This window comes from Salmo salar, chromosome 19 (assembly GCF_965601325.2).
Source record: "Salmo salar chromosome 19, fSalSal1, whole genome shotgun sequence".
Taxonomy (NCBI): domain Eukaryota; kingdom Metazoa; phylum Chordata; class Actinopteri; order Salmoniformes; family Salmonidae; genus Salmo; species Salmo salar.
In genome coordinates this window covers 58,942,865-59,065,420 of record NC_138309.1, presented here as the reverse complement: position 1 = coordinate 59,065,420, position 122,556 = coordinate 58,942,865, and the positions used below count along the sequence as shown (strand labels likewise).

Genomic DNA, 122,556 nt, shown 5'->3' with positions numbered 1-122,556 from the left:
AGTATACTGCATCAAAAAAGCATACAATGCCTCATCAAGATACAGTTCTAAACCGACATGTCGCACTCCAGTCCAACAGGTGGCGATAAAGTCATACACCCCCAATAACATCAAGGCGAGTGTATGTCATTTCCGGTTTTTCTGTTTCGTACATGGTGTATATTTGTGTAATTTATTGATAATATAAACATGTTGATATTAAATCAATCACTAAATCACTTGCAATACACAATAAGTAGGCCTACTCTAGATGAGGTGTAGATTAGAAAAGTGATAGCGTCTGAAAAAAAATATAGTAGTAATATAGTAATGGTGCAGAAGGTAATACGTGCATTAAACCCAAAACTAACTGGTAAATGCACCACCTGACCTCTTTTTTTTTAATTATTATTTTATTTTAATTTTTTATGAACACAACAAATACAAAAAAACAACAGAAATATACAAACGAGTAGAAAACCTAACAGACAGGGGTATTACATATCAAGATTCATTTTAAATTTGTTAAATACTTTTATGGTGCATATTGCTTTTTTGTTTTTACATTTACTGATCATTTCAAAATAATATTTCAATTCTATCTTAAATAATGTGAAAAGGGGTTTGTTCTCTGCCCACTTCATTTTATGGACAAAGAATCTTCCATGAAAAATAAACAAATGAACAATGAAAGTTAAATCAGGGTCCATATCATTTGGTTCAAAATAAAACATAATATCAGAGTCTTTCAAATTAACATTAATAGTCATTTATTTTCAAATAAAATGTTCTAACTCACACCAAAATCTTCTGACATAAGAGCAGTCCCAAAATAAATGGTCAAGAGTCTCTGGGTCACAACCACAAAATACACATTTGTTATCAATAGCTATTTTATATCTGTGTATAATAAAGGTCTTTACAGGGTAGATTCTATGAATGAGTTTGTATGATACTTCTTTCACCTTATTAGATATACAATATTTACCAGATAACAATGAAACTTTGTTCCAGTTCACTTGTCCTAGGGCTGCATTCCAGTACATTTTAGCAGAGGGAATAGTAACATATTGGCATAGTTTCCTTATATACATGTTATTACATTTATAGTTTAAAATGTAAATTCCTTCTAATTGTATTGAGGCTACAAAATCCTCAACAGTTGCACTTGGAGTATTGTTATATTCTCCTAAAAGAAGAATAGCACCTTTAGGGACAGCTCTAACAACAATTTGATACTCCTCGGGAGTGAATGTCACATTGTGTGTTCTAATAAATTCTGGATAACCATATAGTTGTCCATCATTATTCAGTAATTGTTTAACCCAAATAATGTTGTTGTCAAACCAGTTCTGGAAAAACAAAGACTTGTTTTTGTATTTTATGTCTTTATTATTCCAGATTGTATACCTATGAGGGGAAAAATTGTGTTTGTACATGAGGTTCCAAGTTAAAAGTACTTGTTTATGAAAGTTTGCAAGCTTAATAGGGATTTTACCCATATCAAAGTTGCATTTGAGTAAGAATTCTAGACCACCAATTTGTTGGAATATTAAATTAGGGATGATATTCCAGATGCAATCCTTATTTCCTAAATAGTTTTGCATCCATTTCATTTTAAATATTATATTAGAGGTTTTAAAATCCAGAGCATTCAACCCTCCCTCACTTTGGGTGCTACATATTACCGCTTTTCTTAAATAATGTGGTTTATTCCTCCATATGAAGTTAAATAATTTCGTATCAACCATTTTAGTTACTGACAGAGGAACATCCAAGGCAAGGGAGGTATAAACTAATCTGGACAGACCTTCAGATTTTGATAGAAGTACACGTCCAGATAAAGAAAGATCTCTTAATAACCAGGAGTTAAATCTCTTTCCAATTTTCTCTACAATAGGAGAGAAATTTAAGTTGGCCCTTTCTTTCTGATCTTTGCTAACTGTAATACCAATATATGTGATCACATCTTTTACAGGGATATTACATACTGAGTTTAAGTTACATCTTTTCAACACAAATAATTCACATTTCCTAATATTCAGAGATAAACCTGATACATGTGTGAAGGCATTAATACACTCAATAGCTTTCTTGACTTCATTATGATCTTTCAAAAAATGGTGGTGTCGTTAGCCAATTGTGAACATTTTATCTCTTTGTCTTGTATCTGAATACCCCTAAAACTATCCTTATTTATATGAAGTGCCATAACTTGCGTGACCAATAAAAATAAGAAAGGAGAAATTGGGCATCCTTGTTTAATTCCACGTCTAATGTTGAATCTTTGTGAAGTTCCATGGGATAATTTAACAGAGCTGTTACTATTATTGTAAATTGTCTTAATTACATATTGAAAATATTGACCAAAACCAAAAAATCAAAGAGTCTCAAAAAGAAAATAATGTTAATCTGTATCAAATGCCTTGTAAAAGTCTACAAATAAAATAAAGCTATCTTCCATAATGTGCTCATTGTAGTCTATCAAGTCCAATACTAGTCGAATATTATTACATATATGTCTGCCCTTCATAAAACCAGACTGGGTATCGTCAATGAATTGGTCAAGACCTTTTTTAAGTCTTTCTGCAAAGATGGATGCAAGTATCTTTCCATCATTGTTCATTAATGTGATTGGTTTCCAATTTTCTAACATCATAGAATATTTGTTTGGTTGGGGGATTACAGAAATTAGGTTTGTGTCATAGAAACAGGCAGGACCCCAAAATCAATTGCCTCCTTAAAAACATTAAATATAAATTCAATAATATCCTCCTGAAAATATTTATAGAATTCAATGATAATGCCATCATTCCCTGGAGATTTGTTCTCTTTTAACTTGCTGATACATTTTTTAATTTCATTAATAGAAATAATTTCATCACAAGACTTTTGGAAGTCTTCATCTATGAATTTTGCACAGTCTTTGACAGAGTCTAGAAAGGCAGATATGTCACTAGTAGGACAGACATTACTGGTATAAAGGTTACCATAGAATTCTGAAACATATTTTGAAATATCTTTGGGGTTTTCATTTTCTTTGCCATCTATATTGAGCTTATGAATAGATGTAAATTCAGAATTCTTTCTTTCTAAATTGTAAAAGTATTTTGTATTTTTTTCACCTTCCTCCAACCATCTCCTTCTTGATCTTACAAATGCCCCTTTTGCTCTCTCTTCATACATTCGGTCCATTTCTAGTTGTAAAGAGAATAACTGACCCTTTCCTTGTTCATCAAGGTCCTCCATAGAGATTAGAGAAAGTATTTCTTTAACAAGTTTATCTTCCCTCAATCTTTTAAGTTCAGCAATTTCTTTACCTCTTTTCATGGCTGTTTGTCTTATTTCATACTTCATTAATTCCCAATATTTCCCATAAGACTTAAATAGTTGGGCTTTCCTCCAATTGTCTTGTATAATAACTTTGGCTTCCATCTTGAAATTATCATCTTCCAACAGTCTACTATTGAGTTTCCAATAACTCCGATTAGGTTTAACTTCAGATCCATTCATATTTAAAGATAAGAATATAACTTTATGATCTGTAGCACCACCTAACCTCGTGTCCACCTGGTTTCGCTTTTTATATATTTTTATTTCACCTTTATTTAACCAGGTAGGCTAGTTGAGAACAAGTTCTCATTTACAACTGCGACCTGGCCAAGATAATGCAAAGCAGTGCGACACAAACAACAACACAGAGTTACACATGGAATAAACGTACAATCAATAATAGAATAAGTTTATATACTGTGTGTGCAAATGCTTACTGGTGTATTGTTTACATTAAGATATTCAATATACCCAACAGAAAAATACTGCGATTTAATTTCAAAACCAAAGTAAGCCCCGTAGCAAAGCAAGATGTCAAAAAAGTTATTGATATTTGTATTGTTCCTCCCCACTGAAAACTTTAGAAAAAGACGAAAGATTTAATCGACATAAAGAGATTGGGACGGGATTCAAGGACTTCCATTTTCCTATTGCGGTAATATTAATCTCACTGCCCAGAAACAAATCTCGTGCCCTGTTAAATGTGTACAGTCACGACTGCACGAATGCATGACATTAGGATCGTAAAAATATATTCCTGTTGTAATATATTACAGTGGAAAACAAAAACTATTTCACATCAAGTGCATCATGGGTAACTAGAAACGCATGCGCAGTTGGATTTGCACTTGCTTAACGGCAGGTTGCAGTCTTGTGCTGATTTCCCCGTGCGTTAGAGGCTGTCTGGTTCTGAAAAAAAACACGTCATTGAAACCCAGCTTCAGTTCCAAAGAGAAATATTATAATGTAAAATGAAATAAACAACAACTGGGTCATTTTATCTAATACAATGTAGAATTATCCCCACAAGATCTTAGAATGTTTACCATGATAACTTTTAATAATGACAGAGATTATGGAGGAATTTATTTCTCTACCTGTCTGATCATGATTCCGTGCAGCACATATTTACACTGAACAAAAATATAAACGCATCATGCAACAATTTCAAAGATTTTACTGAGTTACAATTCATATAAGGAAATCAGTCAATTGAAATCAAATCCTTGGGTTCTAATCTATGGATTTCACATGACTGGGAATACACATATGCATCTGTTGGTCACAGATACACTACGTGGCCAAAAGTATGTGGACACCTGCTCGTCGAACATCTCATTCCAAAATTATGGGCATTAATATGGAGTTGGTCCCCTCTTTGCTGCTTTAACAGTCTCCACTCTTCTGGGAAGGCTTTTACATTTACATTTAAGTCATTTAGCAGACGCTCTTATCCAGAGCGACTTACAAAATGGTGCATTCACCTTATGATATCCAGTGGAACAACCACTTTACAATAGTGCATCTAAATCTTTTAAGGGGGGGGGGGGGGTAGAAGGATTACTTTATCCTATCCTAGGTATTCCTTAAAGAGGTGGGGTTTCAGGTGTCTCCGGAAGGTGGTGATTGACTCCGCTGTCCTGGCGTCGTGAGGGAGCTTGTTCCACCATTGGGGTGCCAGAGCAGCGAACAGTTTTGACTGGGCTGAGCGGGAACTGTGCTTCCTCAGAGGTAGGGGGGCCAGCAGGCCAGTGGTGGATGAACGCAGTGCCCTTGTTTGGGTGTAGGGCCTGATCAGAGCCTGAAGGTATGGAGGTGCCGTTCCCTTCACAGCTCCGTAGGCAATCACCATGGTCTTGTAGCGGATGCGAGCTTCAACTTCAATATAGCTTTTCACTATATGTTGGAACATTTCTGCCGGGATTTGCTTCCATTCAGCGACAAGAGCGTTAGTGAGGTCCGGCATTGATGTTGGGCAATTAGGCCTTGCTCGCAGTTGGAGTTCCAATTCATCCCAAAGGTGTACGATGGGGTTGAGATCAGAGCTCTGTGCAGGCCAGTCAAGTTCTTCCAAACCGATCTCAACAAACCATTTCTGTATGGACCTCGTTTTGTGCACGGGCATTGTCATGATGAAATAGGAATTATTTTGTACATCTCCTACCTGGAAGCAACCTGTCAGTGTTTTGCAGATCTGCTAATGTTAATGTTCCATTTGTTTAGATTTAGCCTGTGGTTAAAGTGCATTCTTTATTTCCACATGTAAATTGTACATGTAATATAGTAATACAATTAATTGAGAAAAAACTTGGAACATCATTGAGATGACAAATTTGGTTGTTTACTGTCAGAGTGGTTGAACCCGGAGAGATTTCAACTGGTTCCCCACAGCAGGATGGAATGGAAAGGGGAGAAAGTAAGGGGAGAGGAAAAGTTCTCTGTATGGCCCACCAGAGTACTCACCCCTACGGTCGAGCATGGTCTTTTAGTGGACAGGAGGACACGAAATTACCAGTAGTCCCGCAATACAGACTCTCAGGGGAACTCGGGTAGCCTTGAGTCTTCTTGGCCACGGAGACGTCGGGAACTTCCGGGATGCCTCGGAGGTAAGGTGGAATCCTTGGGTGGGCGAGTGGAATCGGACCTCCTCTCCTTCCTACGTTCCCTTAGCCTCCCATCGATCCGGATGGTCGAGGCAATGAGCGAGTCGAAATCCGTCAGTATTTCCCGGGCTACTAGCTCATCCTTCACTTCCTCCGATAATCCGTACAGGAATGTGTCGAACAGCGATTCCGGGTTTCAGGCACTCTCCGCTGCCAATGTGCGAAACTCCACCACAAAGTCTGCCATACTGCGGGAGTCTTCCCGAAGCTGGAGTAACTTCCGGGCAGCCTCTCTCCCGGACAATAGAAAATCTAAAACCTTTTTCACCTCTGCCACAAACTCCTCCAGACTGAAGCATACGGCCGACTCGAGCAGTCCGAGGGGAAGGAGGAGGTCTGCAGCTCAATGATGAGAGAAAAATGCGTGAGAAACGGCTGACAGGTTCCCGACTCTCCAGCGAAGCATTCCGGAGAAGGTAAGCGGGGTTCTCTGGAAACCAGGGAGGCCTTCGCTGCTAACAGCCGGGTTACTGAGGGGCTGGGAGGTTACCGCCTTGGTAGGCTGCCTGACAGACAACCCGCGGAATTGCTCCAGCAATGTGTTCAACGCTCAGTCAAGGCTTTCGGCCAAGGACTGGAACCCTTCCAAAAGACCACGAAGCAACTCCTCGTGCCTTCCAATGGTGTCTCCGTGGGAGGAGACGGCTTTGCAGAGCTGGTCCTGTCTGCTGGGTCCGTCTTGGCCAGTTTGTACTATCAAGGCTCAGGAGAAGACCCAGATGCAGACAGTTTCAAAGTAACAAAAGTTTATTACAGAAACAGGGGGGCAGGCAAACGACAGGTCAATGGCAGGCAGAGGTTAGTAGTCCAGAGCAGAGTCCGAAATGTACAGAACGGCAGGCAGGCTCAGGGTCAGGGCAGGCAGCGGTCAGGAATCCAGGGTGGTGTGACAAGGTACAGAACGGCAGGCAGGCTCAGGGTCAGGGCAGGCAGAATTGTCAAAACCGGGATAGCTAGAAAACAGGAACTAGAGAAAGACAGAAGCACGGGGAAAACGCTGGTAGGCTTTTTGTCCTGTTGAACGAACTGGTAACAGACAGTAGGTAGCCACTAGGTAGCCTAGTGGTTAGAGCATTGGACTAGTAACCGAAAGGTTGCAAGATTGAATCCCCGAGCTGACAAGCTAAGAATCTATTGTTCTGCCCCTGAACAAGGCAGTTAACCCACTGTTCCTTGGCTGCCATTGAAAATAAGATTTTGTTCTTAAGACTTGCCAAGTTAAAGAAAGGTACATTTAAAAAAAAAAATATATAAAACAGAACACAGGTACAAATAGCCTGGAGATAATGAGGGAGATGGGTGACACCTGGAGGGGGGTGGCGACAAGCACAAAGACAGGTGAAACAGATCAGGGTGTGGCAATTGGCACTAAACTGAATTACAAGACAAGCTGTCAAAGGGGCTTATACCAAAGAGGAAGAAATAGCCTACTGCCAATCATTAATGTATATATATTTCTGTAATTAACTGATAATAGAAACATGGTAATATGAAAGAAACAAAGTTCATCACTTGTAATATACAGTGCATTTAGAAAGTATTCAGACCCATTGGCTTTTTTATCCTAAAATTGATTACATGTATTTTCTTCCTCATCAATTAACACACAATACCAAATAATGACAAAGCGAAAACAGTTTTTTTTTTACATTTTTGCACATTTATTACAAATAAAAAACAGAAGTACCTTATTTACAAAAGTATTCAGACCCTTTGCTATGAGACTCGAAATTGAGCTCAGGTGCATCCTGTTTCCATTGATCCTCCTTGAGATGTTTCTACAGCTTGATTGGAGTCCACCTGTGGTACATTCAATAGATTGAACATGATTTGGAAAGGCACACACCTGTCTATATATGGTCACACAGTTGACAGTGCATGTCAGAGCAAAAACTAAGCCATGAGGTTGAACAGCTGTCCGTAGAGCCCCTTGACAGGATTGTGTAGAGGCACAGATCTGATGAAGGGTACCAAAACATTTCTGCAGCATTGACGGTCCCCAAGAACGCAGTGGCCTCCAGGGTCAGGTAGCCTAGTGGTTAGAGCGTTGGGCCAGTAACCGGAAGGTTGCTGGATTGAATCCCTGACCTGACAAGGTAAAAATCTATCATTCTGCCCCTGAGCAAGGCAGATCACCCACTGTTCCCCGGGTGCCATGGATGTCGATTAAGGCACACCCCCGCACCTCTCTGATTCAGAGGGGTTGGGTTAAATGCGGAAGACACATTTCAGTTTAATACATTCAGCTGGACAACTAACTAGGTATCCCCCTTTCACCCATTTGTAAATGGAAGAAGTTTGGAATCACCAAGACTCTTCCTAGAGCAATCCTCCTGGCTAAACTGAGCAATCAGGGGAGAAGGACCTTGGTCACTGAGGTGACCAAGAACCTGAAAGTTCCTCTGTGGAGATGGGAGAACCTTCCAGAAGGACAACCATCTCTGCAGCACTCCACCAATCAGGCCTTTATGGTAGAGTGGCCAGATGGAAGCCACTCCTCAGTAAAAGGCACATGATAGCCCGCTTGGAGTTTGTCAAAAGGCACCTGAAGGACTTTCAGACCATGAGAAACAAGATTCTCTGGTCTGATGAAACCAAAATTGAACTCTTCAGCCGGAATGCCAGGCATCACGCCTGGAGGAAACCTGGCACCATCCCTACCGTGAAGCATGGTGGTGGCAGCATGTTTTTCAGCGGCAGGGACTGGGAAACTAGTCAGGATCGGGGGAAAGATGAATGGAGTAAAGTACAGAGAAATCCTTGAAGAAAACCTGCTCCAGGGCGCTCAGGACCTCAGACTGGACTGAAGGTTCACCTTCCAACAGGACATCGACCCTAAGCACACAGCCAAGACAAAGCAGGAGTGGCTTTAGAACAAGTCTCTGAATGTCCTTGAGTTCCCCAGCCAGAGCCTGGACTTGAACCCGATCAAACATCTCTGGAGAGACCTGAAAATAGCTGTGCAGCAACGCTCCCCATCCAACCTGACAGAGCTTGAGGGTCTGAACACTTATGTAAATGTGATATTTCCATTTTAAATACATTTGCAAAATATATATATATATAATCCATTTTATAATAACAATGTAATGTAACAAAATGTGGAAACAGTCATGGGGTCTGAACACTTTCCGAATGCACTGTACAATAACTCCACATGAAGTATAAATGTTATATCGACTGAAAATAATTATAGTAATAAATAGAGCTGCAGAAAGTAATACAGTCATCATCAAACACATAACTAACTTTTAAATGAACCACCTAGCCTCGAGTCCTTACTGATATAGTGTGTACCTTGAGATATTCACACATTACATTTTAATATGTAACTGCATTAGTCTGAGATTACACTTCACAATACGAAGGAAGCCCCGCAATAAAGCAGGGCATCAAAAAATTTGTTGATACTCATAATGTTCCTCCCCACGGAAATCTTTAGTAAAAGGCGAAAGATTTATGCGATCTGAAGAGAAACCAGAGTTTACTGATGACCCCAACGGAACATTGGGACGGGATTCAAGGACTTCCCTTTTCCTATTGCGGTAATACTAATCTCGCTGCCCAGAAACAAATCTCGTGTGCTGTTCAATGTGTACAGTCACGACTATGTAATGCATAACATTCGGATCGTAAAAATATATTCCTGTTGTAATATATTACAGAGGAAAACAAAATTATTTCACATGAAGTGCATCATGGGTAACTAGAAACGCATGCGCAGTTGGATTTGCACTTGCTTAACGGCAGGTTGCAGTCTTGTGCTGATTTCCCCGTGCGTTAGAGGCTGTCTGGTTCTGAAAAAAAACACGTCATTGAAACCCAGCTTCAGTTCCAAAGAGAAATATTATAATGTAAAATGAAATAAACAACAACTGGGTCATTTTATCTAATACAATGTAGAATTATCCCCACAAGATCTTAGAATGTTTACCATGATAACTTTTAATAATGACAGAGATTATGGAGGAATTTATTTCTCTGCCTGTCTGATCATGATTCCGTGCAGCACATATTTACACTCAACAAAAATATAAACGCATCATGCAACAATTTCAAAGATTTTACTGAGTTACAATTCATACAAGGAAATCAGTCAATTGAAATCAAATCCTTAGGTTCTAATCTATGGATTTCACATGACTGGGAATACACATATGCATCTGTTGGTCACAGATACACTACGTGGCCAAAAGTATGTGGACACCTGCTCGTCGAACATCTCATTCCAAAATTATGGGCATTAATATCGAGTTGGTCCCCTCTTTGCTGCTTTAACAGTCTCCACTCTTCTGGGAAGGCTTTTCACTATATGTTGGAACATTTCTGCCGGGATTTGCTTCCATTCAGCGACAAGAGCGTTAGTGAGGTCCGGCATTGATGTTGGGCAATTAGGCCTTGCTCGCAGTTGGAGTTCCAATTCATCCCAAAGGTGTTCGATGGGGTTGAGATCAGAGCTCTGTGCAGGCCAGTCAAGTTCTTCCAAACCGATCTCAACAAACCATTTCTGTATGGACCTCGTTTTGTGCACGGGCATTGTCATGATGAAATAGGAAAGGGGCCTTCCCCAAACTGTTGCCACAAAACTGGAAGCACAGAATTGTCTAAAATGTCATTGTATGCTGTAGCGTTAAGATTTCCCTTCACTGAAACATGAAAAACAGCCCCAGATCCTTATTCCTCCTCCATAAAACTTTACAGTTGGCTCTATGCATTGGGGCAGGTAGCGTTCTCCTGGCATCCGCCAAACCCGGATTCGGCCGTCGGACTGCCAGACGATTTTTACATGCTATGCTCTTCAGCACTCGGCGATCCCGTTCTGTGAGCTTGTGTGGCCTACCACTTCACGGCTGAGCCGTTCTTGCTCTGAGATGTTTCCACTTCACAATAACAGCACTTACTGTTGACCGTGGCAGTGTTAATTAAGAACTTGAACACGCTGTTGTACACGTCAATCCAGAGCATCCCAAACATGCTCAATGGGTGACATGTCTGGTGACTCTGCAGTCCATGGAAGAACTGGGACATTTTTTTTCTTCTTCCAGTTATTGTGTACAGATCCTTGCGTTATGTGGCTGTGCACTATCATGCTGAAACATGAGGTGATGGCGGAAAATTAATGGCACGACAATGGGCCTCAGGATCTTGTCACGGTATCTCTGTGCATTTAAAATTGCCGTTGATAAAATGCAATCGTGTTCATTGTTCGTAGCTTATGCCTGCCCATACCATAACCCCACTGCCACCGTGGGGCACTTTGTTCACAACGTTGACATCAGCAAATCTCTCACCCACATGACGCCATACACGCCGTCTCCCCGTTCAGTTGAAACCTGGATTCGTCCGAGAAGAGCATACTTCTTCAGTGTTCCAGTGAACATCGAAGGGGGGCAGTCGGTTACACCGCCTAACTGCAGTCAGGTCAAGACCCTGGTGAAGACGACGAGCATGCAGATGAGCTTCTCTGAGAACGTTTCTGCCGGTTCGATTGTGAAAACCCACAGTTTCATCAGCTGTCTGGGTGGCTGGTCTCAGACGATCCCGCAGGTGAAAAACCCAGCTAGACCAGTTCAAACGCTTAGCTAATAGTAATACAAATACATATCTTGCTAAAATACATAGCATACATCATGCATTTAGGTTTTCAATAGCCTAGCCGATCTGTTTGTCTAATCCTTTCTCCTTCCATCTGTCTAGACCCCTAGCTACTCACTCTGTCTGCTGCTGTGGATATTCGCCCTGCGCCTCTTGTGGTTCACGAGTAGAGGTGTCTGGACCAGAAAGACCCAGAGCCCTCACAGATTAGAGGGAAACAAGAGCTCAGTCAGTCAACAAGTCAGGACAAAAAGCAACTTCAAGAACTGCAGTCTGATATCAATCATCTCTGTCAGAAAAGTGACTATGACCAGGAGGACCCCACTCAGTCTTCACATCTTTACCATGCCCCAATTGAGATAAACAGAGAGATGGATTCTCTACTAAGAGACTCAAATGAACAGATTGAAACAGTGTCGGATGAAGAGAGCTATGGAGAAACAGAACCAATATCCAGCTACTACTGTTTTGCAGCTCAGGATGTAAGATGTGAATGGATGGAGAATGGAGAACAAAGCTCCCATAAGACCAAGTGTGGCAGGAAGTCTATGTCCCAGCTGAAGTCGACCGGTCAAGGTCATGCTGGTCCTAGTTGTAAGGTGTGTTGGAAGTCTTTTAACAAAATGGGTTCTTTGATTTAAACATGTGCAAACGCATAAAGGGGATGAATAACGGAGAAAGATTTGACTCCACAAAGTTTGATCAATCACTTTAAAATTCACATTGGAGCACAGTATTGTCATGTTTGTGGTAAAAATTTCAGCAAGAGTACTAAAATGAAGAGACATATGAGGATTCACACGGGAGAATCCTTATCAGTGTGTCAAAGTGTTCAATCAGAGTGGAAATCCGCAATTGCACATGAGGAGCCACACAGGGGAGAAACCTTTGTGTGCGCAATATTTGACGAATGTTTTAGCGACAGAAATACATTAACCAAGCATCTGACCATTCACAATATGGAACACACTAACGACAAACCCATGAGGAGAATGCCCAAGAGGAAGAAAACATGACTGTTTCCTGTGTGTCAAAAAGGCATCTTAGTTCCCTGATCAGTGATCTATAAATAAAGAGAGGCTGTACTCACAGTACACACACAGGGCTATGTCTTCCTTGACTGTTTCTGGTGTCATCTTCTATCTAGTGCACTTTCTTTACTTGCACGTTGGAGATACACAAACATATCTAAATTGGACTGTTTTTGTACATTTTTTTTGTACATCTCCTACCTGGAAGCAACCTGTCAGTGTTTTGCAGATCTGCTAATGTTAATGTTCCATTTGTTTAGATTTAGCCTGTGGTTAAAGTGCATTCTTTATTTCCACATGTAAATTGTACATGTAATATAGTAATACAATTAATTGAGAAAAAACTTGGAACATCATTGAGATGACAAATTTGGTTGTTTACTGTCAGAGTGGTTGAACCCGGAGAGATTTCAACTGGTTCCCCACAGCAGGATGGAATGGAAAGGGGAGCAAGTAAGGGGAGAGGAAAAGTTCTCTGTATGGCCCACCAGAGTACTCACCCCTACGGTCGAGCATGGTCTTTTAGTGGACAGGAGGACACGAAATTACCAGTAGTCCCGCAATACAGACTCTCAGGGGAACTCGGGTAGCCTTGAGTCTTCTCGGCCACGGAGACGTCGGGAACTTCCGGGATGCCTCGGAGGTAAGGTGGAATCCTTGGGTGGGCGAGTGGAATCGGACCTCCTCTCCTTCCTACGTTCCCTTAGCCTCCCATCGATCCGGATGGTCGAGGCAATGAGCGAGTCGAAATCCGTCAGTAGTTCCCGGGCTACTAGCTCATCCTTCACTTCCTCCGATAATCTGTACAGGAATGTGTCGAACAGCGATTCCGGGTTTCAGGCACTCTCCGCTGCCAATGTGCGAAACTCCACCACAAAGTCTGCCATACTGCGGGAGTCTTCCCGAAGCTGGAGTAACTTCCGGGCAGCCTCTCTCCCGGACAATAGAAAATCTAAAACCTTTTTCACCTCTGCCACAAACTCCTCCAGACTGAAGCATACGGCCGACTCGAGCAGTCCGAGGGGAAGGAGGAGGTCTGCAGCTCAATGATGAGAGAAAAATGCGTGAGAAACGGCTGACAGGTTCCCGACTCTCCAGCGAAGCATTCCGGAGAAGGTAAGTGGGGTTCTCTGGAAACCAGGGAGGCCTTCGCTGCTAACAGCCGGGTTACTGAGGGGCTGGGAGGTTACCGCCTTGGTAGGCTGCCTGACAGACAACCCGCGGAATTGCTCCAGCAATGTGTTCAACGCTCAGTCAAGGCTTTCGGCCAAGGACTGGAACCCTTCCAAAAGACCACGAAGCAACTCCTCGTGCCTTCCAATGGTGTCTCCGTGGGAGGAGACGGCTTTGCAGAGCTGGTCCTGTCTGCTGGGTCCGTCATGGCCAGTTTGTACTATCAAGGCTCAGGAGAAGACCCAGATGCAGACAGTTTCAAAGTAACAAAAGTTTATTACAGAAACAGGGGGGCAGGCAAACGACAGGTCAATGGCAGGCAGAGGTTAGTAGTCCAGAGCAGAGTCCGAAATGTACAGAACGGCAGGCAGGCTCAGGGTCAGGGCAGGCAGCGGTCAGGAATCCAGGGTGGTGTGACAAGGTACAGAACGGCAGGCAGGCTCAGGGTCAGGGCAGGCAGAATTGTCAAAACCGGGATAGCTAGAAAACAGGAACTAGAGAAAGACAGAAGCACGGGGAAAACGCTGGTAGGCTTTTTGTCCTGTTGAACGAACTGGTAACAGACAGTAGGTAGCCACTAGGTAGCCTTGTGGTTAGAGCATTGGACTAGTAACCGAAAGGTTGCAAGATTGAATCCCCGAGCTGACAAGCTAAAAATCTATCATTCTGCCCCTGAACAAGGCAGTTAACCCACTGTTCCTTGGTACAAATAGCCTGGAGATAATGAGGGAGATGGGTGACACCTGGAGGGGGGTGGAGACAAGCACAAAGACAGGTGAAACAGATCAGGGTGTGGCAATTGGCACTAAACTGAATTACAAGACAAGCTGTCAAAGGGGCTTATACCAAAGAGGAAGAAATAGCCTACTGCCAATCATTAATGTATATATATTTCTGTAATTAACTGATAATAGAAACATGGTAATATGAAAGAAACAAAGTTCATCACTTGTAATATACAGTGCATTTAGAAAGTATTCAGACCCATTGGCTTTTTTATCCTAAAATTGATTACATGTATTTTCTTCCTCATCAATTAACACACAATACCAAATAATGACAAAGCGAAAACAGTTGTTTTTTTACATTTTTGCACATTTATTACAAATAAAAAACAGAAGTACCTTATTTACAAAAGTATTCAGACCCTTTGCTATGAGACTCGAAATTGAGCTCAGGTGCATCCTGTTTCCATTGATCCTCCTTGAGATGTTTCTACAGCTTGATTGGAGTCCACCTGTGGTACATTCAATAGATTGAACATGATTTGGAAAGGCACACACCTGTCTATATATGGTCACACAGTTGACAGTGCATGTCAGAGCAAAAACTAAGCCATGAGGTTGAAGGAGCTGTCCGTAGAGCCCCTTGACAGGATTGTGTAGAGGCACAGATCTGATGAAGGGTACCAAAACATTTCTGCAGCATTGACGGTCCCCAAGAACGCAGTGGCCTCCAGGGTCAGGTAGCCTAGTGGTTAGAGCGTTGGGCCAGTAACCGGAAGGTTGCTGGATTGAATCCCTGACCTGACAAGGTAAAAATCTATCATTCTGCCCCTGAGCAAGGCAGATCACCCACTGTTCCCCGGGTGCCATGGATGTCGATTAAGGCACACCCCCGCACCTCTCTGATTCAGAGGGGTTGGGTTAAATGCGGAAGACACATTTCAGTTTAATACATTCAGCTGGACAACTAACTAGGTATCCCCCTTTCACCCATTTGTAAATGGAAGAAGTTTGGAATCACCAAGACTCTTCCTAGAGCAATCCTCCTGGCTAAACTGAGCAATCAGGGGAGAAGGACCTTGGTCAGTGAGGTGACCAAGAACCTGAAAGTTCCTCTGTGGAGATGGGAGAACCTTCCAGAAGGACAACCATCTCTGCAGCACTCCACCAATCAGGCCTTTATGGTAGAGTGGCCAGATGGAAGCCACTCCTCAGTAAAAGGCACATGATAGCCCGCTTGGAGTTTGTCAAAAGGCACCTGAAGGACTTTCAGACCATGAGAAACAAGATTCTCTGGTCTGATGAAACCAAAATTGAACTCTTCAGCCGGAATGCCAGGCATCACGCCTGGAGGAAACCTGGCACCATCCCTACCGTGAAGCATGGTGGTGGCAGCATGTTTTTCAGCGGCAGGGACTGGGAAACTAGTCAGGATCGGGGGAAAGATGAATGGAGTAAAGTACAGAGAAATCCTTGAAGAAAACCTGCTCCAGGGCGCTCAGGACCTCAGACTGGACTGAAGGTTCACCTTCCAACAGGACATCGACCCTAAGCACACAGCCAAGACAAAGCAGGAGTGGCTTTAGAACAAGTCTCTGAATGTCCTTGAGTTCCCCAGCCAGAGCCTGGACTTGAACCCGATCAAACATCTCTGGAGAGACCTGAAAATAGCTGTGCAGCAACGCTCCCCATCCAACCTGACAGAGCTTGAGGGTCTGAACACTTATGTAAATGTGATATTTCCATTTTAAATACATTTGCAAAATATATATATATAATCCATTTTATAATAACAATGTAATGTAACAAAATGTGGAAACAGTCATGGGGTCTGAACACTTTCCGAATGCACTGTACAATAACTCCACATGAAGTATAAATGTTATATCGACTGAAAATAATTATAGTAATAAATAGAGCTGCAGAAAGTAATACAGTCATCATCAAACACATAACTAACTTTTAAATGAACCACCTAGCCTCGAGTCCTTACTGATATAGTGTGTACCTTGAGATATTCACACATTACATTTTAATATGTAACTGCATTAGTCTGAGATTACACTTCACAATACGAAGGAAGCCCCGCAATAAAGCAGGGCATCAAAAAATTTGTTGATACTCATAATGTTCCTCCCCACGGAAATCTTTAGTAAAAGGCGAAAGATTTATGCGATCTGAAGAGAAACCAGAGTTTACTGATGACCCCAACGGAACATTGGGACGGGATTCAAGGACTTCCCTTTTCCTATTGCGGTAATACTAATCTCGCTGCCCAGAAACAAATCTCGTGTGCTGTTCAATGTGTACAGTCACGACTATGTAATGCATAACATTCGGATCGTAAAAATATATTCCTGTTGTAATATATTACAGAGGAAAACAAAATTATTTCACATGAAGTGCATCATGGGTAACTAGAAACGCATGCGCAGTTGGATTTGCACTTGCTTAACGGCAGGTTGCAGTCTTGTGCTGATTTCCCCGTGCGTTAGAGGCTGTCTGGTTCTGAAAAAAAACACGTCATTGAAACCCAGCTTCAGTTCCAAAGAGAAATATTATAATGTAAAATGAAATAAACAACAACTGGGTCATTTTATCTAATACAATGTAGAATTATCCCCACAAGATCTTAGAATGTTTACCATGATAACTTTTAATAATGACAGAGATTATGGAGGAATTTATTTCTCTGCCTGTCTGATCATGATTCCGTGCAGCACATATTTACACTCAACAAAAATATAAACGCATCATGCAACAATTTCAAAGATTTTACTGAGTTACAATTCATACAAGGAAATCAGTCAATTGAAATCAAATCCTTAGGTTCTAATCTATGGATTTCACATGACTGGGAATACACATATGCATCTGTTGGTCACAGATACATTACGTGGCCAAAAGTATGTGGACACCTGCTCGTCGAACATCTCATTCCAAAATTATGGGCATTAATATCGAGTTGGTCCCCTCTTTGCTGCTTTAACAGTCTCCACTCTTCTGGGAAGGCTTTTCACTATATGTTGGAACATTTCTGCCGGGATTTGCTTCCATTCAGCGACAAGAGCGTTAGTGAGGTCCGGCATTGATGTTGGGCAATTAGGCCTTGCTCGCAGTTGGAGTTCCAATTCATCCCAAAGGTGTTCGATGGGGTTGAGATCAGAGCTCTGTGCAGGCCAGTCAAGTTCTTCCAAACCGATCTCAACAAACCATTTCTGTATGGACCTCGTTTTGTGCACGGGCATTGTCATGATGAAATAGGAAAGGGGCCTTCCCCAAACTGTTGCCACAAAACTGGAAGCACAGAATTGTCTAAAATGTCATTGTATGCTGTAGCGTTAAGATTTCCCTTCACTGAAACATGAAAAACAGCCCCAGATCCTTATTCCTCCTCCATAAAACTTTACAGTTGGCTCTATGCATTGGGGCAGGTAGCGTTCTCCTGGCATCCGCCAAACCCGGATTCGGCCGTCGGACTGCCAGACGATTTTTACATGCTATGCTCTTCAGCACTTGGCGATCCCGTTCTGTGAGCTTGTGTGGCCTACCACTTCACGGCTGAGCCGTTCTTGCTCCGAGATGTTTCCACTTCACAATAACAGCACTTACTGTTGACCGTGGCAGTGTTAATTAAGAACTTGAACACGCTGTTGTACACGTCAATCCAGAGCATCCCAAACATGCTCAATGGGTGACATGTCTGGTGACTCTGCAGTCCATGGAAGAACTGGGACATTTTTTTTCTTCTTCCAGTTATTGTGTACAGATCCTTGCGTTATGTGGCTGTGCACTATCATGCTGAAACATGAGGTGATGGCGGAAAATTAATGGCACGACAATGGGCCTCAGGATCTTGTCACGGTATCTCTGTGCATTTAAAATTGCCGTTGATAAAATGCAATCGTGTTCATTGTTCGTAGCTTATGCCTGCCCATACCATAACCCCACTGCCACCGTGGGGCACTTTGTTCACAACGTTGACATCAGCAAATCTCTCACCCACATGACGCCATACACGCCGTCTCCCCGTTCAGTTGAAACCTGGATTCGTCCGAGAAGAGCATACTTCTTCAGTGTTCCAGTGAACATCGAAGGGGGGCAGTCGGTTACACCGCCTAACTGCAGTCAGGTCAAGACCCTGGTGAAGACGACGAGCATGCAGATGAGCTTCTCTGAGAACGTTTCTGCCGGTTCGATTGTGAAAACCCACAGTTTCATCAGCTGTCTGGGTGGCTGGTCTCAGACGATCCCGCAGGTGAAAAACCCAGCTAGACCAGTTCAAACGCTTAGCTAATAGTAATACAAATACATATCTTGCTAAAATACATAGCATACATCATGCATTTAGGTTTTCAATAGCCTAGCCGATCTGTTTGTCTAATCCTTTCTCCTTCCATCTGTCTAGACCCCTAGCTACTCACTCTGTCTGCTGCTGTGGATATTCGCCCTGCGCCTCTTGTGGTTCACGAGTAGAGGTGTCTGGACCAGAAAGACCCAGAGCCCTCACAGATTAGAGGGAAACAAGAGCTCAGTCAGTCAACAAGTCAGGACAAAAAGCAACTTCAAGAACTGCAGTCTGATATCAATCATCTCTGTCAGAAAAGTGACTATGACCAGGAGGACCCCACTCAGTCTTCACCATGCCCCAATTGAGATAAACAGAGAGATGGATTCTCTACTAAGAGACTCAAATGAACAGATTGAAACAGTGTCGGATGAAGAGAGCTATGGAGAAACAGAACCAATATCCAGCTACTACTGTTTTGCAGCTCAGGATGTAAGATGTGAATGGATGGAGAATGGAGAACAAAGCTCCCATAAGACCAAGTGTGGCAGGAAGTCTATGTCCCAGCTGAAGTCGACCGGTCAAGGTCATGCTGGTCCTAGTTGTAAGGTGTGTTGGAAGTCTTTTAACAAAATGGGTTCTTTGATTTAAACATGTGCAAACGCATAAAGGGGATGAATAACGGAGAAAGATTTGACTCCACAAAGTTTGATCAATCACTTTAAAATTCACATTGGAGCACAGTATTGTCATGTTTGTGGTAAAAATTTCAGCAAGAGTACTAAAATGAAGAGACATATGAGGATTCACACGGGAGAATCCTTATCAGTGTGTCAAAGTGTTCAATCAGAGTGGAAATCCGCAATTGCACATGAGGAGCCACACAGGGGAGAAACCTTTGTGTGCGCAATATTTGACGAATGTTTTAGCGACAGAAATACATTAACCAAGCATCTGACCATTCACAATATGGAACACACTAACGACAAACCCATGAGGAGAATGCCCAAGAGGAAGAAAACATGACTGTTTCCTGTGTGTCAAAAAGGCATCTTAGTTCCCTGATCAGTGATCTATAAATAAAGAGAGGCTGTACTCACAGTACACACACAGGGCTATGTCTTCCTTGACTGTTTCTGGTGTCATCTTCTATCTAGTGCACTTTCTTTACTTGCACGTTGGAGATACACAAACATATCTAAATTGGACTGTTTTTGTACATTTTTTTTGTACATCTCCTACCTGGAAGCAACCTGTCAGTGTTTTGCAGATCTGCTAATGTTAATGTTCCATTTGTTTAGATTTAGCCTGTGGTTAAAGTGCATTCTTTATTTCCACATGTAAATTGTACATGTAATATAGTAATACAATTAATTGAGAAAAAACTTGGAACATCATTGAGATGACAAATTTGGTTGTTTACTGTCAGAGTGGTTGAACCCGGAGAGATTTCAACTGGTTCCCCACAGCAGGATGGAATGGAAAGGGGAGCAAGTAAGGGGAGAGGAAAAGTTCTCTGTATGGCCCACCAGAGTACTCACCCCTACGGTCGAGCATGGTCTTTTAGTGGACAGGAGGACACGAAATTACCAGTAGTCCCGCAATACAGACTCTCAGGGGAACTCGGGTAGCCTTGAGTCTTCTTGGCCACGGAGACGTCGGGAACTTCCGGGATGCCTCGGAGGTAAGGTGGAATCCTTGGGTGGGCGAGTGGAATCGGACCTCCTCTCCTTCCTACGTTCCCTTAGCCTCCCATCGATCCGGATGGTCGAGGCAATGAGCGAGTCGAAATCCGTCAGTAGTTCCCGGGCTACTAGCTCATCCTTCACTTCCTCCGATAATCTGTACAGGAATGTGTCGAACAGCGATTCCGGGTTTCAGGCACTCTCCGCTGCCAATGTGCGAAACTCCACCACAAAGTCTGCCATACTGCGGGAGTTTTCCCGAAGCTGGAGTAACTTCCGGGCAGCCTCTCTCCCGGACAATAGAAAATCTAAAACCTTTTTCACCTCTGCCACAAACTCCTCCAGACTGAAGCATACGGCCGACTCGAGCAGTCCGAGGGGAAGGAGGAGGTCTGCAGCTCAATGATGAGAGAAAAATGCGTGAGAAACGGCTGACAGGTTCCCGACTCTCCAGCGAAGCATTCCGGAGAAGGTAAGTGGGGTTCTCTGGAAACCAGGGAGGCCTTCGCTGCTAACAGCCGGGTTACTGAGGGGCTGGGAGGTTACCGCCTTGGTAGGCTGCCTGACAGACAACCCGCGGAATTGCTCCAGCAATGTGTTCAACGCTCAGTCAAGGCTTTCGGCCAAGGACTGGAACCCTTCCAAAAGACCACGAAGCAACTCCTCGTGCCTTCCAATGGTGTCTCCGTGGGAGGAGACGGCTTTGCAGAGCTGGTCCTGTCTGCTGGGTCCGTCATGGCCAGTTTGTACTATCAAGGCTCAGGAGAAGACCCAGATGCAGACAGTTTCAAAGTAACAAAAGTTTATTACAGAAACAGGGGGGCAGGCAAACGACAGGTCAATGGCAGGCAGAGGTTAGTAGTCCAGAGCAGAGTCCGAAATGTACAGAACGGCAGGCAGGCTCAGGGTCAGGGCAGGCAGCGGTCAGGAATCCAGGGTGGTGTGACAAGGTACAGAACGGCAGGCAGGCTCAGGGTCAGGGCAGGCAGAATTGTCAAAACCGGGATAGCTAGAAAACAGGAACTAGAGAAAGACAGAAGCACGGGGAAAACGCTGGTAGGCTTTTTGTCCTGTTGAACGAACTGGTAACAGACAGTAGGTAGCCACTAGGTAGCCTAGTGGTTAGAGCATTGGACTAGTAACCGAAAGGTTGCAAGATTGAATCCCCGAGCTGACAAGCTAAAAATCTATCATTCTGCCCCTGAACAAGGCAGTTAACCCACTGTTCCTTGGTACAAATAGCCTGGAGATAATGAGGGAGATGGGTGACACCTGGAGGGGGGTGGAGACAAGCACAAAGACAGGTGAAACAGATCAGGGTGTGGCAATTGGCATTAAACTGAATTACAAGACAAGCTGTCAAAGGGGCTTATACCAAAGAGGAAGAAATAGCCTACTGCCAATCATTAATGTATATATATTTCTGTAATTAACTGATAATAGAAACATGGTAATATGAAAGAAACAAAGTTCATCACTTGTAATATACAGTGCATTTAGAAAGTATTCAGACCCATTGGCTTTTTTATCCTAAAATTGATTACATGTATTTTCTTCCTCATCAATTAACACACAATACCAAATAATGACAAAGCGAAAACAGGTTTTTTTACATTTTTGCACATTTATTACAAATAAAAAACAGAAGTACCTTAATTGAGCTCAGGTGCATTCTGTTTCCATTGATCCTCCTTGAGATGTTTCTACAGCTTGATTGGAGTCCACCTGTGGTACATTCAATAGATTGAACATGATTTGGAAAGGCACACACCTGTCTATATATGGTCACACAGTTGACAGTGCATGTCAGAGCAAAAACTAAGCCATGAGGTTGAAGGAGCTGTCCATAGAGCCCCTTGACAGGATTGTGTAGAGGCACAGATCTGATGAAGGGTACCAAAACATTTCTGCAGCATTGACGGTCCCCAAGAACGCAGTGGCCTCCAGGGTCAGGTAGCCTAGTGGTTAGAGCGTTGGGCCAGTAACCGGAAGGTTGCTGGATTGAATCCCTGACCTGACAAGGTAAAAATCTATCATTCTGCCCCTGAGCAAGGCAGATCACCCACTGTTCCCCGGGTGCCATGGATGTCGATTAAGGCACACCCCCGCACCTCTCTGATTCAGAGGGGTTGGGTTAAATGCGGAAGACACATTTCAGTTTAATACATTCAGCTGGACAACTAACTAGGTATCCCCCTTTCACCCATTTGTAAATGGAAGAAGTTTGGAATCACCAAGACTCTTCCTAGAGCAATCCTCCTGGCTAAACTGAGCAATCAGGGGAGAAGGACCTTGGTCAGTGAGGTGACCAAGAACCTGAAAGTTCCTCTGTGGAGATGGGAGAACCTTCCAGAAGGACAACCATCTCTGCAGCACTCCACCAATCAGGCCTTTATGGTAGAGTGGCCAGATGGAAGCCACTCCTCAGTAAAAGGCACATGATAGCCCGCTTGGAGTTTGTCAAAAGGCACCTGAAGGACTTTCAGACCATGAGAAACAAGATTCTCTGGTCTGATGAAACCAAAATTGAACTCTTCAGCCGGAATGCCAGGCATCACACCTGGAGGAAACCTGGCACCATCCCTACCGTGAAGCGTGGTGGCAGCATGTTTTTCAGCGGCAGGGACTGGGAAACTAGTCAGGATCGGGGGAAATAATGAACAGAGTAAAGTACAGAGAAATCCTTGAAGAAAACCTGCTCCAGGGCGCTCAGGACCTCAGACTGGAGCGAAGGTTCAACTTCCAACAGGAAAACGACCCTAAGCACACAGCCAAGACAAAGCAGGAGTGGCTTTAGAACAAGTCTCTGAATGTCCTTGAGTTCCCCAGCCAGAGCCTGGACTTGAACCCGATCAAACATCTCTGGAGAGACCTGAAAATAGCTGTGCAGCAACGCTCCCCATCCAACCTGACAGAGCTTGAGGGTCTGAACACTTATGTAAATGTGATATTTCCATTTTTAATACATTTGCAAAAGATATATATATAATCCATTTTATAATAAGAATGTAATGTAACAAAATGTGGAAACAGTCATGGGGTCTGAATACTTTCCGAATGCACTGTACAATAACTCCACATGAAGTATAAATGTTATATCGACTGAAAATAATTATAGTAATAAATAGAGCTGCAGAAAGTAATACAGTCATCATCAAACACATAACTAACTTTTAAAATGAACCACCTAGCCTCGAGTCCTTACTGATATAGTGTGTACCTTGAGATATTCACACATTACATTTTAATATGTAACTGCACTAGTCTGAGATTACACTTCACAATACGAAGGAAGCCCCGCAATACAGCAGGGCATCAAAAAATTTGTTGATACTCATAATGTTCCTCCCCACGGAAATCTTTAGTAAAAGGCGAAAGATTTATGCGATCTGAAGAGAAACCAGAGTTTACTGATGACCCCAACGGAACATTGGGACGGGATTCAAGGACTTCCCTTTTCCTATTGCGGTAATACTAATCTCGCTGCCCAGAAACAAATCTCGTGTCCTGTTCAATGTGTACAGTCACGACTATGTAATGCATAACATTAGGATCGTAAAAATATATTCCTGTTGTAATATATTACAGAGGAAAACAAAATTATTTCACATGAAGTGCATCATGGGTAACTAGAAACGCATGCGCAGTTGGATTTGCACTTGCTTAACGGCAGGTTGCAGTCTTGTGCTGATTTCCCCGTGCGTTAGAGGCTGTCTGGTTCTGAAAAAAAACACGTCATTGAAACCCAGCTTCAGTTCCAAAGAGAAATATTATAATGTAAAATGAAATAAACAACAACTGGGTCATTTTATCTAATACAATGTAGAATTATCCCCACAAGATCTTAGAATGTTTACCATGATAACTTTTAATAATGACAGAGATTATGGAGGAATTTATTTCTCTGCCTGTCTGATCATGATTCCGTGCAGCACATATTTACACTCAACAAAAATATAAACGCATCATGCAACAATTTCAAAGATTTTACTGAGTTACAATTCATACAAGGAAATCAGTCAATTGAAATCAAATCCTTAGGTTCTAATCTATGGATTTCACATGACTGGGAATACACATATGCATCTGTTGGTCACAGATACACTACATGGCCAACAGTATGTGGACACCTGCTCGTCGAACATCTCATTCCAAAATGATGGGCATTAATATGGAGTTGGTACCCTCTTTGCTGCTTTAACAGTCTCCAATGGCTGTCCGAAGCTGCTGGATATAGGCGGGAACTGGAACACGCTGTCATACATGTCGATCCAGAGCATCCCAAACATGCTCAGTGGGTGATATAGCTGGAGATATAGCTGGTGAGTATGCAGGCGACGGAAGAACTGGGACATTTGACATTGTGTACAGATGCTTACGGGATGTGGCTGTGCATTATCATGCTGAAACATGAGGTGATGATGGCGAATGAACGGCACGAAAATGGGCCTCAGGATCTTGTCACGGTATCTCTGTGCATTCAAATTGCCATCGATAAAATGCAATTGTGCATTTGCCCTCTGAAGTTGGTTACGCCGCCTAACTGCAGTCAGTTCAAGACCCTGGTGAGGACGACGATCACGCAGATGACCTTCCCTGAGACCGTTTCTGACAGTTTGTGCAGAAATTATTCGGTTGTGAAAACCCCCAGTTTCATCAGCTGTCCGGGTGGCTGGTCTCAGACGATCCCTCAGGTGAAGAAGCCAGATGCAGAGGTCCTGGGCTGACGTGGTTACACATGGTCTGCTGTTGTGATGCTGGTTGGATGCATTGCCATATTCTATAAAATGATGTTGGAGGTGGCTTATGGTAGAGAAATTAACATGACATTCTCTGGCAACAGCTCTAGTGGACATTCCTGCAGTCAGCATAGAATGCTACATTGATCCCTCTATTAATCTGAGCAAAATACACAATATCCACATAACTAGGCAACAAAATATCTGCAGAAACCATGTTCATGGATTTCTGTCTTACACATTATCATTGTGTATGCTGTGCAGTGAGAGCACCTATGTTTTGCCTGGTTAAAACAAAAAAAAGCGTCATGGTAACATTCTGTATTTTGTAATTAGTGTTCCAGAAGAGGCCTGAGGTGAGACACTTTACCTGTCCCAGTTGAGGAAATTAAGTTAGATCAGAGACAGACATGAGCTTCTGGGTTTGGTGCAAGGCTGCTAGACTTGTCCTGACAGAGCAGAAAACATATCTATGAAAGGGGGCAACAAGACACATTCCACAAGCTCTCAACTAGTGAGATCACTTTAATAAGTCACAAAGATGGTCAGAAAATGGCAGATGCTACAATGAGCAGTTGTACAACCAGACAAACATTGTACAGTATTTTGTAACAAAACTGGCAAATACAGGCATCTCTGCTGTAAGGCTGTCTTGTAAGATATAACCTCTGCTTTCCTTCTGGTTACTTAAATCACATTGTGCTGAAACTGTAATTCCTGAGTCACTCAAACACTTCCATGACAAATTACGAGAATACTTTTGTTTAGAGATATAAATTGATAATGGAATTTAAGACTCCTTAACACTCAGACAACTCATGTAGCAGCAGTAATAAAAATAACTTTGAAAAAAAAAGTTCAGAATGTATTCTCCATGATTATCATACATCAGGTCATCATGACACAATAGTTTCACGTTTTCAGTCAAATCTGTTTCTCAATTCTCTTCACGGTCTATAAAAAAAAATGCATTTCTTTCCTGACTCTGGGGTACAAATGTAAACAGAGGTTGTTTAGGGCCTTGTTTTGTAATAGTCACCTAAATGCTTCCACATATCAGGTTAAAACATAATGTGTGAGAAAACATAGGAGACAACGGAGTTGAATATTGGAGATGGCAGTTATTTTAGTACCGGTCACAGTAAAACAAATAGAAAAACATTTGTTAGACTTTTGAAAATACAGATTAGTACTAGAAGTACTTCATGAAGACAATAGCATGGTGATGGTCACAAACCTCATTGCAATTTCAAGAGCAACGTCTATGCAAATCAGGATTTAGATGTTATGCTCATGTGCATGCACACACCTGTTTTCAGTACTTAATATTTCCCTACACACACACACATCAGAAAGATGGGTATTTACCTAGCCATGCAGACTCTCGCTTTGGTTAACCACACTGTAATAGCAAGGTTGGTGACAATGTGTGTTCCTTTGGGGATGGAAATGCATACCAGACTACACCTCAACCTAGGATGATGGCGCAACGCCTCCTGTTTATCCAGCGAGTAGACTTTGCCCTACCCCAGAGAGGGGCATGAGCTTCTCATTCTTTGATTGGCTCTGCGGTATCATTTGGTCATCAGTTCATACATAAATATAGTCTTTGTCCTCTTAATATCAAAATAAGGCATGTTTCAATCCCCCCAAAATATTTTTGTCCCTGGCTAGAGAGCGATATTTCATCAGTTCCCCAGTCTACGTCCCTCTCTGCTGACCCCAGTGGCAGATGGTGGTATAGCATTACGCAGTTGAGCGAAAGTGCGGACGAGCTGGCCTCATATCAGATAGCCTTGATGTCCATGAGGTGGCTGTGCTGGGCTCCCTGCCTCTGGGCCTTGACGCCCTGCAGTCTGCGGCCGTGGAGGGTGAAGCGGGACCAGGCCATTAGCTGCAGTAGGGCGCAAGAGATGGGCACAAACACCAGCAAGTAGAAACAGCCCTGACGCAATGGAACAGTAGAGCTCGCTTGGCCCGAGACAGGGGGTGCTGCCGCAGAGTCCTGTACGGAGTTTCTCTCAAAGATATCGTAGCCTGGAAAGAAAATCGCCAGATTAGAATAAATAACAGGCATGAATTCGTGGAAATCCACCTAGAGTAAGGTTAGTGAAATTGGTTTGATTCTAGTTCATTCACAGTGGCAGATTTCTACATTTCCATTATCAAGGAGCCTTCATTAAAACAGACTTTTGCCATCCACTGTCCATATAAAGTATACCTGTGTAGACACACAGCAGCCAGGTGCCGATGAGAGGGGCGAAAGTCTGGCCAGGCTTGGTCACCAGGGCCACCATGCCAAAGAGCAGCGCCGACGCCGCCTGCTGGCGCCGGTTCACCACAAAGTCCTCGTCCACCAAGTCTGTGATAACCAGGTTCAACAGCTTGCAGGTGCCCTCCGTAAACACTCGGTTACTGAGGGAGGGGGAGAAGGATATTTCAGAGCCGTTACTGAAGTGTTGTCACTGTTTCCAACTGCTAATATACAATGATTTGGATTCCGCATCAGATTTTCCTGAGCAGGAGTTTAAAAATAATAACAATAATACGGGTCAAGGCATTTATATGAAGTCCGAAACCAATAGAGCAAAGCCCCACTGACTTTATCTCAGAGCCTCTCCCCCACTCCGACTTTATCTCAGAGTACACTATGAAAACAATGGCACTGTGCCAAGAGGACAAGTGGTAGGCTGCGCCCAGTCACCGCCAGCCCCATGTTGATAAAGGGATTGGTCGTCTTGGCTGACAACACTCAGCCAGATCCAATGCAAACAGAGCCACACAAAACAAGTATTGGAAAAACCCACTCGATCCTTGATATGAAAATAACTTCCATGACTTGAGTACATGACCTTGATATCTAAACTGTGTGTGTGAGTACCTGGCAATGAAGATGCACAGCAGGTAGACCTGGTCGGCCCCGGCCAGCAGCATGGCCACACTGAGGGCTAGCTTGACCAGGAACAGCCAGCGGATGACCGTGTACACCCCGTAACGCTGGCACAGGGTCAGGAAATACAGGTTGTTCAGGTGGGGCGCTATGTAGGAGATCCCTGTGAGGAGTTGAGAGCAACTGTTAGTGGACACTAAAACTCAGCAAAAAAAGAAACGTCCCTTTTTCAGGACCCTGTCTTTCAAAGAATTCATAAAAATCAAAATAACTTCACAGATTTTCATTGTAAAGGGTTTAAACACTGTTTCCCCATGCTTGTTCAATGAACCATAAACAATTAATGAACATGCACCTGTGGAACACCTGTGGAACGGTCGTTAAGACACTAACAGCTTATAGATAGTAGGCATTTAAGGTCACAGTTATGAAAACTTAGGACACCAAAGAGGCCTTTCTACTGATTCTGAAAAACACCAAAATAAAGATGCCCAGGGTCCCTGCTCATCTGCGTGAACGTGCCTTAGGCATGGTGCAAGGAGGCATGAGGACTGCAGATGTGGCCAGGGAAATAAATTGCAATGTCCGTACTGTGAGACTCCTAAGACAGCGCTAGAGGGAGACAGGACAGACAGCTGATCGAGGGGTGATGGTCAGATTCACGTTTATCATCGAAGGAATGAGCGTTACACCAAGGCCTGTACTCTGGAGCGGGATCGATTTGGAGGTGGAGGGTCCATCATGGTCTGGGACGGTGTGTCACAGCATCATCGGACTGAGCTTGTTGTCATTGCAGAAAATCTCAACGCTGTGCGTTACAGGGAAGACATCCTCCTCCCTCATGTGGTACCCTTCCTGCAGGCTCATCCTGACATGAATCTCCAGCATGACAATGCCACCAGCCATACTGCTCGTTCTGTGCATGATTTCATGCAAGACAGGAATGTCAGTGTTCTGCCATGGCCAGCAAAGAGCCCGGATCTCAATCCCATTGAGCACATCTGGGACCTGTTGGATCGGAGGGTGAGGGCTAGGACCTTTCCCTCCAGAAATGTCCGGGAACTTGCAGGTGCCTTGGTGGAAGAGTGGGGTGACATCTCACAGCAAGAACTGGAAAACATTGTGCAGTCCATGAGCAGGAAATGCACTGTAGTACTTAATGCAGCTGGTGGCCACACCAGATACTGACTGTTACTTTTGATTTTGACCCCCCTCTTTGTTCAGGGACACATTATTCCATTTCTGTTAGTCACGTCTGTGGAACTTGTTCAGTTTATGTCTCAGTTGTTGAATCTTATGTTCATACAAATATTTACACGTTAAGTTTGCTGAAAATAAATGCAGTTGACAGTGAGAGGACATTTATTTTTTTGCTGAGTTTACAAGTATGTAGACAAATAACATTAATTACTAACGATAATAATAATAATAATAAATGTTTCCTCACATTCTAAGAACTAATCCTCCCAAAATATAAAAGACCAAAACAAAAAGCCTGGTCCTAGATCTGTTCGTGCAGTTTTGCCTATTCCTATGGTCATTGTCAGACCAAACGTAGAATAGGCAAGACAGCACAAATAGATCTGGGACCAGGCTATGAAACTAAGCCCATTCTATGAATGAGGCCTTTCCCTGGTCATGAAACATAACCAGCAGCAGTACGCTTGTCTCTTACCCAGCAGAATGGAGCCAGTGGAGGCAGAGATGCTGTCAGAGAGGAGGTGCTCCAGGAACAGAGGGAAGAAGTTGCTGTTGAAGTGGCAGTGAAACACCTGGACCAGGTTCATAGAGGCGAACCACATAAAGTTTCTGTGCTTGGAGAGCTGCCTTAGATACTCTCCTAGAGTGACTGGCTTCTCCTGCTGAGTCAGAGGGTTCTGGACAATGCTCAACCTGAGAGGAGGGGGAGGGGGGAGGGATTAGTGAAAGGACAATCAGTGTAACACACACTACCCAGGGGATTGAGTCCGTAAACTGAGCAAGTGTTACCGTCATCTCCCTGCCAGATATACTGTATGAGTGTGTGCAGACTGTGCAATGTTATTAACTCGCCATCCAATTCCACTAGTCTCTTTAAAAATACCATTAGCAAGCAATATCCATGGCCAAGGCTGGCATAAGCACCACAGGGTAGAAAGATTAAAGGCTTGATTTGAAGCCATAAGGTGAGTTGTTGGAAGCAAACCCACAAACAATGAGTGTTGTTCAGTTGCCCCTCGCTTGTTAGTGAATAATGTAAACCGAGTGTTTCTCAAGTGCATACATGAATGATCGTGTCACCTACTCTTTGAGTGCCAGCGCCTCGTCCTGCCTCAGACGCGCCTCCTTCTCAAATCGGCTCGTCAGCAGGCGCGACACGGCGGCGAAGCCCAGTGCCGAGACGGCCGCCAGCGTCACGCAGAAGAGCCGGAACGAGTGGAAGTCTTCCTTGTCCCAGACGCTGTAGGACAGGAAGACGGAGAGCGAGCCCAGGGCGCTGAACAGCGAGCAGTGGAAGTTGAGGCGCGTGCGGTCGTTGGCCGACACGGCCAGGTCGGCCAGCAGGGCGTTGTGGTTGAGGTCCACCACGGTGAGGAAACCGTCGTACAGGCACAGGCACACTAGGAACTGGATGCCCGGCCGTGCCCATGACACCCAAAAGGCCAGGAACGAGATGGCGAACAGGGGGCCATTCCGGGAGAGGGCCGCCAACCGCTTTAGTACCACCTCTGGGCTGGAGATCTGGGTGCCAGACCTACGATGGAGGGGAGTGAAACGGTAAAGAAAAACTTCTCCCACTTTTCACCAACTGTGGCATTCAACCGTGCTTTCAAGATAGAGAGTGAGAGAAAGTTAAAAATAGGGAGGGAGCGAGAAAGCGGGAGAGAGAGCAAGACAAAGATATTTAAAAAGAGGGGGGGAATGAGAAAGCGGCACCATTGATTTGAGAAAGAGAGGAAAGAGAACGAGGTCATACTGTGAGGAGCTGAGGAAGGAGCGGTCACTCAGCCAGCCGAAGAGAGGGTCGTTCAAGCTGTTCCATATCAGAAACACTGCCTGTGTGGGCAGAGAGAGAGGGGGAGGAGTTAGTAGAACAGACTAGCATTAAACACCCTAACCCAGAAAAAAAGCCAGGGTATCAGTCATTGTCACACTGTCTAAAGCAGAAAGCTTCCAAAATACAGCTATTATAATAACCCACGGAAAGCAGGAAGTGTCACTCACCTCTCCCACCCAGAAGGAGAGCTTGTCGATCTTGTAAACAGAGACAAAGGTCTCCACGTAGTACAGCAGGAAGACGTTGTGCAGGATGGAGACAAAAAGGGCCAGGGAGCCGTAGAGGACCGCAGTGGAGACAGCTAGCCTGCAGCCCCTCCTACCCATTCTCATCACTCAGTCACTCTGCTGTTCCGTTCCCCGCCGCTATGCCACGCTCATCGAGTCATCCCACAGACCAGCTGGGGCTAGGGGCACCACCGTACCCACTCCTGCCAGAGCAAACGTGTCAATAACCATTTGGAGGGTAGACTAAATGTGGATGTGCGAAGCAGTGGAGGCTGCTGACGCGAGGACAGCTCATAATAATAGCTGGAATGGAGTGAATGGAATGGCATCTAACACCTGGAAACCACCTGTTTGATACCATTCCACTCCAGCCATTACCATGAGCCTGTCCTCCCCAATTAAGGTGCCACCAACCTCCTGTGGTGTGAAGTATGAGGTGGGTTGCATTAGCGTACAGAGTGGGAGAAGAGCCAGCTTGAGCAAATAGACATGAAGGAACAAGAGTAACACATAGCCTACACACACACGACAATAGGCCATGTCTGAACAGGGTAGTCTCTATTACAGAGATCAGGGTAATTTCACACACCGAGGGCCATTCAATGCATTATAAACTGGATCGCAGGGCTGTGTAAGCAGGTGAGGGAGAACAGGCCATTTCCATGGCGACCCCTACTCTATTCATTAGGTGAGAGTGAAGTTATTGTGAGCAGTTACACGAGTCCCAAATGGCCCCCTATTCTCTACACTATGGGCCCTGGTCATGAGCAGTGTGCTGTATAGAGAATAAGGCGCCCTTTAGGACAGTATTAGTCTCTCCTGTGTCTCCTCTGGCCCAGCTGGATGACAGGGGAGGGTGTAATCCTATCCTCTGATCACTGCGATTATGGGGTCCGTCTCAGGATACTAACTACACCATTCTCATAAAAGCCCTTGGCTGGCCTCTTTCACACAGAAAGGGAGACAATTTAAAAAGACACCAAATCTCTCTCATGCTCATCTTCTAGCTTTTGGTCCTTATTTGTTCTATGGTTGGTTTTGTAGGTAGGCCCTCTTTTTGCCTGAGGCACACTAAGGTGTAGCCTTGCTTTGTCCTCTGTCAAATGTCAATAAAGAAAAGTTGCCTTAATTCAATATTGTTCTGTTATGTTGAATCACTTCAGCAAATAATTAGCTCATCTGCTATTTGTTAACTGGGTGGAGCATTGCCTGCAAAGCCTAACAATTCTTTTTTCCCCATATCCTCCTTCTGTGGCCTGGTGGTTTACTGCTGTAGTTTTGCCATCTGTAAAGTGAAGCCTAGAGGCAGTTATTCCCCGCAATTATCCAGCATGATCCTCCCTTCAGAGCACAAGTCTCACATGTGGCATCCAATGGAACAAAATATATAGCCTAGGCTCTGGCGACACCACACAAGCCATGGCCCTGTTCTACCACTATGCCATTTTACAGAAAACAGTGTCAACTTGCAAAAACAAATTCTAAATAATTACATTTTCTTCAGCTCTCACTATAGAAACTGCACACTGGGTTCTGGTTAGACTAAATTTCAACAAATACAAGCACAGCAAGTGCCAGCTGTGTGTGATCCCATCAGATCCATGCGGTGGAGCGGAACGACTTCGGAGCATTGTACTGTATCACATCTTCAAATGTCATTCCCATCCCAGTCGTATTAATTGATCTAATCTTCTGGAAACAGGTAGTTCAGTATAGTTCAGTGCAACTCTAAATAAAGTAGAACTTAGTTATAATGGATATCAGGGCAGCTCTCACCTGCCTGTAGAGACTGGAGAGGCTTCTTGGCAGAAAGAGTAGGTCGTAACTAGCTACCAATGCCAGTCAAGGCATTGGTAGCTAGTTAGTAACGTTACCTATTTAAATTGAGTTAGCTGTACACGTATAACTAGTTAACTACACAATACGATTGCTGCCCCGTATTAGACATTTGTCCAGTCCTTCCACAGGTTAACGTTAAGTTAGCTGGTTACAGCTAGGCTAACCAGTAACCAACGAGTTAAGTAGCTAGACCTGGCTGTGGTTAGACAGGCGCCTAACCACAAAGACAATGTACTTACCATCATCATCGAATGAAGACTCTGAAACGAGTGGGAAACCTTGCTAATCAATACAATTTTCAACAGGCGGCTGCTAGCAAGACAGTTTACATTAGTACACGTCACATCAACCGTATATCAGCCTCGCCCACTGGGCTGATCACGAATCGGATTTCAGAAGGGTTTCCCCACCATAGAGATAGATAGAGGACTCATCTTTGATTGTGTTTTTGATAGTATCTCCAGGCAATCTCCATTTTGAAGTAGTCCATTTTTTTTTCTTCACGATTTTCTTTTTACCTTTATTTAACTAGGCAAGTCAGTTAAGAACAAATTCTTATTTACAATGCCGGCCTACCCCGGCCAAACCCGGACGAGTAGTGCGCTGCCCTATGGGACTCCTAATCACAGCCAGATGTAATGCAGCCTGGATTTGAACCAGGTACTGCAGTGACGCCTCGTGCACTGGGATGCAGTGTCTTAGACCACTGCGCCACGATTGGCCGATCCCTCCCGATGACCAATTTTGACATGACTCCATGTCAACAGGAGGGTTCAGCCAATGAAGTTGAAATTCCCAACCAGTTGATTACATTAAAATGGTGGAAGCCCTCAATGGCTCTGTCTATGCTAATAAGGCATTTTGGCCACTACTGGTATGTATCATTGGGCTCGTTGGAGTAGATCACGTTTGTCAAGTCGGTGACCACGGCCTTTCAACGTGTATTGCATTATGGGGATAAAAATTGTCCAGCTTGCGCCTACTTTGGGCTCGTTGGAGTAGATCACGTTTGTCAAGTCGGTGCCCACGGCCTTTCAACGTGTATTGCATGAACTTTAGAACAACCATTTGATCAAAGGTCATGATGTTTCGACTGTAGTCGATTTAACATTTCTGCAGTTGCTCCTCACCAGCTGCAACTTGCAGTCATCACCTGCATTGTGGGAGGCACTATTTGTCTACCAATCATTCGATTTTCTTTGTTTGACCCACGTTAACCTAACGTAGCATGCGTAAAATAAACTACAAACTGGTCTTGACAAGGAGAAAAAAACTGTTGGGGGAGGTTCTCTTCTGCACTGTTCAACCAATCCTGTTGTAGAGGAGCAGGAGTTCAGATGGAGTGTCGCCACAGAGTTTCTAAAACTACTGTACTGTCTTTGTTGTTGCCTTGCGTCACAGGCTCTCTTTCCATTTTCCCTGAAATCGGATCATCTGGTTGTTGGGGACTTGGCAGAGGCCGCTAGACCCACACGAACGGGACCAAAGATGTGACTGAAATAGGAAGCAACTTTGTCGCGATTCATATGTATACAGTGGATATGTACAAATTAATGATATTTTAACCTCTATCTCCCCAAATGATACACACATATATATTTACAGTTTGTGAGTGTGTGATCTGGGGGGTGGATACATGTTTATTTCGACATTACAAACAAACGTTATAAACAGTGGCAACACTGCCATGTTGCACTGAGCCTTGCTGTTGGAAAACCATTCGTCTGCAGTCGGTTGTTTCAGCCTTCCCACTCAAAGAAGCCCAATCGCTATGTTCCCTACTCATTTCTGGAGCCTTGACGTGTGTAGTAGCTCTGACCAGGGATGGGAAACATTTTATAAATACAAATACGAAACACCATAAAGATCAATGTATCAAAATAAACTACAAAGTACTTTTTCAAAATACTTAACATTTGTAATTGTTTTTATTAAAATACATGTACTTTGTATTTTTAAATACAAAAATAAATGCGGCAAGTAGCCAGCCTGAACAGCCAAAATATTATCAGTAATGGATACAGACATGTTTTACTTGCTGACTGTGATATGTTGTTTATCTACTTTAGTTGAGCAAGTTACTCTGGAGAATAGTGTCTGCTACATAACCTAAATGTAAATGTAATGTGAAAATTAAAATGCCAAAATGAACTGCAAAGCACACTGGGTATTATTATTGGCCTTGTTTGTGGGAGGAGATTATTAGAATAACACTCAGCATGCTTTGTAATTGTTCATTTTTACATTTGCATTTACATTTGAGTCATTTAGCAGACACTCTCATCCAGAGCGACTTACAATTATGTGAATTCATATTAAGATAGCTAAGTGAGACAACAACATATCACAATCGTATCAAGTACATTTTCCGTCAACAAAGTATTTATCAAAAATGTTACATCTACATTTATATTTAGTTAATTTAGCAGATGCTCTTATCACACCATAGTGCTATCAGACTTATGATCCCAATGCAGGGTGAAAGGGGGGCCATAAAATTTGAACCGCTATAAAAAAAAAATGGTATAGAAAAGTAGTTTATATTTAGAAAATTTTATCACAGTATTTTGAAAATGCAAAACAATAAATACATTGGAGTGTAGTTCAGCCCAGTGTAATTCAAATGACAAAATACTCAGAAGTAATTAAAATGTGTATTTCAAATACATGTAACAGAAATACTGCCCATCTCTGGCTATGACAAGGGTTGTAGTGCCACCTAGAGTAAAGTTTGCTTGAAATTGTGTTTGTGTGCTTGTTATGTTTTTTCTTCTTTCTTTCTTTTCTGTAGATTCAAATATCTGCACAATAATGGGACAAGTGTGCTGACAATAAGAATGAAGCAACTTTATTATAATTCACATGTATCTGCTAAGGGGGCCAGACATTTTGGCAATATCTTACCAACGTCAAATAAACAAAGTTCTTCTTTCTTTGTCTCTGTTGTCCTTGATAGGTGATGAGTTGCTGATTGTAGCTGCCAGGCAAGAAGAACTGAATCCATAGATGTCTATCTGAGCAACTACCATCTATGGAATTCAGTTCTCATGGCCAAACGCTCATTTGCAGCATCAGATAGACTTGTTGGTTTTCACAATTACATTGTATTAGTAGACCAGAAAGTAGCACACCAGAAAGGCCAGAAAAAAATGTTTTCATAATTAATTGTTGTTTTATTTGGTAGACATCTTAATATGAAATGAAATAGCACTGTTATTGACATTTAAAACCATACATACCTCTAATCTTTGACAGCACATCTAGGTGCTTATGCCCTGTGAGAGCCCATTGAAAGTACAGTGCTAGGGCTGGTTCACAACCCTCCAAAATCCCCAGCTGAAATGACAGTGAAATGTCCATTAACTGGAAAAAGAGTGGCCACGGTATTTCACGATAGATTTGCAGAGAAAACAAACTCACATGAGAAAGAATGAGTCAGGGTTATCTCTAGGCCACTCTCTGAGTCACGGCATACAGATGTGTGCGATCAGACAGTTTGTGTGAGTCACATGAGGCCCAGGGTGGGCATTTGAGTGCGTAGACCCTTCATGGAATAAGACATGACACACATACTTTAGGTAAGCTATAGCCTGTCACAATATGTATGTAGCGGACAAGTGTAAAGTGAATTATTGATCTTTGTCTTGTTGAGTCTGATTTAAGTCACAGCTGGGTTTTTTTTCTCTCTCTCTCTCTCTCTCTCTCTCTCTCTCTCTCTCTCAAGCAGTACAAGTATGGGGATAAACCACAATATATTATCAAAACGATCCACTTTACTAAGGTTTTATTTCACTGAATAAAATTAGATAGAGATCAGTCACAAGCAACTGTTAGGGAGACTAGTAAAACAATCATGAGCAGCATTACCATAATAATACAATAGAGAGAATCACTAACTTACCCCTTTACATTTCTCACTGATGTTAAAGTTACACTGGTCCCCGGTCCCTGTTGACATTAGCACTGTTACCATGTTGTACAATAGATCCCCGTCGAAAGAAAAAAGCCTACTTTCATCCAAAGAAAACTATGTTCTGTCTTCAGTTTGACTTTAATTATTGCAAGGCTTTCTGATACATACTAGCATTAATGTATGACGAGCTCTCTACATACCCTCTGTGACATATCTGTTTCTGTGTCTGTCTTTCTTCAAGTTGAGCCAAGCAATCACTTCCAAGTATGAAGGGAAGGGGTGGGAGGGTGCCTCTGAATCAATACAAATATACAAAGCAGTTCTGAGAATAGAGAAACAGCTGACTGGCTGCCCGGCCCTTGGTTCCCATAAAAATACAAAGGGAACTGCTTGGAGGAGGAACTAGGAATTCCCCCAGTTGAGATTAAACTGTAACATAGTCCAGAGAGACGGGAACTAAAGATGGACTATGGACTGGAGGACGAAAAACTTGTGATAAAATGAGATGTTTTCAGATTATGTCACCCTGTAAACTTTGTGGCGTTAAAAAAAATATATTTAAGGAATGGGGCAGTCCCACTCCTTTCGTATTTTTTATTGGGAAGGATAGAGATAACAAGGTAGAGATGAAAGGAAGGGGGAGAGCTGTGCTTGCAGCTGTACACAGTACATGTGATTCTAGAGGCAGCAGCTTAGACCGCTAGACCACCCCAGGGCCCAGGTCATCATTGGGCTCTTTTTGTTAGAGGTGTAATATTGTATTGTTGTAGGCTATACAACGCTACTGTATGTCTCAATATGAGGTGAATCCTTGAAAAAGGAGCTATTTGGGATTTTGTGTCTCTTTATTTGGGTCTTGTGTGACATTCGTTTAATTCCTAAAAACCTGTCTATTTTAATTGTATAGCCTCCAAAAAAAAAGTAATTGCCTCAGGAATCTTATGTATCAAGCTTCTCAAAGTAGGAGAGCTGATTTATGATCAGTTTTTCCATTTGATCAGAATGAATAAAATTTCATGGATGGGGGAGCTGATCCTAAACCAGCACTCCAAAACTGAGATGCTTGATACATACAGTACCAGTCAAAAACACTGTGTGTATGACTTTGTTCTTAAAGGAATCAAACTTTTCTGAAGATGACAGAAAAAGAGTGCCTACCTCTCATAGTGCATCAAAATGATTTGAGCACGAGCACGCAGGGCAAAAGATAAGTACACACTCCCCTATTCCCAGGATGCAGGCATGCATAATACCAAATCAACATGCCATATTCACATATGAACCTGGTGAAATTCACAAAGTGCTTTAACAAATGTTACACACACATGCGGAGATCATCCGTTCACCTACACTGTCTCACAAAGACACGGCGGGTGGAACCAAATATCTCAAATTTGGAGTCATCAGACTAAAGGACAGATTTCCTTTAGTAGTGGTTTCTTTGCAGCGATTCAACCATGAAGGCCTGATTCACGCTGTCTCCTCTGAACAGTTGATGTTGAGATGTGTCTGTTACTTGAACTCTGTGAAGCATTTATTTGGGCTGCAATTTCTGCGGCTGGTAACTCTAATGAACTTATCCTCTGCTGCAGAGGTAACTCTGGGTATTTTCCTGTGGCGGTCCTCATGAGAGCCAGTTTCATCATAGCGCTTGATGGTTTTTGTGACTGCACTTGAAGAAACTTTCAAAGTTCTTGAAATGTTGCGTATTGACTGAGCTTCATGTCTTAAAGTAATGATGGTCTGTCGTTTCTCTTCGCTTATTTACGCTGTTCTTGCCATAATATGGACTTGGTATTTTACCAAATAGGGCTATCTTCTGTATACCACCCCTACCTTGTCACAACACAACTGATTGGCTCAAGCGCATTAAGAAGGAAAGAAATTCCACAAATGTACTTTTAACAAGGCACACCTGTTAATTGAAATGCATTCCAGGTGACTACCTTGTGAAGCTGGTTGAGAGAATTCCAAGCTTGTGCAAAGCTGTTGTAACCGATGTGAAATGGCTAGCTAGTTTGCGGGGTGCGTGCTAATAGCGTTTCAATCGGTGACGTCACTCGCTCTGAGACCTTGAAGTAGTTGTTCCCCTTGCTCTGCAAGGGCCGTGGCTTTTGTGGCGCGATGGGTAACGATGCTTTGAGGGTGGCTGTTGTCGATGTGTGCAGAGGGTCCCTGGTTTGAGCCCAGGTAGGGGCGAGGAGAGGGACGGAAGCAATACTGTTACACTGTCATCAAGGCAAAGGGGGGTACTTTGAAGAATCTCAAATATAAAATATATTTTGATTTTTTTAACTCTTTTTTTGGTTACTACATGATTCCATATGTGTTATTTCATAGTTTGGATGTCTTCACTATTATTCTACAATGTAGAAAATATATATATTTTTTAAATTAAAAACCTTGAATGAGTGTCCAAACTTTTGACTGGTACTGTACGAGCATCACCAGTTCGTATCAGCTACAACCGGAATTTACTTTTTCGTAGCACTTGCAGGTTAGGAGAACCTGCTCTCCTAACGTGCAACGAACATCACTTCCGGTCATAGCTGTATCGAAGTGGCGTGAAAATAGTGTGTTCCTGATCCATACGGTCCCTCTCACTTCAACTCCCATTGTCCCCCAACAGGTGGCGCTCAGTCGATATGGGTGCATCTTTATCATGATGAAGAAATTCATGAAATCACGTAAAAACATAAGAGCGCCAAATGCCGCTTCAAGTATAACCTGTGTAAAATCATTTAACCTATCAGAAATCAATCACACACACACACAAACATTTCTATGAGGGATAATAACATTTATTATATCGATTTGAATATAGTTTAATCGTAGGAGGCTATTAGAATTATATATGCTGTAGGCTTTCGACATCAGGCATACACATTAAGTAACCCTATTAACCCATTCAAATAACATTATGACCTATGTGTGGTGACACATTTGACCAACGAGTTGCATGTTATCATGTCAGAAGTAGCAAGGACATGAGCATAGAGAGAATTGTTTACAATGGCATTCATGGATTACAATTCTGTTTTGAAACCATTTGCGCATGTTTTGAGAGAGAGAGAGAGAGTGCGGGCGAGCGAGCGACACCGGTGTACGGTCTAGAATACACATGTGAATGCAAAATCCGCTGGTTTTGACAGAGCAGAGGCTGGCATCTGCGCACCACTTCACCACGGAGGGACTCAACAAATAATTATTCTTCAGAAGATAATTCTCTATTTTCGTAGAACATTTGCAAGGTAAGATTAACAACATTGTAACTACAGTAGGCTTACTGTACTGTACGATACTCTACTGTAGCCTACTGCTCTATATTGTATTTCGTTCAGTTTACCTATTCAGCCTTGTGGTGTAAGAGGTATGGGACAAATTGCAGACAGGTGAAGGTGAATGAGAACGCGCTCAGCTAGGTGTTCTTTAAAATGCTGCAGTGTTCGTCAAACAGGTTACATTGTGGAAATGTGTATTGCGTATTGGGTTTACTCGGCTATGTACATTTCTTTTAGACAGAGCACATCGCACGGTTTTATCAATATCTGTAAATGTGTGATAACATGGAACAACATTTGCACGCGTGGCAGAATCGTCAGAAGTTATGTTGGAATGTGTACATTGGGGCATCGGAATGCAAATTAAGCATAGCTATGGTTTTGTCTGATCTTGGAAATAATAAAAAATATTTAGCCTACAAAATTGCTACGATATTGAGAACCAGCCTGGTCTCATACACTAGACGTAACATAATCAATGTATATCCGGGACATTCAAATTAGTATGATATGTTACGTTTGGTATGGTTACACAAGTCAAAAGGTTAAAGACCAATTTTTTTTCTTTATGAGCGTGAACGAGAGTGTACACACTGGAATTATAATGCATGGTAGAGAATGAGAGAAAAAAGATGGACTCCGAGCGTCAACTTCAAATTAGAAAGCATGCAAACAACAAATACTGAGCCTTTATATTCATGCATAATGAACCAAATACTGAAAGACACTGTAGTTTTGAGTTCCACAAAGTGGGTGTGGAAGAGGTGAGAAAATGGTTGCTATCTATAAATAAGGACAACCCACCTGGTACCCGACAACCTGGATGGTAAACTACTGAGGTTGGTAGCGGAATACATTGCGACTCCTATATGCCACATCTTAAATCTTAGCCTAGAAGACGGAGTGTGCCTTCAGACATGGAGGGAGACAAAGGTCATTCCACTACCCAAGAATAGCAGATCACCCTTTAATGGTTCAAACAGCCGACCAATCAGCCTGTTACAAGTGCTTAGCAAACTTTTGGAAAAAATGGTGTTTGATCAAATACAACGTTATTTTACAGGAAACAAATGAACAACAGACTTTCAGCATGCTTATAGGGAAGGGAACTCAACATGCTCGGCGCTGACACAAATGACTGATTGGCTGAAAGAAATTGATTGTTAGAAGATTGTGGGAGCTGTTTTGTTAGACTTCAGTGCAGCTTTTGATGTAATTGATCATAACCCATTGCTGAAAAAAACGTAGGTGTTATGGATTTGCATTCTCTGCCTTATTATGGATTGAGAGTTACATATCTAGTAGAACACAGAGGGTTTTCAATAATTGAATAATGTGGCTATTGAGTATGTTCAGGAGACTAAACTGCTGGGTGTAACCCTAGATAGCAAGCTGTCATGGTAAAAACATATAGACTCAATGGTTGCTAAAATGGGAAGAGTTCTGTCCATGATAGGACCAGTCGACCAGGCCCTAGTTTTGTCGCACCTGGACTACTGCCGAGCTGTGTGGTCATGTGCGGCAAAGAAGGACATAGGTAAATTGCAGTTGCTCCAGAACAAAGAGCACGTACAGTATCGCACTTAGATGTACACGGAGGGAAAGTGTCAGTAGCATGTATGTCAGTCTCTCCTGGCTCAAAGTTGAGGAGAGATTGACTGTATCACTATTGGTCTTTGTGCACCGTGTTGAAGGTACCGAACTGTCTGTTCAAGCAGTTGGCACACAGTTCAGACACTCATCGGTACAACACAAGACATGTAACCAGAGGTCCCTTCCCCAGGTCCAGAACAGAGTCTGGGAAACGCATTAAGTATTAAATAAGTATTAAATAGAGCCATAACTACATGGAACTCTCTGCCACCGCAGGTAACTCAAACTAGCAATAAAGCAGTTTTAAAAAACTGATAAAAGAACACCTTACTGCACAAAGGGGACTGTGAAGAGACACAGCCATTTTATATATCTTGTATTGTAATTTACACTGTACTATGTATTAGACCAAGATATTGTGTATATGTACTGATATGTAGGCTATGTGTGACGTTTTAAATGTATGTATTTCAGTCCTTGACTAATAATGTGCCGTACCATGTATTATGTTATGTTTCATGTGGACCCCAGGAAGAGTAGCTGATGCTTTTGCAGCTGCTAATGGGGATCCTAATAAATACCAATACCAAGTCTATTTTTCTTGCGTCTACGCAAAGAAATGCTGGTAAAGTGAGTGGATAAATTGCCAGAAAATGGACTGTGCGTTGTTACGTCTGTAATGGTGACATGTATAGTTAAAAAGTGTGAAACTCGAGGAACTCCGTTCAAGAGAAAATACTGTTATGTAGAAAGAATGAGACGAGCTAAATTCTTTATAAACTGCTAGGGTTTGTGGGTGCTACAACTTTCCTCACCTTCATGAGCTAACATAACAAGCAGCAGGTATGTTGGCTCCTGTATGATATATAAGGTGAGTCAAAAGAAAACATAACAAGCAGCAGGTATGTTGGCTCCTGTATGATATATAAGGTGAGTCAAAAGAAAACATAACAAGCAGCAGGTATGTTGGCTCCTGTATGATATATAAGGTGAGTCAAAAGAAAACATAACAAGCGGCAGGTATGTCGGCTCCTGTATGATATATAAGGTGAGTCAAAAGGAACAAAAATTCACAAGGGCTTCATAGCGAACATAACAAATACAACTGTTTATTATGGATTCTCATAACAATTCAGTTGGAAAACGCTACGCAATGTGCGTTAATTGACGCTATTTTCTCTCGCACGCATATTATGAAGCTGTTGACGGCGTCTCTTCGGTTTCAGCTTAAGGTAAAAAAAAAAGGAGGGTTGTGGGTCGGGGTGAATGGGTAGTCGTATAACGTGAACGTGTTCGAATCGCATCACGAACAACTTTAGCATTTTAGAAAATTAGCTACTTTTCAACTACTTATTACTTTTTAGCTACTTTGCAAATACTTAGTATGTTATCTTACCCTTCCCTAACCCTAATCTTTTTAGCTAACCATTCCCCTAACCTTAACACTTTAACCTAACTCCTAACCTTAACCCTAACCCCAAGCCCTAGCCTAGCTAACGTTAGCCAGCTAGCTAATGTTAGCGTTAGCCACCTAGAAACCTAGCTAATATTAGCCACAACAAATTGGAATTTGTAATATATCATGTTTTGCAAATTCATAACATATTGTACGTTTTGCAAATTCGTAACATATCAGACGAAATGGATGATGTACATCCACAAATTAATACATATCATACGAAAGGTTTAAATGACATCAACATCATGGGCATCCAGTGAAATGCTCTTCATGTTTGTGTATCACCAACCAATTAAAAGTGTTAAAATGTAAGTGCGTAGCTACTTTTCCATCGCTAAGAAGGAAATTACATTGCGTCATGGCTATTCACTATCCTTTTAATGCCCTTATCTGGATTGGCTTTGGTTTTAAAAATACACTTTTTATGCAGTTGGGTATTTTACAAAAAAAAACGTATCTCTATCAATGTATGCCTCTAATTACTACGTTGTGGTAATGTTGTTAGAATGTTGTGCCAATGTATTTGTTATTGGGTGCAATGTGTCAGATAAGGCTAAATAAATTGGCACAACATTCTCACAACATAGTAATAGAGGCATATTAACAATGATGTCATATGTTAAATTGTCATCCGGTTCAAAGGATGTGCTTGATAGCCAAATAAGATTGACATAGACATCTCAATCATTCTGTATACAGTTCTTTAGACTTCTCCAGAATAGAATGATAGATTATTTGAGACACAATCCCCATTTCATGCTACTTTGCCTTGGTGCATTTGATGTTTGCTGTCTCTGAGTGGGTATGGTCTCTGCCTAGAACAGGGTGATTTCATTCATTCGTCCATCCTTATTCATTTGATTATTCTCTTCAGTTACAGTTATTTATTTCATACTTTCCAAACAAGTATCCAACAGGAGCAAAGGCAGAGCTCTTTTCCCCCCATCTATGTGGGACAGAAAAAGTAAGTCTTAACCCAATCACTTGGTTTCCTGGTTACTAGAATTAGAATATTTTGCCTAATTTCCGTTTATGTGACAAAACAAGCAGTCATTGTGTAGAGAATCATTGTATCATCTTAACCTCTATGAAATATATTGACCATAACCAAAAATATTGTATTTTCAGCTGTTTGAAGCTGATGTACAAAACCAAAAGTAAAAGCAAAAACGAAACTTAACATTGGGAAGTATAGAAATAGCGCACATAGAACAGATTTACCGCGTCTTAGACTTGCTTTCAATGAGAATAATGGTGAAATTTTCTTCTCATAGCTACAGTACCAGTCAAAGGTTTAGACACACCTACTCATTCAAGGGTTTTTCTTTATTTTACTATATTCTACATTGTAGAATAATAGTGAAGACATCAAAACTATTATTCTACATTGTAGAATAATAGTGAAGACATCAAAACTATGAAATAACACATATGGAATAATGTAGTAACCAAAAAAGTGTTAAACAAATCCAAATATATTTTATATTTCAGATTCTTTAAAATAGCAACACTTTTGCCTTGATGACAGCTTTGCACACTCTTGGCATTCTCTCAACCAGCTTCACCTGGAATGCTTTCCCAACAGTTTTGAAGGAGTTCCCACATATGCTGAGCACTTGTTGGCTGCTTTCCTTCACTCTGCGGTCCAACTCATCCCAAACCATCTCAATTGGGTTGAGGTCAGGTGATTGTGGAGGCCAGGTCATCTGATGCAGCACTCCATCACTCTCCTTCTTGGTCAAATAGCCCTTACACAGCCTGGAGGTGTGTTGGGTCATTGTCCTTTTGAAAAACAAATGATAGTCCCACTAAGCACAAACCAGATGCCATGGCGTATTTTCTACATAGTAGAATAATAGTGAAGACATCAATCTATGAAATAACACATATGGAATCATGTAGTAACCAAAAAAGTTTTAAAAATATCCAAATATATTTTATATTTGAGATTCTTCAAAGTAGCCACCCTATGCCTTGATGACAGCTTTGCACACTCTTGTGCATTCTCTCAACCAGCTTCATTAGGTAGTCATCTGGAATGCATTTCAATTAACAGGTGTGCCTTGTTAAAAGTACATTTGTGGAATTTCTTTCCTTCTTAATGCGTTTGAGCCAATCAGTTGGTGTTGTGACAAGGTAGGGGTGGTATACAGAAGATAACCCTATTTTATGACAAGAACATCTCAAATAAGCAAAGATAAATGACAATCCATCATTACTTTAAGACATGAAGGTCAGTCAATACGGAAAATGTCAAGAACTTTGAAAGTTTCTTCAAGTGCAGTCACAAAAACCATCAAGCGCTATGATGAAACTGGCTCTCATGAGGACCAGCCTCAGAAATTGCAGTCCAAATAAATGCTTCACAGAGTTCAAGTAACAGACGCATCTCAACATCAACTGTTCAGAGGAGACAGTGTGAATCAGTCCTTCATGGTCAAATGGCTGCACAGAAACCACTTCTAAAGGACATCAATAAGAAGAAGAGACTTGCTTGAGCCAAAAAACAGGAGCAATGGACATTAGACCGGTGGAAATCTGTCCTTTAGTCTGATGAGTCCAAATTTGAGATATTTGGTTCCAACCACCGTGTCTTTGTGAGACGCAGAGTAGGTGAACGGATGATCTCCTCATGTGTGGTTCCCACCATGAAGCATGGAGGACGAGGTGTGATGGTGTGGGGGGGGGGGGCTTTGCTGGTGACACTGTCTGTGATTTATTTAGAATACAAGGCACAATTAACCAGCATGGCTACCACAGCATTCTGCAGCGATACACCATCCCATCTCGTTTGCACTTTGTGGGACTATCATTTGTTTTTCAAAAGGACAATGATCCAACACACCTCCAGGCTGTGTAAGGGCTATTTGACCAAGAAGGAGAGTGATGGAGTGCTGCATCAGATGACCTGGCCTCCACAATCACCCAACATTAACCCAGTTGAGATGGTTTGGGATGAGTTGGACCGCAGGGTGAAGGAAAAGCAGCCAACAAGTGCTCAGCATATGTGGGAACTCCTTCAAAACAGTTAGAAAAGCATTCCAGGTGAAGCTGGTTGAGAGAATGCCAAGAGTGTGCAAAGCTGTCATCAAGGCAATAGGTGGCTACTTTGAAGAATTACTACATTATTCCATATGTGATATTTCATAGTTTGATGTCTTCACTATTATTCTACAATGTAGAAAATAGTAAAAATAAAGAAAAACCCTTGAATGACTAGGCGTGTCCAAACTTTTGATTGGTATTGTGCATTAAAGCGAGGAAGAGAAGAGACAATTGGAGCGTATCTGTAGAAATATCAGACTGGATAATATTTTGTATATCATTAGACAGATGTCCATATCCAGAGAGACTATAACTCCATTTTATATCTTTGCACATTCTGTAGGCCATCAATCAATATAACTGTACTTTCTGAACAGGGAGGCAACTGAGGTCAGTTTGTCAGAAACTGTTTAAAAACGCTCAGTGGAAGTAGCCTCCAGCAGTAGTGCTGAAGAAGTTACACTCAACCCAGTACTTCTTCTGTCCCAGATAAAACTCTTAAAAATAGTTTAATTCCATGTCAACAATGAATAAATGTAATATTTTGAGCTCCAAATAGATGTACAATTTTTGGGGGACAGATTTGAACTGTTTTTCAAAGCGTTTCAAGCGAAATCCTGCGCGTGCTGTTTTGTTCGACCCTTTCGTTCGTTCGTGTGTTATGATCCAGGCGTGATACAGCTCAGGCAGATGTCTTTACCTTTCCATGTGCAGTTTCCATGTTGTCATCACGGTGACAACAGATAGGCCGTCATCACCTGGCCACCTTGCACAAGCGACACCATCAACACAATAGTGGCAGATGGGTGAGACCCTGGTGTGTTTACACAGTAGGCTGTGTGCGTGTGTAGTAGTGTTTCTCAACTCTGATCCTCAGATACTCCCAAGGTTGCTCGTTTGTGTTCCAGCCTAGCACTAGGACACCTCATTCAACTCAACTAATCACCAAGCCCGTTTGAATGAGTTATACCTTGGAGGTAGCCTACCTACACAAGGACTGGAGTTGAGAAACACACAGACATACAACAGAGTCAACCTTCCAGAAAGAGTTGCCTCCCTCTCTCTTTTCTCTCTCTGTGTGGGATCCTTTAGAGAGGTTCGAGTGCCCTTGTTGCTACTACAGAGTTCATTAGCCACATCATGTCTTCTACTGTGAAAACATTGTCAGAGAGGCAGCCGGGGAGATCAAGGCTATGGGAATTCTCCTGTGTCACCGTGCGGAGGAGAGGAGAACAGGATTCATGGCAGAGGCCTTTGATCAGTGACAGAGCGCGTGAGTGCAGGAGACCAGGCGAAGACTGTGCTGATGGCATCGGGCCTAATCACTAGATTAGTCATCAGATAGCCTAGCCCGCCTAGCCTAGCCCCCTGACGCACACTGCTAATTAGGAAGTGGAGAAGTGGAGCCATGTGCCAGAATATGAGAGAAAACAACAATACTTCTTCATCATTGACTTTTTAAATTGGTGTTTTATGTAACACATCTTGTACTAATTGTTCCTAAGCTAATGTGGGGTGACGCAGTGTGATTATGCACAAATTCAACCAGGCCCAGGAAATCAACACACACACACACACACACACACACACACACACACACACACACACACACACACACACACACACACACACACACACACACACAACACACACACACACACACACACACACACACACACACACACACACACACACACACACTCTCATCTAAACAATGGCATCTATAGTTGCAAGTTGCGCTATATCCTTATGGATCTCTGTGAGGGATAACATCTGCTTTTCTTCTGTGTAGAGTGAGCCTTCCAGACTGAGAATGACCTAGAAGCCACCACTGCTGAGCCCAGCAGAGCAGGATATCATTCTTGTGTGTGTAAGCAACAAGGTGTGTGACAGAAAACAGGGCTCCACCTGCACCCGGGTCAGCCTGTCAAACATGGAGGGCCACGTCACACTGCTGCCCCCCCTGCTGCTGCGACTCCTCTGTAGCCTGTCAGGGGTGTGGGGGTTCCCCTTCGGCCCCATCCTTGACATGGACGTCACCCCCAGGACCACAGTGTTCTCCCAAGGTAAGATCAGACCAAGGCTGCAGCTCTGCTGTACACACTTAGAAAAAGGGTTCCAAAAGGGTTCTTTGGCTGTCCCCATAAGAAAAACTTATTTGGCTCCAGTTAGAACCAATTTTGGTTCCAGGTAAAACACTTTGGGGTTCTATATGGAACCTAAAAGGGTTCTACCTGGAACCAAAATGGTTCTACCAGGAACCAAAGAGGGTTCTTCAAAGAGTTATCATGTGGACAGCCGAATAACCCTTTAAGGTTCTAGATAGCATTTTGTTTTCTAAGAGTGTATACTAGTTAGAGCCAGAAAGTTGTCCTGTCAACATGACTGCACCTGACATAGAGAAAACTCTGGGACCTAGCTATAGGCCTAGGAGTTTTTCCTGGTCAGATCACATGGCCTGGGAAAACTCCTGGCTCTACTTATAGGACATCTACTGTGTACTAGTATCATACTCGGTGTCCTGATTCAATACAACTGACTTTTAACAAGTGGCACAGTTTTGAAATTTACCCTGAAGACAGCCAGCCCCTACTTCCAGGGAGTTATTAATCGTCTTTCTCAAGTCAAGTCCTAGTTCACTTAGTTCACCGTGCAGCTCTAATGAAACACTAGAGAATATAAGAGGACCCCATAGAAGAGGACCCCTCTACAGTGGAGCCCTGACCAATGCCTGTGTAGAAAATGAACAGGGGATTTTACAAAGGGGTTAGGGTACATCATTTACACGCAGCAGCATCTCTTTCCCTCCCATATCAGCTCAGCCTCTCTTTGTCTATCCACTGCAGCATAATCTATCACCCAGAAAGCTACTCTAGCAAAGGGATTACCCAGCCCTGGCAGGTTCTTCAGATGACTATACTGTACCTGGCTACTCTCTCTTCTCCACTCCTCTCTACTCCTGACTCGAGAGGAGGAATATTATTAACAGAGGAGGGGAGTAAAGAGAGCCTGGTGTATCGCCTTCCTGGACAGTGGTGCCGTCACAAAACCAGGCTATTATAGTCGAAAGAGATGGTTAGAGATAAGATAGACAGGACTTTTAGGGGGGTTAAAGGGGACATAAAACCACCCAAAAGTATGGGTTGAATATTTCTTCCCTCTACCCAATCAGGGAAATGGATTCCAGATGATTTGATGTGTGCCCTATGGAAATCATTTTTTTGTTTGTTCAGAAAGCCTCTATTGCTAAGTCGGTCTATCACAGTCGATCTTATTTTTCTCCTTGTCCTTGTAGAAGGAAACCCGTGACCTACATTCAGTCTCCCATGGGCTGTGTGTGTGTGTGTGTGTGTGTGTGTGTGTGTGTGTGTGTGTGTGTGTGTGTGTGTGTGTGTGTGTGTGTGTGTGTGTGTGTGTGTGTGTGTGTGTGTGTGTGTGTGTGTGTGTGTGTTGGTGTGTGCATGCATGTATGATCTCTACTCACATCTAAAATCTGCACGTGCATGCACCCCCAGTCACTTTCACTTAGGAGAAACATGCCCCAGTGCAGAATGAAGAGTGGAGAGAGTAGCACCTCGTAGAGAAAAATGGCCGCCGGGGCAAATGACTGTAATGTGTATGAAAATTAGGGCTATTCTATGTGGATGGTTGCTGGTGGTGGTACTGTATGGCCACCGTTGGTAGTCTGAGATTTCAGCTATATTTATCTCTGTGGGTGGGGTGAGAGGGAGATCATTAATTTGCACTATGTTTTACAGTTGGTCTGTAGGAGTGGGTGTACGTTGACTCACAATAAATCTCGCTAAGAAATGGCATATCTGACATACTGAAATTCAAAAAATGTGTATGCGTGCGTGTTTGTGTGCGTGAGTGTGTCTCTCTGAGGTTAGATGAATGCCTGTCTCTGGTCTGAACTCAAGGGAGGAACCTAGGGGATTGTCTCCCACTCTCTCCGCTGGTGCCAACCAGACCTGAAGTAATGGAAACATGCATGCAATATTGATGCATGTGTAAGATCTGTCTACTGTTGCTATGAGGAGAGAGTGCAGCGGAGGTCTTGATAGTGATGGATTTCTGTGTATTATTTAGTCATTGGTTTAGAATATTGCAGTTTTTTCAGTTGAAAGGGGGAGATTTTATGTAGACTAGCATACCACTCCTGAGGCATGTAGCTATGTTCAGGACTTGCGATAGTAAGGTTAATAATTGTCAATAGTGATCTGTTATTCACATTTCAAATCAAATCGAATTGTATTGGTCACATACACATATTTAGCAGGTGTTATTGCGGGTGTAGTGAAATGCTTGTATCTATTTAGTCAAGTCAGTTGTTGTGTCTAGGTGAACAGAAAAAAAGGACTCACTAAAGTACTAATGAGTTGACATAGGCTCAATCTGAAAACAAGTGTTTTGTCTCTCTCAGCCCCTAGAGTCTATCTCTCTGCCTTTCGTTCTTCTTGTTGGATGCAGCATCTCACAATTTGTTCTCACCAGTCAGTGTTTGCAGAAAATGGCTTATTGTAATGTGACACTCGGGTGACAATGGAGAAGAATTGGACATCTTAACCCTGGTGAGTTATCCAGTGATGCTCTGATCGATCTCTTTCTCTGGTGTTCCCTGAGCTCGGTGGTTGACAGAATCTTAGCAGAGACAGACTCTGCCTAGATACCTGAAATGGCACCAGGATGTATGCACTAACTGTAAGAGTTTTTGATACCATCATAAGACAAATATCTCTGCTTTTTGTTATCACTGTGCATGCACTGCTTTCATTGTAATATCGTCTTTCAGAAAACTCATGGTAATAAAAAAAATATTGGGAAAAACATAGTCAGGCTGATGGAGATAAATAGAAAGGGTTACATTGTGACAGGCAACCATGAGAGTTGCATAAGGCCAAAACAACAGTTCTGCCAAACATCACAAGAATGATGGTAAATATGACAGACCACTCGTGATAGAAAGAACACACTTGTTTATGTTGACAGTGTGTGGGCTGTTCTATCCGATGATTTAACGAAATGAAGCCACTAGTGGTGAGGCAGCTATGCCGATCCTTGGTCGAAATAATCGATTTTTAGATATGCTAAGACATTTTAGAGGTTTTTGAAAGTAGGAAACAGGAAGTGTTGTATTCTTGATCATTTATTTTTGTCAAACTTCATTTTAAAAGTCAGTACTTTATTGTCTTGCTTCTCAAGATGTACATTTGAGTGAAATTTATTCCAATCATGTTCTATAGAGAAATCTATGATAGTTATGACTAGAAGGCTAGAACTCTTATGGTTTGCCTTGTCAGGTATTGGTGGACCAATACCTGACAAGGCAATATAATAACATTGATCAATTTAGCAACAGCTGACAGTTCTCACCAGTGTCAACAGTGGTTAAGTCATGTGTTGTCCTCCCAGCCCATGTACCCGTGTGTGTGTGTGTGTGTGTGTCATGTGCCTGTGTTAGTCAGTCAGAGAGGATCAGGCGTGCACAATGAGTCACAAGGGCAATCACACACAGAACAGCTCTATCCTCCCTCAATCCACACAGACACACACTAGATTTACTGTGCTTTTGGACCGACCCCAAGGAGAGGAAAACAGACGGACACACACACACAACAAAACAACACAATAAAACACACACACATCCTTTGTTCATCTATCCATGAAAGTACCTGTAGGGACATAAACTCTTCACATACATGAACATACATGAACATACATACATAAACATACATGAACATACATAACATACATGAACATACATGAACATACATACATAAACATACATGAATATACATGAACATACATAACATACATGAACATACATGAACATACATACATAAACATACATGAATATACATGAACATACATACATAAACATACATGAACATACATAACATACATGAACATACATACATAAACATACATGAACATACATAACATACATAACATACATGAACATACATGAACATACATAACATACATAACATACATGAACATACATACATAAACATACATGAACATACATAACATACATGAACATACATACATAAACATACATGAACATACATAACATACATAACATACATGAACATACATACATAAACATACATGAACATACATAACATACATGAACATACATACATAAACATACATGAACATACATAACATACATAACATACATGAACATACATGAACATACATAACATACATAACATACATAACATACATGAACATACATACATAAACATACATAACATGCATGAACATACATAACATACATAACATACATGAACATACATACATAAACATACATGAACATACATAACATACATGAACATACATAAACATACATGAACATACATGAACATACATAACATACATAACATACATAACATACATGAACATACATACATAAACATACATAACATGCATGAACATACATGAACATACATACATAAACATACATGAACATACATGAACATACATAACATACATGAACATACATACATAAACATACATGAACATACATGAACATACATGAACATACATGAACATACATAAACACAAATTCATTCTCAGACCTCTTCTGATGCCGAGAGAGCCGTCCCTCCTTTTGCTCTGTGAGACAGGTGAAATGGCATAGGTGCAAAGCGTGTGTGTTCAGTTTACACACAGGGTGCATTCCACGTGCGGCACTAGGGACAGGGGTGAGAGGTCACAGCGACAGCCTCCCTCAGATCCTCCTATCATCGCTGCACGACAATGGTAGATAGAAGAAACCGCCCCGTCGGCTCAGACTCAGCTGGCACTCTCCGTCGCTTGTTGACTCTCCTCATCGATTTGTCAACGGAGCACAAGGTGCAGCTTGAACAGGAACCATAAGCCAGTATATGTCTCTCTCTTTTTCTCTCTCTCCCTGTCTCTCACTTTCCCTGTCTCTCTCTCTCTCCCTATCTCTCTCTTTCCCTGTCTATCCTGTACTCTCTCTCTCTCTCTCTCTCTCTCTCTCTCTCTCTCTCTCTCTCTCTCCCTATCTCTCTCTTTCCCTGTCTCTCTCTCTCTCCCTATCTCTCTCTTTCCCTGTCTCTCTCGCTTGGTCTCTGTCTATCCTGTCTTTCCCTCTCTCTCTCTCTCTCTCTCTCTCTCTCTCTCTCTCTCTCTCTCTATCTCTCTCTTTCCCTGTCTCTCTCTCTCTCCCTATCTCTCTCTTTCCCTGTCTCTCTCTCTCTCTCTCTCTCTCTCTCTCTCTCTCTCTTTCCCTGTCTCTCTCTCTTGGTCTCTGTCTATCCTGTCTCTCTCTCTCCCCATCTCTCTCTCCTGGTCTCTGTCTATCCTGTACTCTCTCTCTCTCTCCCTATCTCTCTCTTTCCCTGTCTCTCTGTCTTGGTCTCTTTCTATCCTGTACTCACTCTCTCTCTCTCACTCTCTCTCTCTCTCTCTCTCTCTCTTCCTCTCTCTCTTCCTCTCTCTCTACCTCAGAAGTGCACAACTCAGGCCCTCAAGTTTCTGAGTATTTTTGCTGTCTGCCTGTGTGTAAGTCAGTTTCTAGTTGATGTAAAAAGTATATATGAAATCAGCAGGACTGGGGCCCTTGAGGACTGGATCTGTGCCTAATAGATTCTTGTTTTTTCCATAGTTGGGAGGAAGCCGGGGCCGTCCTAGTACTTATGTCTATATAATCGTATTCTTCTGTGTTGAGAAAAATGTACCTTCTATGACTGTGATATGTGGTTGTCTCACCTAGCTATCTTAAGATGAATGCACTTACTGTAAGAACTGAACAAAATAATTAAATCATCATAATAATTTTATTGCGTTCATTGTAGGATTCAACTTTATTTTCAAGTAGATTCACCCAATATAAGTTTTTCATTTTCACATGAAGAGGGTAAAGTTGGGAATAATTTTACGAGCAAAATTCAATAATTGTCACTCCCTGACCATAGAGAGCCCTCTGGGTTCTCTATGGTGTATAGGTCAGAGTGTGACTAGGGGGGTTTCTAGCGTTTGTATTTCTATGTTGGTGGTTTGTATGGTTCCCAATTAGAGGCAGCTGGTAATCGTTGCCTCTGATTGGGGATCATATTTATGTAGCCCTTTTTCCCACCTGCGTTTGTGTGATATTGTTTTGTGTGATATTGTTTTGTGTGAGTGCATGCAGCACCACGTAGTTCACGTTCGTTGTAGGTTTTTTGTTTAAGTTTTCACTGCAAATAAAGATGTGGAACTCAACACACGCTGCGCCTTGGTCCGTCCATTATCACGACCGTGACAATAATCGTCACATCCCTACTTATGTGTTTGTTTGGCCTTAGAACGTTGCCTTCGGAGCAGCTCATAGGTCAGGCTTCTGACAGACATCAAGGACACTTCGCCCCCGACTGCCTTGGGCAGCGGCCATTTTGCGTCATCCTCATCATCGTCATCATGGTCGGCCTATTTTTAAAATGTAGAATCCAAGGCTATTCTTGGATTAGTCAAATGAAAAAATGAGATTTGTTTTTACATTGCCACGGGTTGTCATTGTGTTAGCATAACAGCACAAAATAAAATAATATGGGACAAAACATAATGTTCTTGTTGGGTTTTGAGAAAGGGAGAGTGATACTGAGTGTGTGTGTGTCTGTCTCTCTGTGTGTGTGCACCTCTTTGTGTGTGTGCGCACAGGTTTGCTTGTCTGTGTGTGTTGTTCTGCTTGTGTGTGCCCTGCTGTGTCGTGACTGCCCCCCCCCCCCCCTCCCCCTTTCTGCATAACCTCCAGTGTGGCCTGACCTTTGAGTTGGTCAGTGGAGAAGAGATTCTCATGGCTCACTCATGTCTCTGCCTGTCTCTCTGACTGCCTGTGTCTCTGACTGCCTGTGTCTCTGACTGCCTGTGTCTCTGACTGCCTGAGTCTCTGACTGCCTGTGTCTCTGACTGCCTGTCTCTCTGACTGCCTGTCTCTCTGACTATCTCTCTGCCTGCCTGCATGCTAGTCATGGGTGCTACTCATAGTATCACCATTGTATCCCTGAGAGACTGTTTGTGTGGGGAGGAGGTTTTCAAAGAGGTTAGACAGCATAACAAAGTGACTTTACCAGTGACAAGTGACAACATGTAGTATTTGTTGTAGTAACTGGCAATCCCAATTTTTTTGTCATTTAAGCCATTGCCGTCTGCGAGGGTGGTTGAATTATGCGAATTGTGCACCTGTCCACAGAGATGTATCGAAGGACATTCTCTACTTTTTTTGTCAGAAACTACAGTAATGCATTTGATGACATTATTAACCCTATCAGAAGAACCCAATAAATCTGACTGGCATGATTGTGTGTATTATAAGTCTTGGCACAGTGTGGTCTCTCCCTAGTGTGTTTTATTGAAACCATTTGTCAACCCTTATAGAAGACCATAGAGTCAAAGCATGATTTAAATTAACCACATGGGCTATAAAAATGAAGAGTCACACATTCTATCAATCAAATCAAATTTGATTAATCGCATACATATATTTTGCAGATTTTATCACAGTTGCAGCGAAAATGCTAATGTTTCTAGCTCCAACAGTGCAGTAATACCTAACAATACACACAAATCGAAATAAAGAAATTAAGAAATATCAGAATGAGATTCCAGTTGGTCAGACCAACGTTGAACAGTCTTTACATGGGTGCTTCATGTTTAAGTTTCTGCCTGTAGCCGTCCCGGAAGGGGGAGTAGCAATGGTCAAGAGTGCTGGATGAGCGAGGAGCTTTGGTTGCATTTTCCTCAGATTTCCTTTATTAAAGTCTACAGCTACAATAAATGTGGCCTCAGGATATGCGCTTTCCAGTTTGCACATAGTCAAGTTTAGTTCCTGGGTGCTGTGTCAGCTTGGGGCAGATATATCTTGGGAGGTAATGCGGTCGGCATTTGATGGTGAGATATTCCAGATCAGGAGAACTTGAGTTCCTGAACGTTACCACAATCACACCACGAGTAGTTAATCATGAAACATACTGTACACCTCCACCTTTCTTTTCCCCGGATAATAATTTTTTCCGGTCTGTGCGAAGGATGGAGAACCCGGCTGGCTGAATGGACGGGGACAGTATATCCGGAGAGAGACATAATTCCGTATGTTACAGTTCCTGATGTCTCTCTGGAAAGAGATCAGCGCCCTGAGCTCGTCTATTTCATTGTCCAGGGACTGAACGTTAGCAAGTAATATACTTGGAAGCGGTGGATGGTATTCGCACCTCCTGAGTCTGACTAGGAGCCATGGCCGCGGGAAGATGTTTTGGGTTAGGGCTGCTGTTGTCAATTTTTTTTTTTTTTTTTAATTTAGATTTATCAGGGGGTGCCGCAGCACCCCTAGCACCCTTACTTCCCGCGGCTATGCTAGGAGCCCACTCCTTATTCCTTTTCTCCGGCGGTGGCGTCAGGATGACTGGAATTGCCTCAGGGAGTTAAAAGAAAGGATCCAATTCAGTGAAATCTAATTTCTGGTCGAAATGCTGATGAGTGATCTAATATCCATAAGTTATTTTCGGCTCTAGGTAATAGGTAATAATAGGTAATAATGGTAGGTAATAATGCAAGAAACGTTCTGAGCAAATAATGTAAGAAATAACATACACAAACAAATCAAATATGCAAAATGGGATAGGCGCTGGAAACAGGGCGACCATGTCTGTCGTCGACATCATATATATATATATATATAAGCTCCCAGTAATATTGGGTAATTTGATTTATAGCATCTGCTCACAACCATTGCATGTTTCTATGTTGTAAATCTTAATATCGTGGGGTAGTAGAAGTGATGGTTGTGTTTGAAATGGGGTATTGGGGGAGGGCATTTTGAGGGCATTCAGCATTCATTCAGGGAGATGTGCCCCAGTACTGTCAAATCATATAAGCGTACAAATGCCACAATTAGGGCAATGTGCGTGTGTCTGTGTGCCATTGGGGGAAGGGGTGCACAAGAAGGGTTGATTAGGGTTATCTCAATCCCTGCATATTGTACAGCGCCTGAGCTTCATATCCCTTGAACAAATACAGCAGACAAACAACACAAGGTTACACATTTCTTTCATTCCTTTGTGTTTTGACCTTAATTCATGGAAACGGATCAAACTAAATATTTTATCAGTAGTCTGGAACCTCTGAAATGGGGGCAAGCTGCTCCGTTTCTACGAAGTGGTGAAAAAGAGGTCATTGTTTTCATCTAGGCTGCTATATTTAAGATGTGATCTTATTTAGTGGTGAGGCAGATAAGACAGTATTTTAGTTGTGAGTAGCAGTACTGAACATTCATTGATGGAGTTTGAAGATAAAAAAAGTGAGGAGTATGGGATAGAAAGAGAGATTAAGAACGGGATAGAGGCGGACAGAGATGACGAGAATAAATGTGAGATGGAGAGAGGGAGAGTTGAACAAAAGGAGGGAGGAATAATGGAAAATACACTGAGGAATGTGAGTCAGCATGGTGTAGATGGGTATAATAATTTAGCACACATCCTCCTCTTTAATTTCCTCTCCTCCTTCCTCGACCCTCCTCCCCCTCGTTTTCCTTTCCTCCTCCTTCTTCCCCTCTGTTCCTCCTTTCCTCTTCCTCCCCCCTTTACTTTGGTGAATTGATGGGAGTATGTCCCAGGCTGCTTGCAGTAATAAGAACTTATATGCATGACGTCCACATATTGATTTACTGGGGACGGATGCACGCTTGTCACAGTCAATCTGTTGCACTTCCCATTTACTTCTGATAGATAGTTAAGCTACCGGAAAAAATGATGAATCGGTAGAAAACACAGCCTGATATAATGTCACCAAGACCATTGGAAAGAGGAAGTATGTGCATAGTTGAATATTCCAACTATATAACTTTAAGTACAACTTTAAGTACAGACAGTTTCAATCTATGAGGCAAGACTTACAGCATACCTAAGACTGGAATTCCACCAGATCCAACATAGTAATATTTGGGGAATATTTTCTTATTCTGAAAGTGGAAGCATCAACTTGTGGGTCTAGTACTTGGCAGTAGTAATAGTAATTATAATTTTTTCCAGTAACAACACCATTCTGTGACTTTATTTGACCAAACTGTGCAAATACCACAATGCAGGTTCAGTTAAATCGACCCCAAAGACTCAGTAAGTTTGTGTGTTTGTTTTCAGGCCTGTTAGGTTGCCAGCGTTTCAGCAGCCCATCTCAAAACTACAGCACACTACTACTGGAGGAGGACAATGGGGTGCTATACGTGGGGGCCAGGGGGGCTCTCTATGCCCTGGACACCACCAACATCTCCACGCCTGGCAACCTCACGGTGAGTGCCGGGATGCTAATTTGCTAACGTTTAGATTGGCATTTAAGTTGTATTGTATTTGTAACTGGTTAGCTGATACAGCACATCATATCACATGACCGGTATGTTGCAATTTGCAAAACTAACCCTCTTTCACAAATCTTTTTCTCTTTCACAACTTTTAAACAGGACAGGCTAAAAATAGCCTTAAGGAGATTCAGTAAATCCTATTGTACGTTCATTTTCTTCAGTGTGGGCATTGGATTAAATGCATGGGGCAAGTTTACTCACGGGCCAACAGAATAGATTAAAACACAGTGTAGTTGATGGGAGTAACTGGAGTATTAAAATGGAGTAATAAAATTGAGTATTCACTGGAGTATTACAGTGGAGTATTCATTGGAATATTACATTTACATTTACATTTAAGTCATTTAGCAGACGCTCTTATCCAGAGCGACTTACAAAATGGTGCATTCACCTTATGATATCCAGTGGAACAACCACTTTACAATAGTGCATCTAAATATTTTAAGGGGGGGGGGGGTTAGAAGGATTACTTTATCCTATCCTAGGTATTCCTTAAAGAGGTGGGGTTTCAGGTGTCTCCGGAAGGTGGTGATTGACTCTGCTGTCCTGGCGTCGTGAGGGAGCTTGTTCCACCATTGGGGTGCCAGAGCAGCGAACAGTTTTGACTGGGCTGAGCGGGAACTGTGCTTCCTCAGAGGTAGGGGGGCCAGCAGGCCAGTGGTGGATGAACGCAGTGCCCTTGTTTGGGTGTAGGGCCTGATCAGAGCCTGAAGGTATGGAGGTGCCGTTCCCTTCACAGCTCCGTAGGCAATCACCATGGTCTTGTAGCGGATGCGAGCTTCAACTGGAAGCCAGTGGAGAGAGCGGAGGAGCGGGGTGACGTGAGAGAACTTGGGAAGGTTGAACACCAGACGGGCTGCGGCGTTCTGGATGAGTTGTAGGGGTTTAATGGCACAGGCAGGGAGCCCAGCCAACAGCGAGTTGCAGTAATCCAGACGGGAGATGACAAGTGCCTGGATTAGGACCTGCGCTGCTTCCTGTGTGAGGCAGGGTCGTACTCTGCGAATGTTGTGGAGCATGAACCTACAGGATCGGGTCACCGCCTTGATGTTAGTGGAGAACGACAGGGTGTTGTCCAGGATCACGCCAAGGTTCTTAGCACTCTGGGAGGAGGACACAAGGGAGTTGTCAACCGTGATGGCGAGATCATGGAACGGGCAGTCCTTCCCCGGGAGGAAGAGCAGCTCCGTCTTGCCGAGGTTCAGCTTGAGCTGGTGATCCGTCATCCACACTGATATGTCTGACAGACATGCAGAGATGCGATTCGCCGCCTGGTTATCAGATTTTAAATAGATATTAATCAGATATTAAAGAGCAGTATTCACTGGTATTTAAATGTTGGCATGTTACACTGTCCATCCTCCCACTACCTATTTGGGTGACATGAGAGGTCATTCTTCTCCCCCTTACAGATTGACTGGGAAGCTTCGGCCGAGCAGATGAAGCAGTGTCTCAACAAAGGAAAAGACAATCAGGTACAACCCATTGCATGTAGCTCACACCGCTCTGTCTGTCTGTCTGTCTGTCTGTCTGTCTGTCTGTCTGTCTGTCTGTCTGTCTGTCTGTCTGTCTGTCTGTCTGTCTGTCTGTCTGTCTGTCTGTCTGTCTGTCTGTCTGTCTGTCTGTCTGTCTGTCTGTCTGTCTGTCTGTCTGTCTCTGTATGGTCTGGTCTGGTCTGTCTCTGTATCTCTGTCTGTCTGTCTGTCTGTCTGTCTGTCTGTCTGTCTGTCTGTCTGTCTGTCTGTCTGTCTGTCTGTCTGGTCTGGTCTGGTCTGTATCTCTGTCTGTCTGTCTGTCTGTCTGTCTGTCTGTCTGTCTGTCTGTCTGTCTGTCTGTCTGTCTGTCTGTCTGTCTCTGTATGGTCTGGTCTGGTCTGTCTCTGTCTGTCTGTCTGTCTGTCTGTCTGTCTGTCTGTCTGTCTGTCTGTCTGTCTGTCTGTCTGTCTGTCTGTCTGTCTGTCTGTCTGTCTGTCTGTCTGTCTGTCTGTCTGTCTGGTCTGGTCTGGTCTGGTCTGTATCTCTGTCTGTCTGTCTGTCTGTCTGTCTGTCTGTCTGTCTGTCTGTCTGTCTGTCTGTCTGTCTGTCTGTCTGTCTGTCTGTCTGTCTGTCTGTCTGTCTGTATGTATGTCTGTCTGTCTGTCTGTCTGTCTGTCTGTCTGTCTGTCTGTCTGTCTGTCTGTCTGTCTGTCTGTCTGTCTGTCTGTCTGGTCTGGTCTGGTCTGTATCTCTCTCTCTTTCTCTCTCTCTTTCTCTCTCTCTCCTCATGAAATGGTATAACAATGATGTGCTGTTGTTATTATAATGTAATAATGTAGTCCTCATGCAGAAGGAGTCAAGTGAATGTGTTAGCCTGTGTCTCCAGGACTAGGTTGATGCTATGTAGGTGTATAACTGTCCTGCGTTGTCTCTCCTACAGACAGAGTGTTATAATCACATCCGCTTCCTACAGAGGTACAATGAGACTCACCTGTACGTCTGTGGCACGCACGCCTTCAGGCCCCTCTGTGCTTACATAGTAAGAGCTGTTATTCCTGTTACTGGAAACTTCCTTGTTTACATTCTGGCTGCCAACGTACTGCCATTAGCATGCTGTGTTATCTGTTTTGTTATGGTGGTGGTGTGATTTATATCCCGTGGTATAGTTATTGACCCTTTCTCTTCTGCTTCTTCTCTCTATCAGGATGTGGAGCGCTTCAGTTTCTCCTCTGGCTTCGAGGAGGGCAGGGACAGGTGTCCCTACGACCCAGCCAAGGGCTACACCAGCCTCCTTGTGGGTAAGAACCTTTATCTACTCCTTGGGGTGCACTATTTTGCCCTAACCAAGCAGTAAGAAGAAACTGAGAGACGCTCTTCGATCTCCTGTTCTCTCTCTCTGACCCCTCCATATCACTGTCTGTGGTCTGTCAGACGGTGAGATGTTCTCAGCGTCCCAGTATGAGTTCCGCAGCTCTCCGGACGTTCGTCGGAACTTCCCCTTCCCCACTCTGAGGACAGAGGAGGCCCCGACCAGGTGGCTGCTGGGTAAGGACAGATTATGGCCCATCCCTTATCTTATACGCATTGGTCACATTTTGTGGCTTGATCCCTACGGTTATGCAATTTTAGAATACCAATACCAAAACTGTCATTTTGATTCATAATACTACAGCTATACGGTACTAAGCAGACCTTAGGGTATTTTCAAATACACAGCCAAAAAAACAACTACTTCAAATAGACACATGGTTGTAAATACATGCCAATACTTTTCAATTTCCAAATACATTATGGCAATATTCAACTACTTGTGAAAATAATTAAAGAAACTTTGTCAAAATACACTATATATACAAAAGTATGTGGACACCCCTTCAAATCAGTGGATTCGGCTATTTCAGCCACATCCGTTGCTGACAGGTGTATAAAATAGAGCACACCGCCATGCAATCTCCATAGACAAACACATCACTGGAATGGCCTTACTGAAGAGCTCAGTGACTTTCAACATGGCACCATCATCGGATGCCACCTTTCCAACAAGTCAGTGTGTCAAATTTCTGCTCTGCTAGAGCTGCCCCGGTCAACTGTAAGTGCTGTTATTGTGAAGTGGAAACATCTAGGAGCAACAATGGCTCAGCCGCAAAGTAGTAGGCTACACAAGCTCACAGAGCAGAACCGCCAAGTGTTGAAGCGCGTAAAAATCGTCTGTCCTCGGTTGAAACACTCACAACCAAGAACTGTTCGTCGGGAGCTTCATGAAATGGGTTTCCATGGCCGAGCTGCCGCACACAAGCCTAAGATCACAATACGCAATGCCAAGCGTCGGCTGGAGTGTTGTAAAGATCGCCGCCAATGGACTCTGGAGCAGTGTAAACGCGTTCTCTGGAGTGACGAATCACGCTTCACCATCTGGCAATACGACGAACAAATCTGAGTTTGGCGGATGCCAGCAGAACGCTATCTGCCTGAATGCATACTGCCAACTGTAAAGTTTGGTAGAGGAGGAATAATGGTCTGGGGTTGTTTTTCATGTTTCGGACTAGGCCTCTTAGTTCCAGTGAAGGGAAATCTTAATGATACAGGATACAATGACATTCTAGACGATTCTGTGCTTCCAACTTTGTGGCAACAGTTTGGGGAAGGCCCGTTCCTGTTTCAGCATGACAATGCCCCGGTGCACAAAATGAGGTCCATACAGAAATAGTTTGTTGAGATTAGTGTGGAAGTCCATGACTGGCCTGCACAGAGCCCTGACCTCAACCCCATCAAACACTTTTGGGATGAATTGGAACGCCGACTGCAAGCCAGGCCTAATCGCCCAACATCAGTACCCGACCTCACCAATACTCTTGTGGCTGAATGGAAGCAAGTCCCTGCAGCAATGTTCCAACATCTAGTGGAAAGCCTTCCCAGAAGAGTGGAGGCTGTTATACCAGCAAAGGGGGGACCAACTCCATATTAATGCCCATGATTTTGGAATGAGATGTTCGACAAGCAGGGGTCCACATACTTTTGGTCATGTGGTGTAATTGTTTCTAAATGTATTTAAAAGTAATTCAAATACAGTAAATAGTATTTGAAACCAGGTCTGGTACGAAGTACTGGTCGAAAACATAGACCATTTAATATCCATTCCTTCATAATACAAGATCTTCCTTCACTTTAGCGATCTTGAATTTATACCCTGAGGTCATCCTTGCTTTCAGCCTACATTATCTCTATAGAAGTAGGTGGCATGGTAGCAGGTTGTCAATAACATGAATCTCTCCATAGTATGTGCTTTGTCCGAAGTTGGACAGAATATACACAGAATGATGGTGTGTTGTTATTGTGTGAGCAGAGGCGGACTTTGTGGGCTCGGTGCTGCTGAAGGAGAGTGTCAACAGCTTGCTGGGCGACGACGACAAGATCTACTTCTTTTTCACGGAGAGGAGCCAGGAGCAGATGGCCTACCCCAGCCAGACCAGGGTGGCACGGGTTGCCCGCGTCTGCAAGGTAGGCCTGGAGGGGGAAACGTGTTATGTCATTTGGGGTTGCTCTAGAGGACGAGCTCAATGGCTGGAATGGAATGAATAGATCAAACACAAGGAAACCAGCCATCACTATGAGTCTGTCCTCCGATTTCGCCCTCAACCAGCATTCTCCCGGAATAGCTTCCCTTCTCACCAAAACTCCAGGCCAAACCTGGAGGGTTGGCAACCTTATATTGAATTAATTTAATGTACTTCTTGTTTTCAGTTCTGAGGAGAGGAGTAGCGAGCTTGCTCTTGGAGTGGCCTGTGTTTTTCATTCACATTGTGCTCTCACCCACTGAGTGAACTTCAGGTTGATTATTGTTCCCTTTCACATCTTGGCTGCTTTCTGAAGGACTCCACAGTGTGCCACTGTTGCCAGGCAGGGTAGAAGCCCACCCAACCCCCGCTGCAATGGTAGACTCTCTTTCTCTCCCCACTTTCTCTCTCCTCTCGCTCGCTCCCTCCCCCCACTCGCTCCCTCCTACCTAATTTTACTGGAGATCAGACACTGTGTCAGACACTGTGCCCAGGAACCACTCCTGGAGATACAGAAAACGGTTGTTTCAACACTCCACCTCCTCTCTCTTTGGCTGTGCCTGGTGTAACTGTAATCTTCATGCTTGCAGTCCCCCTCTTTCAAAAATTCAGATTTCTGGGAATGGGGTCAAGTCTGCTGCCTGTGCCCACTTTGTGGTAGTGGTGGTGGTGGAGGGGTAGATTGTGATGGATCCAGCCATAACTGGGCCACAGCAGACCATGCAGATGTCAGTCTGGGGGGCGGGGCGGCGGGGGGGGGCCCGACTCGGCACAGTGGCAGTCACCCATGATGATGACAGTTGCAGCGGCGACAGATCCCCAGACACAGAATTCACATTAGTCGCTAGCCAGCGACAACTGGAGGATTGCCACTGGTCGGTCTGCTTCTCAGCCAATCCCCAACCTTCTTTTCATCGGCAACCCACATCTACGGTGTGCAATCTATTGCACAGCCATCCAGTTGCCAGATGTGGCATCCATGCTTGAGGCGGGCCTACTTGGCTATCAGCCTATATAGCTCTTAGCCATAGCCCCTACATGGCTTCTACCACTCGTTTTAGACCAGTGACAAGCACTAACAAACCTGAACCAAGGGCTTGGTTCGTTAATAGGTTGATCAGGTGTGCTACTGCTGGGCTAGAATGAAAATATGCACCACTTGGCACTGGTCCACTTCCTCCACAATTTATTTTCACACAGGCATATCCTCAGGGTGCTGTGCTGGGGTCCTTGTGTCTGTTAACAGAGATTATGAAGTGACAAGATGATTAGCCACGGAGCGTGTGCAATACAATTCACCTGACAGGCTGTCAGCAACATCACCACAACCAACATCATCACAACCCAAATATCTTTAGTCTTCTATACCGGCTGCTTGTGCCTAGATTTGGATGGCGGCCATCTTGTCTCTCTGCCCAGAGCTGGTTGCCAACTCTCACCAGGGGTCTAATTCACTAGGGAGAAGATTAACCTTTAGTGCTGGTGTATTTCTCTGCTTAATCTTCTCTTTTTTTTGCATTGAGAACAACGCTATTGTTCTCGATGGATCAGCCCTTTTTATGTATGAGTAATGTGTGCTGTTTTGTGTTTGTTTTGGTTACTTTGTTTACTGTGATTACAGTGTTTTGCGGCGGATAAAGTACTGAGGCTGGGTAGAGAGATGATAGAGGTCTATGAAAGACAGAAATGAAGAGCGATGGGTGTGTTAAAACCCCGCCATACAAAGAGGGGAGAAATCTCTGCTCTAAATGGGGTGTGCTAAATCACTCTATTCAGGCTTCTTCTCCTCCGAGCGCCTCCTCTGCTGCTGCTGCTGCTGCCCGAAATGCAATTGGAGTAAATGTGTTCAAGTAGGCACACTGTGAGCCTCAACTGAACACTCTCATTCAATGGTGCTCAGTGCTGCTTCTAGTGTGTGCGGTGGGGTTGTGAGTAAGTGTGTGTGTGCGTGCAGGGGGTGCGTGTGGGTCTGTGTGTCTGCCTCTGTGTGTGTGTATACAGTATGTGGATGAGTTTGTGGTATGTGTACGTATGATCATGAGTAAACCTGTGTGTGTGTGTGTGTGTGTGTGTGTGTTACTGTATGAGTGTGTATCTATGTGTGTGACTGATGTCCTGTCCATCTCTCCCTTTCTCCCCCCCTCCCTTCCAGGGTGACTGGGGCGGCCAGAGGACCTTGCAGAGGAAGTGGACGACCTTCCTGAAGGCTAGACTGGTGTGCTCCGTTCCTGACTACGAGCTCCACCTCAATGTGCTGCGTAGCGTCTTCGTACTGGAGGGCCCAGACGTACACAGCACCGTCTTCTACGGGATCTTTGGCCTGGAATGGTAAGAGGATGGAGCAATGGGATTTATTGTCTACCATACCACTACTGGATAATTGTCAACTGGCTTTATACTGTTGTGTAGTCATGCACTCACCACTTTGTATGCAGAGATGTGTGGTCTGTTGACAGTGTAAGTAGTTAGTAGTTTGTTGTGGTTATCGGATGGGAGATTGTAGGCTGATAGTGAATGATGGGGAGTGAGAGAGGCTGACATTGGGGCTGCAGGCTGCAGTAGGAGCATATCAATGACTCTGTCAGGCGAGGATAGAGTAGCAGGCAGCTGTGTGTGTGTGTGTGTGTGTGTGTGTGTGTGTGTGTGTGTGTGTGTGTGTGTGTGTGTGTGTGTGTGTGTGTTGTGTGTGTGTGTGTGTGTGTGTGTGTGTGTGTGTGTGTGTGTGTGTGTGTGTGTGTGTGTGTGTGTGTGTGTTCATATGCATCAAACGGTCACCACGGTTCTGAGAATCTGATGGTGTAAAAACAGACAAATATAGAATTATCTCCCTCTCCCTTACTCTGTCTCTCTCTCTCTCTGTCTCTCTCTCTGTCTCTCTCTCTCTTGTGAGTTACACCCATCACCATGTGTGTGACCTGAGTGAGTAAACGTGAGTAAGCCCTTGGGCAACACTGTATTACTCTGGGCAGACACCAGAAGAAGTCCTGGGTTGGTTGTGCGGGCTAAGGAGGACACACAATAGGCTTTACAGTGACTCACACAGGCTAATCCTACCTGCAGGCTAGGAGCATTTGGCAGTTATTTCACCTGGTTCCTATCTACTAGCACATACACAGGACAGAGCTACTCTTTCTTTCCTAGGTACTCCCCAACAGAGCCATGTCATGTGGCTTAGAGTGTGTGTTCCAAATTACACCTTACCTTGACCAGACTATTTGTCTCTAATGGAAATAAGGTACTGTAGGAAATCGGGTATCATTTTAGATGCGGTCATCCAGTCAGTCTTTTACCCAAGCGTGTAGTCCCAGGTAGTAAGACTGATGCCAACACAGTTGAGAATACATGACTCAACTGCACATTGAATAGGAATAAAGCATAAGCTTAGTGCTGATATACAGTAAGACAAGAGCTTACCCCTGTCAATGACGTGGTCCCAACTCCCCATATCCCTGTTGAAGACAAAGGGAAGGAGAGAACAAGGAAAAGATTACTGTTACCCAAAACCAAACCCCCACTTTCTTTCCCACTAGTGGTGGAAAAAATACTCAATTCTCATACTTGAGTGTGACTTTACATCACTGCTTCCATCACTGCTTCCCACCCACTACAGCTTTAAGTGAATTATCTACTAAAACCTTACCAAGTCTATTGACATTTTCTCTCTCGGTGAGTGGATCACTGATGTGTTTGAAATTCGTTTTGGGAGGCCGGTGGCAATTACTTTCCAAGAACAAGCTTCAATGTTTTATATAACGTTGAATTATTATTCTCTGACTTTTCTTCTGTGTCTTGGGGCATTTTTTTCTCTCTCAGGAAAAATATCAAGGTGTCTGCAGTGTGCCAGTACTCCTTCACAGATATTCAGAGGGCCTTCGAGGGGCCTTACATGGAGGTGCAGGATTCCAAATGGAGGGAATATAGAGGGAAGGTTCCGGTACCAAGACCTGGCTCGGTAAGTCTCTAGGAATACCCCTCAATCACCTATTCCTCCCTCTCTTCCTCCCCTTTCCCCCGTTTCTTACCACCTTGGATCAATCTCAATACTATCTACAGTGTCCTCCTTTCCTTGTCTTCTTTCCTTCATCTGGAGAGACTGAATAAGTGAAAGCAGTACTTAGACTTGGCTGTCACCTGACTAGTTCTTTAATATGCGGGTGTAAAAGAGGGAGCCCCTTAATGCTGTTGAGGTGAGCCCTTGTCTATTTCTGTCTCACTCACTCTCTTCTGATCTGTTTTGACTGCTCTCTCTTTCCCTCTCCCGCCTCTCTCTCGCTCACTGCCTTCCCTCCCTCCAGTGTATCACAAACATACACCGGTCCCAGGGCATCAACTCGTCCCGTGACCTCCCAGACAACGTGTTGACCTTTGCGAGGCGCCACCCCCTGATGTCTACACAGGTCCACCCCATAGGAGAGCGCCCCCTACTATTCAAGAGAAGTGTCAATTACGTCAAGATGGCCGCGCACCGGGTGGCAGCTCTGGACGGACACGTCTACACCGTGCTCTTCTTGGGAACTGGTGAGTCTGGCTAGACGTGTAATGCATAATACATCTTTTGTCTTGGATGAATGTTACATGAATGTTTATATGAGAGTTATATCAACGCTATATCATATGAATGTTATTTGAATGTTATATAAACGTTGGATGAACATTATACGTCTGTGTTTTTCCCTGCAGATGAGGGCTGGCTGCACAGGGCTGTAGAGGTCGGAGGCCAAACGCACATCATAGAGGAGCTGCAGCTTTTTGAGAACCCTCAGCCTGTAGACAGCATGGTCATCTCCCAGACACAGGTACTATACCTTGCTCATACATGCTAATAACACGTTTTAAAGCATTGTGCCTGCCAGTTATAAGTAAATTGTTACCAAATAGTCATGAAACATGAGCTCTCGTCCAACAGGGAAGTGTCTATGTGGGCTCCAACTCTGCAGTGCTCCAGGTCCCCTTGTCCTCCTGCCAGCGCTACACGTCCTGTTTCGACTGTGTGTTTGCCCGGGACCCCTACTGTGGCTGGGACGGGGCGCTGTGTGTGGAAATATCCTCACGCACAAACAGGTGAGGGCAGGCACACACACACACACACACACACACACACACACACACACACACACACACACACACACACACACACTAGTGGGATACCAGTGAGTGAGGCTGGGGACTGTTTTGTGTCTGGAATCATTTACTCTGCATGAGTGAGCGTCAGACATTTTAATCTTCATTACTGCTGCAGACACATCAGACTCTTCTGTGGTTTTCCTGTGGATTTGTTTATGTGCTTTGAGCATTGCATTAGTTTGAGAGAGTTTCATTCCAAATAAAAGAAACCTTGCAGATCAACTGCTATCATATTTTAATTGGCTTTGCTTAGATCTTTTTTTTTGTTTACTTTCTTTTATTGACTTTAACTGAACGTACCGTGAGGTACCTCTATAAAATGGGTGGATTGTTTGATTACTTAAATACACAACCCAACATCCTATTTTATGTGTACTTCAATGAGTAATATGTAATGACTCCTGTTCAAATGCAATACCGTTTCTGTATTCCTACTTTGTCTGTGTGTACAGTATGTGTGGGTGCCCACTGCCCTGGAAGCATAAATGAGAACTAACATTCTTCTGGCTCCTATTCAGCTCCAATCTAACCCAGGATATACAGAAAGGCAACAGAGGCTGTGACAACAGCACAGGAGCTGGTATGTACTGAGCACTCACACACACACACACACACACACACACACACACACACACACACACACACACACACACACACACACACACACACACACACACACACACACACACACACACACCCAAGTTCTATTTTAAGGGATATCACAGCATTAATATATTCCGACATGTGGCTCTTTTGCCCGCAAACCCAAACCATTTAAAGGCCATTAAGGGATTTCATTAGGTGTGCAGCGCTGTTACTACTCCCCCGGGCTGCTCCACTCACTTTAATCAGTTCCTCTTACATTAAATTAGAGGTCAGATGATCGAGCTGTCTGCATTGCGGGGTTCTGTCCGCTTTCAGAAGCTTACTACGAATAAAGATGAGAAGTGACACTGAAAGGTTAAGATGTCCTGTTAGCTCTGCATTGATAATATGACCTGTCATTTCTTTACATCTGTTTCTGTATCTGCATCTCTCTCTCTCTCTCTCTCTCTCTCTCTCTCTCTCTCTCTCTCTCTCTCTCTCTCTCTCTCTCTCTCTCTCTCTCTCTCTCTCTCTCTCTCTCTCTCTCTCTCTCTCTCTCTCTCTCTCTCTCTCTCTCTCTCTCTCTCTCTCTCTCTCTCTCTCTCTCTCTCTCTCTCTCTCTCTCTCTCTCTCTCTCTCTCTCTCTCTCTCTCTCTCTCTCTCTCTCTCAGTAGTCCACCGCAGGCGTACAGTGATGTCTGGGGACGACGTCCTCCTCCAGTGCGAACTGCGCTCCAACCTGGCCACGCCGCACTGGACCCTGGATGGGCACGAGCTCCAGGGCTATGACCTCGACTCGGGCCACCGCGTGGGCACCGATGGCCTGCTCCTCATAGGCGCCCGGGCCGACCAGAGTGGAGACTACCACTGCTACGCCGTGGAGAACGACGTGTGGGTGCCAGTGAGGCTGTACACGGTGAAGGTGCACCCTGACCTGCCCTTCCCTGTGGAGCCAACAGTCACAACGAACACTTTATCAACCACCGCCACTACCACCCCACCAAGCCCTTCTCTTACCCCCAGCAGCCCCACCGAGCAGCCCCCGCCCTCCCCACCTGCTCCCCTCCCCTTTGGACCTGAGTTCCAGACCTACAGGCACATGGAGGCCATGTATATCTCCCTGGTGGCTGTGCTGGGCGGACTGTGCCTGGTGCTGACCATAGTGTTGCTCTACGTCAGCTTCTGCAATCGAGTGCCCTACCAGGGCCGCAAGTACTCCCAGGAGGGGCTGTCCGAGTCAGGGGCCGCAGCCGAGAGGAAGAAGAGCTCCCATTCCCATCTGGAGCTCAAGACCATGTCCATCCACTGCAACGGCAAGCGCGGACGCCGCTCCCTGTCGGCTTCTAACGTGGACGACGTGGGCGACGGCTTCCTTCAGATTGTGCCCGGGGGAGGGTCTCCGGGGAAGTCGCCGCCCCCTCCCGCCCCGCCTCTCCCAATGCCGCCGCCCCTGCCCTCCTCGGCGTACGCATCGTCAGAGTACGCCAATGGGATGTCGGCGACGTTGCCCAGTGTCCTTCGCAAGATGAACGGCAACAGTTACGTGCTGCTGAGGCAGACAGCGGACCCCGAGGGGAGCACATCTCCCCTCTACCACTCGTTCACCGAAGAGCTCAACCGCATCCTAGAGAAGAGGAAGCACACACAAATGGACCCCCAGCTGCCAGACGAGAGCTCTGTCTAGCCCCCCCCCCTCACTTTCCCATTGATCTGTTTATTGGTTTAACCCAACTATCCCAGAGCGCCCCAAGAGGCAGGGAGGTCGAACTTTTGTATTATACTGCTGCTGTTTACCCAGTGTCAAAGCAACCTGTGGGAGTATCCATACCTAAAACTCAATGTGCAACTTCCCGTGACTCGAGACAAGTGGCCCACGTAATTCCACTACTGAACATTGGAGTAAAGAGGACTTTCTGACTTTTACCAAACTGGAGCAGTCATTGATATAGTCATGGTAACCATTTTGGACACACATTGTACTATTACATGAACCCTTTGATTGACTTTGAAGGACTTAAGGTCACATACATGATACATACACAAGTTAGTTACAATCCTACCTCAGATCCTTACCCTATTGGGGAAGTATGGTCAGTGCGGTGGTGTATCGTCGGACACGGGACGATGAGAGCCCAGGTCATATGACCAATGACCATGAAGTGAGATGGTGATGAACGTAAGACTGTGAGGAACTACCAAATCCTGTATGAACATTATAGACCATCGTCTAAACTATTGGGTTTGGAGAACAATGGGTACGGTAGTTTAGTGCCATACACGTCTAAGACGGCTCTTATTGACCCAGGCCTACAGAATTTCATATGAGAGCAAATATATTTGGACAAATAATACATTTCAGTCATAACTTAATATCACACACTTATCTTCGTTTTCTTTTGTGCTTATGTAAATAGAAATAATATCGCCGTAGCAGCCATCAGTAGCAACCTGTTGAAATAATGCCAGTTTAAATGGTTGCACCGAAACCACATTGAAATGGAACTTTTTAGCATCTTTGTGTTGTTAGCGTCGGACTGTGTCAAAGGGGGAAAACAGCAGGTGGGATGAAGACAATCGTTAATGACTGATCTCTGGTCAGATTGATCAGAGAAACTGAGTGATGATGATGATGATGGATCTGATTGCCAGAGATGTGTGAGCCCAACAGGAGTCCAGAAGGCAAAGGTAAGACTGAGAGAAAGCTGTGCCCTGCATGTGTTGTTGAAATACTTCTCAATTACTATGAACATGTACATTGTCACTGTCATTTGAAACTTTTTTTCAAAGTCAAAGTCCACCACCACCAAACATCAGCTTTCACGTTCCTCTCCATAAAAGATGAAGGCGATTGTGGCAGACATATTGATGTACACAGTTTAGCAGATGTTACAGCGGGTGCAGTGAAACGCTTGTGTTACTAGCTCCTAACGGTGCAGTACAAATATCAAACAATTAAAAACTAGAAACGAATGTCTGAACGAATCCAGATAACAATCTCAAATAACACTGTATCGGTAATCCAAATGCAATCTATTCGTATGTACAGAGCTTTCAGAAGCTATTCATACCCCTTGACTTATTCCACATGTTTGTGTTACAGCCTGAATTCAAAATGGATTAAATATATATTTTTCTCACCAATCTACACACAATACCCCATAATCACAAAGTGAAAACATGTTATTACAAATTTATACAAATGTATTAAAAATGTAATTCAGAAATAGCTTATTTACATTAAAATTCACACCCCTGAGTCAATACATGTTATAATCACAGTTGGCAGCGATTACAGCTGTGGTCTTTCTGGGTACGTCTCTAAGAGCTTTCCACACCTGGATTGTACAATATGTGTCCATTATTCTTTTTACAATTCTTCAAGCTCTGTCAAATTGGTTGTTGATCATTGCTAGACAGGCATAGATTAGTCTTGCCATAGATTTTCAAGCTGATTTATGTCAAAAACGGTAACTAGGCCACTCAGGAATATTCAATCTCATCTTGGTAAGAAACTCCAGTGTATATTTGGCCTTGTGTTTTAGGTTATTTTCCTGCTGAAAGGTGAATTTGTCTCCCAGTGTCTGTTGGAAAGCAGACTGAACCAGGTTTTCCTCTAAGATTTTGCCTGTGCTTATAGCTCTATTCCATTTATTTTTATTTTAAAAAACTCCCTAGTCCTTGCCGATGACAAGCATACTCATAACATGATGCAGCCACCACCATGCTTGAAAATATGAAGTGTGGTACTCAGTGATGTGTTGTGTTGGATTTGCCCCAAACATAACACTTTGTATTCAGGACATAAAGTTAATTTCTTTGCCACATTTTTTGCAGTTTTACTTTAGTGCCTTTTTGCAAACAGAATGCATGTTTTGGACTATTGTTATTCTGTACAGGCTTCCTTCTTTTCACTCTGTCATTTAGGTTAATATTATGGAGTACCTACAATGTTGATCCATTTTCAGTTTTCTCCTATCAGAGCCATTCAACTCTGTAACTGTTTTAAAGTCACCATTGAAATTCACTGCTCGACTGAGGGACCTTACAGATAATTCTATGTGTGGGGTTCATCCATGAGGTAGTCATTAAAAAATCATGTTAAACACTATTATTGCACACCGAGTGAGTCCATGGAACTTATGTGACTTGTTAAACACATTTTTACTCCTGAACTTATTTAGGCTGGCCATAACAAAGGGGTTGAATACTTATTGACTCAACACATTTCAGTTTTTCATTTTTGATTCATTTGTATATATGTCTAAAAACATAGTTACACTTTGACATTATGGGATATTATGTGTAGGCCAGCGACACAAAATCTTAATGTAATCAAATTTAAATTCAGGCTGTAACACAACAAAATGTGGAAAAAGTAAAGGAGTGTGAATACTTTCTGAAGGCTCTGTACACCAAAAAGGACTACTAAGAATGATATATACAGTAGTAGATGTAGTAAAATGAGTTATGTGAAGAATACAGTATATGGATACACAAGGTGAAAAACAGTATAAAAGAAACAGTCCAGTCCAGATTCCAGCCCAGTTTGCTGTTGGTGCTATGTGTCCTTTGCTGTCCCAAGCTGGTGGCCACAGGCCAGATGAGCTATAGGACCTTCGCACAAAAAAAGACCTGCGTCATTGTTACTTAACCCGCAACGCTCTCTCAATGTTTACGTGACATCAGTGTCAACGCAAAAACAACGTATGACGCTAGCGACGACCTACTCCACTGCTTCATTTCCCTGAGAGTCCACTCTGACCAAAGCAAGTAGTGGCTGTGTCTGAAATTGTATCCTTCTCTATAAAGTGCACTACTTTTAGTGCACTATAGGGAATATATAAGGCTCTGGCCAAAAGTAGTGCACTATATAGGGAATATGGTGCCATATGGTGGAATATGCATCCAGCATAGGAACAAGATCACAAACAGCCAGTCAGTCGGGAATCTCTAAACATGTCAATCCTTGCCGTGTTAAATAAAGGCCTTTCCTCATCACAGTAAAGTGTGGAATCAGCTCTTGCCCGGCTGCAGCTCGCAGCACAGTGCGCCGGTTTGTGTATCTGTTACTGCATTGCTGACAGTAACAGCGGTGCTTGGCATCGCTCATGGGCTGGACTCCATAGAGACACCAAGTGAAGGCTTGTCCTTTTTTGTGTGGATTCTATGGAAGGCGGCCGAGCGGCACAGGGAAACATTTGACCTGTGTGTCCTGGACATTGATGAAGTGAGCTGATAGAGTAGGAGAGGGAGGGTGTGTGCATATGTGCGTGTGTGTGTCTGTATTTGTGTGTGGGAGGGGGGCTGTCAGAAACTGTTTTGCACCCCAAGAGGTTTCCCGCTCCTCCTCCTCCTAACCCTCTCTCCCCCTACCTTTATTCCCTCCCTCTCTTTCTCTCTGTTGTTATATCCTCCTTTTTCCATTCCCTGTCCTCTCCACATTACAGAATCATCATCCCCCTCCTGCCCTCCTCTTCTCTCATCCCCCCCTGCCCTCCTCTTCTCTCATTCCCCCCTGCCCTCCTCTTCTCTCATCCCCCCTGCCCTCCTCTTCTCTCATCCCCCCTGCCCTCCTCTTCTCTCACCCCCCCTGCCCTCCTCTTCTCTCATTCCCCCCTGCCCTCCTCTTCTCTCATCCCCCTGCCTTCCTCTTCTCTCATTCCCCCCTGCCCTCCTCTTCTCTCATCCCTCCTCTTCTCTCATTCCCCCCTGCCCTCCTCTTCTCTCACCCCCCCTGCCCTCCTCTTCTCTCATTCCCCCCTGCCCTCCTCTTCTCTCATCCCCCTGCCCTCCTCTTCTCTCATTCCCCCCTGCCCTCCTCTTCTCTCATCCCCCTGCCCTCCTCTTCTCTCATTCCCCCCTGCCCTCCTCTTCTCTCATCCCTCCTCTTCTCTCATTCCCCCCTGCCCTCCTATTCTCTCATCCCCCCTGCCCTCCTCTCATTCCCCCTACCCTCCTCTTCTCTCATCCCCCTGCCCTCCTCTCATTCCCCCTGCCCTCCTCTTCTCTCATTCCCCCCTGCCCTCCTCTTCTCCCATTCCCCCTGCCCTCCTCTTCTCTCATTCCCCCTCTCCCCTAGCCCAGGGTTTCCCACACTTGGTCCTGGGTTCCCACTTTGGGTGCATGTTTTGGTTTTTGACCTAGCATTACACAGCTGATTCAAATAACCAACTCATCATCAAGCTGTGATTATTTTAATCAGCTGTGTAGCACTAGGGTAAAAACCATACCTGCACCGGGGGGGACCCTGCCCTAGAGGACCCTGCCCTAGAGGACCCTGCCCTAGAGGACCCTGCTGAGTTCACAAACCTCCATGATAGCACCCTAATCAATTAAGCCTGGCCTATAAACAGTGCCTGTGACCTTGTCTTTGGAAAGGGGCTACTGCAGTGTTCCTAAATCCTGTTCCCTGGGCCTGGAAGGACCCACAGGGTGTGCAAGGGTGTGCATGTATGATATGTGTTTCATTACACATGCGGTTTTCACAAGGTGTCTCAGTGCAAGTGTAAAAAACACAATGTCACAGGAGCGTTATATTAATGTTGTACAAAAGCTTGTCTACAGCAGGGGTCAAGCAAGCCCGATGAATGTGTTTTGTTTATCTTATTATCTTTTCATGTAAAATAAATAATGATGTATCGAAAGTGCAATCACACAAATGAGGGTAGTTGAGCATGTTCCTTCAGCCTATGAATAGAACATTCAATGTTGAAAGAACAAACTGGACATTTATGACAAACTGGGCATTTAAACTGTAGGGCATGTCATTTCTCGTTAGAGGTGATTTACTGATGCTGTCACGTTATGTTTAAAGTTTTAACAGAGAGAAGTTAGTTTAAAACCCAAACTAAAAAACAGACATACTGTATATATAGAGTGTATTACTGCCGTATTAAGTCTTTATGTCCGCTGTCTTTAGATATGCAAGAAGCCAGATCACATTGATCTCAGAAGAGATGGAGAAGATGGATGGAAGAAGGAGTGTGTGAGGAACCCTGATGATCTGAGCCAGTGACTGCTCAAAATACGCAGAAGGACAATCAGCACGTGAAATCTCCAATGGCAGGGGACTTAGATATGGTTATTGTAGTGTGCTTCCTACTTATGGTCAATTGGAAAACATGCTGGCTACTACAGTCAAATACGCACCTCCAGTATATACTGTATGCCCCCATAAACATTGTGGAACACTTATTTCAACAAACATACTCGCTCACGTCATACTGTACAGACATGACAACATTCAAATGGAGGTTTAGACAAAGGCCCAGTGCAGCCGTTTTTATCTCAATATCAAATAATTTCTAGGTAACAATGAAGTACCTTACTGTGATTGTTTTCAATCAAAACGGTCGAAAAGAAACAAAAATAGCTTCTTAGCAAAGGGCAATTTCTCAAGCAAGAATGTTGCTATGACTGTCTGGGAGTGGTCTAAGTGGGGAGGGGAAAACTAGCTGAAAACTAGCTGTTATTGGCAGAGAGGTTTGGAACTCTTTCCTATTGGTCTATTAACTATGATGTCACCAGGTAGGCCAAAACTCAATCCCACCAAAAAAGCCTGAAAACTCAGGAAGGCTTTTCAAACAGCTCTTATACTAAAAGGGAATTATCATCAATTTCACAGTATTATTCCAACCTCAGTGTGTAAATACAGTATAAATAAAACACAGAAAAATCTAATTTTTGACTGCACTGGGCCTTTAACTCCACATCACCTACAGAATACACTTGAGTGAACAATGACTAAAAGATTCATTTGCGTTATACCTCTTGCGAGGACTTTTCTTGCTCTGTACATAAGGAGATTCAGTATACCCTTGTAAAGTGTTACATCAATGTGTAACATCCATGTTATGTGTTGTTTTCTGCCTCGATGTAGATATGACTACTACTTCACAATCTACTTAGTATTTTATCAGCCATGTAATTGGCCATGTCATGCGTAATTCTTTGGGCATCATTGCACTTGAGGAGAAAATACAATTCTCATACAAGTACCAGTCAAAAGTTTGGACACACCTACTCATTCCAGGGTTTTTCTTTATTTTTACTATTTTCTACATTGTAAAATAATAGTGAAGACATCAAAACTATGAAATAACACATATAGAATCATGGTAACCAAAAAAAGTGTTAAACAAATCAAAATATATTTTATATTTGAGATTCTTCAAAGTAGCCACCCTTTGCCTTGATGAGAGCTTTGCACACTCTTGGCATTCTCTCAACCAGCTTCATGAGGCAGTCACCTGGAATGCATTTCAATTAACAGGTGTGCCTTGTTAAAAGTTAATTTAGGCCTACCGAGTGGCCCAGTTGTATAAGGCACTGCATCGCAGTGCTAGCTGTGCCACTAGAGATTCTGGGTTCGAGTCCAGGCTCTGTCACAGCCAGCCGCGACCGGGAGACCCATGGGGCGGCGCACAATTGACCCAGCGTCATCCGGGTTAGGGGAGGGATGCACGGCTCTCGACCTTCGCCTCTCCCAAGTCCGTACAGGAGTTGCAGCGATGAGACAAGACTGTAACTACCAATTGGATACCACGAAATTGGGGAGAAAAAGGGGTAAAAACTACAGAGTGAAGGAAAAGCAGCCAACAAGTACTCAGCATATGTGGGAACTCCCTCAAGACTGTTGGAAAAGCATTCCAGGTGAAGCTGGTTGAGAGAATGCCAATAGTGTGCAAAGCTGTCATTAAGGCAAAGGGTGGCTACTTTGAAGAATCTAAAATCTATTTTGATTTAACACTTTTTTTGGTTACTACATGATTCCATATGTGTTATTTCATAGTTTTGGTGTCTTTAATATTATTCTACAATGTAGAAAATAGTACAAATAAAGAAAAACCCTTGAATGAGTAGGAATGTCCAAACTTTTGACTGTTACTGTATGTTGTAACTGTTTTGTGCAACTACCCGTAAAGGATAAAAAACACTATTTTGCATCAGATTGACTGGAAATAATCCAGTGTGTCAATGCCCAAGGGCGAAGTCAGTACAGCACAGCATTATGCAAAACATGTTCCAACGGCGTCCTTTTGTCTCGACAGCATGATACCCAGTAGTATTGCTGTTGGATGATGATGATAATCAAGGCCTTGGTCATGTTCATTAGGACACGCAATGGAAAACGTTTTATACAATGCAAAGACCGGTAGTCCCTCCCTATTTTAGTCTCTTTTCTTTCGTTTTGGAACTTAATGAACACGACCCTGTTTTCTCCACAGACTGCTCAACATATCATTGTGAGTAACTCACACATATGATTGTGACAGGGTATGGGGGTACAGCACAGGCTGAAAGACTGGTGGGAAAAAAGGCAAGTCTGAGTGGCGCGTCTAGGGCCGTAACTAAGCAACAGCAATCTTTATTTAGAGCTTTTACACCCGTAGTGTCAGTCAAGCTCTGACAGTTCTCGTTGGGGGTAAAAAAATGTGATGTGAGAACTCTACTCTGGTTAGTCTCTGCTGCCTGTAATCGGTGTGTGATAATTAGCTATGTTAATACTAGTGGCAACCCAACTCCAATCAATAGAAAAAACAGCAGTCTGTTCAGTAGATTTTCTTAGAATAACAGACTTATAATTTTTCCCAACTTAAATAACTTCATACTAGTATGAAGTTAAGTGGATTCTATTAAGGTTAACATCATCTCCTGTTTTAAGTCCACCCTACATTCTGACAGGTAACCATAAAAAAAACGTACCAGAATGAATAGAGGCACAATTTTACATTTTATGAATTGTTTAAACTATAATCTATAACGCTGACTACAGTCAGAAAACGTAATGCCATCCTCTTTGGTCACCAAACAAAATGCTAACACATGACTGTAATCACTCTGCAGTCACAGGTGCACTTCCTCTTCCCTTCCACACTCATCTCATGACTCACGCACTCTTCGCATTTTACACAATCAACCTTCAGATAAAACTATTTCCTTTCCTGTGAACAGTCACACGCAATCCGTCTGTAACACATCCATCAAGTTCAACCAGAAATCCTGTCTGACCACATCTTTTACAGCACCACCCACAGCTATGTTGTCATCGGCAGACAATCAACAGAGTTCATGCAAGACATGCTTACAGTCAAGTCGTTGGGGACATTCACTGTTCTCTTATTGATGGGTAGCTGATAGAGACGTTCAAGAGCCATATGTTTCTGGGTCATTCCACACTGTTTTGGTGATTGGCAGACATTTAGTGAGTTGAGATTCTGTCTGAACTGTGGTGTAAGTAATGGCAACTTGAAACACTGCTGTTGATGTAAATGAGTACATCTGCTACATGCCATGGAAAATAAACATCTCTACAATGTGTCTAGGATTGTCTGTCATAGTCATCTGTAATTCATTCGATTTATCTTTCAGAGAACTCAGTCGACTGATTCAAACACTTGGAAGTTTAAATGATCATCTACATAAATACCTAGCCTCACAGGGTCTTAAATTACCCCCTCCCAAATGATCATCTACATAAATACCTAGCCCCGGGTCAACCCCCCCCAGCCCCGCCCCGGGTCTTAAATTACCCCCTCCCAAATGATCATCTACATAAATACCTAGCCTCACAGGGTCTTAAATTACCCCCTCCCAAATGATCACAAATTAGTCACTTCTGAGTCAAAAACATTGACCACTTTATTCTATTCGGAAAACACAGCTGCAGTGAGCAGTTTGAAATACTGGTTTGGACACACAAACTGTTCTGTATGCACGCCACTGATACCAGTTGACAAGCCTCTGATAACTGTGCAAAATTCATTCAAACGAAAAGGGCAGATATGCTATAACATATCTGGTGATTCAGGTGTGTCATTAACACAATGGCTTGTCTGCCATGGAGTTGCTCTGGACAGTTCCGTGGAGAGTGGACACCTGACTTGTAGTCGTTCTACCACTGATGAGGGTGACGATAACAGACAAAAATATTGCCAGTATTATGAGATTTCACAGTCTTTAGTTGGCCTGCTGTTTCTGGGGTCCGATTGGTCCAATGGACAGGGGTCGGTTGGTGAAGGGATGCCATTGGCCCTGGATGCTGGGGCTGTCTGTGTGAATTGGCTTGCGGATACGGATGATATCCAGGCCAGACTGGTTGGTCAGTTTGGTTATTAACTCTGCGATCTGTTGAGACGTCTTGCTTGTGATGGCTTCCTCCTTCACATTGCCGTTTACTGCAGGAAAACACAAGGCACATTCACAATTCCTCGAGATGTGGGAGGTTTTGATAAAACGTGATCTGCATCACGTGAATATCCAAACTGCAATAATCACAAACAATGTAATGTAAAAATGAATTTAAAAAAAGATTCTATACAACGACATTGGTTTTCAATGCACAATGATCCTGGATCACCCTCAATGACAGAACATCATGAACAAAGGTTTGGCTCTGGCGCCACCTACCGTAATGTTTGTGTAATGCATCCACAAAAATGTGACGCGTTCATATTACTGTAGCAGTGAATGGCGGAACAATATTTAATATAATACATCGACGTGAACACATTTCTCCATACAAAATATCATGTAATTCACACTTACAGTATTCTGCAACAATTTTAGGGATCCTGCAGGACTGAGGAGATACGTAGACAACGGTTCCAGGGTTCTTTTGGGCAAAATCCACCACTCCTTCTTCGATGAATTCCCTAAGAAAGGATTTGTTGATAATCATTTACATTGTATTAATTTAGCAGATGCTCTTATCCAGAACGACTTACAGTTAGTGCATTCATCTTAAGATAAATAGGTGGGACAACCACATATCACAGGCATAGAAAACACACTAGATAATAAATGGTAACCACATTGGCCCATAGCTAGCTAGCTATCTAGCCTTTATGACACTAACCTGGCTCCCAGAGAGCTCTGTCCATTCTTGGAGAAGATGAGGGAAATGCGCTTCAGTTGACAAACATACCGACCCACCCCGTTTTGCAGAACACTTTGTAGGAAGCGACTCGGTGTGCCTCTAGATGTCATTTTGCAATATAAATAAATGTAAAATGTGTATGTTTAACTTCCATGGACTAGGTAGCTAAAGGACGATTTGATTTGACGGGCATGAGAAGAACATGCAGTCCGTCAATTGAAAAGTCCGGGCGGAAAGACAAACACAGGAATCAATAAATGTTGAATTCATTTATACATGTTATACATTGGAGTTGGATTTTCGATGTAAAAAAATAATGAAATATGAATATAAAATAGATGTATCAATCACAAACGTACAATCAAAGCGTTCTCTTTGTATGATTTGTGCATGCGATTAGAGTACTGGTTTAATGGCTTTGTTTCACACGGACGTATTTTTATAACGCAACAAAAGCCCGCTAAAGCATGCGTGGGAGAAGACTTTTAAGAGAAGGTTGGTGTGCATCATTATACTTTTTGTTTAGTTTGAAAGAATGTATGCGGGGATGCATATCAATATAAAAGGTTAGGGCTACCGCAACCTCGCTTTTGTCCACTTCTGCCTTCCTTTTTGACCTCTTAAATCACGTGTCACTCATTCCATGCAGAGCCGAGTGTTTGCGGTATGTCGCTCCTCCCTTCGTCACTCAAGTAACGTTACTTGATTGAGGAATTAAGGTTACTGATTAGTTAAGAACTCCCCGCACCTGGTTGTCAAGGTCTTGAGTTTGACACCCCTGTAAAAATGTTGCTAGCTAGCTTAGGTCACAAATTACTAACGTCAGTTAGCTAATTACCACAGCCACTAAGTCATAAGCCACACCAATTTATACAATTTATCTTATTAACATGTGGTTTTAACTTAACCACACAGCAAACCTTATGACTAACCTTAAATTAAGACCAGAAAGCTACTTTCCCCCCCATTAATGTTTACAATATAGCCAGTGGAAACCGGTAGTTAGCTGGTTAACAACCAGCATCTAGTGCAGGGGTAGGTAACCCTGGATCTGGAGTGCCACGTGTTATTGATTTAACCGACCTGGAAGACCAGGTGTGTTAAATTTAGGCAGTAATTGAACTGATCAATTGTCTCAGTTGGTCAGAGGTGTGGTGCCTAGTTGGAACAAAATCCTGCAGTACCTGCGGCCCTCCAGGAACAGTCGCCTACCCCTGATCTAGTGGTTAATGTACAGCAGGGTTCCTCAATTGGCGGCCCGAAATAGATTTTATTTGGCCCCAAGTTTTCTGAACAAAATAAATAACACGAAAGACAAAAATCCCCAGGAAATCAGCTGAAAGCCATTTTAATTGAGGAATTCTGTTCCCAAGTAATTACAGCATAAATAGAGAGACATAGCTATGGAGTTGTAAACAATGTTATCAAGAAATAATTTTATTTTTGTCAAATACTAGCTAACTATATTTTTGGGGGCTTCTTGTGGTCAATTTGCAGTGTACAAATTATTTATATGTTCTGGCCATAGTTTCCATTAGGAAAACGTGGCGCCGGACTTCGTGACCCGGAAGATTTCGATTTACCGGCCATTTGAGATACACTATATATACAAAAGTATATATTAGTGAATTCAGCCACACCCACTGCAGACAGGTGTATAAAATCGAGCACACAGCCATGCGATCTCCAGAGACAAGCATTGCCAGTAGAATGGCTTTACTATAGAGCTCAGTGACTTTCAACATGGCGCTGTCATAGAATGACACCTTTTCAACGCGTCAGTTTGTCAAATTTCTGTGTTGTTATTGTGAAGTGGAGACATCTAGGAGCAACAACGTCTCAGCTGTGAAGTGGTAGGCCACACAAGCTCACAGAACGGGACTGCTGAGTACTGAAGTGGACAGCCTAACATGCTTTTCAAACAGTTGGAGACAGACAGAAGGGTGTGTTCATAACAGTTCAACTTTGTTAGCCAGCAAATAGATCCAAGTTGGCTAAACTTGAAATATAAAGATTAGCTGGTTAATCACTAGCACGAGGCCCTGAGAGGTTGTTGATGAGACCTGTGTTCATTGTCTATAGCCAGATGCCTGCTACAAGAAGTTAGTGCATTATGCATAGTTCTAGTTACATTTGTAACAAAAAGGGGCATTTTCATAGACATACTTGAAAGCCAAATAAAAAGCACGTTAAACTATTTTGATGAAATAAATTCATTTTTAGTGGGTCTTATGGTTGTGAAAGGCGTGTGTGCGTGCGTGTGTGTGTGATAGTTGTGTTGGATAAATAAGATACATGATGAATTTTGAAAATACACACAGACCAATTTAATTCCACAAAATTATGCAAATTAACCTATAGACCAATAAGCATGAAGGTAAAATGTATTTACATCAACTGGTTTTTCCATCAATGAATAAAAAGCATTATTTTGCCATGGATTTTTTTCCCAGTCATTTTGGCGAACAACAGTTTTATTTATCTGCTTTTCTTTTGGGGGGGGGGGGGGGCAGCAATCAACGGCTAACGTAAATCCTGGTTCCGGCCCTGACCTATACTCTCAATAAAAAAATTGTCCCGCGGCTGAATGTAGTTGGGATCCCTAATGTACAGTATGTAGCTAGTAGCTTGCTAGCTAACTGATTAGCGTAGCTATGTTTTTCCTTGCTGGTTGTGTAATCCTTCTTTTGTATGTTTCAGGTCCAATGTCTTGAACAGGTAACAAATGTGGATGAGCTGGTTCCTGAAAGGGACCACCTGTCTCTTGCAGGTGGCAGGCCGCAGCACCTCAAGGCTGCCTCCCCAAAGATGCCTCTATTCCTCCCTGGTCAGAATCCTAACCAAGCCACACACCCCAAGATTTGCTATTCATTCATACTATCCTCAGGGACAACTATGGGGGATGTCATTGCCAATCAGTTGTACCAGGAGCTACAAAAAGGATACCAAGTCTATCCTAGACTTTCCTGTCGACCCTATTACAGTGACCGATATCAAACAATATCTACGCTCTAAAGACATCCCATTCCACGATGGCTACAGCTGCTTGCACGCCCCCAGCATGTTCCTGGACTCGGCTGTGGGTGTCCCTGCGGATACAGGGAGGGAGAGCTTTACAATGTTCATTGACAAAACCACAGGCCAATTTCTGTGCAAGGAGACCCTGGTGGAGGGGAGCTGGGAGGACCTGCAGGACTGCCTGGAGGTGATGCAGAAGGAGGGCCAGGCCTCCCTCAGCCCTCACGTGCTGCTGGGCTACCCCGAAAGCCCGGAGGAGCGGGAGGAGAAGGACCAGGAGCTCAGGGAGGTGCAGAGGATCTGGTCCAGTGCCGTGCCCTTCTCAGACCTCCCTGACGAGGAGGTGCAGCTAGTCAAAACCATGTTCCAGATCAGCAAGATCTCCAACGCCACGCTCAAAAAGTTTGCAGTGAGGTTATTCAAGCCCACCAAGAGCCTGGTGTTTCCCTGGTTTGGTGGAAGGGACTCCAGCCTGCGGGGCGTCAAGCTGCTATCCGCCCAGAGCATGGAGGGCGGGACGGTGGCTTATACCGAGGCCACGGTGCCCAAGGCTGGCTCCTACCACAACCTGTTTGGACTGCCTCTGGTGGGACGCATGGACTCTGAGGTGGTGCTGACAGGACAGGAGGTGGACACCCTGGCAGTGAGCCAGGCCACAGGCCTGCCCAGCGTGGCTCTGCCCCGGGGTGTTAACACCCTGCCCCCAGCTCTCCTGCCCTACCTGGAGCAGTTCAAGCGGGTCACCCTGTGGCTGGGAGGGGACATGCGCTCCTGGGAGGCCTCCAAGATCTTCTCCAGGAAGCTGGGTCTTAAGCGCTGCTCCCTAGTGCGCCCGGGGGAGTTCCAGCCCTGTCCTCTGGAGGCCCTGTTCCAGGGCAGGAACCTGGCCCGCATCGTCAAAGCCTCCATTCCCGCCGCCCACAAGTCCATTGTGTCGTTCAGGCAGCTCAGGGAAGACGTCTACGGGGAGCTGGCCAACACGGAACAGGTGGCTGGGGTGAAGTGGACCAGGTTTCCAGAGCTCAACAGGATCATGAAGGGTCATCGCAAAGGGGAACTGACAGTCTTCACAGGTATAGCGTATAGTAGGATGACATATTGTCATTTGACCATGTTGTTCTACACAGACGTGTATATAGCTAGTTATGGTAGAATATGCTTCAAATTGGGGTTGATTTTTAACCTGACACTAGACTGAGTGGGAATATTGCTTTACTGTGTAAGTCAAAACAAAAGCAAATGATCAATCTGCTACCAGACTTTGTTCATAGTGGCTCTAACTTTAACGTACCTCTCCTCCCTTTTTTTTCCTTCTCCCCTCCAGGACCCACGGGCAGCGGCAAGACCACCTTCATCAGTGAGTTTGCCCTGGACCTGTGCATGCAGGGCGTCAACACGCTGTGGGGCAGCTTTGAGATCAACAACGTGCGCCTGGCCAAGATCATGCTGACCCAGTTCGCCATGCAGAGGCTGGAGGAGAACCTGGACCAGTACGACTCGTGGGCCGACAGGTTCGAGGACCTGCCCCTCTATTTCATGACCTTCCATGGGCAGCAGAACATCAAGTGAGTCCTCTGAAAGTGTTGAGTGATATGTCAATAAGTAGATGTACTGTACAGCTTGAGTTGTAAATAACTCTCTCCTCTCTCCCTCTGCAGAGCTGTGCTGGACACCATGCAACACGCTGTCTACCTTTACGACATCAGTCACGTGATCATTGACAACCTGCAGTTCATGATGGGCCAGGAGAACCTCTCTGTAGACAAGTTTGCCGTCCAGGACCACATTATCGGAGCTTTCAGGAAGTTTGCCACCAACAGCAGCTGTCACGTCACTCTGATCATTCACCCCAGGAAAGAGGAGGACGACAGAGAACTACAGACAGCGTCCATCTTTGGAACAGCCAAGGTGAGTACAGGGTTAAATCTAATACTGAATCATGTCAATATAAATGTAGACAGATAAATATAACGCGGCTTGCTTGTTTGCCTCTTTAAAGCATTGAGTGCTTTTATTACACCTGTCATTCTGTTGGGCGCATCTCTATGTTTGATCGATAGGGGGTGCTTGTGACAACATTATCAAAAACAGTTCCATGTACTGTATATCTGTTAGTTTCACAGACTCGCATTCTTTTTCAATCAAAGAGATTCACCATAACACACATTGTCACCGATGTATTTTTAACCTTATATGTGTTGGTACTAGTAACCTTTGAAATTCCTGTCTACTAGGCCAGCCAGGAGGCGGACAACGTGCTCATCCTGCAGGAGAAGAAGCTGGTGACATGCCCCGGCCGGAGGTCCCTCCAGGTGGCCAAGAACCGCTTCGATGGAGACGTGGGCATTTTCCCTCTGGAGTTCAACAAGGCCTCGCTCACTTTCTCCGCCCCAGTCAAGGGCAAGCACAAGCTGAGAAAGGTCAAAGGGGAGGGGTCAGATAATGAGGAGTCTTTAGGAGAAACTCTAAAGAAGGAGGAGACAACGGTTAAAAAGGAGAAACTAGTGAAGTTGGAGAGGCCACCCAAAGCTACCAAAACTCCCAGAGCTGCTAAGAGTCCTGCAGCAGGGAAGGGCACACCAGAGGGCGAGGGGAAGAAACAGCCATAGAGAGAAGACTTCACTCATTGATCTAAGCAAAGAACATTGTCTCAGTGTATAATGATTTGAAATGACAGAAAGGTATTGGGACTTAATTTATGGTACAGTATCATAAAATGAAGGAAAATGTATTGCTTAATATTGATGATTTGTCACCTGATTGGAAAATGTGCTTACTTATGTCACAGAAAGATGGAAGAAAGCTGTTATCTAAAGGAGAAAATAGCTATGTAAAATAACATTAGTATGATATGGATGTTGGCAATGAATGACCATTGAAGAGTACAGTATTGGCACTTGAAGTAACTACCCAGTGTTTCCAGATTTCTAAGAAATGATTATTAATACTTACAATATGAGGGAAATAGTTTTCCTTACAAAAATTGTAATTAAGTATGTTGAAAAGCAGCTTTTTGTGTTGGAATGGTGTAGGCGTACTCCAACAACAGAATGGTGTGGGCGTATAATGGTCATAAGATATTCATTCAAGTAGACCACTGATTGGCCAGCTCATCCTCCTCTAAACCACTGATTGGCCAGCTCATTCCGCCTCAGGGAGATGACATCATATTCTATGAGGAAATAGCAAGCATTTTGAAACTGTATGTTTGAGATATAAGTTTGAGATGGTTTTATTTTGTTTTTTGTTCAATTTATGCATTGGCCACAAATGCAAATATAGGACAAGTCAACAACATTATTTGGATATGAGTTAACAGAATATTAACTTTTAAAAGTGATATTTTCACTGGGCAGCTACTTTAAAATAATAGTTGAAAGATAGGTGACTTACCGAAATGAAGTTCTGACAGTTTTTATATTTCTACTACTACTGTACTGTTATGTCTGCTTATCCCCATTCAAAGGTGGTGAAATTCCGTTAAGCTAAATTCCGTTAATCCAAACCCTTGACTGTTGATGTTATTAAATGTATTGTTATATAGTAACAGTATAGTGTCATAACAGGAGCTAGGACTTCTGAGGTACAGTATTCCACAAGGATAAGCACCATCACTGTATGTGGATTGTTGCAGAATGTGAATGTTACCCTCTACTGAACACAGATATAGTGCTGCTGCTTGTTTGCCTCATTAAAACGTCAAGCGCTCATGTCAAATGTCTGCATCTCCAATTCTGATCCCTAGAGGGTGTCTGATTCATCAAAATGGTTTCCGCTGTGAGTTGCCATGCATACTCATGAGTGATTTATGTACAGGCCTATGTAGCTAACCTACAGCTTAGTACATTTATGTAATTTGTAAGTCGCTCTGGATAAGAGCGTCTGCTAAATGACTTAAATGTAAATGTAATACCAGCGTCCGGATGAAAATAAATCAGGTTTGTGCCCCCTACTGAAACATTGTCCAACACCCCTGATGTACTGTGTCCCAATGTCATAACAACATTACATTTTTAAACCGACCTCGACGCGGACCATGTGTTTCTACATTAGATACTCACTAAAGAACACTCAATTATTCCTTAACGTGCATTCCATGTCAGGGATTGTCATGATATTCAGATTGATGTGCAGTACAGGGATATCGGGGTTCGTCTCTGTGTTTCATAGTATTGCTCCTCTTCTCTCAGGATTGAAATGAGACTGTGGAGTCTGTCAGATCCACTAGTGGACTTCCCTACACAGAGCAGTCCTAGGAAGCTCCTGGCTGGCAAGACACACTGTTTAAACACATGGCTTGTAGTCCACCTGAGCTCTCTGGGCAGCTGCTGGAACAAAAATATTGTTCTAAGCACAGCGAATCATCCCCCCCCCCCCAAAATGGTATTGTGTTCTTGTAGTCTAGCAATGGAGTCGCATGCTGTACTTGGCTTGAGAAGTAGGGAAAACCAACAGGATATCATCCACTCATTGCTAAACACAAGCAATGGAGATGGGAGCAATTTTAGTGTGACACACAGATTTGCTGAGACAGCAGCAGGGGAGACAGTTTCTGGGCAGATTTGGTGCTAGGTTTTTCATTCCATAATTTCCCCCCTCGGTTCTGAGGTTTTTCTTAATGTGCCGTTTTCATGTGAATGCTTTACTGCTGTCGAAGTAGGCTACAGTAACAGAACATTCCATAATGATTCCAGGCTGTGTGGTTCTGGGTGTCTGGCTGACAGTGTGGGTGTGGGACATTGTCGTTAAAAGCGTGGTTGAAAGAGGCCCTTTGTGCTCTCTGGGCGTTCCTGGATGGGGACAGCGGCTCCATCACTTGCCAGCATCGGCTCTGAGGGGTAGGAAACTAACACAAACACAACTGAATGCATATGATGTCACATACACATTTCTACGCACACATGGTAAAAAACACAGAGTCATTACTGTAGTCAACATTTGTGATAATCATACATTCATGAATCCCTAAATGGTTCACATAAGTTTTCTTCTTCTTCATGTAACAGTTATATATTGCGTTTCATATATTGCGTTTCAACAACCATATTTATCAATTTCCGCAAGATCACATGGAATAGAAACCTGCTGTTGAATAGACTGAGTACATAGGAAACAATAAGCAGTGAATAAGAGGACCATTTTGAAAGAGGAACTATGATCAGGTATTGATATCCCCAGTTCCTCAAAGTCCTGAAGCTTTGTTTGTTCTTTTGAGTTATGATTTGTTAAATCTGATCTGAGCTCTGTGCTCATTCAACTTACTGACATCTGGAGAAGGAGAGGAGGATGGAACACTTCAGAGCAGCAACTTAATTATGGAGGAGGCAAAGCACGAGATCTTTGTAACCACAGGAATTTCACATAATCAAACTCAAGTGTCTGACTGTCTCAGAATATAAGGGAAATTGGCAATAGCTCATAATCTACTCACGCAGATTTAAAGGTTTATCTTCAGAGAGCTTATACGTTATGGAAATGTACTGTACACTTCATCTAACACAAGCATAGAGCCATACAGATATAGCAGGAATCTCAACAATCTCGTTTACCCCATGAAGCCTCTACTGCTCTTTTCTAATAGAAGGTTGGTGGGGATGGATATGCAGAGTTCTTCGGTCCATTAACTCATTTTGAGATCAAGGCAACTATGTGGACAAAGCTGGAGGTACACTGCCTTCAGAAAGTATTCACACCCCTTGACTTTTTCCACATTTTGTTGTGTTACAGCCCAAATTTAAAATGGAGGAAATTCTGATTTTGTGTCACTGGCCTACACACAATACCCCATAATGTCAAAGTGTAATTATGTTTTTAGATATTCTTACAAATTAATAAAAAATGAAAAGCTGAAAAGTATTGAATTAATAAGTATTCTACCTCTTTGTTATGGCAAGCCTAAATAAGTTCAGGATTTGCTTAAAAAGTCACATAATAAGTTGTATGGGCTCACACTGTGTGAAATAATAGTGTTTAACATGATTTCTGAATGACTACCTCATCGCTGTACCTCGCACATACACTCAGGGGTGTGATTACTTATGTAAATAAGACATTTCTGTAAGGTCCCTTAGTCTAGCAGTGAATTTCAAATACAGATTCAACCACAAAGACCAGGGAGATTTTCCAATGCCTCGCGAAAAAGTGAACTTATTGGTAGATAGGTAAAAAAAAATGTTTTTTTAAATGTCACTTCAAAGATACAGGTGTCCTTCCTAACTCAGTTACCGGAGAGGAAGGAAACCGCTCAGGGATTTCACCATGATGCCAATGGTTACTTTAAAACAGTTACAGAGTTGAATGGCTCTGACAGGAGAAAACTGAAGATGGGTCAACAACATTGTAGGTACTCCATAATATTAACATAAATGACAGAGTGAAAAGAAGGAAGCCTGTACAGAATAAAAATATTTCAAAACATGCATTCTGTTTGCAATAAGGCACTAAAGTAAAACTGCCAAAAATGTGGCAAGGAAATTAACTTTATATCCTGAATACAAAGTGTTATGTTTGTGGCAAATACAACACAACACATCAATGAGTACCACTCTTCATATTTTCAAGCATGGTGGTGGCTGCATCATGTTATGGGTATTCTTGTCATCAGCAAGGACTAGGGAGTTTTTTGGGGTGGAAAGAAAGAAATGGAATAGAGCTGAGCCAAGGCAAATTCCTATTTCAGTCTGCAATCCAACAGACACTGGGAGACAAATTCACCTTTCAGCAGGACAATAACCTAAAACAAGGCCAAATATGCACAGGAGTTGCTTAACAAAATTACATTGAATGTACCTAAGTAGCCTAGTTAAAGTTTTGCCTTGAAAATCTATGGAAAGACTTGAAAATGGCTGTTTAGCAATGATCAACTACCAACTTGACAGCACTTGAAGAATTTAAAAAATAATCCAGGTGTGCAAAGCTCTTAGAGACTTACCCAGAAAGACTCACAGCTGTAATTGCTGCCAAAGGGGATTCTAACATGTATTGACTCAGGGGTGTGATTACTTATGTAAATAAGACATTTCTGTATTTCATTTTCACAAAATATGTAAAAATTGCTAAAAACTATTTCACTGTCATTATGGGTTATTGAGTGTAGATGGGTGAGAAAAACATATTTAATCCATTTTGAATTCAGGCTGTAACAACAAAATGTGGAATAAGCCAAGAGATATTCATATTTTCTGAAGGCACTGTAATTTCAGGATTCTAAATCAATCAGCAACAGGGCTGTGGCATCAGAGATCTTTTGTAATTGGTGAGGAGGCCACCTATTGGAAGACCCCAGACCCTTTCTTCCTGATACAAAGACACATCAAGAAGACACACTTTTGCAAAATATGTGCTTCCTGTTCAGCATTGATCCTGCAATAATCTTCTGGAAGCAATATAGTGTTTTCGTGGAGGAGCCTTTTGAAGTTTGGCCTTTGTGGGAATCAAGTGTTGTCTATGTCTTTGATGCTTTTCTTTGAGTTCCTTCCTTCATTACATCTGGATATTTTCTTTCTCTCTCTTTCACAATCCTTCCTTCTTCATCATGACATTAATATTTCAATTAAACAACCTGGTTTCTACTTTACACTTCAGGGAATTTTGTTTTTGTTTCATACTGTGTGCTTCCATCTATATAATATATATGATAAAACTTGTTTTTTTTGCATAATTACATGAGTCTATTTCTCTGTGTACTTCATGTTTAGGAGGGGCGTTAAGCACCCCAAAAATCTGAGGGGGCAAAAGGTACATTAGGATGGCTGGGGGATGGTCCGGAGGGGGCTATGCCCCCCCATCCGTAAGTTGGAGAATTTCGCACTTTTCAACACCTGAAACAGCTTTTTCCTGCAATCTAGAGACATAATCATTATGCTTAATTCTATGTAAATAAAAAAACGTATATTTTTCTGCATATCTAAGCGTACCACTCAAGCTGTCTGTATCCTCCTGACTGGTGGTTATTGTTTTAAAGAAACAAAATATGCTTCTCTGCATCTCTGCTAAAATCTGGGTAAAAGATTGAAAAGAATGTATCTTATTCAGTACATGTATTTCTTGCTTGCTTTTCTAAAGTCTACCAACCTTGCCAGAAGGCATGCCAGCTAAGATAGTTAGACAAGCTAGCTACCCTAACATGATTGATAGCCTGAAATGGCTTCTTGGTAGCTAATTATGAACTTCATAAAATTGGCTAGTAGTATTACAGAATTATACTTTTTAAAATGATAATAATACATTTTAAACAGGACAAATATGTGCCCCTTATGGGCATGATGCCTCTGATGCTTAGTGTAGCATGCAGGACAGGTCTATGACTAAACTCCCTCATAGCCACATTACAAGCCATTACTGGCTTAGATTAGATGGTGATGAAGAAATTCTCTCCTCCCCTCTACTCTCCTCTCTCCTTTGGTTGCGAAGACATCAGGGGGATAACTCTCCGTCTGAGTAACTCATGTTGCCTTGGCATGATTGACCCACGTTATCCTCCACCCTAAAAGCGCTTTAGAGGAGGATACACTACCATTCAAAAGTTTGGGGTCACTTAGATATTTCCTTGTTTTTGAAAGAAAAGCAAATTTTTGGTCCATCAAATTGATCAGAAATACAGCGTAGACATTGTTAATGTTGTAAATGACTATTGTAGCTGGAAACGGCTGATTTTTTATGGAATATCTACATAGGCGTACAGAGGCCCATTATCAGCAACCATCACTCCTGTGTTCCAATGGCACGTTGTGTTAGCTAATCCAAGTTTATCATTTTAAAGGCTAATTGATCATTCGAAAACCCTTTTGCAGTTATGTTAGCACAGCTGAAAACGGTGGTGCTGATTAAAGAAGCAATAAAACTGGCCTTCTTTAGACTAGTTGAGTATCTGGAGCATCAGCATTTGTGGGTTCAATTACAGGCTCAAAATGGCCAGAAGCAAAGCACTTTCTTCTGAAACTCTTCAGTCTATTCTTGTTATGAGAAATGAAGGCTATTCCATGCAAGAAATTGCCGAGAAACTGAAGATCTCGTATAAAGCTGTGTACTACTCCCTTCACAGAACAGTGCAAACTGGCTTTAACCTGAATAGAAAGAGGAATGGGAGGCCCCGGTGCTGAGCAAGAGGACAAGTACATTAGAGTGTCTAGTTTGAGAAACAGACGCCTCACAAGTCCTCAACTGGCCGCTTCATTAAATAGTACCCTGCAAAACACCAGTCTCAACGTCAACAGTGAAGAGGCGACTCCGAGATGCTGGCCTTCTAGGCAGAGTTGTAAAGAAAAAGCCATATCTCAGACTGGCCAATAAAAAGAAAAGATTAAGATGGGCAAAAGAACACAGACACTGGCCAGCATCCCGGAGTCGCCTCTTCACTGTTGACATAGAGAAAAAAATAGCTTTTCTTTTAAAAACAAGGACATTTCTGAGTGACTCCAAACTTTTGAACGTATGTCTTCTCTATGTATATAATAACCATATGGAGATCCTCCCCTCTGTACTCCCGGTCAGTCCCCAACCACAGGAAGGCTCATGTTTCTGCTCATTATGTCAATTTGACATTCCTGTTTGCTGGTTATGTGTGTGACTGTGAGATGTACAGATGCAGGATCTTAATTTGAGGCAGTTTGCTACAGCAAGAAAATTGTCCTGCAGCAACAGGACATGTGAATTATTATGTGGATTCTAATGAATTGACTTCTTTGTAGGGTTGACACATTTTTCGTAAGGGAAAATCAAGTCTGACATTTCAAAGTGGAAATTACAAACTTCAGAAGCCTTTTCAAACTACCAGTTTTACATTTCCTGCATTGCAAGAAAGTTCTCCTGCAACAGGGTATTCAAAGATCCTACATCTGTAGATTAAACTGTTAATTCAATGTTGCAGAAAAATTATACTGATGTCTCATTAATTGTCACAGAGATTGTATTACAGTTCTATTGATACTAGTACTATTTTTTTAAGTTGTGCTAACTTGTATCAATTGAAACTTAAGTTTAGTCAACTCAACTTGATCTACTGAGTTGACAAAACTTAAAGATTTAAGGCAGCGGGGTAACTGATCTTTTCAAATATAATTTCAAAACAATTTTTTTGATTCATCAGAATTCTTTTGATTTGGTCAAGCAACTAGTTACCGACAAAAAACCCAACGATACCATAATTTCTGTGTTAATATGGAGGAATGAAAAATAATATCTATTTTGTATACTAGTAGTGCACATCTAAACTAAAAATGCACACAGTTGTGCACATTGTGATAAAAGCACCAAATTTTGTGTAGATGTAGATGCATGTACCCTGGAATGTACCCTGGTATATATATATATATAAGATATTAAAATCTTACTCAAACATTTAAATACATTTTTATCTTCCAGTCAATGTCTCTATGCCAAGTTGAGAGTCTCATCTTTCAGATGCAATTGGAACAGAGTTGATAGTTCTAACTTTGGAACGATATGGGCTAAAAGTTTGATGGCACCGGTGCCCATATCGCCTCTACAGGGCCGGATTAACAAATCATAGGCAGTAATGTTCTGTAAACAAATCCATGCACCAAGATGCAATTCTATGCATGGTAAATTTACTGTTGAAGAAAAATCCCATTTATAATAAGCCATAACATTTGTGATGTGGTATAGGCTACAATCAGTTGAGCAGAGGCATTTTTAGGATTTCCACACAAGGGGCCTTTTTTTTGGCAGGGTTTGGAAAGAATCTGACTTTTAAAAATGCATTTCATTCAATTCTACCCCATTTACATGACAGAAGACATTAGCTGAATCTTTTGTAATACCACACAAATGGCCAAAATGAGTCGCTACTCTGACATTGACAAACTGAGATCAATCTCGTCTTGAATACAAACAAACACTAGCCCAAGCCAATGAAGCGACACACAGATAGTACAATATTAGGAGGAATATACATATTATACATTGGTTCTTCCTTTAAAAGTTTTGAGTTTATGGCGCGACCGTTTGTGGTAGATGGTGGCAATTGTGGTAAATTGCATAATTTTGTCATTGCACCACACTATCACAAGGGGGAGTTAGAACGCTGATCTATCGGTAGTCTGGGCTGTGGCACAAATGTACTATCTTTTCGTAAATTAATGGAGGTGTGAATGTTTCAGTCCGAGAGTCTCTCTTCTCTGGCACTAGAGTCCTGCATCAGTAAAACATGTTTTTTTTGCTGGCAGCAGTCCTGGAGTTGAGAGAGAACTTGGATAAATACAATGGCGCAATTACACTTGACATGTGGACTGATGATTTTTGAAAAATACGCACAGTGGGCTTTTGGTTTCTCTCCCTCTAAAAACAGAAATAAATAATTGTAAATAACAAACTAGCTTTATTTACCACAGTGTGAAAGAGGGATACAGTAGCCCCTCTATATAAACTGAGTTTCTGAAACACAGAGTTCTTCTTTGCTGATGTGAAGAAGAAGTTGAATGAAAGAGAGTCCAGTGAGTATTTGTCAGCATAAAGCTGAGTGACTCACTCATTCATGGCTTTGGATCAAAAATAAACAAGTACCAACATTCTTTCTGATAGTCTTAAATAAATACATGCTCTGACCAAGTTAATCTGCCATGTGTGTGTTCAATTGTTTGTGACATTGTGGTTACAATGAAGAATGTAAATCAAATAAATCAAATAAATCCTATACATAATGAATAATAATGTGTATTGCAAGCTTGTAATTTTTCCTTATTTTTTGTAAGATTTTATTGAATTTTTTTAGACAATACAAAACATACACATACAAACTACATCACACCTGCCCATACCCACCTGCTCACACCCCATCTGCAGCGCACGCATCACTCTCCGCCACATGGCCTCAAACTATACCATTTGGTTTCTCTCCGTCGCCCACATGCACTTTCAATATTTGGATAATAAAGCATTTAAAGGCTGACATTGATTGATTTTAATACTTCTGACAGCCACATTTATAACTCCACTCATAACTTTTGGACTTTTTAACATTCCCAGAAGGCATGGAATATTATAACCTAATGAAAATGAACCTGGTTAGCTATTTAATTTACTGCAGGCCTAAGACCTATGGGGTTAACCTTCTGAATAAATGATTATATTGAAGATAGACAAACATTCACACCTCTATTAATTTACAAAAGGATAGTCTAATAGCTCGGCTAGCTGTGAAAAATCCCCCAATTAGTCCAAAAGTTTAGACTACCGATAAATGCTGCGGTCAGTCAGAGTTGAGTACTTTTGTAAAGTGTAGCCTAATGGCCAAAAAAGGGCAAACTTGCAATGTATTCGATGCTTAAGTACTCAAAAATGTTACATTTCTAACTCAATATCACAGACCAGATTTATCCTAACGAAAAATGCATCAACCCCTACAAATATATTAATTTATAAAAATTCACATAATAATTGCTAAAGACAATCAGAAATAATGTATATTTAACCATACATTATAATTTAGGTAATTTAACATATTTGTTTAGGTTTGGCCTACATAGTAGGTTATTTCGCATTTTGTGTTTCATGTTCATTGTTTCTTTTATTTATTAAAACACTCACTCCCTGAACTTGCTTCCCGACGCTCAGCGCACTCATTACAGAATAACACCTCACCTAAGGGAAGCATCAGGGTGTGTTTAATTAGATTTTTTTTGTGTCAGAGTAATGGTGCCGGGTACGGGAACTGCTACAGGCTCTCATGCCTCAACCAGATTGCCAGGCTCCCATGCATCAGCCGGCTCGTCGGGCTTTCATGCCTCCGCCGGATTGCCAGGCTCCCCTGCTTCCACCAGCTTGTCAGGTTCTCATGTCTCAGCCGGATCGCCAGGCTCCCCTGCCTCAACCGATCTGTCAGGTTCCCGCTTGACAGGTTCTCGCACCTCAGCAGGGGTGACCGGTCCGCTCCTGATCCCCGGGTTCGTCCCCTTTGAGATGGCGTTCTGTGGCTGGAGCCGCGGATTGGGGAGGGGGTACTGTCACGTATAGTCCCAAAGGAATGTCCTTTGTTTCAAGATACTTTTTCCTGACAAAACTCTATCACGTTCAAAAGCAACTACTGGAACAATATTTCTAACATAGAGCGTGGGGAATGGTCAGGGGCGATCTATAGAACACTAATGTAATTTTGTTTGTTATTTTGTGATGTCATTAAAAATGTTGTGAAGGAAATACTGTAACTTGGAAAGTATACCAACTACATGTACTATGTGTTGTGCATATAATATGAAAAATTATGAGAGTGTTTGATAAGAGAGGGATGTGATTTGAGAAACTATAAGCGATAACTGTTTTACATAACTTTGTACAAGTGACAAGTTACGCCCCTGAGTGAGGTCAGAGAGTGTGTCAGCCTGACGAATCCACCTCTTTCAAACAAACTGTATAAAATGATGGGTTAAGAAATTAACATTCTAGACCAGAAAAGCGTGAAGCTGCATGTTTAAAATGGTTTGAACTTTGAATCTCAACACGAGGTAGAGACGATAAACTCACCTCCCGGACAATCACTGGGACGGCTGATTAGCTGTCCTAAGAAAAGCATCTTCGAAAGCGAATTTAAGTGGGACAATTCTACTACTCTGCTCAAACCATCGTATTACGCTACTCTCATCTCCCCACTGGGAACCATCGACACTGCTGGCTAGCCTATCTTCAAATAAGCATCTTCAAGAGCTAATGGAAGGAAAATAAACTCTGTAGTTCTGTTTAGGACTTCACAACAAGTCACCGGATACAGGACAACTACAGATAAGAACAACAGTAGAAGACTTGTTGGAACCCTTTTGGACAATCAGAGCCTGCTGCGAAAAGGCCCAACTCCCTTTACAAGGTGGCCCTGTCCACGACAGAGATCCGGCGAACCAAGGCATTTAATGTAAATACATTCATGATTTCTTACTCAAAGGGGGTGGCGGTTCGTGTGCAAAGTATGTGGTTACTGCAGGTGAGAGTAGTTTCAAAATGTACTAACGTTAACTTCTCTGGGCTAGGTGGGACATGACAGTCCCACACTATTCAACAGCCAGTGAAATAGCATGGCGCGAAATACAAAACAGCAAAAATCTCATAATTTCATTTTCTCAAACAATCAACTATTTTACACCATTTTAAAGATAAGACTCTCGTTAATCTAACCACATTGTCCGATTTCAAAAAGGCTTTACGGCGAAAGCATAAAATTAGATTATGTTAGGACATAAACTTCACAAGAAAATCCACACAGCCATTTTCCAAGTGAGGACATGCATCACAAAAACCAAAAGTACAGCTAAAATATTCACTAACCTTTGATGATCTTCATCAGATGACACTCATAGGACTTCATGTTATACAATACATATATGTTTTGTTCGATAAAGTTCATATTTATATCCAAAAACAGCATTTTACATTGGCGCGTGATGTTCAGAAAATGTATTCCCACCAAAACCTCCGGTGAATGTGCACATCAATTTACAAAAATACTCATCATAAACATTGATAAAATTTACAACAGTTATTGAAAGAATTATAGAATCACTACTCCTTGACGCAAGCGCTTTGTCAGATTTCAAAATAACTTTACGGAGAAAGCACATTGTTCAATATTCTGAGTTTCTGAGTACATAGCTCAGCCATCAAAACAAGCTATACCCGTCAAGCTATACCCGCCAAGTTCTGGCATCAACAAAACTCTGAATTAGTATTATAAATATTCTCTTACCTTTGCTGATCTTCGTCAGAATGCACTCCGAGGACTCCTACTTCCACAAGAAATGTTCTTTTTGTTCGAAATAATCCATATTTATGTCCAAATACCTCCGTTTTGTTTGTGCGTTCAGATCACTATCCAAAAGCATAACGCGTGAGCCCAGTAACAGAGACGAAAAGTCAAATAGTTCCATTACCGTTCGTAGAAACATGTCAAACGTTGTTTACAATCAATCCTTAGGGTATTTTTAACATAAAACGTCGAAAATATTCCAACCGGACAATAGCGTATTCATTCAAGAAGAAAAAGAAGGAGGGGCGCGCTTTCGGGTTCGCGCGTCACCAAGTCCTTTGTCCATAGGCAGTCCACTCATTGACTGAGCTCCTATTCTCTGCCTGGTTACAGGAGAATGATGAAAAAACTTTCTGAAGGCTGTTGACAGCCAATGGAAGCCTTAGGAAGTGCAACTCGACCCCACAGACACTGTAGTTTCGCTAGGGATTCAAAAGAAGAACTACAATTCTCAGATTTCCACACTTCCCGGTTGGATTTTTCTCAGGTTTTTGCCTGCCATATGAGTTCTGTTATACTCACAGACATCATTCAAACAGTTTTAGAAACTTCAGAGTGTTTTTTATCCAAATCTACTAATAATATGCAAATATTTGACTCTGGGCCCGAGTATTAGGCCGTTTACTCAACACAGGCTTTTCATCCGAAATCGAAAATACTGCCCCCTATACCTTGACAGGTTAAGGGTCTCTGTCCCTCTCTCTCCATCTCTTTTGTAACAAGCAGCCATATTGTTGTCAGTCCGATAGGGACCTGAGAATGTTTCTCTTTCTGCTAGTCTGCCTTCAATGACGCAATCTCGGTCTTCAAAGTTTGAAATAAATAATATAACCAATTTGTGTAGTACTGAATCATAAGTAAGGCTCGGCTTTTTGCAGATGCAAGAAGGTTACAACTGTTCAGAATGAGGATATGATACAAGGTTATGATTAATATGTTGACTGTTTATTGATGTGATAGGTAAAGACCTTTTAGAGTTTAATTTGGGAGATGGTACCATGGTGCGCCAGATCCCAATTAGTTAATTGTTACATGATTAATTTAAATCGGGTAACAATTAAACATAGTTAGTTGATTAGATAACTTCTTGGGGCTATGTGGGACGCTAGCGTGCCACCCGTGGTGCACCCTATCAACAGCAGGTGCATTTCAAGAGCGGCAAATTTGAAACCAAATAAATGTCAAAATTCAAATTTTTCAAACATACAACTATCTTACACCCTTTGAAAGATAAACATCTCCTTAATCTAACCACGTTGTCCGATTTCAAAAAGGTTTTACGGCGAAAGCATAAAGTTAGATTATGTTAGGAGAGTACATTGACAATAGCTGTGTGTAATGTTTTGTCAATTCAAAGACAGGCGTCACCAAAACCATAAAACCAGCTAAAATGATGCACTAACCTTTTACAATCTCCATCAGATGACACTCCTAGGACATTATGTTAGACAATGCATGCATTTTTAGTTCTATCAAGTTCATATTTATATCCAAAAACAGCGTTTTACTATGGCATTGATGTTGAGGAAATCGTTTCCCTCCAATAACCGGCAGTCAAGTCAGCACCACAAATTAAATAATTAAAATTAGAAAACATTGGTAAAATATTATATTGTCATTTAAAGAATTATAGATTTACATCTCTTGAACGCAATCAACTTGCCAGATTTAAAAATAACCTTACTGGGAAATCACACTTTGCAATAATCTGAGCACTGCGCCCAGAAAAATATGCTTTGCTATACAGACAAACGGCCATGTTGGAGAGATCTAAAATCGAAAATACTATGTAAATAATCCATTACCTTTGATTCTCTTCATCAGATGTCACTTCCAGGAATCCCAGGTCCATAACGAATGTAGTTTTGTTCAAAAAAGCTCATCATTTATATCCAAAAAGCTCCGTGTTGTTAGCACATGATCTAAGCCAGCCGGACTTCTCGTCATGAACGAGGGGAAAAAATATATTTACGTTCGTTCAAACATGTCAAACGTTGTATAGCATAAATCATTAGTGCCTTTTTTAACCAGAACATGAATAATATTCAAGGTGGACGAATGCATTCTCTTTTATAACGTATTGGAACGAGGGTACCCAACATGAACTCGCGCGCCAGAGTCTAATCGGCCATCACCGTTCCATGGCTCTTGTTCGGTCAGATCTCACAGTAAAAGACTCAAAATACTTTGTAAAGGCTGGTGACATCTAGTGGAAGCAATAGGAAGTGCCAAAACATTAATCAACCCCTGTGTGTTTCAATGGCATAGGCTTAAAGGTCATTCAACACATCAGGTATCCACTTCCTGTCAGAAAATGTCTCAGGGTTTTGCCTGCCAAATGAGTTCTGTTATACTCACAGACACCATTCAAACAGTTTTAGAAACTTTAGGGTGTTTTCTATCCATATATAATAAGTATATGCATATTCTAGTTACTGGGTAGGATTAGTAACCAGATTAAATCGGGTACGTTTTTTTATCCAGCCGTGAAAATACTGCCCCCTAGCCCCAACAGGATAAATAACAGTCATCAGATTGATGTTAAAGTGAAGTCACGACAACGTGTAACTGAAGAGAGATACCACGAGTGGACACAAAATACCAACTGGGATGGATCCGGAGGAAAATGTGGCTTACCAGTGAACCTCCGAGTGTTCATTAATACTGTGTCTCGGAAGTTTCTGTCCATGACTGATGCAACCTGAAAAAGCATTAAAGACAGAGTTAATGAGTACTTGAGGTCACCGAGAAAGTCTAGACATGGCCTGCTCTCCCTTATGTAAGGAATTAGGCACTTTGCTATGTAGGCTACAGTAAACATCTCATTGTCCTGTTGGTTTTTGTCAGACTGCACAGTAGCCTATTACATATACATTTAAAAAAAAGTATTTTTAAAATCATTTTCAATCATATTTGTACCACTGTAGATGCGCTGTAGTTATTTTTAGAATATAGTTCTCGGTTTACAGTAGTGATGGACAGCTGGAGGCATTTTGAAACATGTTTTTAAACACTTGTTTTTCACAAGTGTAGCAGATTGTGAACTCCGCAAACAACGTTTCCACTCCGAGAATGAATGTTAAATGACTATAATTAATAGATTCATTCAATACACTGGAATACAAAAGAAGCCATCAACCCATGATGGGTTATTAGCAGGACAATAGACTCTTGCCAAGAAGTCAATCAAGGAGGAGGGTAGGAAAGGAGGACAGGTGAGCATTGTATTTAAAGACACTGCACAGTAGCCTAATAAACATTTGCATTTTTAAATAGTTTGTCTTTTTATCAAATTCAATAATATATTTCTACCACGGTAGATGCTATGTTTTTGGGTGATAGCGAAGCCATAAAGCCTCTGCTACTAAGCACAGATTAAAAAAATAAATCCAAAAGGTTTCACATATTTTGAATGAATTCCTCAATTCAATTGCTTTAGCCGACATGTTGCGGTTTATTCATTGTTTAATTATTCAAGGTTCCTTTCTCAATATACTACCCGGGTGTGGTCAACTTTTTCAGCACTGTTTCGCGCTGCTTTGAGACAAGCATGGGGATTGGTCTTGATAAATCAATCAAATTTTTATTTCCACTGAATCTCTGTTTTGATATTGGTTAGCCTACAATTAGGGTGTGGAATGTTAGGATTATTTTGTTCTTCACTCGCAATCACTTAGTAGCCTACAGTAGGCCTACTCCTGACCGGTCGCGCTGTACAGCGCCATATTTTCCTAACGAAAACCCTGAGGGCTACATAGGCTACTGTAAAATGCATTTTAGTCTTTATTGGAATAGAAACACCAAAATATGAATCTAATTAATTAAACTACATTTCTAAAAATCCATCTCATATAGTCTGTTCTAACAAAAAAGGTTTTAAAGCCTCTAGTACAGCCAAAATTAAGAACAGTGAAATGCATTCCTGAATTCAATTTGTTTTAGCCGACATGTTGCGGTTTATTCATCGTTTCATTATTCAAGGCTCCTTTGTTATTTTATGTTATAACTAAAATGCTTGACTGTATTTAAAGACATGGATGACTTGTATGCTTTGCCAATAAGTGTGTTACGCTAAAACAGCTACGGTAAACAGGACTTTTAGGACTACAGCTCCATGTCATTTCAATAACTTAGCTTCTCAAACTAGCACTAATGTCAACAATGGCTGACAGTTAAATAACATGCCCGCAAGCTGTGCTGCAGTATGACACAACTTTTAAAGGAAGATCCACTGTAGGCTACAGTAAGCTACTACTAAATAAAATTTCCAGTGGCACACTGACTCACCTAGTGATGAAGATGAAACCATAGGGTACTACTCACGTCATGGCAATAGCCTATCTCAAGATGAGATACTTTGAACAACAGTGCTGCAGTTCGCAATAAACTGCGAGTTGAGGTAAAACAAGTTATATTGGGTCGACAGACAGATTTGTCTTTTCTTTTCAGCAGTACGCAGCAGTTGCTTTCCAAACTGTATGTTTTTCCGATTGCATTTTGAAATCTGCAAATGGCAAACCTACAGCAAATGGAAATCTGCAAATGGCAAACCTACAGCTGCAACCAACCATAGTAATGGTTGTGGCTCAGTTGGTAGAGCATGGTGTTTGCAATGCCAGCATGGTGTTTGCAACGCCAGGGTTGTGGGTTTGATTCCCACGGGGGACCAGTACAAAAAAAAAAAACAACAACAACAACAAAATGTATGAAATGTATGCATTCACTACTGTAAGTTGCTCTGGATAAGAGTGTCTGCTAAATGACTAAAATGTAAAAAATGTAACATAATCCATAGATCGCAGTTCCCATTCATGTCAGGACTGGCAGCCATTGCTACATTGCTAGTGTACCCATGAGTTTATTAACAGTCAAATTGCCAGGGTAAGAGGTTCCAAAACCCTTCTATCGATTATATAACCACAACACATCAAGCTGTATATTTAGCCCTGCATGCTGCCCAAACGGCTGCTTTCCCAACTGTAGGCATACCGGTAACTGCCAAAATAAAGGAAACACTTGAGTAAATTAGGGATACAAAGTATATGTTATGGTGTGGGGTGCATTTTCATGGCATGATTTAGGGCCACTTAGAGAATCTATGCCAGGGTGCATTTAAGCTGTTCTGGTAGCTCGTGGTGGACTAAACAACCCTTTAAGACACTTTATGTTGGTGTTTCCTTTATTTTGACAGGTACCTGTCACGGCTGTTCGAAGGAGCGGACCAAAATGCAGCGTTCGTAGTTCCACATATTTATTAAAAGTGAAACTGAATGCAATACACTTAAATACTTGAATATACAACAACAACAACAACAACAACAACAACAACAACCCGTGACGCAGAGAGGAAAACACACTACTCAAAAGATAATAACCCACAAACAATGAGAAAAAACCCTACTTAAATATGATCTCTAATCAGAGGCAATGAGGATCAGCTGCCTCCAATTAGAGATCAACCCCAAACAATCCCAACATAGAAATAGACAAACTAGAACTTAAACATAGAAATAGAAAACATAGAACAACCCAAAACACCCCCGTCACACCCTGCCCTACTCTACTATAGAAAATGACATCTTACTAGGGTCAGGACGTGACAGTACCGGTATTATTTTTTAAACTATTGAACCTCTGTTGCTAAATTATGCTCTCTGGTGTATTTTGAACGATGTGGTTGGATAAAAAAAATCTGTCATACAAATAAAAAGTATGTCATATTGTTTTTGTTTGCCTACATGCTTGGGCTCAGCCTCTGACTCACAATTGACCAGACACAGTGGTGTAAAGTACATAAATAGTACTTTAAAGTATTTTTACTGAAGTAATTTTTGGGGGATCTATACTTCACTATTTATATTTTTCACAACTTTTACTTTATACATTCCTAAAGAATATTATATAATTTTTACTACATACATTTTCCCTGAAACCCAAAAGTACTCGTTACATTTTGAATGCTTAGCGGGACAGAAAATGGTCCAATTCGCACTCTTATCAAGAGAACATCTCTGGTCATCCCTACTAATCTGGTGGACTCACGAAACACAAATGCTTTGTTTTAAAATGATGTCTGAGTGTTGGAGTGTGACCCTGGCTATCCATAAATAAATAAAAACAAGAAACTGTGCCGTCTGGTTTGCTTAATATAAGGATTATTACTATATTTTTTTTATTTTTTTACTTTTGATACTTAAGTATATTTTAGCAACTACATTTACTTTTGATACTTAAGTATATTTAAAACCAAATACTTTTAGACTTTTACTCAAATAGTATTTTACTGGGTGACTTTCACTTTTACTTGAGTCCTTTTCTATTTAGGTATCTTTACTTTTACTCAAGTATGACAATTGATTACTTTTTCCACCACTGACCAGACATGTATTTATTATGCAGTTTATTTTTTGATGAATCCGTTACCAAATCAAGGCAGGGCCCCCCAGTTACCCATGTGGGCCCCCTACCTCCTCTCCTCCCCATCTGATGATTAGCAGAGCAGTGGTAGGCAGCAGCAGGCTGTCTACTCTCATTGAAAGCGGGCTTCTGAGTCCTCCTGTGGTTGGTGGTTGCAGTAAAAAAAGACATACTGAACAAAATTATAAACTCAACATGTAAAGTGTTGGTCCCATGTTTCATGAACTGAAGTAAAAGATCCCAGAAATGTTCCATATGCACAAAGAGCTTATTTTTCTCACATTTTGTGCAGAGATTAGTTTACATCCCCGTACTGAGCATTTATCTTTTGCCAAGATAATCCATCCACCTGACAGATATGGCAGAAGCTGATTAAACAGCATAGTCATTACACAGGTGCACCTTGTACTGGTGACAATAAAAGACCACTCTTAAATGTACAGTTTGGTCACACAACACAATGCCACAGATGTTTAAAAGTTCTGAGGGCAGCGATTACAGTATTGAGTCTTCTTGGGTATGACGCTACAAGCTTGGCACACCTGTATTTGGGGAGTTTCTCCCATTTTTCTCTGCAGATCCTCTCAAGCTCTGTCATGTTGGATGGGGAGCATTGCTGCACAGCTATTTTCAAGTCTTTCCAGAGATGTTCGATCAGGTTCATGTCCGGGCTCTGGCTGGGAAACTCAAAGACATTCAGAGACTTGTCCCAAAGCCATTCCTGCGTTGTCTTGACTGTGTGCTTAGGGTTGTTGTCCTGTTGGAAGGTGAACCTTCTCCCCAGTCTGAGGTCCTGAGCGCTCTGGAGCAGGTTTTCATCGAGGATCTCTCTGTACTTTGCTCTGTTCATTTGCCTCGATCCTGACTAGTCTCCAAATCCCTGTCTCTGAAAAACCTCCCCACAGCATGATACTGCCACCACCATGCTTCACCGTAGGGATGGTGCCAAGTTTCCTCCAGACGTGACGCTTGGCATTCAGGCCAAAGAGTTCAATCTTGGTTTCATTAGACCAGAGAATCTTGTTTCTCATGGTCTGAGAGTCCTTTTGACAAACTCCAAGCGGGCTGTCATGTGCCTTTTACTGAGGAGTGGCTTCCGTCTGGCCACTCTACCATAAAGGTCTGATTGATGGAGTGTTACAGAGATGGTTGTCCTTCTGGAAGGTTCTCCCATCTCTTCAGAGGAACTCTAGAGCTCTGTCAGAGTGACCATCAGGTTCTTGGTCACCTCCCTGACCAAGGCCCTTCTCCCCCGATTGCTCAGTTTGGCCGGGCCTCCAGCTCTAGGAAGAGTCTTGGTGGTTCCAAACATTTTCCATTTAAGAATGATGGAGGCCACTGTGTTCTTGTGGACCTTCAATGCTGCAAAACTGTTTTGGTACCCTTCCCCAGATCTGTGCCTTGACACAATCCTGTCTCGGAGCTCTACGGACAATTCCTTCGAACTCATGGCTTGGTTTCTGCTCTGACGTGCACTGTCCACTGTGGGACCTTATATAGACAGTTGTGTGCCTTTCCAAATCATGTCCAATCAATAGAATTTGCCACAGGTGGACTCCAATCAAGTTGTAGAAACATCTCAAGGATGATCAATGGAAACAGGATGCACCTGAGCTCAATTTCCAGTCTCATAGCAAAGGGTCTGAAAAGTAATGTAAATAAGGTATCAGTTTTTTATTTCAAATACATTTTCAAAAATTTCTAATAACTTGTTTTTGCTTCAGCATTATTGGGTATTGTGTGTAGATTGCTGAGGGATTATTATTTTTTTGAATAAGGCTGTAACGTAACAAAATATGGAAAAATTCAAGGGGTCTGAATACCTTCCGAAGGAACTGTATATGCAGTATGCTTATTTTGCATAGTGTAAAAAAAAAAGTGTAAAAAAGTGTGTTCTGTCTGTCTGTCTGTCTGTCTGTCTGTCTGTCTGTCTGTCTGTCTGTCTGTCTGTCTGTCTGTCTGTCTGTCTGTCTGTCTGTCTGTCTCTCTCTAGCTGTTAATGGAGACAAAAAGGTAATCTGACGCATGATGCTTACTTCTACCTGCCCTACACATTTCCTTTGGTCACGTTCTACCTGGCCTACACATCCTGGTCACAAAAGCCTCCCTTCCTAACACCAATTGCCCGTGTAGATCACAGACCTTGACCTACAGTTACTTCAACTCTGTGAAGTGTACACACATTTTACTGACGCCTCACATGGTTCGCTGTCATAGGTTGTCAGTGCTTCATGTTCGCCTGGCCATGGACTCCCACTGACAGCGCTGTGCTGTACACTCCTGCTGTCTCACATACAAACTGTACTTGACCGTCTGCATTTTGCCTTTGAACGCAATAGGAGGCCTTTTGGAGAGAGAAAGCCAAGCGGGGCTGGGACCAGTCTTACATAATGTGTTTCGAGACCCAGAGAGACTGGGAGGCTTAATGTGGGCACCTTCAGGGTGGATGTGGATGCAATATAATCCAGAGCCCTGTGGGAGAGTGGCCCCCGCAACCTATCACAACCACTTTTCAACAGGGGTGGAGAAGGGTGTGTTTAGGAGATTTCAGGGTAGAGGGGCTAGCAGTGGGCTAATAATAGGTGGGTAATTAAATACTGCGGTCAGAACATTGGAGGTTTAGGAGTTGGGGTATGGCGAGAGGGAGGGAGGGTAAAGGGGATAATGAGTCTGGAAGCTGTGGAGTGGGGCTTTAACAAGGAGTAGAAGGGGCCACCTAACTCTGTGAGGACACATTAAAAAAAACTCTCGGCTGGAGTGGGGGCCTCATACTACTAATAAGGGGGCATTGAAAATGACTACTGCACGCTGAATGAGTGAGGACCTCGCCAGGCCTCTTACACCTCACACCAGAAGGCTTCACAGACTGAGGGGGGGGGAGAGAGAGAGGGCGACCAGCACGGTAGATAATACTCCAGCCACCCCCACCCACCCAAAAAAGCGAATTGAATTCACTCTGAAATTAGGCATCTGTACAGGCACCTTCAAAGTGGGCCCTAGTAAGCCTAATCCACTATTACTAAACACATGCGCTGCATATGCCGAGAGATCATTGGCTCTGTACATATGCTGCACACCACCATGAAAGCCAGTGTGCAGCATATGTACAGAGCCAATGATCTCTCGGCACAGCAGTTAATTGCAGCATTATCGGGAAATATGCCATGTCCCAAAAGCCGATTACCTAACTGTGCAGTGTCCAACCCCAATGGTCCCCATAAATATACCCACAAATATGCCAACCTGTCTGTTATGTATGAGTGAGGGTAATTTTGCAATCTTTCAGTCCATTATGTCTCATAAAGTGATGACTATGGAGAATGACTTGGTAAGGTTGAGAGCAGTACTGTAGACAGTGATATGCATGGAGTTTTACTATGCATCAAAGGTGGTGTTTTTTCTTTCTGGTTTGAAATAATGTGTCATTCTGTAGTGGATAAAATGACCAACATCCTCAGCTCATTTGATCTGAAATACAGTACAAAATGAAACATTACAGAAAAATCCATATGATGTTGTAGTTCAGTTCCATAAAGACCAATAAACCTGGCATCAAAGTAAGTGCGCCATTCACTAGATGACAAAGCAATACCTCTGGCCCTCTGATTGGCTACGCGGGATAGTTGGCTCGGTTGGAACACCTTTGTCTCCAAGCCGGTCAAGTCTCCAGCTCCAGACAGAAATCCCAAGACTGATGCCTGTTGAATCACCACAGATAGCAACCAGGGAGACAGAATGCAACCGAACAAAAATGTTAATTATCATATCGAATGGCACATTCTGACCGTGCAATGACTTTGAAAATAACCCCCTACTATCCCCATTTCCCAGTTGTTGTTCCAATTGTTCATTTACAAGCACATTAGCGAATACCAAATAAAACACAGTTATTCAATGCTTTATTGATTAAAATGCAGGATTATGGATAATGACACAACTGAGCTTGTTTTTACTCCATGGAAAACAGATGGAAATCTCATTTATAATCAACTTATTCTGATTAGGAACATGATCCATGCCATATGCCCTACTTACCTCGAAAATTAATTCTAGAATATAACCACCATAACAACAGCAATTTAGCAGAAGTTTTACCATGGTTATTCACATTATACGAAACAGCTTTCCTTCTAATTTCTCTTTTCATAACGTGATGGCAACAAATAAACAGGCATACCAATTTCTGTAACGTCCCAGTCACATGCAGATTAACATTTTTCTTATTTTGGCACAGGCCATTTACAAATTTAAATGTAGGACAAACTATGAATACGTTAGAATAACATTTCATTAAAGCTCCCTGGAAGTGTCGACAAAGCAACTTGGAGTAGTTATTTCCCTTATGGCTCAGTGTTATATAGACTAGCCTCTCATTTGAGACATTACATTGGACCAGAATAATGGGAACATCAGTTAAATCCTCCTTTAGAGTCATTATTTTTATAGGAGTTCATTGACGTCTTTTAAATTAATGAATAGGGAAGTACACTGAGTGTATAAAACATTAAGGACAGCTGGCATTTCCATGACAGACTGACCAGGTGAGTCCAGCTGAAAGCTATGATACCTTATTGAGGTCAATTGTTAAATCCACTTAAATCAGTGTAGTTGAAGGGGAAGGGACAGGTTAAATCCTTCTTTAACCTGTCCCTTCAACTACACTGATTTAAGTGGATTTAACAATTGACCTCAATAAGGTATCATAGCTTTCAGCTGGACTCACCTGGTCAGTCTGTCATGGAAATGCCAGCTGTCCTTAATGTTTTATACTTATAAATAGTCTTTGTCGTCCTCAGGTGAAGGGGAAGAGAAATCAGACCAAAATGCAGGGTGGTAAGTGTTCGTCATTTTAATGTTAAAACTGAACACTAATGCGACAAGCAAACAAAAGAACAACCGAACAGTTCCGTCAAATGCAAAACACTAAACAGAAAATAACCACCATCAAAAACCCAAAGCAAAACAGGCTGCCTAAGTATGGCTCCCAATCAGCAACAACGATATCCAGCTATCCCTGATTGAGAGCCATATCCGGCCGAAACAAAGAAATACCAAACATAGAAAGAGGGACATAGAATGCAAAACATAGAACAGTACCCAAAAACCCTGACAACACAAAACAAACACACCCCTGCCACACCCTGACCAAACTACAATAACAAATAACCCCTTAAACAGGTCAGGACGTGACACTGTGCTAGTGATGGCTGTTTACCTGTCTGATGGCCTTGAGATAGAAGCTGTTTTTCAGATTCTCGGTCCCCGCTTTGATGCATTTGTACTGACCTCGCCTTCTGGTAGCGGGGTGAACAGGCAGTGGCTCGGGTGGTTGTTGACCTTGATGATCTTTTTAGCCTTCCTGTGACATCGAGTGCTGTAGTTGTCCTGGAAGGCAGGTAGTTTAACCCTGTTGATGCGTTGTGCAGAATGAACCACCCTCTGGAGAGCCCTGCGGTTGTGGGCGGTGCAGTTGCCGTACCAGGCGGTGATGCAGCCCGACAGGATGCTCTCAATTGTGCATCTGTAAAAGTTTGTGAGGGTTTTAGGTGACAAACCAAATTTCTTCAGCCTCCTGAGGTTGAAGAGGCGCTGTTGCGCCTTCGTCACCATACTGTCTGTGTGGGTGGACCATTTCAGTTTGTCAGTGATGTGTCAACATTCTCCACTACTGTCCCATCGATGTGGATGGGGGGTGCTCCCTCTGCTGTTTCCTGAAGTCCACGATCATCTCCTTTGTTTTGTTGACGTGAGAGGTTATTTTCCTTACACCACACTCCGAGAGCCCTCACCTCCTCCCTGTAGGCTGTCTCGTCATTGTTGGTAATCATGCCTACTACTGTTGTGCCGTCTGCAAACTTCATGATTGAGTTGGAGGCGTGCATGGCCACGCAGTCATGGGTGAATAGGAAGTACAGGACAGGGCTGAGCACGCACACTTGTGGGGCCCCAGTGTTGAGGATTAGTGAAGTGGAGAGGGGGCGGCCTGGGGGCGGCCCGTCAGGAAGTCCAGGACCCAATTGCACAAGGCGGGGTTGAGACCCAGGGCCTCAAGCTTCATGATGAGCTTGGAGGGTACTATGGTGTTGAATGCTGAGCTACGGTATAGTCAATGAATACATTTACATTTAAACTTAGTTTTTCACAATTCCTAACATTTAATCCAAGTAAATATTCCCTGTCTTAGGTCAGTTAGAATCACCACTTTATTTTAAGAATGTGAAATGTCAGAATAATAGTAGAGAGAATGATTTATTTCAATTTTTATTTCTTTCATCACATTCCCAGTGGGTCAGAAGTTTACATACACTCAATTAGTATTTGGTAGCATTGACTTTAAATTGTTTAACTTGGGTCAAACGTTTCGGGTAGCCTTCCGCAAGCTTCCCATTCCTTATGACAGAGCTGGTGTAACTGAGTCAGGTTTGTAGGCCTCCTTGCTCGCACACGCTTTTTCAATTCTGCCCACAAATTCTCTATAGGATTGAGGTCAGGGCTTTGTGAAGGCAACTCCAATACCTTGACTTTGTTGTCATTAAGCCATTTTGCAACAACTTTGGAAGTATGATTGGGGTCATTGTACATTTGGAAGACCCATTTGCGACCAAGCTTTAACTTCCTGACTGATGTCTTGAGATGTTGCTTCAATATATCCACATGATTTTCCTCCCTCATGATGCCATCTATTTTGTGAAGTGCACCAGTCCCTCCTGCAGCAAAGCACCCCCACAACATGATGCTGCCACCCCCATGCTTCACGGTTGGGATGGTTTTTCTTCGACTTACAAGCCTCCCCCTTCTTCCTCCAAACATAACGATGGTCATTATGGCCAAACAGTTCTATTTTGTTTAATCAAACCAGAGGACATTTCTCCAAAAAGTACAATCTTTGTCTCCATGGGCAGTTGCAAACCGTAGTCTGGCTTTTTTATGGCGGTTTTGGAGCAGTGGCTTCTTCCTTGCTGAGCTGCCTTTCAGGTTATGTCGATATAGGACTCGTTTTACTGTGGATATAGATACTTTTGTACCTGTTTCCTCCAACATCTTCGCAAGGTCCTTTGCTGTCATTCTGGGATTGATTTGCACTTTTCGCACCAAAGTACGTTCATCTCTAGGAGACAGAACGCGTCTCCTTCCTGAGTGGTATGAAGGCTGCGTGGTCCCATGGTGTTTAAACCTGCGTACTATTGTTTGTACAGATGAACGTGGTACCTTCAGGTGTTTGGAAATTGCTCCCATGGATGAACCAGACTTGTGGAGGTCTACAATTATTTTTCGGAGGTCTTGGCTGATTTCTTTTGATTTTTCAATGATGTCAAGCAAAGACGCACTGAGTTTGAAGGTAGGCCTTGAAATACATCCACAGGTACACCTCCAATTGACTCAAATGATGTCAATTAGCCTATCAGAAGCTTCTAAAGCCATGACATCAATTTCTGGAACTTTCCAAGCTGTTTAAAGGCACAGTCAACTTAGTGTATGTAAACTTTTGACCCACTGGAATTGTGATACAGTGAATTATAAGTGAAGTAATCTGTCTGTAAACAATTGTTGGAAAAAGTAGATGTCCTAACCGACTTGCCAGAACTATAGTTTGTTAACGAGACATTTGTGGAGTGGTTGAAAAACAAGTTTTAATGACTCCAACCTAAGTGTATGTAAACTTCTGACTTCAACTGTAGGCATTCCTCTTGTCCAGATGGGTTAGGGCAGTGTGCAGTGTGATGGCGATTACATCGTCCGTGGACCTATTGGGGCGGTAAGCAAATTGAAGTGAGTCTAGGGTCACAGGTAAGGTGGAGGTGAATTGATCCTTGACTAGCCTCTCAAAGCACTTCATGATGACAGAAGTGAGTGCTGGGCAAGACAAAGATTTAAGTGCCTTTGAAGGCGGTATGGTGGTAGGTGCCAGGCGCACTGGTTTGTGTCAAGAACTCCAACACTGCTGGGTTTTTCCACGCTCAACAGTTTCCCATGTGTTTCAAGAATGGTCCACCACCCAAAGGACATCCAGCCAACTTGACACAACCGTGGGCTTTTTTTAAGACCTCTTGTACTATCCCAAAAATATATATACTGGTATAAGCCATACAAATGCATTGAATAACAGATTCACTACATGGAACAACAGATAGTCACCAAAAATAAAATCGAAGTTTGTTCTGAAGTGCGTTTCCTGTATCTGAGAGATATAAGAAAGATCAGGAAACAGTTTATTTTAACCCCTTCTTTTTGGAATTTAACAGTCTCCATATACAGTACCAGTCAAAAGTTTGGACACACCTACTCATTCAAGGGTTTTTCTTTATTTTTTACTATTTTCTACATTGTAGAATAATAGTGAAGACATAAAAACTATGAAATAACACATATGGTAACCAGAAAAGTGTTAGAAAAATCTAAATATATTTTACATTTTTCAAAGTAGCCACCCTTTGCCTTGATGACAGCTTCGCACACTCTTGGCATTCTCTCAACCATCTTTATGAAGGAGTTCCCACATAAGCTGAGCATTTGTCGGCTGCTTCTTCTTCAATCTGGGGTCCAACTCAACCCAAAAGGTTGGGTGATTGTGGAGGCCAGGTCATCTGATGCAGCACTCCATCACTCTTCTTCTTGGTCAAATAGCCCTTACACAGCCTGGAGGTGTGTTGGGTCATTGTCCTGTTGAAAAACAAATGACAGTCCCACTAAGCGCAAACCAGATGGGATTGCGTATCGCTGGAGAATGCTGTGGTAACTGTGCTGGTTAAGTGTGTCTTGAATTCTAAATAAATGACAGACCGTGTGCCCAGCAAAGCACCCCCACACCATCACACCTCCTCCTCCATGCTTCATGGTGGGAACAACACATGCGGAGATCATCCATTCACCTACGCTGCGTCTCACAAAGACACGGTGGTTGGAACCAAAAATCTCAAATTTAGACTCATCAGACCAAAGGACAGATTTCTACCGGTTTAATGTCCATTGCTTGTGTTTCTTGGTCCAAGCAAGTCTCTTCTTCTTAGTGGTGTCCTTTAGTAGTGGTTTCTTTGCAGCAATTCGACCATGAAGGCCTGATTCATGCAGTCTACTCTGAACAGTTGATGTTGAGTTGTGTCTGTTACTTGAACTCTGTGAAGCATTTATTTGGGCTGCAATCTGATGTGCAGTTAACTGAACTTATCCTCTGCAGCAGAGGTAACTCTGGGTCTTCCATTCCTGTGGTGGTCCTCATGAGAGCCAGTTTCATCATAGCGCTTGATGGTTTTTGCACTGCACTTGAATTAAATGTCAAAGTTCTTGACATTTTCCGTATTGACTGACCTTCATGTCTTAAAGTAATGATGGGCTGATGTTTCTCTTTGCTTATTTGAGCTGTTATTGCCGTAATATGGACTTGGTCTTTTACCAAATAGGGCTATCTTCTGTATACCACCCCTACCTTGTCACAACACAACTGATTGGCTCAAACGCATAAAATGTACTTTTAACAAGGCACACCTGTTAACCTCTCTAGGGTCGGCGGGACGAAATCGTCCCACCTACTCAACAGCCAGTTGAATCCCGTGGTGCGTTATTACTTCAATTTCTCAAACATATGACTATTTTACACCAAAGACAAGACTCTCATTAATCTAACCACACTGTCCGATTTCAAAAAGGCTTTAAAACGAAAGCAAAACATTAGATTATGTTAGCAGAGTACCCAGCCAGAAATAATCAGACACCCATTTTTCAAGCTAGCATATAATGTCACATAAACCCAAACCACAGCTAAATGCAGCACTAACCTTTGATGATCTTCATCAGATGACAACCCTAGGACATTTTGTTATACAATACATGCATGTTTTGTTCAATCAAGTTCATATTTATATCAAAAACCAGCTTTTTACATTAGCATGTGACGTTCAGAACTAGCATACCCCCCGCAAACTTCCGGTGAATTTACTAAATTACTCACGATAAACGTTCACAAAAAATATAACAATTATTTTAAGAATTATAGATACAGAACTCCTCTATGCACTCGTTATGTCCGATTTTAAAATAGCTTTTCGGTGAAAGCACATTTTGCAATATTCTGAGTAGATAGCCCGGCATCACAGGGCTAGCTATTTAGACACCCACCAAGTTTAGCCCTGACCAAAGTCAGATTTACTATAAGAAAAATGTTATTACCTTTGCTGTTCTTCGTCAGAATGCACTCCCAGGACTTCTACTTCAATAACAAATGTTGGTTTGGTTCAAAATAATCCATAGTTATGTTCAAATATCCTCTGTTTTGTTTGTGCGTTCAAGACACTATCCGAATGGTAAAGAAGGGTGACGCGCACGACGCATTTCGTGACAAAAAAATTCTAAATATTCCATTACCGTACTTCGAAGCATGTCAACCGCTGTTTAAAATCAATTTTTATGCCATTTTTCTCGTAAAAAAGCGATAATATTCTGACCGGGAAAGCGTGTTTACGTTCAAAGAGAGAGAAAGTAAAAACATGGGATCCCCTCGTGCACGCGCCTGAGTCTCATAGTACTCTGACCGGCCACTATCCAAACACGCTAATGTTTTTCAGCCAGAGGCTGGAATTACATCATTCAACTTTTTCCCGGGTTCTGAGAGCCTATGGGAGCCGTAGGAAGTGTCACGTTACAGCAAAGATCCTCAGTTTTCAATAAACAGAGCCAAGAAGAACAAGAACTTGTCAGATAGGCCACTTCCTGTAAGGAATCTTCTCAGGTTTTTGCCTGCCATATGAGTTCTGTTATACTCACAGACACCATTCAAACAGTTTTAGAAACTTTAGGGTGTTTTCTATCCAAAGCCAATAATTATATGCATATTCTAGTTACTGGGCAGGAGTAGTAACCAGATTAAATCGGGTACGTTTTTTATCCGGCCGTGCAAATACTGCCCCCTATCCCCAACAGGTTAATGGAAATGCATTCCAGGTGACTACCTCATGAAGCTAGTTGAGAGAATGCCAAGAGCGTGCAAAGATGTCATCAAGGCAAAGTGTGGCTACTTTGAATAATCTAAAATATAAAATATATTTAGATTTGTTTAACACTTTTTTGGTTACTACATGATTCCATATGTCTTATTTCATAGTTTTGATGTCTTCACTATTATTCTACAATGTAGAAAATAGTAAAAATAAAGAAAAATCCTGGAATAAGTTGCTGTGTCCAAACTTTTGACTGGTACTGTAGACTTCCTTAAATGTTTCCAACTGGTACATGGGGACCTTCAGACAAGTCTTGTGATTCATGTTTTGTATACTCAGTGTATGTAAGGGACGAATTATGGAGTGCTAAAGAAACCCCCCTGTCATAACATTCTAATGGTTTGAGATGGGTTTATGTAATCTTGTTTGCTCTATTTACTTTGAATAGGGAAGTATGTAAGGGATGAATTAAGGAGCGCTAAAGAAACCCACTGTCAAACCATTGGAATGTTATGACATGGGTTTATGTAATGTTGTCTGCTCTGTTTATTTTGAGTAAACAGAGCAATAGCTTGAGCTTCATTCCTGGTTTGGTTATAAAGTTGTGTCTTTCACCATGCCTGCTTGTAAATACCTTTAGGTTACTACATATTTAACCTGCCCCCACCTGAGCTGAAAATACTAAAAATATAATCTCCAATGTACTAAGATGTTCCCTATCCATTTCAGAGAGCAGGCTGGTAAGAAAAGACATGTAAAAAACAATTTGCATTCTCTTGGAAATAGTCTCCCATATCATATAATGCATGATAGTAATAATAAGCTTACATCCAAAACCACTTACAGTTACCACATTCATAATTGTATCTGGTCCATGTGGGAATGGAACCCACATAACATGCTCCAATTAACACGGGATCGCACTAGATGAGCATTACTCACTAGCATGTATCACTAGGGCTGTGACTTGCAGGGCCAGACAAAACAGGCTGCTAAGCTGGTAGGAGAGTAGATCACATGATAGGTGATTTTATGCTGTCCTGAGTTCCTAGCATTGTGTCAGAGTGGCCGAGCAAGGTAAAAAAGGTAGGCAGGCATTGGGTTCAGGTTTCAGGGCGTCTGCAGAGAAACAGTGTTGAATGCATTGAGGGGAAAGGTCACTGATGTAACCTGGTCCCAGATCTGTTTGTGCTGTATAGCTATCTCCTATGATCGTTGTTATGGCATGTTTGGTATGAAAATAACCATAGGAGTTGTCAAAACAGCACAAACAGATCTAGGACCAGATTGGGTGAAGCAAGTGTCCATCCTAAGTGTTCTAAACATGTCATGTTATGTGATAAACAAGAGCAGCAAGCGGGTGTATGGTCAAAACCTGTATCAACAGTATAGAACATCTCTGGTATGGTGTGTTTACCCCTGATCATATCCATGTGTAAAAATTGTCTGTGTGAATCTTTGTGAGTTAATATCGCAGAAGCCACAGAGCGACCATTTTGAGTTAAATTAGTTATTGGCCAATTACTTTAGGATGATTATTTCCATTCAGCAATTTTTGAGAGGAAAAAACCCACTGGATACAGTGGAAACCATTATCACTCAAATTACAGCTAAGCAGGCTGTCTTGCAATGATAAACATCTTTAGCATGCAGCCCTGTCTAAAGTAAAGTGAGAGCAGTGGAAAGACAAAAACACAAAAAGTCTCATTGCTCATACTGCAACTGAGATAGAGAAGATCCAGTGGTTTGCAGGACCTCATTGTTAATAGATACACTTGCATACAATCTACACAATTATCAATTACTGTAACAAAACGGCTCCTCAAATTCTCATGTGGTCAAATAAGTAGGCCTATGGTTGAATGACCCTCATTCTTCGTATGGCTGATTTAAAAAAAAAATGTTTTTTACAATGATCTGTAGGGGAGAGTGGGGTAAACTGAGAACATTTTTACATTCAGCATCACTCCATCAATTGGAATATAGCATTCTTTCTAACAAATATATCTACATATATTTAAAGATGTTGTGTATCCCTGGAAATAATCTGAATTCATGTAAAGTCTACAGTTTTGAAAAATAGTTTGTCAGTTTTGAAAAAAAATGGTCTCTTGGCACAATTAACACCGGGTTTGGGGTAAATTGAGCCACGGCACAGTGTAAGTTTAGCCGCCTATACATTTCAGTACTGAATGAAATATTACCACAACTTTTTTAAAACCATGTCTATCTTCATTTCCCAAACACAATTCAACACGATCACAATTGCTTTTTCAAAATAATTGTAAGCGTATTTTAACACAGACTTAACACATAACAAACACTTTGTACTTTTTTAACACTTTTAACATAGGCCAGGCTCTGTTATTACCTCACATTCCGGTGATAATGCTTTACATTACGCCTGGGAAGAAAACACTTCAATTTGCTCAACTTACCCCATGGCCATTGGCTCAATTTACCCCAAGGCAAAAATGTTAACTATATTAGCCCACACAGCTACAAGGATGCACTTTCATGCTAGGTTTAGGACCTCATATTGAAGCTTATAGAGACCCCAACTGATGTATAGAACAATCTTTAAATGATTTACTTTGGTTTAAATACACACATCATGAAACCTCTAACACAATAAATTCATTTGACTTGGTGAAAATCCGTTTTTTTGGACCCAACTTGCATACCACTTTTTCCATGTAGTTTCTTTACCGAACCATACACAAAATTATTAATGTATGTGTATACATGGGGCGTGGTAGGATACTGTAATTTGGACCCGGTAAGGGGTCATGTCAAGTTCAAGAATAAAAACTTCTGTCTGTTGAAGAAAAATAACATTGCTTGCATTGAATTCAACTACTACAGTATATTGTGGCCTTGTTTCATTTGAGTGAATAAAGGATTGTCAATGTGAGGATGGAGTTGTCAGGTACGACCAGGGGGGTATACTACAAAGCAGGATTAAGGAGTTAGCCTGATTTACATATATATACAAGGATCAACTTGAAATGGGCATGGTCTAATTGATTCAGCAAAGGAAAACACATACCGGTATCAGATTTTCGCTTTTTGTTTATTATTTCTGGTTGCTTATCAAAGTTAGCTGGCTAACTCGTTGAACCCGCTTTGCAGTGTAGGCTTAGTTTACTCCTTTGGTTTTACATATTTAAAATAGACGGGAACCGGTTGTGCTAGAACAGGTAGAGAAAATGGGTCACTTATCTTCAGGACAAACCATCTGGATTTTATAATGACGTCACCTGTTAATTTACTTGTTTTATAGTAGCCAATGGAAGTTAGAGTGACGTGCTAGATGTGTAATATCTAATATTGAAGGTCACTTTCGATGGTTCTGAGAGACTGTTGTTATTGTCAGGAAATCACATAATTTCCACTTGTCTGTGTTTCACTGCACATTCAGCATCTAAAAAAAAAAACAGCAGTCGTAGACAAGAGACCCATTCTTCAGTTCACTGGTCATCACATTACTTCAGCCAGTGGTGGTGAAGCTATGGTTGGCAGCCAATTGGGGGCTGTGCTCAGAGTCAGACCGAGACGGAACGAGAATTCTTCTACAAGCTTCTGACCTGAACAGTGTGCTGGAGCGCTCACATCAAAAACACGCGCCGTCGCTATACACAAGGAGGAAGAGACGGAAATTGTGCGCTCTAAAAAAATCGTTTTCGGCTACAAATGATAGATTAAAAAGAACACCCACGCCAAACAGTTTATAAAGAATTTACTGAGCTGTGCATCGAGGCTTTTCATGGTAAGTTAAAAAATAAATAATAACTGGTACAGTGCTGCAGCCAGTGTTGCTCTTCTCGAGCTTGTGAAAATAACGATCTATAGTGACTTTGTTATAACGCACCAAATATGTTGTGTAATAATGTACGTTTATCGTAGTTTTTGTTCACAAAAGACAGTCCCATATGGGATTAGTCGAAACGTTGAAAGGCAGCAGCGTAGGCTCAGTGCAACTCCTTTCTATTTCTTTTGACGCAGGTGTAGGCTGTCAATTTATACATTGCTTCTTTAAAAATGTTTTACTTGGCTTCTCTGATAAACATACCTTTTTATACTTTCATGCATGTCATTTTCACCATGGCAGGTTTGACTGACCGTTTGCCTTTATCAATCAAATGTTTTGCCCCAGCTAACACACCTGACTCCAATAATCACCTAATCATGATCTTCAGTTTACAATGAAATTTGATTAATCAGCTGTGTTTGCTAGGGATGGAGTGAAAGTGTGACACCAATCAGGCCCTTGAGGACTGGAGTTGCCCACCCCTGCATGTGGTGGCCAGTCCTAATCTGTCTGTGCCAGGTGGAGATTATAAGAGTACATGCTCATTAAGGCCAGATTGTTATTCGATGTTCAAATGTTCATAGATAACCAGCAGGGTCACATAATATCCTTATGCAGATAGGTCAATAATGCAAAGTTGTCCAAGTTCACAGTCAATAACTGGCTCGGGACAGGGATGCATAATGTTCTCAGTCAAGTTGTTTGGGATGTCTGTGTGGCACAGGAGTGGTGTTGACAGGTAGGATAGAACCTGCGGTAGACCTACCTTAAAGGTAGATTAATGGCCTATTTATTTTGGTCCTTTTGTTTTTTACTATTTAAGAGTTATATTAGTATTTATCAGACTTTACTGGTTGAGTGAGTTTTAGACAATGCAACATCCTGATCCCATGTTGCCTGTATAGGCACTTCTTGTGAAAAAAGTTAACCATCTTTATCTTATCTTGGATCTGAACTGAGTACAGTTTCTTTGTAATTCATCCATACAGAGGTTTTGGGTACTCTCTTGTTGTAGTGTGTCAGACCTTGCTCTCAGTTTAACAAAACTGTTCTATTTGATTTTTGATTTATTAGGATCCCCATTAGATGACGCCAATAGCAACAGCTAGTCTTACTTGGGTCTGACACATAACGAAAAGACATTACAGACAAAAGACTACCATTTACATACATTTAAAAACATTAACATGTTGTGTGTGTATATATCTATCAGTTATACATACATGTCAGTACATACACACAACAAGTAGGTCACATGGGGGAGAGGCGTTGTGCCGTGAGGTGTTGCTTTATTTGTTTTTTGAAACCAGGTTTGCTGTTCACTTGCCCTATATAAAGTGGAAGAGTTCCATGCACTCATGGCTCTGTATAATACTGTACATTTCCTTGAATTTGTTCTGGACCTGGGGACTCTGAAAAGACCCTGGTGGCTTGTCTGGTGGAGTAAGTGTGTGTGTGTGTGTCATTGCTGTGTGAATGTTGACTATGCAAACAATTTGGGATTTCCAACACATTTAATGTTTCTTATAAAAACAAGAAGTGACGCAGCTCTTAGCCAAGAGAGAATGGCATGCATAGTGTTAATATTAGCCCTATGATTACAATGAAGAGCAAGATGTGCCGCTCTGTTCTGGGCCAGCTGCAGCTTAACTAGGTCTTTCTTTGCAGAACTTGACCATATGACTGGACAATAATCAAGATAAGATAAAAATTAGAGCCTGCAGGACTTGCTTTGTGGAGTGTGGTGTCAAGAAAGTCTCCTCAACTTGTTCAACAGCCACACCATTCATTACCAGATGCAGCTGAGGTCTACAACTTAGGGAATGATTTGTACCAAATACAATGCTCTTAGTTTCAGAGATGTTCAGGAACAGTTCATTACTGGCCACCCATTCCAAAACAGACTGCAACTCTTTGTTAAGGGTTTCAGTGACTTCATTAGCTGTGGTTGCTGATTATGGTTAAATCATCAACATACATGGACACACATGCTTTGTTTAATGCCTGTGCAGGTCATTGGTAAAATTAGAAAAGAGTAGAGGGCCTAGAGAGCTGCCCTGCAGTACACCACACTTTACATGTTTAACATTAGAGAAGATTCCATTAATGAAAACCCTGAGTTCTATTACATTGATTGCCATATCGTGGATTCAAAGCA

At 42.5% G+C, this 122,556-nt stretch overlaps 5 protein-coding genes, 1 long non-coding RNA gene, 3 other non-coding genes and 1 pseudogene across 12 annotated transcripts in view; 3 read left to right on the top strand and 7 right to left on the bottom strand.

Annotated features, from left to right (window-relative positions):
• Positions 1-3,824: 3,824 nt before the first annotated feature.
• On the bottom strand, positions 3,825-3,948 carry LOC123729057 (uncharacterized; annotated as a pseudogene).
• A 5,397-nt stretch (positions 3,949-9,345) lies between these two features.
• On the bottom strand, positions 9,346-9,461 carry LOC123739525 (U5 spliceosomal RNA). The gene has a single exon (XR_006767733.2). It is a non-coding gene; the product is annotated as a U5 spliceosomal RNA (small nuclear RNA).
• A 7,119-nt stretch (positions 9,462-16,580) lies between these two features.
• Positions 16,581-16,696, bottom strand: LOC123729076 (U5 spliceosomal RNA). Its single transcript, XR_006760854.1, has one exon. It is a non-coding gene; the product is annotated as a U5 spliceosomal RNA (small nuclear RNA).
• A 7,069-nt stretch (positions 16,697-23,765) lies between these two features.
• Positions 23,766-23,881, bottom strand: LOC123729055 (U5 spliceosomal RNA). The gene has a single exon (XR_006760839.1). It is a non-coding gene; the product is annotated as a U5 spliceosomal RNA (small nuclear RNA).
• Positions 23,882-25,706: 1,825 nt separating this feature from the next.
• slc68a1a (solute carrier family 68 member 1a) lies at positions 25,707-33,904 on the bottom strand. The gene is made up of 8 exons (XM_014159029.3): positions 33,444-33,904; positions 31,306-31,568; positions 31,058-31,137; positions 30,386-30,835; positions 29,777-29,994; positions 28,093-28,264; positions 27,433-27,626; positions 25,707-27,248 (listed from the first exon to the last, which is right to left on the bottom strand). Exons 2-8 carry the CDS (start codon positions 31,468-31,470, stop codon positions 26,998-27,000), a joined length of 1,530 nt encoding a protein of 509 aa, XP_014014504.1. The 5' UTR covers positions 31,471-31,568; positions 33,444-33,904; the 3' UTR covers positions 25,707-26,997.
• Positions 33,905-36,293: 2,389 nt separating this feature from the next.
• LOC106579273 (uncharacterized) lies at positions 36,294-37,423 on the bottom strand. Its single transcript, XR_006760635.2, has 3 exons — positions 37,106-37,423; positions 36,625-36,748; positions 36,294-36,540 (listed from the first exon to the last, which is right to left on the bottom strand). It is a non-coding gene; the product is annotated as an uncharacterized LOC106579273 (long non-coding RNA).
• Positions 37,424-40,068: 2,645 nt separating this feature from the next.
• Positions 40,069-79,914, top strand: sema4gb (sema domain, immunoglobulin domain (Ig), transmembrane domain (TM) and short cytoplasmic domain, (semaphorin) 4Gb). Of its 3 annotated transcripts, none has more exons than XR_014381649.1 (16): positions 40,069-40,368; positions 48,288-48,561; positions 58,639-58,787; positions 60,269-60,331; positions 61,272-61,370; positions 61,536-61,629; positions 61,763-61,876; positions 63,675-63,829; positions 66,038-66,213; positions 67,699-67,837; positions 68,181-68,403; positions 68,566-68,681; positions 68,792-68,946; positions 69,528-69,589; positions 70,269-72,279; positions 76,514-79,914. XR_014381649.1 is itself a non-coding variant. In XM_014159034.3 (15 exons), exons 2-15 carry the CDS (start codon positions 48,429-48,431, stop codon positions 71,276-71,278), a joined length of 2,691 nt encoding a protein of 896 aa, XP_014014509.1. In that variant the 5' UTR covers positions 40,070-40,368; positions 48,288-48,428; the 3' UTR covers positions 71,279-73,702. The 3 variants fall into 3 exon arrangements, 1 of the variants encoding a protein (XP_014014509.1); XR_014381648.1 differs by having other exon boundaries at positions 40,070-40,368; positions 70,266-72,279; XM_014159034.3 differs by lacking the exon at positions 76,514-79,914 and having other exon boundaries at positions 40,070-40,368; positions 70,266-73,702.
• Positions 79,915-80,210: 296 nt separating this feature from the next.
• Positions 80,211-81,712, bottom strand: mrpl43 (mitochondrial ribosomal protein L43). The gene is made up of 3 exons (XM_014159043.3): positions 81,452-81,712; positions 81,142-81,248; positions 80,211-80,771 (listed from the first exon to the last, which is right to left on the bottom strand). Exons 1-3 carry the CDS (start codon positions 81,580-81,582, stop codon positions 80,554-80,556), a joined length of 456 nt encoding a protein of 151 aa, XP_014014518.1. The 5' UTR covers positions 81,583-81,712; the 3' UTR covers positions 80,211-80,553.
• A 155-nt stretch (positions 81,713-81,867) lies between these two features.
• On the top strand, positions 81,868-88,448 carry twnk (twinkle mtDNA helicase). Its single transcript, XM_014159042.1, has 5 exons — positions 81,868-81,967; positions 84,173-85,563; positions 85,815-86,055; positions 86,149-86,398; positions 86,725-88,448. The coding sequence occupies exons 2-5, from the start codon at positions 84,198-84,200 to the stop codon at positions 87,097-87,099; spliced, it is 2,232 nt and encodes a 743-aa protein (XP_014014517.1). The 5' UTR covers positions 81,868-81,967; positions 84,173-84,197; the 3' UTR covers positions 87,100-88,448.
• Positions 88,449-120,018: 31,570 nt separating this feature from the next.
• The window catches only part of LOC106579277 (leucine zipper tumor suppressor 2), a 49,867-nt gene continuing 47,329 nt past the window's right edge, over positions 120,019-122,556 (top strand). Inside the window, exon 1 of one of the 2 annotated variants that reach the window (XM_014159054.3) lies at positions 120,019-120,356. The gene's annotated coding sequence lies outside the window, so the exon portion shown is untranslated. The remainder of the gene's footprint in view (positions 120,357-122,556) is intronic. The other variant, XM_014159047.3, reaches the window with a different exon arrangement.

Coding starts and splice junctions, on each gene's coding strand:
- sema4gb (XM_014159034.3), top strand. CDS start 48,429: ATGGAGGGCCACGTCACACTGCTGCCCCCCCTGCTGCTGCGACTCCTC. Junction 61,877..63,674: donor CCCGACCAGGTGGCTGCTGG/GTAAGGACAGAT, acceptor TTGTGTGAGCAG/AGGCGGACTTTGTGGGCTCG. Junction 68,947..69,527: donor ATATCCTCACGCACAAACAG/GTGAGGGCAGGC, acceptor GCTCCTATTCAG/CTCCAATCTAACCCAGGATA.
- mrpl43 (XM_014159043.3), bottom strand. CDS start 81,582: ATGACATCTAGAGGCACACCGAGTCGCTTCCTACAAAGTGTTCTGCAA. Junction 81,249..81,451: donor CAGAGCTCTCTGGGAGCCAG/GTTAGTGTCATA, acceptor ATCCTTTCTTAG/GGAATTCATCGAAGAAGGAG. Junction 80,772..81,141: donor TAAAATTGTTGCAGAATACT/GTAAGTGTGAAT, acceptor GTTTTCCTGCAG/TAAACGGCAATGTGAAGGAG.
- slc68a1a (XM_014159029.3), bottom strand. CDS start 31,470: ATGAGAATGGGTAGGAGGGGCTGCAGGCTAGCTGTCTCCACTGCGGTC. Junction 29,995..30,385: donor GAGGCGCTGGCACTCAAAGA/GTAGGTGACACG, acceptor CCCTCCTCTCAG/GTTGAGCATTGTCCAGAACC. Junction 27,627..28,092: donor CTGTGCATCTTCATTGCCAG/GTACTCACACAC, acceptor CCCCTCCCTCAG/TAACCGAGTGTTTACGGAGG.
- twnk (XM_014159042.1), top strand. CDS start 84,198: ATGTGGATGAGCTGGTTCCTGAAAGGGACCACCTGTCTCTTGCAGGTG. Junction 86,056..86,148: donor CATGGGCAGCAGAACATCAA/GTGAGTCCTCTG, acceptor CTCCCTCTGCAG/AGCTGTGCTGGACACCATGC. Junction 86,399..86,724: donor CCATCTTTGGAACAGCCAAG/GTGAGTACAGGG, acceptor CCTGTCTACTAG/GCCAGCCAGGAGGCGGACAA.